The sequence below is a fragment of the Eptatretus burgeri genome, chromosome 6, assembly GCF_056783735.1.
Source record: "Eptatretus burgeri isolate ZD-2024b chromosome 6, Ebu_testis_v1, whole genome shotgun sequence".
Lineage (NCBI taxonomy): Eukaryota > Metazoa > Chordata > Myxini > Myxiniformes > Myxinidae > Eptatretus > Eptatretus burgeri.
In genome coordinates, this window is record NC_140966.1 from 30,781,782 (window position 1) to 30,925,960 (window position 144,179).

At 42.8% G+C, this 144,179-nt stretch overlaps 3 long non-coding RNA genes and 1 pseudogene across 4 annotated transcripts; 2 read left to right on the top strand and 2 right to left on the bottom strand.

Annotated features, from left to right (window-relative positions):
• Positions 1–48,406: 48,406 nt before the first annotated feature.
• On the bottom strand, positions 48,407–48,547 carry LOC147024488 (signal recognition particle RNA; annotated as a pseudogene).
• Positions 48,548–58,118: 9,571 nt separating this feature from the next.
• On the bottom strand, positions 58,119–98,249 carry LOC147024489 (uncharacterized). The gene is made up of 3 exons (XR_015059060.1): positions 98,144–98,249; positions 67,927–68,080; positions 58,119–64,205 (listed from the first exon to the last, which is right to left on the bottom strand). It is a non-coding gene; the product is annotated as an uncharacterized LOC147024489 (long non-coding RNA).
• On the top strand, positions 98,239–106,938 carry LOC147024490 (uncharacterized). Of its 2 annotated transcripts, none has more exons than XR_015059058.1 (3): positions 98,239–98,468; positions 104,243–104,418; positions 105,250–106,938. It is a non-coding gene; the product is annotated as an uncharacterized LOC147024490 (long non-coding RNA). The 2 variants fall into 2 exon arrangements; XR_015059059.1 differs by lacking the exon at positions 98,239–98,468 and adding an exon at positions 98,646–98,692.
• An 11,657-nt stretch (positions 106,939–118,595) lies between these two features.
• Positions 118,596–128,748, top strand: LOC147024491 (uncharacterized). The gene is made up of 3 exons (XR_015058825.1): positions 118,596–119,345; positions 119,698–119,801; positions 128,507–128,748. It is a non-coding gene; the product is annotated as an uncharacterized LOC147024491 (long non-coding RNA).
• The last annotated feature ends 15,431 nt before the right edge of the window (positions 128,749–144,179 follow it).

Consider the following 144,179-nt stretch of genomic DNA (forward strand, 5'->3'; position numbering starts at 1 on the left):
ATACCCAAATGTTGTGTGTCAAAACACACACACACACACACACACACACACACACACACACACACACACACACACACACACACACACACACACACACACACACACACACACACACACACACACACACACACACACCTACCTGGTGTTTTCTCAGTGGTTAGGGTGGCGGCTTGGAATCCTAGGGTCCTGAGTTCAAGCCCCGTCGGCCGCTGAATTAACACACCAGGGGGTTGACTCAGCCTGTCATCCTTCCGAGGTCGGCGAAATGAGTACCAGTTCCAGCGTGTGAACTGGTAGAGGGGCACTGCATCAGCGACACAGTTGCGCCTCAAGAAATGATGACCACCCCGCCCCCCCCCCACACACACACATACACACACACACACACACGTACACACGCACACACAAACGCACGCACACACACACACACACACACGTACACACACACACACACACACACACACGTACACACACGTACACACACATACACGTACACACACATACACGTACACACACATACACGTACACACACGTACACACACGTACACACACGTACACACACGTACACACACACACACACACGTGTACACACACACACACACACACACACACACACACACACACACACACACACACACACCTCTTTTACTCATGTTTGTGGTGTATTGGCATATTTTTTGATGATGCGGGAGATATCTTTATTAAAATCAGTGGAGGAAATATACACCATGTCTGATATTATTTGGGTCTTTCATGTCTCCGACGATGCCTTTATCTCCCGGCATGCATCATTCCCCATGACAAAAAACCGGAAACAAAAAAAAAACCGGAAACAAAAAAAAAACCAGAAGCAAAAAAAAAATCGAAGCAAAATGGTCAAAGCCAACGACACGGATTCACAATTGGCAGGGTATTGTGTTGTTTTTGTTGTTTCCTATTCTCTCATGTGCACACGTCAAGTAATATTCACAAGATAGAAATAAAACACAGTCGTGTTTATACACCGCACAGCGTTTAACAACAACTGGAAGCAAAAGGTCAGATCCAACAACACGGATTCGAAATAGCCAGGGGTATTGTGTTGTTGTTGTTGTTGTTTACCTATTCTCTCACGTGTACGCGTTAAGTATAAAGCTCACTGCGTTCGCTATAATGTTGAGGTAATATTAATTTTTTTACATGAGATCCTGTTCAAGGCGGTGAAGTTGTTGTGAGGGAAATGTTGAGGTATAATGTTGAGGTAATATTTATTTTTTTCAGATGAGATCCTGTTCTAGGCGGTGTAGTTGTCGTTGTGAAGGTAATGTTGAGGATTTTTTTTTTCAGGTGAGAGCCTGTTCTTGGCGGTGTAGTTGTTGTTGTGAAGGGAATGTTGAGGTAATATTTATTTTTTTCAGATGAGATCCTGTTCTAGGCGGTGTAATTGTCGTTGTGAAGGTAATGTTGAGGATTTTTTTTTCCAGGTGAGATCCTGTTCTAGGCAGTGTAGTTGTTGTTGTGAAGGTAATGTTGAGGATTTTTTTTTCAGGTGAGATCCTGTTCTACGCGGTGTAGTTGTTGTTGTGAAGGTAATGTTGAGGTTGTGGTGTTTTAGCATAGAGCGTTGTGGGTGTGATGAAATAAAGGATGAAGTGACGCGCGATCACGTGTCGCGCAGCTCGCACACGGGACAGATAAAACCGAGATGCCGCGCGGTCGGTGGGATTGTCCCTGGGGCAATGTCATTTATGGCGGTGGTTCACTTGGTGCTCGTTGAATGGTGAGAATTGAGAGTATACCGGACTCCGTGCTTATGCTGGCCAATTGCTGATATATTTTGCAGTGATCGACTGCACATGTATTCCTCGCTGTACATGCATTCCTTTTGTGTCTGTAGAGACGGCTTCAATCAAGTGAAATAAAGCCTTATACTCCGAAGGTCTTTCGCATTCACTTCAATTTATTTCACTTGATCCCTTCGGCTGCCTCAACCGACTATGGACAAGATCTACAAGCCGGAGAGGTTCGATGCGGACCCCAACGCTACTGACTCGGAAATGAAGTGGTCCCATTGGTACCGCTCCTTCTCACACTATCCGACCATCATTGAAGAGGCAGCCGACAAACTGGCCGAACTTGTAAACCATGTCTCGCCAAGTGTATTCAGGCTCTTCTCGGAGTGTGACACCTATGACGCAGCGATCGACGTGCTGCGGGCGCTCTACGTGAAGCGCAAGAACGAGGTGTACACAAGACATCTTCTCAACACACGCAGGTAAGAAGCCGGTGACACAATCGATCAGTTCCTGCAAACTCTGAGGCAGTTGGGCAAAGACTGCAATTTCCGGGCTGTAACCGCCGAGGAACATCGAGATGAAGCGACCCGAGAGGCGTTCATCCAGGGGCTCAGGTCAGCCCCCATTCGGCAACGCTTACTGGAAAAAGCACAACCCAATCTTGAAACGGTAGCTGACCAGGCCCGAGCTATGGACGCGGCTCAGCAGCAATCTGAATCATATGGGACACCGGTGTTGCTAATGAACGCTGCTACAGCGGAAACTCAAGGAACCCCCCCAGGGCACCTCCGACACTGAGGATGGAGATAAACCCGAGGAATCGGATACCCAGACCTCGTCAAAAGCCTCAGTAACTACTTCGGTTGGTAAATGTTTCTTTTGTGGGTATAAAAGACACCCCCATAACAAATGCTCCGCCAGGGATGCCACATGCATGAACTGTGACAAGAAAGGGAATTATGCCAGGGTATGCAAATCTACTCTTAGAAGAAATAAACCCACTTCTGCGGCTTTCTACTCACAAAAGAAAGTAACAGCAGCTTCACCGGGGAATCTATCCAAAGTTATCATCAACGTACGAATTAACGGGCATATGGCCAAGGCGCTGATCGATACCGGTAGCTCTAAAAGTTTCGTCAACAGCTCACTAGTGAAAGGCAGGAAATGGAAGATCCACCCGACAGACAATACGGTATGCATGGCCTCCACATCACTACAGTCCCGCGTACGAGGGTACTGCAATGTTGAGTTGGACGTAAAAGGGTACACGCATCGGGATGTAAGGGTACTGGTGCTTTGTGATTTATGCGCAGATGTAATTTTGGGTCATAAAGTCCTCAAGCAGCACACGAGCGTCAAAATACCCTTTGGAGGAAACAAACCTCATCTAATTCTAAATGCTCTGACCACCGCAGAGGTATCGTCCCCCCTGCTGTTTGCTAACTTGTCGCCGGACTGAAAACCGATAGCGATCAAATCGCTTTTTTTGTCAGGTCAGGTTCGATCTGTGACCTGCTAGAGGTACCATGTAAACCTGTACTAACCTGTTCCATGGTCGGGTTGTCGGCGACTAAACAGTCTCCCCCACCAGGTTTTCTGGTGAGGAGGGTGTTTGGATATGGACACCCAGCAGGATTAAAAAACAAAACCTGTCAAAGGGCAGAGGAGCTCCTTGTGAGCCAACGGCCATCCATATTTAGTGCCCAACTGTGTCTGCAGACGTCCTTCTGCAGTTGGGTCACTTCTTATTAGGAGGTTGGTGGCAGCATTTGCACTCCGGCCACCGTAAAACCCTTCATTCCACAAAACGCAAAAACGCAAAAAAATCTGAAAACCCACTCCGTGGGAGTACCTCCTGTGCAGCTTCCCTTCGCAGGGCAGCTCACCGGATGATGGGATTGGGGCAAAGCCTTCGGGACCCCCAATCTTTGATGATAGGAGGGAAACCACGGAATAACATCCCTGGGTCAGATTGCGGGAGAGTGTGTCGGAGTGGTGCTGAGGTATCGTCCACCAGATGGCGGTCTCCTTGGGTTAACCTGAGGCGGTCCCTTCGGGTGGGTACCTGGAATGTCCTATCCCGAAGAGAGGATGATCACCTGTCTCTGTTATCATCTGAGCTCAAGCGTTTGGACATCGGGATTGCAGCTCTCTCTGAGGTTCGGAGACCGAATTGCGGCGAGATAATGGTGGGTGGTTACACCTACTATTGGTCTGATCGCTCTGATGGTTACCATAACCAATGAGTTGCTGTAGCTGTGTCCAATAAGCTGACCCCAATGATAATTGAGGTAACACCGGTCAACGAGCGTATCCTGAGATTAAGGATTCGTCACTCCTTAGGTGTCATTTCCCTGGTCTCTGTTTATGCTCCGACTGAGGCGAGTGATCTCACCGTGAAGGATGCATTCTACGCCACGCTCGAGTCTGTGGTTGATCAGTGCCCCAGACGAGATACACTTCCAGTCTTGGGGGATTTCAATGCATTGACTGGAACTGATAGGGATGGTTATGAGGTGTGTGTTGGTCCCCATGGGTCAGGAACTATGAACCAGAATAGCACTAAGTTCCTTGACTTTGCAAGAAGTCATGGACTTAGGGTGGCTGGTTCATAGTTTCAGCGCCCACAAGCTCATCGCTTGACTTGGTATTCCAACGCTGGCGGTGTGGCAAAGGAGATTGACCATGTCCTCATTGACGGTCGTTGGAGGATGATCCAGAACTGCAGGGTCTACCGGAGTGCTCAGTTCCTCAATACTGACCACAGGCTTGTTGTAGCAACTCTAAAGCTGCACCTTAAATCCTGGAGAATGGTACCATCCCAGCCTAGGTTGGATGTTGGCAAGCTCATGGATGAGAGAGTAGCTGAGGAGTTTGCGAACAGGCTGAGCAGACACTTGGGGGGGTCTGGGTGCTTTGGGGGGTCCTGAAGAGTTGTGGAGCGCCTTCAAGACCACCATCCTTGATGTTGCCGGTGGATGTCTTGGAACTCACTGCAGGGCAAAGAAGAATTTTGTCTCTCAAGGGACACTTGATACCATTGATCAGAGTCGCAGGGCCAGGCTGAATGGCAGAGCTCAGCTGTTCAGGGAGCTGAGGCGTAAAACTGTACGTGCACTGAGGGTGAACAAAGAGGCCTATGTGTGAGGAATCTGTGAGGGGGTAGAGCATCACCTGTGGACAGGTGATTCTCGTCCCGCTTACAGGGGAATTCGCGCATTGCGTTCATCCAAGCCCATCCCTCGGAGCACTGCAGTTAGAGCAGAGAGTGGTAGGCTCTTGACAGAGGAGTTTGAAGTGAAGGCCCGCTGGGCCGGTTACTTTGAGCGGTTGTACCAGGCTGATCCCACAGCTGTCGAGTTGGACGTCAAGGGTGTTACAATCCCTGTTGCTGACCCTCGAATCAACTGTGGTCCGCCTTCGCTTGTGGAAACACGGGCTGTGGTGAACCAGTTGAAACGGGGCAAAGCTCCAGAGATCTGTGGCATCCATGCTGAACTTCTCAAGGCTGGTGGAAATGCTGCACTCGTGTCGTTGCATGCAGTTTTGTGCTCTGCCTGGAACACACGCTTCGTCCCAACTGACTGGAAGAGGGGCCTTGTTGGCCCTCTCTGGAAAGGGAAGGGTGATCGCCAAGACTACAACTACCGAGGGGTGACGCTGCTCTCAGTGCCGGGCAAGGTCTTTGCTCGGATAATTCTTGATAAGATTCGCCACCATCTGCTTGAGCACCAGCGTAAAGAGCAGTCAGGCTTTACACCAAAGAGGTCAACGATTGACTGTATCCTTGCCCTTCGTGTCCTCACCGAACACAGACAAGAGTTTCGGCAGGGGCTGCTTGCAGCCTATGTTGATCTCTCCAAAGCATTCGATTCAGTGAATCGGGATGTCCTCTGGAGGATTCTTGGTCTTCGTGGGGTGCCACCAAAACTGATCGATCTGATGTCTGAACTCTACTCTGGTACTGAGAATGCTGTGAAGTGTGGTGGTACCATCTCTGACTTATTTCCAGTTATTACTGGAGTTCGTCAGGGATGTGTACTGGCCCCCACACTTTTCAGCACTTGTATGGACTGGATTTTAGGGAGGATGTCGGAGAGATCAAGTTGCGGTGCATCGTTTGGGAATGTCAAGATCTCGGACCTTGATTTTGCAGATGATGCAGTCATCTTTGCGGAGACTTTAGACATCCTTTTGGGGGCCCTCGAGGTGCTGAATGAGGAGTCAGAGCCACTGGGATTACGGGTTTCTTGGGTCAAAACTAAGATTCAGGCTTTCGGTGACATCTTGGATGCTGTTGTCCTGTCTGTGTCTGTTTGTGGTGAGGATGTTGAGGTCGTGGAGAGATTCACTTACCTTGGCAGTGATATTAATGTCTTTGCTGGCTGCGAGTCAGAGGTCAATAGACGTCTGGGTCGGGCCTGGGGAGTCATGGATTCACTGGATCATGGGGTGTGGCGCTGCCGGTACCTGTGCGGGAGGACGAAAGTCCGAGTCTTCAGGTCCTTGATACTTCCAGTCTTGCTCTATGGATGCGAGACTTGGACTCTGACCAAGGATCTGAGACGGAGACTTAATTCCTTTGGTACCAGGTCTCTTCGGAGAATCCTTGGCTATCGCTGGTCGGATTTTGTGTCCAACGAGCGGTTGCTGAGAGAGACTCGGATGAGATTTGTTACCTGCATAGTTCGTGAACGTCAGTTGCGACTGTATGGACATGTGGCCCGTTTTCCTGACGCTGATCCTGCTCACCAGATTCTCTCAGCGAGGGAGTCTCATGAGTGGAGGAGGCCAGTGGGCCGACCACATGCCTCGTGGTTGCAGCAGGTTGACCATCATCTCAAGGAGATGGGGATGGGCCTGGTATCTGCCTGGGGGATGGCCAGACGGAGGCCCCTGGAGTACCGGCGGAAAGTGGACGCAGCGACGCGCTGTTCTGGCACATGCTCCCATACCTGACCTGACCTGATCAAATCGCGACGATATACCACCGCCGATATGAACTTCATCACTTCTGAGACCAAGCGATTACTGGAAGAAGGTATTATAGAACCGAGCGATTCGCCATGGCGCGCGCAGGTATTGGTGACCACCAACCAGAACCATAAGAAACTAATGGTTGTCGATTACTCTCAAACGGTCAATCGCTTCACCAACCTCGATTCCTACCCTTTGCCGCGCATAGACGAGATGGTCGAACGCATGGCCAACTACAAAATATTCAGCACCATCGATTTGCGAAGCGCCTATCATCAAATTCCCATTCGAGAGGAAGACAAACCTTACACCGCGTTCGAGGCAGGTAGACGCCTCTATCAATTTCAGAGGATCCAGTTCGGTGTCACTCATGGAGTAGCTTGCTTCCAACGAGTTATGGACGACATCATCTCGGATGAAAACCTCAAAGACACTTTTGTTTACGTGGACAATGTCACGGTGTGTGGTAAGGATCGGGGGGAACATGATACGAATCTGGACAGATTCTTGAGCATTGCTAGAAAATATAATCTGACTCTCAACTTCGACAAATGCGTATTCTCGGCAAAGTCAATTGTTCTTCTCGGCTACACAATAGCCGACGGCACGATTAAGCCCGATCCTGAAAGATTGCGCCCACTCCGTGAGCTACCCCCACCTCATGACCTGCAGACATTGCGTCGAGTGATTGGGATGTTCTCGTACTACGCTAGATGGATTCCCCAATACTCTGAGAAAATACATCCCCTGGTGCATTGCAAAAACTTCCCACCAGATGCCGCTGTTGTAAAAGCTTTCCACAGCCTCAAAGATGATATCAGAAATTCCGTGGTATTATCGATCGACAGCACGGTGCCGTTTGTGGTGGAAACGGACGCTTCCGATCATGCGATCGCCGCGACGCTCAATCAGTTGGGACGACCCGTCGCGTTCTTCTCGAGAACTCTCTCTGGAAGCGAGCAGAGACACTCGGCGAGAGAGAAGGAAGCGTACGCTATTGTCGAAGCCCTACGTAAATGGAGACATTATTTACTGGGCAACCACTTCACACTCGTCACGGACCAGCTATCCGTTGCCTTCATGTTTGATGGGAAAAATAACGGGAAGATTAAGAACGAGAAAATAATGAGACGGCGGATAGATCTATCTTGTTATAGTTACGACATTGTTTTTCGGCCCGGGAGGGAAAACCCTGCTGCAGACACCTTCTCTCGGGTCTACTGTTCGGCGACAACTGGTCAGGCTTTCTGGTCACAACTGGTCACAAGACCTTCATGTGTCTCTGTGCCACCCAGAGGTAACCAGAATGGCACATTTTGTGCGCAGACAAAACCTTCCCTATTCTATCGAAGATATTAAACAAATGAGTGCTTCATGCCCTGTTTGTGCTGAACTAAAACCCAGATTCTATGGCGCCGCTTCTGGCAGGTTGATCAAGGCCACTTCACCCTTCGAGAGACTAAATATCGACTTCAAAGGGCCCCTGCCGACTGAGACAGACAACAGATACATACTCACTGTTGTTGATGAATACTCAAGGTTCCCATTTGCATTCCCGTGCTCGGATATGACCTCGGGCACTGTCGTGAAATGTCTCTCTGACCTCTTTGCCATGTTTGGGAAACCTTCGTACATACATTCAGACAGAGGACCGGGTTTCATGTCGGCCGGGCTAAAACAGTTCCTATTTGAGCACGGCATAGCAACTAGTCAAACGACGGGTTACAACCCACAGGGTAATGGGCAGGTGGAACGGTATAATGGAGTCATTTGGAAAGCCGTAACCCTGGCGCTGAAATTGAGAGGACTGAGGCCCGAGTGGTGGGAGGTTACCCTTCCCGATGCCCTGAATTCCATACGCTCTTTGCTCTGTACGTCCATCAATGCTACTCTGCACGAACGAATGTTTACTCACCAACGACGATATACTGGTGGCCAATTGGTGCCCAACTGGCTAACCTATCTGGGAACAGTGTTCATGAAGCGTCCGATACGACAAAGCAAGTATGAACCAATGGTGGAGAAGGTCGAACTCATCGATGCTAATCCTGAGTATGCTCATGTTAGACTTCCTGATGGTAGGGAGACCACTGTGTTGGTTCGCCATCTGGCTCCCGCAGGTACTCCTCCATCTGGTACTCCTCCCTCTGACATTCCCTCCCCAGGTGTTTCCCCCTCAGGAACTCCTCCACCCGAGAATGGTGGCGACGGAGCTACCGCGTTCCACCCGAGAGCGATCGAGGAGTCATCCCCGGCATGAGTCAAGGCTCCCCAAGAGGATCGGAAGCCTCCCTCAAGTGAAACCACCATTTACTCCTGGAGAGGTCGACGGATAAAACCCCCTCGATGACTCAATCTGTAAAGGGGATTATCGGCATCCCTCGATGGCACCTTACCATGCTTCTATAACTCAAAATAATCCTCACTGCCTGAAATGTATGCTTCTGTAGTTTAAATAGTTCGCACTGCTTGAAATGTATGCTCCTATAGCTTTGAAGTAATCATGGTGCGTTAGTTGAGCCTCTAGTTACGTTTTAAAGATGGGGAGAATGTGATGAAATAAAGGATGAAGTGACGCGGATCACGTGTCGCGCAGCTCGCACACGAGACAGATAAAACCGAGATGCCGCGCGGTCGGTGGGATTGTCCCTGGGGCAATGTCATTTACGGCGGTGGTTCACTTGGTGCTCGTTGAATGGTGAGAATTGAGAGTATACCAGACTCCGTGCTTATGCTGGCTAATTGCTGATATATTTTGCGGTGATCGACTGCACATGTATTCTTTACTGCACATGTATTCCTTTTGTGTCTGTAGAGACGGCTTCAATCAAGTGAAATAAAGCCTTATACTCCGAAGGTCTTTCTCTCGCATTCACTTCAGTGGGGGCATGGAGGGGTTGTGATAGTAGTCACGTATCTGCAATGCATATAGCTGTTCGCGCCCGCTCGAGGCTCGCAGTTGTGTACATCCGGACACGCAATAAACAGAGTTCCGGCAACCCTCACGACTCTCCGTGCCTCACAAATCCCTGGACATTACATTGGCGACGAGCATGTTTCGGATCGACGCATGCAGAGTGCCTGTTTTCCTCGGCATTGACTTTGAGTCGTTGCAGGAGCAATTGGATTGGCGGGCGCACAGAGCGCCAGGAGAATCAGCGCAGCTCGCGTGGTAAGAGTTCGATCACCTGGCAAGGAGCCCAGGGAAGCGCATCGCGAGTTTCGCCGAGCGGGTGAGGCATCTCGCCGTCACCTGCAAATTCGCGTTGAGTGAACGGCAGGCCAGGCTCAAAGATCGTTTTATTTCTGGTTTGCAAGAGTCGCAAATGGTTTCTGCAATTCCACGGCTAAAGGACGAGGACATTACATTAGACTCAGAAATGGCGTCGGCCGTCGAGCAGACTCTGACAGATGTCCGAGCCCTCACTGGCCAGAGCATGACAGGTGATCCGGAGGTCCGCGCGATGTACCAAGCGCCCACAACCGCACGCACAGTCTTCGGTGCGGGCTGTGGCCAGGTGTTGCAACGCGGCCAGTCGGATGGCGATCCGAACACTCAGGGACATCTGCAGCCGGTACGAGGCAACCCCAGCGACACGGGGCGAGACCTGCGACCGGTAAGAGGGGTTGTGCATGGCATACACTTTTTACGTCCCGGGTCGAGACCTACAGCCGGTACGAGGTTTTATGGATGGAACGCTGATCATGTTTCAAGTTGATACTGGGGCCACGGTGTTGATCATAGGCGAACAGACCGCTCGTGAACTCCGCGGTCTTCACCTGGTCAGGGTGACCCTCTCGCTGTGCACGTACACCGGCGAAGCGGTTACGCCACTTGCTATGGCAGACGTCTCGGTGACCTACCAAGGTCAAAGCGCCCTGCTCTTGCTGTTTGTGGTACGAGGGGAGGGGCCGGCGCTTTTGGGCCGAGACTGGCTGACTAGCCTCAGGCTAGACTGGACAGCGCCAGTCATTCACCTTGGGCGTCCCGTGCCGAGCCGATTAGAGAGTCGGTGGGAGGAGGTGCCTCTTTCGGAGTTCGTACGTCCAGGTGCGCCTGTGTCTCCTTCGGGCCCCGTACCTCCGTTTGGGCCCGGGCCTCCCTTGAGACCCGAGGGCGAGGTCCCAGTGGCAGGGGCCGCGGCGATACCACATTGGTGTCCGTTCATTGCTTCCTGCGACTACGATATACGGTTCCGGAGCAACGGGGAGCATGACAGCTGCGACGGGCTCTCGTGCTTGCATGGCGCAGAGGGTCCACCTTCGTCTGGATCAACCAACCGGGTTGATGTGTTGGCACTGTGCCAAGTCCAAAGCGGGCTGGTCACCGCCAAGCGGGTCGCGGTGGAGTCGGCTCATGATACAGTGCACGCCATGCCGTTCAGGCGATTTCAACGGGGGATTGGAGCGAACCGGTCACATTCAAGAAGTTCGCGGAACGCGACCATCGACGGTGTCCTCTTCGACGTTCAGATGAGGACCTGCACGCAAGTCGCCTCGACGTCGTGACAACCAAGAGGCTTGCTCGCAGCGTGGTTCATGATTTGTTAATTGTTATGTGTTTGATTGGGATCAATGCTTTCTTTGATGTGAAGAACTTGCGGACGATCGTTGCGAATAAAGAGGTCTTCCAGATCCCGGTCTTTGATGACAGTCCGCAGTTCGCTGCACCCTCATGTGTTAGACTTATACTGTGGGAACGCGCTGTACGTAAAGAGAAGTTTGCATCTGTGCAGACGATGTTTCTGCTGTTGTCTGACACTGCTGTGCATCCAGTCAACGCTGATCGTCTGTGTGGACGTGCGTTGAAGTCTCGGCTGGATTTGCCGCGACCTAAGGGGTCGGTGTCAGGGGCGGTGTTGCGCCCGGCGCTGGTGCACGATTTTGGTGTGGGACAGCTGGTAATGACGCCGGATAATTGCCTGGTTCGAGTTGATTGCGGGGAGCCGGGGCAGGATCGCTGTTCAGCGTCACCCCCACCCCTGATATCGCCAAGGTCAGACGTGCCGGGCGCCATGGAGCGCAAGCCTCTGATCTCGCCAAGGTCAGCCGCGCTGGCGCCCGCGGGGCTTGCAGACTCGGGGTGTTTACCTGATTCGGTCCTGTCTGAGGGAGACGAGCCAGCTTGTCGGCCGGGGGCATTTGATGGTGCTGGGGGAGGGTCGCTTGGGGTGTCACCTCGACCTCGCCGGAAGGCGTGTAAGCATGGGCCGCCTGGGGGCGCTTCTGCTGCAGAGTTATACTGTGCTCCCAAACTTCCCTCTTTATATCTTTAACATGGCCATTGTTATTATGGTCTGCAAGCACCATTAACTTCTTCGTGCAACTCAGTACTCATGCACCCAGTCCACTGCATTTGGAATTCAACTCACTCGCACCAACACAGTATATGATGTGATGGAAATAGGAGAGTGTATTATGTGCCAGATTAAAACAACGGCATTATTGTTACAGGTTGTGCGGATGAAGCACGTTTTCTTTTGGGCCATCTCATCTGGGTTTGATTCTCAGCCCGACCCTCACCCCCGGGTTAGATCAAGTGACGTGGTACTTGGAGGGTTTTACATGGTTGATGCCATTTTGTTCCTCTTTGCTTTTTGTGTCGTAGTATTCTTTGCCAATTATGCTTATCATTATAATTGTCATTTTATAATCATACTTTTAGGAGGGAAGAGTGTGGTGTATTGGTGGAGCATATATTGTATGGGCGGAACCCCGAGTCACGGATGGTGGTGGTCACGTGGTTGTGGCCTCATATGTCCCGACTCGCCCGCTAGGGACTTGTAGCACCAGTTAGCAGCATGTGGTATCATTAGTGGTGGCTTGTAGGTCGTGTGCCTGTAGTGTGCATCGAGTGCGTACAAAAGCGGAGTTACGGGCATCCTACGCCCACCCTCTCGCTCGAGGCAATCGAGCGGAGTTGTGTTACCCTCCGACTCGTGTCTGCCTGTTCGCACCTCGGCCACGATACCACAGCTGTCACCGACCTCTTCATAATATTCCACCATTAACCACGCCCACATAGGTCTGATTGGGCAAACGTGTCGAGTGGCCCCGCCCCCATCAGGTTGATTGACGGTCGTAGTCCCGCCCACCCATCCCTTCCCGTTCCTTCACAAAGGAAGGCAGTTTTGCATACTTTTCGTGGAACCCTTTCAAGGTTTTAAAATTACGATAGCAAAGGGATGGTACCAGAATCATTGCCATTGAGAGAGGCAGCTCAGAAATCGGCCATCTGAAGATAATTATTATTATTGTGATGATGATGATGATGATGATTATGATGATGAACGAAAAGATTTTTCCAGTTTTAACTGATCTCCATATGTTGGACACCGTTCCTTCCCAATTCCGTTTCCAGGCGATGCATGACGTCATCGCCGGGTGTTGAAGGAAGGGAGTCCTCTGTTTTCACTCTGTTTGTTACTTACGAAATCTAAAGATTTCGTTAGTATATTGATGACTTCCGTCCTCTGTTTGTGTGTTTGTTTGTTTGTTTGTTTGTTTGTTTGTTTGTTTGTTTGTAGGCACGATAACTCGAGAGCGGAAGAAGCTACCAATGTCAAATTACACCACGTGATTCAGGAGGGTGATGGCTAGTGCTGATTAGATTTTGGTCAAAATCGGTCAAAGGTCAAGGTCACAGTGAGGTCAAACGTTCGATTTTTGATGGTTTGGTACAGAATCATCGTAGAAACTTCTGGTTTGCGTCGCAACCTTCTCCAGAGAGCTTTTATTAAACAAGGTCAGAGGTCAAGTTGACGATTTCGTTCGTACCAGTCTATTACTGCTTGTTTGTTTGTTTGTCGGGGCGATATCTCAGCCATCCTTTGAGCTAGGAAGCTGAAATTTGGGGACAAAAGTGAAGATGTGCTTTGGGGAAAATGTTATTTTTAATTTTTTGATAAATCAATTAATTGATTAATTACTTAATTATTATCGATTTATTAATGAGTTATTTGCTTTATTTCTCATCCTGGCAATATCTCAGGCATCTTTTGGGCGAGGAAGCTGATATTTGGGGACAAAAGTGAAGATGTTCTTTGGGAAAAATGTTGTTTTAAAATTTTTTGATTAATCAATTAATTGATTAATTACTTAATTATTATCGATTTATTAGTTATTTGTTTTATTTCTCATCCTGGCAATATCTCAGGCATCTTTTGAGCTAGGAAGCTGATATTTGGACACGACAGTGAACAAGTGATTTGGCGATAAAGGGTACTTTTGATTTATTTATGCATCAATTAATCTATGAATTATTTTCTTTCTTGCTTGTCCGAGCGATATCTCAGCCATCCTTTGAGCTCGGAAGCTGAAATTTGGGGACAAAAGTGAAGATGTGCTATGGTGAAAAATGTTATCGTCAAGATGAGGTGAAGGCTGATGCGAAGGCTGGGCAGTAGAGGCTGGAGGCTCATGGAGATAACATGAAAGCAGGCCAGACAGAGCTGGAGACCAAGCTTGGGGCTGTAAGCGGCGCTGTGGCATGTGTGCGGTGGGAAATGGTGGTTGGTCAGGTGAGATTGAAGGGTGTAATAAGCAGGTTATAGGGGAGAGTGGATGGCTTAGCAAAAGAAGAAAGGGGATAAAAAGAGAATGTGGGAGGGGGGGGGGGGGGGAAAGGGAAGAAATGATAGGAAATACAGAGAAGATAGAGCATGTAGAAGAGGAAAAATAAATTGTTAACAGCTCAAAAGGAGGTGAAGGATAAATAACAGCAATAATAAAAGTGTGTAAAAAATGAGAAATGAGGAAATGGTGAAGAAAATAGAAGGAATGGGTGAGATAATGGAAGCAAAAAGAAAGGAGTTAGATGAACGGATGAGAGAGGGGGAAGGACAAAGTGGAGAAAGAACTCGTGGGAGCAAAGAGGGCAGTCAAGAAAGCCAAAGAGGAGACAGTAAAAAGAGGCAAAATAAACCACTGAGAGGCAAAAAATGGGGCTGAGATCTCTGGGGATTTGAGATGGTTCTTTCTGAGCACCTGTCATGGTGTACAATGAGAACCACTGAGGGGGGTGGGGGGGGGTAGGGTGTTGCGGGCTGCACCTTGGTGGCTGCACCACTAAGGGCCAACAAGAGCCTGATGAGGTGACCGCCTGGGCATGCAGCTTGGCCGCCTCTCCCTGAAGCTCTGAGACAGCCAGCATGTGGTGACCTGCCATGCTGTGCTGGTTTATGGACGTGGGTCAATCCACATGGACAAGGTATGAATACAACCCAGCAGATAACCACTGGGGCATCTGTGGAACACGATGGAGTTATTGGGAAAGGCCTGGAGAGGCCTGCATGGCCTTCCACAGATTGCCCACTGTCATTTATGAGCTCTTGGTTTGGAAAGAGAGTCCTGGGTTGAATTGGCATGGGTTATATGAGGATATAGGCTGCAGCAGGTGCTGCTAGTATTGAACAGGCTTCCCAATGATGATTGGATTGCAGTTAAATTTACTTCCCCATTGTCATGACTCACCATGCATTGCTATTGTCAGTATGCAGGAGAGTTGGGGAGTTGGTATGGGTGACAGGCAAGAGTGGCCATGAGAGCCAAGCATGTGGATTGGGTTAAAATGTGACATGTGTTGTAAATTAAGAATTGTGTTTTGTTTGAGTGTTGTAATGATTAGCGTGTATGCAGGCCATGGCAGGTTAGGTGTACCATAGCGTGTATTGCAGGTGGTGAAAAGCGGGGGTGGGAGTGACATTTGGGTTTTTGTGGGTAGGGAAGGTGTGGGTGTCCACAGGTACGGATCAGGTTCTGGAGGAGCGGGGACTGCAGCCCCTCCTGAGGTAACTCACCGCTGTGGTGTCTGGAGTTTGGTGGTCCCTCAGAGGAAGGTTTGTTTGGGCGACCAGTGGGTATGGAGGCCCCTGGTGACCTGGGTAGAGGTCAGGAGTTCCTGAGGCCAAGAGGGACTGTGTGTGTGTGTGTGTGTGTGTGTGTGTGTGTGTGTGTGTGTGTGTGTGTGTGTGTGTGTGTGTGTGTGTGTGTGTGTGTGTGTGTGTGTGTGTGTGTGTGTGTGTGTGTGTGTGTGTGTGTGTGTGTGGAGACTCTCTGCAGTGGGACGTACAGCAAGGATGCTGTTTGGCTGCTGGGGGCTGAGAAGTTGAAAGGGCGGGGGGGAAGAAGATGCGAGTCAGCAACTTGTTTTGGACTCCAGGAACCACAGCCTGAAGCACCCCCACAATCTTGGTTGAGCATGACCTCCTTGTTGCCGAGTTGAGGGCCACACCTGCAGTGTATTAAAGATGAAGCTATGGCCTTGAGAGAATGTAATGGTCGTGGTGGGTGTTGTGAATGAGGGAATGTTCCACTTGGTCCCATGCGACTTGACATGTGCTACGGCAGGCAGGTAGCCCGTGAAATTGGATAGGTAGGTTCGAAATTGTGTATTTGGGCTCAACTGACAGCTGGAGCAGGTGACATCCACTGGGGGATGTGGCTAAGTAGTGGGGATTGATTTTGATAAGTTAAATTTTCATTAAGGAAGGCATGTTTGTTGTGTTTTGGAGTCACTCTCTCTCCACCCCAGGACATCGGAACGAGGAGACGAGGGAAGACCATTGTACATAAGAATTGTACATTTTTGATCCCGAGTTCTCTGACCTAAGCTGAATGCCATGACATCCGCCTTCAAGATGGGAACTTGCTATGTTACCCTGATGATGCCCAAATGATGGCGAAACTGGTTGGTGACTGCATTTTCATTCACTTGTGACAGCTTCTGACATACTGTAATTACATTTAACATCATTGTAATTTGTTCTGCGAGATGCTCTCTTCCAGGAGCTACAGACATAGCTCTACATCATGATGGTGATGTCACAGCGTTCGGCTTCGTTCACTTTAAAAACGGGATAATTATGTTCACAAGCATTAATCTTTATAAACAACTGCATGTGGTGGGAAGGAAAAAAATTTGGCTGGTAATTTGGAAAATGCGTTAATACGGCAAAACTCTTGGAAATCAGGTGTTATTTCACAACTCCCTCAGAATGACGGAGCACGAACCACTCGCTCAGGGTGACGGAGCATGAACTACTCGCTCAGGGTGACGGAGCATGAACTACTCGCTCAGGGTGACAGAGCACGAACCACTTACTCAGGCTGACGGAGCATGAACTACTCGCTCAGGGTGACAGAGCACGAACCACTTACTCAGGCTGACGGAGCATGAACTACTCGCTCAGGGTGAAGGAGCACGAACCACTCACTCAGGGTGACGGAGCATGAACTACTCGCTCAGGGTGACAGAGCAAGAACCACTCACTCAGGCTGATGGAGCACCAACCACTCACTCAGGGTGACAGAGCACGAACCACTCACTCAGAATGACGGAGCACGAACTACTCACTCAGGGTGACGGAGCATGAACTACTCGCTCAGGGTGACAGAGCACGAACCACTTACTCAGGCTGACGGAGCATGAACTACTCGCTCAGGGTGAAGGAGCATGAACCACTCACTCAGGGTGACGGAGCATGAACTACTCGCTCAGGGTGACAGAGCAAGAACCACTCACTCAGGCTGATGGAGCATGAACCACTCACTCAGGGTGACGGAGCATGAACTACTCGCTCAGGGTGACAGAGCAAGAACCACTCACTCAGGCTGATGGAGCAGGAACCACTCACTCAGGGTGACGGAGCACGAACCACTCACTCAGAATGACGGAGCACGAACTACTCACTCAGGGTGACGGAGCATGAACTACTCGCTCAGGGTGACAGAGCACGAACCACTTACTCAGGCTGACGGAGCATGAACTACTCGCTCAGGGTGAAGGAGCACGAACTACTCACTCAGGGTGACGGAGCATGAACTACTCGCTCAGGGTGACAGAGCACGAACCACTTACTCAGGCTGACGGAGCATGAACTACTCGCTCAGGGTGAAGGAGCACGAACCACTCACTCAGGGTGACGGAGCATGAACTACTCACTCAGAGTGACAGAGCAAGAACCACTCACTCAGGCTGATGGAGCACGAACCACTCACTCAGGGTGACGGAGCACGAACCACTCACTCAGAATGACGGAGCACGAACTACTCACTCAGGGTGACGGAGCACGAACTACTCGCTCAGGGTGACAGAGCAAGAACCACTCACTCAGGCTGACGGAGCACGAACCACTCACTCAGGGTGACGGAGCACGAACCACTCACTCAGAATGACGGAGCACGAACTACTCACTCAGGGTGAAGGAGCACGAACTACTCACTCAGGGTGAAGGAGCACGAACTACTCACTCAGGGTGAAGGAGCACGAACTACTCACTCAGGGTGACGGAGCACGAACTACTCGCTGAGGGTGAAGGAGCACAAACCACTCGCTCAGGGTGAAGGAGTACGAACCACATGCTCAGGTTGATGGAGCACGAACCACTCGCTCAGGGTGAAGGAGCACGAACTACTCACTCAGGCTGACGGAGCACGAACCACTCACTCAGGGTGAAGGAGCACGAACCACACGCTCAGGGTGACGGAGCACGAACCACTTGCTCAGGGTGAAGGAGTACGAACTACTCACTCAGGGTGAAGGAGTACGAACTACTCACTCAGGGTGACGGAGCACGATCTACTCACTCAGGGTGAAGGAGCACGAACCACTCACTCAGGGTGACGGAGAATGCACCACTCGCTCAGGGTGACCGAGCAGGAACACTCGCTCAGGGTGACTGAGCACAAACCACACACTCAGGGTGACCGAGCAGGAACATTCGCTCAAGGTGACTGAGCACAAACCACACACTCAGGGTGACCGAGCAGGAACATTCGCTCAGGGTGACAGAGCAGGAACACTCGCTCAGGGTGACAGAGCAGGAACACTCGCTCAGGGTGACTGAGCACGAACCACTCGCTCTGAATGACATGGCGCAGCAATTAAATGCATAAGCTGGTTAATTTTGGCATGTTACTAATTTTTTGTTCACTCAATACAATTCTCCAAACAGTAGAAAAAGGTAAGTTTAATGCCTTGGAAATTTCACATTTTCTTGTGTATCTATGGAGAAGGAGGGAACATAGCCAAGCTTGCTTAAAGTAAATTGGTATATCGGCTGAGTAAAAGATTCGTTATTTATTTAAATTATGAGATTTCACTCCAGATCTCCACACTTGTTTCATCAAGATAACATCCGATACTCAAAACCAAAATAATATTTCGATGATAAACTTTAATTAGTCCGTGAGAGTAAATCATGGAAAAATCATCTTACTATAACTAGAAGCACCCGCTCCCTACGGGAGCCATCAAGGGTGTCATGTTATTATATTTATGCCCATTTTACTCCAAGCGGTCCCAGGATGACGCACCCAAAAAATGGTTGCGATCGGTTCAGCCATTTTTGCGGTACCTGGGAACAGACAGACGGACAGACGGTGAATTATTGTAAGATTCTGTATCAGAGACAAATAATTATACAACGTTTCTCTATCTGCTTCGTGTTTTTCTTCCAACGTTGTGCTATTTCCAAAATCAATATCGTGTTTCATACACACTTCATCAACTCTGTTTTTAGGTTTCGACAAAGGTTTAGGATTGTTGGCCTCATCTAATCTTTTATCCAAGTTTGTTCGTGGATCACAGAAAGAATACCCTGGTAGATGTAATTCACTTGGTATTCCAGTTGTTGTAAGTTTACTTCCTGTAAAAACTTTTGGATATCTTTCCCATGTTTTTGCTTGGGGATGAATTTACTCTTTCTAGAGCCACACACCGAACATATCCCTTTTTGTATAACCCTATTATTTTTATGTTTAACATACGAGATTTTTTTTCGTCTTCGTTTTCTTTTTACATTTGAGACAATAACTCATTTATTTTTTAGAAAAATTCCGACAGAGTGTAAAAACCGTTTTAGTTTCCAATATGCACATTTGAATCTTAATTTTTAAAATATAAAGAATCCTCCAAAATGCCTTCACTCTCTCCTCCATTTATTGAAGTAAAAAAAATGTAAAACTTTAACCAAAGTCAATTATACCAACATCGTCAATAATATAATCTTTTCCTTCTTTCTTTTATTTTTGTCCACTTTGTCGTTTTAATCTTCTCTCTGAAATCGCTGTTAGCACTGTTGATGCATATATTTTTGCTGGACTTGTCAATTCTTTGTTTTCTTCCTCACTGCGTTGAGATCGATTTATTTTCTGTAATCGTGTTGTGAATCTGGAAGCCATGAGCACACAACATTCAGGTCCTATAGCTCAGTTATATCGATAAGTGAATGTGGATAGATAGCTTCCCGTCCCTGGTCTAATGGGTAATTAAATGTTCATGCGCTGTGGAGTTAATTTGACAGTTAGGGTTTTCTTTTACATTTTTCCACCAACATGAACTACAACAACAGCTGCGGACCATTCCAGCTCCAAATAAAACAACGACGAAAACCCTCTGCTCACGGCATTCTCCGTGCCTCAGTAAGGGAAAGGTCATGCCCCCACCCACCGATTCGCTTGGCGGGGCGCCAAGTAGGGCAAAGGTTGGGCCGCACCCAAGAACGAATCACGCCTGAGCGAGCCCTGCCCGAGAATGATCCACGCCTGAGCGAGCCTCGCCTGAGAATGATCTACACCCGAGTGAGCCGCGCCCGAGAACGAATCACGCCTGAGCGAGCGTGCCGGAGAGGATAAAAAGGAACAGAGAATCCTCGCAGAGAGCGTCTTCTTCCTCTTCCTCCTCCCGATGATCAAGAGCTTGGGCTTCAAAGACACCATCCACCAGTGGAGCCGCAAGGGTGCACGCCTTCTCTCGGAGGGATACAGAGGCGAGGTTTTGACTGCCAGGATGAGCGCCGAGCGGAGCTGAGGAGGCTGATCACGGCTTGCCAGAGTCTGGGTTCGGCTCGCCTCTCGCTGGGACCCAGGTCGACTCAACGCGAAGAACACACGAGGTGGGCAGGTCCGAGGCAGGTTCTGGTCTTTGGGACCGACGAAGGGGACATTTGGGACCGACGGATCTCGGTGACCACCCGCTCGGGTCGCACATGGTTCGAGTACACTAGCATCTCGTTCCGCACGGGTGCCGTCGAGGGTGTGGAGACTCGGTAAATTGCCACGTGGTTATCTAGGTATTTTGAAAATTGGCAAATAACCCTGTACCACGTGGTAGAAATATTGACGCTTCACGGTCTGATAAGGAACCCATACTTTTTGGAGTTTTCCGAAGAAGTACGATCTAAATCCCGGGTGTTCGGCGGAGCCGACTCTACTGCTCCATCTGGTGGTCATGCTCGCAGCCGATACCTGGCTCCGCAACAAAACCTCCACTGTTTTTCATATTTTTATATATTCTCTCTCTCTCTCTCTCTCTCTCTCTCTCTCTCTCTCTCTCTCTCTCTCTCTCTCTCTCTCTCTCTCTCTCTCTCTGCCTCTCTCTCTGCCTCTCTCTCTGCCTCTCTCTCTGCCTCTCTCTCTGCCTCTCTCTCTGCCTCTCTCTCTGCCTCTCTCTCTGCCTCTCTCTCTGCCTCTCTCTCTGCCTCTCTCTCTGCCTCTCTCTCTGCCTCTCTCTCTGCCTCTCTCTCTGCCTCTCTCTCTGCCTCTCTCTCTGCCTCTCTCTCTGCCTCTCTCTCTGCCTCTCTCTCTGCCTCTCTCTCTGCCTCTCTCTCTGCCTCTCTCTCTTCCTCTCTCTCTCTCTCTCTCTCTCTCTCTCTCTCTCTCTCCTCCCTTGCCTCCTTCTCTTTCTTCTCCCTTGCCTCCTTCTCTCTCTTCTCCCTTGACTTGTTCTCTTTCTTCTGCCTTGCCTCCTTCTCTCTCTTCTCCCTTGCCTCCTTCTCTCTCTTCTCCCTTGCCTCCTTCTTTCTCTTCTCCCTTGCCTCCTTCTCTCTCTTCTCCCTTGTCTCCTTCTCTTTCTTCTCCCTTGCCTCCTTTTCTTTTTTCTCCCTTGCCTCCTTCTCTTTCTTCTCCCTTGCCTCCTTCTCTTTCTTCTCCCTTTCCTCCTTCTCTTTCTTCTCCCTTGCCTCCTTCTCTTTCTTCTCCCTTGCCTCCTTCTCTTTCTTCTCCCTTGCCTCCTTCTCTTTCTTCTCCCTTGCCTCCTTCTCTTTCTTCTCCCTTGCCTCCTTCTCTTTCTTCTCCCTTGTCTCCTTCTCTTTCTTCTCCCTTGCCTCCTTCTCTTTCTTCTCCCTTGCCTCGTTCTCTTTCTTCTCCCTTGCCTCCTTCTCTTTCTTCTCCCTTGCCTCCTTCTCTTTCTTCTCCCTTGCCTCATCCTCTCTCTTCTCACTCTCCTCCTCTCTTGCCTCAGTTTCTTGAACTCCTTCCTCATAAACCACTTTCACCCCATAGAATATCATACAGATATTCGTCTGGATTTCTTGATATTCCTGTATCCAAAATAATTTTTTTTACAACAGGAAACAAATATAATTTCTGTTGGAGTCTTGTATTTAAAACCTTTTAAAAATAATTTAAAACCTTTTCATTATTTAACATTTTAGTTAAATCCAAAGTTGTTGGTTTAGCAACATCAGTATAAAGCCAACCTTTTATTGAAATTGCCCCCATTCTTCTGTTGTCGAACATATTTACGAAAATACCAAAGACCCTTTTCTTGTAGGTATGCTTCGACACAGAAATGATAATTTTCTTGAAGCCTTCTTGCTGTCATTTATGTCTCAGAAATATATGACAGATTAATATGATGGCATGTAACACCTCCCCATCTTCCCATTGTTAAATCAGTTTGTATTCCCTTACTTACTATGTATAATCCTGTTGTTTGTGTTTTCATGATATAAACTCCGTCAAAACCATTATTGATTTTAGTCTTATTAAATTCATATATTTGTTGTTTGCTCATCATGCTTCCACAACCCTCATTGTCGGCATCAAGTGGATAATATTCTTCCTTAAGAGACTGAATTCATTCTTTCAGGTCTTCTAGGTTAATTATACCCTAAATCATTCATATCATATCCCCAATATTCTATTCTCATACAAACGATATGCCCCTCTTTATAAAATTTAAAAGACCCGCAGATAAAAGCAGCACTTCTGTAACTTTGGAATACACAACCATTTTATTTAAGGATATATATTGTGATAAATCACTTAATCTCACCAAGTCTTTCGCCTCCAGACGGGCTTGGATAATTTATTAATTCATAAGCATTTTTCATATTCATTTTTTTGCTATGCTATATTTCTGTCGTTCAGCCTGTGCCTTTGTGTAATAATTTGATAAATCAATATCCAGTTCTTGGGATTCACCAAAGGAAGAACAATGTTTTCCAGCATAAGCCATTTATATTAGATTAAAAATAACATCATAAATTTTTTTATTGTTGTTGAGTTGAAATAACGCATACAGACATAATTGACCACAACACTTGTAATTTAATTCTTGGACTTGACATGTTTGATAAACATCATTCTGAAAGAAGTTCATGATTTCAGCAGGTGGTGAAAGACCACAACTATCAAAATAACATTTAACCTGATTATTATAAATTCAAACCCAAAGAGAACTGTTTCCATTATGATATTATATATTCATAATAATATTCTTTCTATATTTGGACAAGTTTGTTTACTCATCTATCACACAAATAACCACATTATCAATTTTTAATTTCTAACAATATTTGGCAAGTTCTATATTTGATGTTGTATTCTTTCCAAATTCTTTAAACCACTCATCAATGCTCATTTATTTTTGAGAAAGATATAATCCATTACCCCCCTTTTATTTAATTTTACACCTGCTTGTGTGAAAGAAGAAAGCATATCTCCAACTAACAATCTCGCTTTATCAGGTAGGCTTTCAAGTTTTTCAGCAAAATCTACAATTACACCACTTCCACTAATTTGTTTCTCCAACTCTTTGTTATGTCTTTCCATCTCTATTTGAGCCTTCCTTTCGTTGGCAGTTTTCACCGCTGCTGAAATACCGCCCGTCAATGCTCCATCCGCAATTAAACCAGCAAATAAAATAATTAGAAATGAAAGAAATCCTCCACTCATCCCTCTTATTGAATATTTATTAAACATTGGTTTTGACATTTTAATTTCAAGTGAGCCAGTATCGTTCAAGATTTTCACTTGTTTTCTTGTGAGCGAAACATCAATTCTTACTGCTCCTTTTCTCTGAATTGTATTAATGTTAATCATACAAGGCTTTAAATTTTGAATACAAGATATTTTATGAAGATTGTTTTGTTTAACATATACCCCAGTTGATACTTTACTACTCATTTATTTATCAAAAAAATTACGTGAGACTAATCATAACACTATTATCTGCATCAATCTGTAATTCTGTTTCTTTCAAAAGCAAAGAATATGCATAAACTTCTTCACTCTCTCCTCTTTCAATGTAAAGGGAAGTATCCACTCTGTTAAACTTTATAGTTTCCTTTTGAGCGCTCAGGTCAGTCACGTAGATTGTATGTAGGGTTTTAAATGCAACGATATCCAAAACGGGTTCTTTATTTCCATTGCTTTCACACACATTTTGGTAAGACTTGTATGCTTCAGCATAATCATTTTTTTCCCAAGCAATTTCCAATCTACCTCATGGATAAAATGTACCATCCAGAGAAACGTGAAGTAATTTCACCTCAGCATTATCGCTCAATGCATTATTCTTATCAGTGGAAGTATCTCCAGATGGTTTCTTTAAAATGAGCCACAGGTATCGTGGCTTTCCTTCCAGAACACCCAAATTCCATGTGTAAGTGGTTTGGTTCAGTTTAACGTGTTGACATCTTCTTTTAAGGTATGATACATTTTGTGGTTTCTTTGAGTTAAGTCTTCTCATCAACATCTCTTCTGTTTTAAGATTAGGAGTATATTCACTAATATACCAACTCATTTCATAAATAACAAATTTATTCTGAGCACCAAAAGCATTAGCAGCACCAAAAAGCAGTTTATTGTGATCATCATTCCTTTGCAGTTGAAATTGAATTTTAAATCCAAAGAGAACTTTATCAAATTCACAAAATCCAAATATACCTAAAAGAGGAACTGCCACAGTAAAACTATTACCTGCTTTTGTATCATCATGATACATTGCCTTGCTTTGACTATATCCAGAGTCTGTGTTTGCTCCCGTTGCCATATCAGGAATAAAACCTTCGACAGCCTCCTTACCAATTCCATCACGAAATGAATATAGTGTAAATTTCATCATTTCAGATGTAGCAGAGACAATCAACTGCTTCAACTTCTTATGTTCCAAAATACAAACAAACACGATCAAACATTTTCCAGAAGAAACCATTTACAATTGTAGCGTTTGTCTTAATCGCAGCCAAAGTGAATGTAAATTTACACAACAAGAAATGTCGGCTAGATTCAAATAAGTTTGTTGATTATTTATTTCAAAACCTTTTGTTCCATTTGTATGCCAGTCTGTTCCCGTTATAGCATTTAACTTGAAGTAGTCTTCTTTTTTGGAAGAGTTTGAGATGACAATGGTGTCATCCAAATCATAGATACTATCAATTGCTTCCATGCTTGTATTTATTTTGTAAAAAAAAAGATGTTAAAACTTTTGAAACTCTGACCCAAGTATTTGAATTGGATGCTGTCATCTTGCAGAGGCAACTGACTTTTGCCTTTCTTAATTTATTTTATTGCTTGCAATTTATGGGATTCCTTTTGGGTGTCTTTTATGCTATTCATCACACCCGCTACATTTCCCACAGAAGAAGCAGTTGAACCATTTCGGTCTTTATGTTTAAGAATAGTTGAACCTATACCCATTAGAGTATCAATTATCCCATCTCCTTTATTTCTAAATTTATGTCCTACACTCTGTTGTCTCTGAGGTTTATAGTATCCTCTACCAAGATACATACCTTCACCATTATAGTATGGGGAAAGGAACATCCCATCCCCTGTAATTATTTTATATTTTTCCCAACTCCTGTTTCCTCATAATAACCATCGTATTTATTTATTGGAAAACTTCATGTCGGTGAATTCTAATGGATATAATTTCTCCATTAAAAAAAAAATCACGTGATTATCTTGGTCAGTTATCCTAAAATTTACTCTGTGGATGGTTTTTCCAGACATGGGTAGATAAACCAGATTTTTTGGTTCCATATTGAATTTATAACCAAATGGGGTTGAGTATGCACTGAATGAAAATATTGTATTTGTTCTTATTTCATCATTATAAGCACCATCAATCAAATCACAGTGAATTAATACCGAATTTATGCCTGAGAACATTTGAATGACATTATCACTGTAAAACGTCCCATTAGTTTCAATCTTTTTTGAGGAGAAACCCAATAATTCTCTAAATGAATTATCAATTGTGAAATCAACTTTGTAATTATTTTTAAGTTTAATAGTTGATTTTGAAGTATGTTTTTGAATATCTATACCAATATTTTTTGGTTCATCACCCTGTTATTTCATAAGGCGAGCAATTTCAGAAGATATTTGAGAAATCTCGTATGCTCCAGGTGAAACTGTCATAGTTTTGTAACTGCTTCCCAGATTATAACTAAACTTGTCATTTTTCTCTTTGATATTAAACAAGGTCTTATAAGTTTCCATAGACAATAAAGATGCCTCATATTCTTTTGTTATGTCAAGTTGTTGTGGGTATGGGGAACGAAGATGTGTGATCACTCGTTGTGAAATTAAAACTAAGGATTGTGCTTCTCATTTATAAGTTTAAAAAAGTCTGTATATCATGATTATAAATCTCTTTTTTATTTTATGAAACATACTTGTTAAATAGTCTTGAAAGGAAGATAACACAAATCATTTTTCTCCCAACATTCAGTGGCAGTAATTCTACCATGATCTTATCTATAAATACATATACTTCTTTATCATCTTTCAACAATAAAAAATCATTCTCATTAGCATCTCCAATTGATGATATTTTTAAATTTTCATCATGAGAGAGAATTAAATTAATTTCCCATGGGATAACATATCTTTCTATTGACATTTATGAATTATTTTCATGTTTATTAACTGGTCTAAAATGGCTGATGCTTGATTAAAACAATTGTTATTTCCAGCCTTCCTACTACCTAACAACATGTTTCAATAATATGTTTCTCCTTCTCATTCCTCTTTTTTTCTATCAGCAACATAAACCCCATAATAAAGTGAGTTTAGAAAATCAATATATACTCCAGAATCTCCATTTTCAATGGTTCACTGACATAATCTGAATCTCGATTCTTGGCAAAAATGTAATGTCCATTTTTGGTTAGAAGAAACATTAATGTCGGAGTTAATTTAACAGGTGGTCGGACAGAACCTAATAATCTCAATTCATCATTATATATCAATACCTTTTCTTGAACAAGATAGAATATTGCTAGTTGTTCTGTTGGAATTAGACCTGCTATAGTTGTTGAATCTGTTGAATATTCATTGTTTTGGAGAACATTCACAACATAATCAGGGGGTTGATTTATCTCTTCCAGTTGTTGAAATAATCCTTTATCATCATATTCTAATTCTCCTATATCTTTGAGTTCTTGCTTCATTATTTGATGAAAATCTTTTATCATTTGAAGTTTTTTTAGGGATGTATTCTATTATAGGAGCTGTAGACATTTGTTGGGGATTTTTTTTTTAAACTGGTTTAAAAAATTATTTTTATTTCAAACGCTTCTTCAACCGTGAGTTTCTGTTTGTGTTTCCTCATTATGTCTTCCTGCTGTTTTACAACTTTTGAAACCAACTCTTGATGCTCCTTAAATCTTCTTGCTCATTCTTTCACATCCACCTATTTATTGAAAAACATCATTTCATGAATTGTAAAGGTCAATAGGGAAATTTTCCTTTTCTTCATCATTAAAGTTGATGTGTTCAAATGAATTCTTTTCTTTAAATATTTCATCAATTTCTTTATGAGAATTAATATGCGTTGTAATTTCTTCTTCACTAATACATGTATCTCTGCTTTTCATAAGTTTGCATTGAGTTTCTTCATCATCATCAAAACCGAATGATAAAATCTTAACTGCATTACCACTGAGATGTTTAATAATTTGTCTCATTCCTTCTGGATTTGTTTCTAATAACCCAAGACCACCAGATTTTAGTTTCTTTGAGTCACTCTTACAATGTGAATATTTTGTTGTACCAAGAGAGACCTCCTCAAATATTTGACCTCAATCGCATATGTTCCTCGATTCAAATGTTGTAATAATCTTCACTTTCTGCTTTCCTTGGTCACATTACTCTGGTTGTTGTAGATATAATTGTAGATAGGGTGTTTTTTTTTATTTAACATGTAATCTTTTCATTTTCACTATTCAAAAACCTAGATTTATGAAAGTATTTGTCAGAAGCAGATTTACTCACAAGATTCATAATAAAAACTATCATTTATGTATATCTGTTTATGAAATTCGTCGCACATAGGCCTCCTTGTCCACCCTTGGTGCATGTACAGTTTTCCGCCTCAGCTTCCTAACAAGCTCAGCTCTGCCAATCAGCCTGGCCCCATGACTCTGGGCAATGGTATCCAGTGTCCCTTGAGAGACAAAATTCTTCTTCACCCTCCGGTGAGTTCCAAGACATCTCTCAGCAACATTAAGGATGGTGGTCTTGAAGGCATTCCACAACTCTTCAGGATCCCCCATAGCACCCAGACCCCCCCCCCCCAAATCTCCACTCAGCCTGTTCGCAAGCTCCTCAGATACCCTCTCATTCTTGAGCTTGCCAACATCCAGCCAAAGCTGGGATGGTACCATTCTCTTGGATTTAAGCCACAACTTAAGAGTTGCTAAAACAAGCCGGTGGTCAGTGTTGAGGAATTTAGCTCTCTGGTAGACCCTGCAGTTCTGGATCATCCTCCACCGACCATCGACGAGCACATGGTCAATCTCCTTTGCCATACCACCAGCGTTGGAATACCAAGTCCAGCGATGAGCTTGTGGGCACTGAAACCATGAAACAACCACCCTAAGTCCATGACTTCTTGCAAAGTCAAGGAACTTAGTGCTATTCTAGTTCACAGTTCCAGAACCATGAGGACTGTTGTGGAACTCTTAATATTCAAGGTAACTCTTAATATTCAACGTCCACTGAAGGCAAAGTACAATTCAATCAGCGAAAATTTATTCGCGTGATATCATGGAGCGATAGAGCATCGATGTAATACATACGATGATCTCCGCTAAATCAGAATTACAAAAATCATCTATATATATTGTCTCGGGTAAGGTGGGGGGAAGTTAAAAGGGCCCGAGGATCAGAACAGAGGAGGAGGAGGGGAGTTGGGTCATACCGACCCCTATCTGACCTTGACTGAGCCAGTTTCACATGAGAAAAGCACAACGGTACAACTGTAGGCAAAACAATTCTGGACAGTACATTCTTTAGAAGCCGTAGCCAGTTGGTTGGTGAGCTCACTCACTCGTTGGTGAGAAAGTGCAAGGCCCAAAGACTAAGCCTCACCGCAGGAGATACCAATGATCCTAAATGCCTTGATTTCCACAGCGTGAAGCCAAGAAAGGTGAAAGGCAGGAGTACCAGCCCCAGAGGGGAGAGCAGTACTCCATCAGGCTGCAGACAAAATCTTTGTATGTGGTCAGGAAAACAGGTCTGCCGATAAAGGACTTTGCATGATGGAGGATGTCCAGTCGGCGAATGGCTTTGGAGGCCAGGTTGGAAATGTGGCTTTCCCAGGAAATATCATGGCAGATAGTGAGACCCAGAAGCTTGAATGAAAGGACTTCTTCCAGAGGATTGCTGAGAAAGTAGATTGGGGGGGGGGGGGGGTTCCAAACGGTCCTTTCAGAGAGACATAGTGAGTGTGTGAGATTTGTCAGGATTGAAAGACATGTTCCATGTGTTGGAACAGTTTGTGATTTTATCCAGATCTACAATGAGCGAAGAAGCTGCTGCTTGCAGGTCTGAGGGATGACAGATGGTACAGCAGAGGGTGGAGTCATCAGCAAAGAGATAAAGAGGATTTTCCAGAGAGTAGGAGAGATCATTGATGAAAACCAGAAAAAGAACAGGGCACAGAACGCTGCCTTGAGGAACTCCAGCCTGGACAGGAAGAGGGGATGAAAGAACTCCATTTAGGGCCACACATTGGCTGTGACAGGAGAGGAAGTCTGCAAGCCATGAGTGGAGATGGCCTTGGAAATCATACAGTAGGAAGAGAGTTTGGTGAGCCGGGCAGGGTGCCAGACTGGGTCAAAATCACACGAAATGTCTAGAGATATGGCTCTGATTTCATGTCTGGCATCGAGTACCTCCATCCATTGTTGGGAGAGCAGAAGCAGCATATCCAGGGTAGAGTGACCTGGTCTGAAACCAAGTTGATGATGAGAAATCAATCAACTGGAAAAGAAGAAGGATTTAATGTCTGAAGCAATGATGGATTCCATAACCTTGCAGATAATTGGGAGATGGCTGATTGGTCTGGAGTTGCAGGGATCTGTTTTTGCACCTTTTTTTATGTAGAGCGGTAATATTTGCTGATTTCCAAGCAGATGGCAGATGACCTTGAGCAAATGAGAGGGTGAATAGAACAGAGAGAGGGTGAGCAAAAACAGAGGAGCAGGTTATTAGGAAACGTGGGCTGATGCCATCTGGACTGGTTGCAGAATCTGAATTTAGGTTTGATAGCAGGCTCTCCACCTTGTCAGGAGAAAAGGACACAGAGTCCACGGACAGCTGGGTGTGACTGGGTAAGGTGGGTACAGAAAGCGATGGGTTTTGGACACAAGATTTAGATGCAAACACGGATTTGAGGCATTCAGCCTTTTCACATGCAGTGTCAGCAGTGCGGCCATTTGAGGTGAGGGAGGGGATGGAGGGGGAACATACACCAGAAACAGATTTGATTAAACGCCACCAGGATTTGGAGGAGGGAGACATGTTTGAGGGTTCAGACTTGAGATTAGAAAGATGTTGTTTTGCTGCTCTCCTGAGGGTAGACACACACTTGTTTTGAGCTTTATGGAAGGAACTGAGATTACCCTCAGTTGGGTTTGCTTTCCATGAGGAAAAGGCAATTTGTTTCAGGACAACTGCCTCAACACCAGCTTCAGTGAACCAAGGGTGGGAGGAAGGGTTGGACGACTGAAGACGAGAGGGGATAAATCTGTGCATGAGAGAGAGCAAGTTTCTTTGAAATAATTCCCAGGACGAGTTGATGTTGAAGAAAGTAGCGATGGGAGACCAGTCGAGAAGTTTGATGGCTCCTTGGAGGCCCTGCCAGTCAGCTTGAGTGAAATGCCAGACTTGACGGTGCTGAGGTGGTTCGCTAATAACAGCCAGGGAGATGTCCACTTTGACAAGGACGTGGTCAGAAGAAGCGATTGGAGCGGAGGAAAAACAGCAGATATTTTCAGGGAAATTGGTCAAAATCAGATCCAGAAGAAATGGAGTACTGTTGGTTGAGATCCGGGTCAGGAAGTTGAGCAATTGAATCAGTCCCAATGAGTCGCAGAAGTCTTTTGCTGAAGTGCCACGACAGGTGAGAGAGGTACCCACACCCAGCCAACTGGCATGATGACAATTGAAGTCACCACATAAGAGGAAGAGAGAGTTTGGATGAGAAGATAGAAGATGGTCCATGTTTTCAGATAGTGAGGTGTAGATGGAGTCATCACTGTTCGGTGGATGGTACAACACACATATAAATATGAGGTGGGAGTGGAGGGGAAGCTGTAGCCAGAGGTATTCCTGGGGGTGTGGGGGAGTGAGGGCAGTGCATGGAGAATGAGGAATAGTCTTTGATGAAGAGAGCAACTCCGCCACCAGGATGAGGTTTAGGTCTGTCATACTGAAGGAGGGAGTAACCAGGAAGAGATACTCAGGAGTCAGAGACGTCTTCAAGGAGGAAAGTTTCTGTGAGGCAGATTACGTCTCGTTTTTCAGTATCAACCTGGATGGAAAGATCTGTTAAGTTTGAGCAAAGGTCCTGGATATTTGAGGTCCACACTGTTTATGAAGAGGGGGGGGGGGAAGAGGCTTTGTGTGCAGGGGATGGGAGGGAATGGGGAGGGTAGGACAAAGGAGGAGGGGTGGGTGGGAGGTAAGGAGAGTTGTTGAAAGAGTGTGGGGGATTGCAGAAGAGTTAAGGGAGTGGGCTGGATGAGGAGGAGAAAAGGCTTTGTGGTGCTGCGTTGAGGTACAGTGGGGAGAAATCGGAGAGGGGGCAGAAGGCAGTTGAGGATTTGAGGTGGTACAGTGATGAGATGGAGGAGAGCGGGCAGGGGAAGGAGGCAGCTTTCTGGATGAGGGGGGGGCAACTTTGAGGAGGGTGAGTGAGGGGGGTGAATGGTGGGAGAAGGTTGAGTGGGGAGAGTTGAGGGAAAAAGGTGAGGGGGGAATTTTTGAGAAAGTTGAGAGGGAAGCTTGGAGGTGAAAGAGTGTGACGGTTGCTTTGAGAGGGAGGGGTGAGGGGTGAATTGGCACTGAAGTTGAAAAAAGGACGACTGATGGAAAACGAACATGTAATGCAAAACTGTGGTTTAAAATTTTTTTTTAGTTCAGAAATGCGACTAAAGACATTTCTTGAGGGATGCAATAAAGACGAATTAAGAGAATGGAGAGAAGAAACGTTGTAACAGTTGGACTTTTTCGACAAGATATGAAGGAGAGGTCGAATTGAGAGCAGTCTGGTGAAATAGAAAAAGAGTCATGAATTATGATACAGTAATGTTAACCACACATGTGAAAAAGGAAGATTAAGCATTACAAGAGACCGTTTTTATGATGATGATTATTATTTTATTTATTTTTATTTTATAAAGAATGCACAAGATTAGGAAAAGGAAGGTTGAAGAAAAAATCGTGAGGTGAACGGTGAATTTGGATCGCCAAACGCAGAGGGTAGAAACAGATCCAGTAGAAACATGTGGTTACGGGAGGTGTATAGTTAAAAGTGAATTTATTTATTAATTTATTTTTATTGTTATTTCGTTTTTTTTTCCAAAAGGATTGCGTAAGATTCGGAAAAGGAAAGGTTGAAGTAAAATCGTGGAGGTGTATGGTGAATTTGGATCGGTAAACGCAGAGTGAAACTGATGGGTCGACGAAAAGTAACAGGAAGAGGGTAGATGAGTAGTATCAAAAGGGAGGGTTTGACGCAGTCATGTGTCCCACTTCTCAAAGCTTCACACACCTCCCCTTTCTTGTGATCATTTATTTAACCAAAATGAGTAGTCAAATAGAGATCCTATAAATATTTGTGTTAAATTTTTGGGAATAACTTAATTTATTCATCAATTAAAAATAATGCAGTGGTAGCCCATTAAAACCCCCAACCCCATTTTTTATTGATACTTATACTGTAAATCCAAAAGGTAATGTATTTATTCCACCACTCATTATGTATCTTTTATCATCAAATGCTGTTAGAGCTTTGTTACTAACAGTCTCTGAGAATATTTCATGTTTATAATTTCTAATAAGATTCATCTCTCTACAAACATCTTTTCTCTTCCATATACATTCAAGGTAATGTTGAAAGTTCATGGTCTCTTTTAATACACTCTTCTTTGGACATTTAAGTGTCTTTTCACATTTTAATTCATTTAACCCTCTCGTGAAGTATTTATAAGCATCTACCTTTGATCTAACGTCTAAAAATTCACTTAATATCTTTTCACCAAATTCATCTTTAAATTTACCAATAACCTTTTTATTCTTATTTGAAAAGAGCGGGTTATTAGAATCAATTACTTGTTTCATAAATATCTTCATCTTCTTTCATATCTTTGTAAACATCATCTGTAGTTATCTCTGGTATGAAGCTTTCCGTATCCATATATAGCAATATAATATTCTCACCATATCTTTTCTTTAGATTATTATAAAAGTAATCGTACATTAAATACTTTGAAAGATCTAAAACTGATGTTCCCACGTAAATCGGTCTATCCATCTTTATACTCTTTATTCAAATGAACAGCACACAAATTATATATCTGTGAATATTTCTACCATTTTAAAGCTTGGTTTATTTATCAACTTCTCCACCTCCTCCCAAGTTGCAGCAAATCTTACATTATGTCTATTCCTCAAATTTTCGATTGTTTTACCAAATGCAGAATTATTCATCAAATTGTAAAAATCCTTCTCAAAATCATTATTAGCCTCTGTTCTCATCCTCATATTATAATCAATATGTTTACCTAACCAATGAATTTGACTAAACTTTAGTGCCCGATGTACCTTTTTAACTTGTGGTCCTGTTTCTATAAATTACTTTGGATTTCTTTGATGTAAAACATACTTCTCTTTCTCAAACAATGTTGTTAGAAATTTAATTGTAGGAATATATTTAAACTCATTTGAAGAACTATAGAAATATTGTTGATAACCAATGAATAGGTCTTGATTGGGGATGTCTTTTTCAGCTCTATAAGGAACGTCTTTATGTTTGTTATGAAGTTTTCTCGGATAGTTTAAATTTACTTCAAAATAATACCCATAATCCCGTTTGTCTAAATCTTCTTGACTTGTGGAGATTATATCATCTAAAATCGATTTGTACTCGTATTCTTTCACCCATTTAAAATTACCATAGGGTTGAGATTCAGACATTACCCAGCCATACAAGTTATTAGCATCAAAGTACATTAAATAAGATGTGGGCTTATCAGGTGAGAAGTCTGGAAGATATTTATTATTTGCCTGAGCATATCTATGAACAAACTTGTGAAATTCCTCCTCTTTTAGCCTTCTCAATCATCAAGAGAATATCTACATCACTTAGAAGATCAAGAGGTTGTTTCGTCATTTTTAACGTAGCGCTCCAGGGTAGTCCTGGATATGTATAACAATGGACAGTATCAAGTACATAGGAATCTTTATTATAACAAACTTCTCTAAATGTCTCAAACACATCAGCGAGTAATAAAACATCAGTTATTAAATAAAGGTCATTATATCCACCCATATTCTTTATCTGAAACGCTTTCCAAACTTGTTTTGCTCTTTCATATTCTTCACCCACAATATGACATTTTCCTAAGTTGTTATAAAATGCTTTTTAGGAGGAAGTCTTGTTTCTTTAAATCTTTCAAAGGAATCCATGGAATCATATGGGTAAATACCCTTTTTAGTAAGAAGAGAAATGTCTTTACCCCAGTTGACTTCAGTCCTTAATTGACGAGAAAGTATAGGAAAAGAGATGTTTGAAACCAAAGAACTTAGAGGGTTTGCCATAAATTTATAAGAGCCAAGGAATCTAATATTTGTATTTACACCCATTTCACGAGTATAAATCTGTTTTGTAAATGAGATGTAATTTTGATCTGTATTAGGAATTGCTGTTATCTTTTCAGGAGTCCTACCGAGTTATTTTATAAATAGATGCATATCATAGTGACAATTATTTTGAAGAAATACAGGTATGAATGTAGCGATTCTATAATTAAAGTTACAATTTTTATGAGCTGCTCCTCTATATTTCCCTGTTATATGACAATGATCTCTAATCCTTTTATCAGTTTTTACCAAAGCCTCTGAACATATATGACAAATCCAAGCTTCTTTAAATTCTTTCTCTTCATTTGGAGATACGTCAAGCGGTTTATTTGTTCTTGACATAATTTCAGTTAGCTTCATACAATCATCCTCAATCTCTTAAACAAATTAATTAGCAGCATCAGGTCCTCTATACAACTCCAACCTATCCTATTTACTTCCTACAGATGATTTAATGTAATAACAAAACCCACAAGGAATACGCTTTTCATATTTTTTAATATCATCAGTCTTTTCCAAGATGCTCTCAAAATCAGCAAACATTACAAGTGGGTGTTTTATACATTTATTTGTTTCATTAAATATAACTTTCTCTCCGAGTTCTGGCATCTCAACAACTATTGCTTTATGATTAGAACAATACTTTAAATGTTTATCAAGTCTTTGTAGAGATCGAGAGATATTTAGACATCTCTTACAAGGATATAATTTATAAACTTGACTACTTTCCAATCCAGAAAAGTTTTTGATATAGCCATAATGAGCGGTTTATTTATTAGTGAAATATAGGAGATCCACATGCAGGTCATTTGACCAATTATCATTGGATATAGTATTACTAACTCTTTGAATTTGGACTTTGTTTTTATCAGTTAAAGCATAAACATTTATTGATCGGTTATTCATATTCTCAAACTTTGTTATATCTTTTAAGCTCATGGGTTCTCCTCTCTCCGAGATCCCCACCTTCTAATTTATTCTCATATTTCTTATGGTTTTAAACTCTTTCACAGTCCTTTTCCTGTGGATAAAGATGTGTAAGATACTCCAGAGAAAGCACTTATGATTGGTATTTTTTATTTTAATTATTGCCTAAGCCTGGTGTTGGCTTAGTGGTTAGGGTGCATAAATGCATAAATGACAGCAAGAAGGCTTCAAGAAAATTATCATTTCTGTGTCCAAGCATACCTTCAAGAAAAGGGTATTCAGTATTTTAATAAATATGTTCTACAACATAAGAATGAGGTATTTTCAATAAAAGATTGGCTTTACACTGATGTTACAAAACCAACAACTTTGGATTTAACTCAAATGTTAAGTAATGAAAAGGTTTTAAAGTTGATAAAATACAAAGCTCTTTTAGAAATTCAGAATAAATTTTATTGGCTTCCTGTTGTAAAAAAAATTATTTTGGATGCAGGAATATCAAGAAATCCTGATGAATATATGTATGACAAGTCTGGAGACAGCGATGGTTCACGAGCAATGTACACAGTTCGCCTTTTTTTATTTTTTGTCCTTCGAGGGGAAGCCACGGGCAAATTGGCGGGAATTGGGAAAAAAGTAAACGATGAAAGTTGTAGTACTCAAAGAGCACTACTTGCATACCAACTTTCATTCGAAAGAGTTGAAAACCCAAGGAGCTCGATGCCTAATTTATTGATTTTTTTGACATTTTCAAAGTTCGTGGCCTTGTAACCTTGACCTTGGGACGAAAATGAAAAATCGAGCTCCGTGGGGCTACGCAGGTGCCATTTGGCTAACCAAATACCGAAACCCCTGCCAGATTTGACAAACCCCCTCAGAGAAGATGTAACTTGAAATCGGCTACCCCCTAAAAACACGTTTTTTTGGGTGTGGCTCCACCCATAATGGGCGCAGAATGCCCATTCTCAGGAACACACAACTAGATCATGATATAAACCTCCCACCCAAATTTTATCAGGATCAGATCATAACCCACGGAGCTATGCTCGGGACAGACAGACACACACCCATAATGAATATAGTGGTCACTTACTGACTCGTGAACCAATATTCTATGGGGTGAAAGTGATTCAAGGGTAGTAAGGGATAAGGAAGGAGTTAAAGAAAATGAGGTAAGAGAGAGGGAGAAGAAAGTGGAGGAGGAGAGGGAGAAGACTGAGAGAAGGAAGAAAGAGAGTGAGAGGAAAGAGAGAATGAATAAATATATAAATATGGAAACCAGTGAGATTAAAAAAAAGATTGGAGGTCTTACAGAAAATAAATCGATCTCAACGCACTGAGGACAATAAAGAATTAACAAGTCCAGCAAAACTATATGCTTCAAGAGTATTTACATCGATTTCAGGGAGAAGATTTAAATGAGAAAGTGGAGATAAGGAAGAGAAAGAAGGAAAACATTATATTATTGACGATGTTGGTGTAATTGGTTAAAGTTTTACATTTTTTCTTCAATAAATGGAGGAGAGAGTGATGGCATTTCTTAGGATTCTATATATTTTAAAAATTAAGATTCAAATGTGCATGTTGGAAACTAAAAAGTTTTTCGCACTCTGGGAATTTTTCTCATAAAGAAATGAGTTATTGTCTGAAATGTAAAAAGAAAACTAATACTAAAAATATCTCCTATGTTAAAGCAAAAATAATAGTTTATCAAAAGGGGATATGTTTAGTGTGGGGCTCTAAAAAGTGTCAATTCATCTCTAAGCATAAAAGCGGGGGAGATATACAAAAGTTTTTATCAGGAAGTAAATTTACAACAACTGGAATACCAGGAGAATTACATCTACCAGGATATTCTTTCTGTGGTCCAGGCACAAACTTGGATAAAAGATTAGATGAAGCTAACAATCCTAAACCCTGGTCTAAACCTAAAAACAGAGTTGATGGAGTGTGTATAAAGCATGATATTGATTATGGAAATAGGACATTGGAAGAAAAACATGAAGCGGATCGAGAAATGTTATATAATTTGTCTTTGATACGAAATCCAACCTTGAGAGAAGAAGTTGATAGGTTCATCGTGAAGAAGATGATCAGTGCTAAATTGAAACTTGGGCTTGGAAATTCAAAAAACTTATCAGCTCTAATGATGTCATTAATATTGAAGAGCAATTAGCTGATGAATTACATAAACCAATAATCACAAAGTTTAATAGAAGGAAGATTTATTCCAAAGAAGTTGATTACAAGCCGGTAGGCGACATGGGTGGTCGCTATATAATTGCATACTAGTCATACAGTTTTTGACAGATCGGGCTGAAATTTTTTGACAAAGAGGTTGATTATAGTGTGCATAAAAGCGCGGAAGCCGATTTTTGATTTTCGAAAAAAAAAAATATATATAAATATTTTCGGATTTTTTCAAAAATTTCAAAGTCCCGTTGCTAGGCAACAGTGGCGTCCATCGCAACGATGCTCAAAAGCATACAACTAGATCCTGGTATGAACCTACCAGTCAACTTTCATCAAAATTGGTTGACTCCTCTGGCCTCCAGAGCTGTCCATTACATACATACAGACAGACGGAAAACCTAAGAATAACGGTGGTCTAGCGACCACCCAATATCTGGTCCGCTGACTTGATTGAACTCAATAATGATAGGGGATACAAGTATGCTTTAACTGTTATTTATTTGATGAGTAGATATGTGTGGGTTGTCTCAGTTCTCAACAATGGTTATCTTTAATTCAGGATATTGTAGATATGTACAATGATATGATTCATACCTCAACGAAATCCAAGCCATCAGAAACATTTACAAAATTAGAATATGAAAAAGAGATTAATCTCAGAAAGCCTAAGTTCAAAGTTGGTGATATCGTAAGAACATACAGGTGGAAATCTCATTTTGAAAAAGGTTATACTTAGCGATGGACAAATGAACTTTTTAAAATTGGTGATGTCATAGATACAGTTACTTGGACTGACAAAGTATATGATTTAAAGGGAGAAGAAATCTTGGGTTAATTTTATTCAGAAGAATTACAGAAAACAAAACTAAGCAAATAACACCCTTGAAAGCAATAGGTTTTCACAAACCTCCACTTATACACCTCTGTGGAGCACAGTCAGGGGCATCTGCTGAGGTATTAAATTTTAAGAATAAGAAACAAACAACACTACAATAAAAATATTGAATGTGTGTGTGTAATGAGGGACGTTCTTAAATCTGTGAACCCCAAACACAGAATCCTCAACTGAATAGTCAGTCAAGGCTTAACTTTTGTGTGTGTGTGTGTGTGTGTGTGTGTGTGTGGGGGAGAGAGAGAGAGAGAGAGAGAGAGAGAGAGAGAGAGAGAGAGAGAGAGAGAGAGAGAGAGAGAGAGAGAGAGAGAGAGAGAGAGAGAGAGAGAGAGAGAGAGAGAGAGAGAGAGAGAGAGAGAGAGAGAGAGAGAGAGAGAGAGAGAGAGAGAGAGAGAGAGAGAGAGAGAGAGAGAGAGAGAGAGAGAGAGAGAGAGAGAGAGAGAGAGAGAGAGAGAGAGAGAGAGAGAGAGTATGAATATGAATATAACAGGGAGCATAATCAACCCTAACTTTCACATTTAAAATCTGTACCCATCCCATCTCTAACACATCCCTCACCCTCACATTTAAAATACAAACCCTAACACATCCCTCACCCTCACATTTAAAATACAAACAATAACACATCCCTCACTCAACATAATATCTATTTTTTCTCTAAAATATGTATTTTAATGATATATTATTTTTTAAATATTTTTTTTCCTTTTATTCCAATTCTGTTTTTCAAGGTTTTCAAGTTTGAAGAAGTTGAAATGGGGAGGAAGAATTTTCCAGCATTTTATCCTCAATTTTCTTGATATTGCTGAAAAAGAAATAAATATATTACCTATCTAACATTGAATGAAATAATATGCAATTTAATTTATTTCTAACGAACTGAACTTACCTCTCATCAAGCACCATCCAACAAAGAACCACATCGATAGGTTTAGAACCCCGAGAGTCGTCTTCGTAGAACCCACATTTCAAGTCTCCAAAATAAACCCAACTTTCCAAATCTCCAAGGTATAACTCTTTGGCTGAGTCATCAACATAGAGCTTGTTCTGTGGGTCTTGGTCACTCACAAGGTCTTCAACCAAACCAATAATTTCACCCCAAGTTGTGGAAAAAGCAGTATTTTCATTTTGTATTTCGGATACAATTTCCTGTGAGAGAAAATATTAATGTATTAATGAAGTGATATAATTTTAAAATTATTATATGCTTAGATCAAACTCTGTAAATAGGAAAAGAAAATCTTACTTCAAGAGATAAGAGGTTTGAATGCAGTTCATCAATTTGAAGATTTAGTTCCAGGCAAGTCGAAGGACTCCAAGGAACTCCAAAGTCATCCCATTCGAGATCAGTCCATTCTCAATGAAAGTAAAATAAGTTTAAGTTTAGCCTGCGTTGTAGCCCTTTATATAAGAATGGTGGGTGTGGTTTCCTTGGGAATTTCCCGAGGCAAGCTGAGGCAAGCCTTGTGGGGCAGGACCTAACTGGGCAGGCAGGACCTGATGAAGGTGGTCCTTACAAAAGTGGGTGGGGCTTCAGGAAAGTAGGAGGGGTTTAGGAAAAGTGGGCGTGGCTTATGAGAAAAAGATATTTGGATCAGGAGGTGCCCAGACAAGAGCATTAAGAGAGGTATGTCATTTCATCTCTGCTCAACAAAGATACTTAAGGTCAAAAGAAGAGTCTATTAAAAGAGACCATGAACTTTCAACATTACCTTGAATGTATATGGAAGAGAAAAGATGTTTCGAGAGATGAATCTTATTAGAAATGATAAACATGAAATATTCTCAGAGACTGTTAGTAACGAAGCTCTAACAGCATTTGATGATAAAATATACGTAATGAGTGATGGAATAAAATAACATGGATTTAAAGTACAAGTACTGTATAAATAAAAATTGGGTTGGTGGTTTTCAGGGGCTGCTGCTGCATTATTTTAAATTGATGAATAAATTAAGTTATTCCCAAAAATTTAACAAAAATATTTATAGGATCTCTATTTGACTACTCAATTTGGTTAAATAAATGATCATATGAAAGGGGGGGGGATGAAGCTTTGAGAAGTGGGACACATGACTGTGTCAAACCCTCTCTTTTGATAGTACTTAGATGAGATGTATCAGTAGTTTATGCTAATGCATACATACGTGGATGCACCGGGGTGTGGTTAAGCAGAGTCATGGGACCTGCCTATGTTCCGATGCTGTGCTGTGCTGTGTTGTGCCCGTGTCCAGATTAAACCTGTTGTTCCCATTTCAGAGCCTTCGTCCCTGTCCATTGAGTGCATTACAGGAGAGAGAGAGAGAGAGAGAGAGAGAGAGAGAGAGAGAGAGAGAGAGAGAGAGAGAGAGAGAGAGAGAGAGAGAGAGAGAGAGAGAGAGAGAGACAGACAGACAGACAGACCGAGAGAGAGAGAGAGACAGACAGACCGAGAGAGAGAGAGAGAGAGACAGACAGACAGACCGAGAGAGAGAGAGAGAGAGAGAGAGACAGACAGACAGAGAGAGAGAGAGAGAGAGAGAGAGAGAGAGAGAGAGAGAGACAGACAGACAGAGAGAGAGAGAGAGAGAGAGAGAGAGAGAGAGAGAGAGAGAGAGAGAGAGAGAGAGAGAGAGAGAGAGAGAGAGAGAGAGAGAGAGAGAGAGAGGTATGGTGTATGGTGTATAGTTATAGGTGTATGGTTTTGGTATGTGTATAGTTAAAAAGGATATAAGGAAATATATTTTATTTTTATGGATTTTTGAAGATTAGGTAAGATTAGGGAATGGAAGGTTGAAGGAAGAAATTGTGAAGGTAATGGTGAGAGTGGGTCAGCTCAAATAGAAGGAAGATGGTGTGCCAGGAGGAGGAGGAAGAAGAAGAAGGAGGAGGAGGAGGAGGAGGAGGAAGATCGGTAATTGTGCGTATGGGGGGAGAAAGGGGTTTTGTTTTTTTTGTTGTTGTATTTTTAAAATTTTAAGACAAGAAACAGAGGGTGTAGTTGGGAGCGATAGACGGGGGTCAGTGGGAAAAGTGGGGAAAATAGGAATTGATATTAATTGGGAGAGAATACAAATAACAACGACAATACATTGAGACGGAAAAATGGGTAGGCCTCAAGGAAACCCGATAAGACAAGGTTGATGATAACTCACAAAATAGCGCAAGTTTTGGAACAAAACCGAATTAGGAACACACAGTAAGCATGTAGGTAACAAAATAAACAGTTAAAACGTGACAAATAACGACCGGAAACTTAACTTTGAGAAAGTCGGCAGAGACCCCTGAGAGAACTAGCCGTCGCAAATGCATGTTATGTCACTGATCAAGTGCTTTATATATTAGATGTATTTTATGTCACCGATAAAGTGACTTGTTTTGTTTGTTTGATCAAGTGATTTCTGTTTTTCAAACATCAGGTTATCCATGAATTTTGCAGTGTTTTCCTACAGTAGGGAATCGTTGTTGTGCCCAAAGATGTGAAAACTGATTGGGGATATCTTTGTACTGCTTTCCCACAAATTTAGAGGAAAAAAGCATTGGATTGTGGTAGTGAATAGGACAGGAAATATTGGCAACCAAATGAACATGAGTGGTTGTGTGCTGCACTCACTTCATTTCTGGTATGTTTTGATTTTCCCAGCCTTTAAAGTCTTAGATCATCATGCGAAAGGCTACGAGTTCAACTTGCTTTCACGAACTGTACTTGTATCTTATATATTATTTCCGAGTTTGTGGTTTCGTGTCGCGCTATCTTCGACTTTGTTCTGCGCTCGAGTAACGTGGTATTCGGCTTACATTATCTCAAAGACCTTATGAGGTGCATGGTACAAAAAAAAGTAAATAAAATGGTTCTGAAACAGTGAAATCGTATTCCACTTACTACATTAAAGTAAAATTACTACTGATACTCTGCATCAGTTCCTTTCTCAAGCACACCCACCCCAACATGTCGCGCAGAGCGCGGGTTATGCTAGTATAACATTATAACTTGCTCGGCTTGGATATATAATAATGTTCATTTCGGCTAATTGTGATTGTGTATTCCAATTACAATGTCGTTGGTTTCAAAATCAAAGCAAAGTTTCAGGCCAAAGTGTTACTTTCTTTAGACTAATTCAATCTTGAAATGGCATCTCCAAATCATCTGACCTTTCACAATATCTTAAATTATACTTGCTGTCTAAGTTATCAAAATTTGAAGAAACTTCACCAAAACCTAATATGTTTGTGTTGTTGCACGCCATTTTCTGCCACTCAAGATGGTGACCGTGTTTGTGACTGAGGTCGATGATAACGTCAGTGCATAACCTCTATTAACCAAAAGTTTCTTCATCAATCTCCATTAATTTTAATCAATCTGCATGCGCCTGCCAGTTTATTTTGTCAACAAACTGTCCTTCATTACAAGATGTATTCAATCCCAGGTATAAATGAAAAATGTGTGCTTATTCTTTGTTTGTGTAAAGGTAGCTGTTTCATGTTTCATAGAATATGATACCGTGCACAGTGTTACTTAGATTTTACTTCAATTTTAATAAAAGATTTATTATAACGATCGTTTCAAAAAATTATAGGAAAGTTTAGCGCTATTGAAGTACAGTAATCCAGAAGCTGTCCCAGATACCACCATTATACACCACCCCTTTGAACCTTTATTAGCTCCCGTTTGACTTAGTCGGAAATGGGGGCTTATGGATTTGGTCTCGATTTTAGTGTCCGTGCGTGTGTGCATGCATCTGCAACCATATCTCAGGCATGTATGGACCGATTTTATTCGTATTTGGCACAAAGACAACACATGAGGTATACATATGCACATCATTTTGTTTCACGATGTGATCCAAGATGACTGACTGGCAGCCATTTTAGTTGCAAAAGAAATCCGATGTCAAACACGTCCTCGACCATTTCTTGGACGTGCATTTACTGATGTTGGTCAAACTTGGCATACAGGTAACGAATGATGGCCTACATATGCACGTCATATTTTTCGAGATCAGATCCAAGATGGTCAATTGGCGTCCATTTTGTTACTTAAATGTGTCCCCAACCATTTCTCAGACATGCTTGGTCCGATTTTGTCCAAACTTGGCACAAGTACAGCACATGATGGCATACACATGCACCTCATTTTATTTTGTGATCTGATCAAAGATGGCAAACTGGTAGACTGGCAGCCATTTCATTTTAGTTGTACATATTTAATTGCAAACAGCAAAATTACTAAAACAACGGGGGCTATGACATTTTATGTCTATTTTACTTGTTTAAATTGAAGTCCTGCAAAACTGGAGGTTCTTGGAAATGTTATGGCAGGTGAATTGTGCTCTCTGGTGTTCAACTATATAATTAAATTTAGATAAAATAAAGATTATTATAAAAGTTGTATAAATAAATCGATTCCGGAATTTGCTGCCATTTTCTGCAGTGTCAATTACATAATCATATCTAACACGTTACATTAGTTCTACGTGCCTGTTGTTTGTGTCCTTTATATTGTCCTTAAAAATAGATAGTTTCCTGTTTGGAATGATTTTCAGTTTTGTTTGACTGCCAGGAAGGCAGACAGAGTAGAAACATCATCACACTCCTCTCTGCACATGTGCAATTGGGACAAATTCAAATCCAAAGTATGGTAAAACAGCAAACTTGTCTTCCTATTAATGTTCCGATTTGTGTCAAAAATATGACATTCAATTCAAATAAGCTGTTCCTCAATCATAAACTGATAAGAGTAAGAGAGGCAGACATGAACCAATTGCTTAACCCCACTTTCACTTCTCGTGCATGGGGTAATAACATCAATAATCAACATTGTCAAAATCATCATAAACATAATCATCATCGTGTTTATGAGTGTCTCTAATATTCACAGGAGCACTTATACAGGGAACATATGAACAATAAACTCAAGCAGAAGATTTGCAGACTGAATGAAATGAATATTCACTAAAAACTGGTCAAAATTACAATTTCTAGCAGTAAACGGCAATCTCTTTTCAGCAGCTTTCCTCAAAGTGTCCCCAATCATCTCCTTTGTCTCTTTATTGCAGCTGTAAATGTCTCTCTGGCAGTTGAGCTCTCCATTTTAAACATGCCAAAGCTGTTAAACAGTACCAGAAAGTTCAACCCAGGAAGTTAAATTGATTGGAGAGAAAAACAACTGCCTGCCACTTTCTCTGATTTATAGCTAGTCAAATCTACTTTAAGATTAACCTCCCACCCCTCACCATGCCATGAACAGTATGATACCTTCCCAGGTAAGCCAGCCCAATGGGTTAACATTATGCTTCAAAATAGACACATTAAGATTATATACAAACAAAGCGTAACAAAAAAGTTCCCGGTCTGATTTTATGAAGTTGTTTTTGCCATAGTCATTGTATGGACAGTATCGTAGTGCATGGTAGGATGTGATAAAATTGATATAACGGTGTTGCATCACTCCTCAACATTATTGCATGGCTGCATGTTTGGAACAACGATGTCAACAGTGTGAAATTGGAGACCCATTTGGTATTTCGGTCTTTTTTGTTTACATGGTCGAGGCTCGTGGAAGAGCTATAGCAGAATGAAATGGAACAAAATTGAAAAGGGGGGGGGAAACACCAACAGCAGAGTATAAGTGAGTGAGAACAAAGGGATGGAGAGGACAGATGGGGTGAACAAACCGCACAAAAGCTGAATGAAACACTGAAAGACGAGGAAGAGGAAGGCGGAGATGAAACAGAAAAAGAACAAACCAAACGAAAAGGGGTGAAGAAGGGGGGAAGGGGAGTGGAATCACAACAACCTGAAAAATTGGAATGCTTGTGAATGGGGTCATTTGGGGTAGAAGAGATCATGAGGTAGTGGTGAACAGCTGTCTTGGAGCCCTGGAGGGAAGAATGGGTCTGAACAGACTGGGGAAGTTGCTTCCATATGTAAGAGAAAAGAGGAACAAATGAGTGGAGGTGAGCAGTGAGCCTGGATTTTGGGACTTCAACAAGAAGAGGGTTACTGGCAGACTGGAGGTGCTCTGCAGAAACTTTGGGGGGGGGGGGACAAAGCCAATAGCGGGCAGAGGGTGCAAGACCCAAAAGGGGGCATTACAATGCAGAGGCCACCAACTTGCCTGTGATATGAAAGTTTGATTGAATCTTTTACAGAATCGATTGGTTGACAAATCAACAAGGTATAAGATTCAGTCTTTAAATATTGAATGAATGATTTAATCTTCTATCTGCTTTGATTTGTCTATCTTATAATTACCTTGTTATTCATTTTAAAATACTTCAATATGTCATATTGTCCTTGCCTCATATGAAATATGTATGGAAGTTCTACAAGCATGAAGTATTCGATGAAGTAACACAACAAAAAGAAAAATTGTCCACTTTAGATTTAGTGGAACCATATAGATGGTATGCATGGTATGGCCAAAAAGATTGAAGTTGCTTCCCAAGTGCTAAACTTAGTGAAATAATCAAATGCACAAACATATTTATCTTTTCACCACCCCAATTTGGAGTTTATCTGTAATTAAACCATTGCAACATCCTCAATTACTGATCACAACCATTAAATCTAAAATGTTGACATTTATATGCTCTCACTTGAAGTTGTAGCACAGAGCAGCTGTACAGTATATTTCTATCCTAATTATCAATTCCCTCGAAGGTATATTTCCTGTTGACGAACACAACGTTCATCCAGTAACGAGTTAAGTACACACATCGGACAAATTTGTTGTCCAACTACCAGTTCATCATTGTTTTTGAAAAAAAAAAAGTTTTCCTCTGATTTTATTCATTCTCCCCATTTCCTTTTTCTGGCTGCCAAGGAACAAAGCTAATTGAAGCTGCATTTCTTTACCTGTGACATAACTTTCACGCAATATGTTTATGATGTGGAAGCTTTACTTAAAGCATAACCCACCAATCGCCTTTGCAGCAGCATCATGCATACTTGCCTCTATTTCCAATCCTGTCTTTAAATCTACAGGGATTTACATATGAAAGTGGAAATGGTTGCTGATTGGTTCTGTTTTTCCTTTCCAAATGCAATTTGTGGCTTTGGTTCCTCATGAGCTCGTTTGTTGATTCGGGCTTTGCACGTGTTGGCAAGGCAATAGTGCCCAAATTTGCACAATTTCCATCTCTTCAACAAACATGTAAGCCCAAATAAAAAATTTGAATATCACAGAGTGAAAATCATAAAGTGAGGAGTCAATAAATTGCTTATCACAAATCAGGAATGTGGTTTTCAGCAAGGCGATTTAACCTTGAACATGCAAATGCTCCTGACTCACCAATGGATGGAAGCCCTGAACCTCAAACAGCAGGATAATGCAGTCTCCATGTATCTATCATGTGTGTTTGGTATAGCCTGACGTCCTGCTCTGCTTGCATAAACCTAGGCATTTGAGGCCATATTCTTACTTGGGTGACAGACTTCCTCCATATGCATAAGCAGAACATTGTTCTTTATGGTGCCTTGTCTTCCCCTTTGAAACTTGCAGGTTAGTCTTCCCCAAGGTAGCATTTTTGGCACAATTATTTTTCTGAACTACATTAATGACCTTTCCATTTCTTTTCAGTTTGCTGTACGAGTTTGCTGATGACTGCAACTTGTGCCTTAGTTCCTCATCCTTGTAGCAGAAAGACTGCAGCTGAATCTTTGTCTGCTGACTTTCAAATGATGGAACACGTCCTTGCCACCACCTGGAACATATCCTGACAGTTTCTCTCAAGAAGAGTCTCAGTGAAATGCCCCAATATTTTCGATGACCATTTACTTATACAGAGGTTCACCCATTGGAGCTTCTTAGCTGAACAATCAGCAATGACCTACCCTAGGTAAACAATATGTCAACGGTGGCGTTGAGGCAGGTGCTGCCTTGATATCCTCCACAGGATCAGGTCATTCATTGGTGTTCTTATTCTCATCGCAATGTAGAAGACATTGATAAGGAGCTCTGCACAGTACAGCTGCATTTTGCCCGAGACCGAGACTACAGCTCCAACATCATGTCTGATACTTCTTGATGCTGAGGAGGCCAAGCATTTATGATAATACATGTACTCTACATTCAAAGAGGATGCTGATACCTTTGGGCCTATCCCACCAACAGCAGATTGAGGTCGTCTCGAATTTGTTTACAGAATATCTCAATTTTATCTTTCCCGTTCAACACTTTCAATCATTGGTTACGCTTGGTTGAACATGCTCATCGTCCAATACATTACTTTATTTTGACAGCACACTTCATTCCTTCTCTCTGTTCTGTCTGTGAAAACATCTTCGAGCTGATGTCCAGTCCTGTTCCTCCCTTCAATCATTGGAGTTGTCAGTTCATCACAACCTTATATCAACACATGTTGTTGTTCGTCTTTCGGCTGCTCCCGTTAGGGGTCACCACAGCGGATCATCCGTTATGATCCGCATACTGATTTGGCACAGGTTTTATGCCGGATGCCCTTCCTGACGCAACCTTGGTCGCCACTTACGACACAGGGATAAGGATTGGGTTTCGCCATGATTCCGGGCTGCCCTACACCCTCTTATAGCGTGGCCCAGTGCAGAGCTCCCGTCCTCAAGCGATCCTCCAACCCAAGCCTCCGAGTAGCCGGATTACAGGCGCACGCCACTACGCCCGGTAACCTTTTATCAACACATACAGTATGTTTATTTCTTCGCTTTTCTGCTCTTCCTATCATTTCTCCTCTTCTTATATATAATTTCTTCCATTTACTTGACCTTCTCTTTGCACTGTCAATGTTTTATACTTCTCTATCTTGTGTCTTTCAGTTTTTATATGGCACTGGATTCTTGATATTTGTCTGTAAGAAAGAAGTCTCTTATCTCCCACTGACCATTCATTTGAGATAAGTTTCCCAATAAAAACGTTCAATAATAATATAAATAAATAATATAAACGTTTTAAATAAATATTTATCATCTTGTGCTGTGAAATGTGAAATACAAACTTTTTTCAAAATTCGTATCCTCCGAAGCATCCCGTTATAGTCAACTCACATGTGGAAACATTAACGTTTGTTCCACAGAGTGGGTTTAATAGCAAGCATGCTATCCCTCAGATGGAACAGTCAATCAGCTGTTTCATTCCATTGAAATTGTAGAAATGCTTGTGAGTAGTGAAGCTTCTGCCGAATCCTTTGACGAGTTCCTGCCTCGTTCAAATTCCCAAATGTTCATCTGCATCGGGTGTAATCAAATCAAATATTGGATGACTTCATACATGAAGTGGCAAATGCATTCAAATAAAATTAGAATATTTTATCCGTGGAAAAATAAACTGCCATTATGAAGGAAAAATCCCAAAACCATGATTGCGAAAATTATAGGTCACTTACAAAGTGGCTGATTCATTAATGCTGTCGTTTTTTTTTTCGTTTTTTTTTTGGAAGGAATTGTATATCTTTAAATGTACAGGGTGTCTCAAAAGTCTGGACTCAGAGGGAAATATTGGCTTTATATTCTTATAAAGTTAAATAAACACATTTCTAATGTCAGTTTTACTTATTTCAGGAATGGCACTTGGTGGAGCACATACCTCCGCCAGGCTGAACAGTCTACGTTTTGTTTTCCACTGATAGGTCGGATCTGAGACAAAATCGAATCGGCTTGTTCTTCTCACCTACGCAACTCATCCACCAAGTTTTATCATAACTCGTCTACAAATTTTTGAAATATCATGCCATATATCGTTTTTGGGCCCATCTCTAAATGGTGAAGAATCACTTTAAAAATAAATTTAATTCTCGGATCCGAATTCGGATATTTACCAAAATCGAATCAATTCTTCCTTGTCACACAGCCAACCTCCAAACTAAATTAAGTACGAATCCGTCTACAACTTTTTGAGATATCATGCTAAATATATCGTTTTTTGATATCATGCTAAACAAAAAAAACATATCGTTTTTGCCAAATCTCTCACTGGTGAATAATATAATCACTCAAAAAAAAAATTCTAGTATCTGGATCCAGATCCAGACCTTCACCAAAATCTAATAATTTCTTCCTTGTCACATACCAATCCTCCCCACAAAATTAAGTACAAATCCGTCCACAACTTTTGAAATACTGTATACTGTTCACAGATAGACAGATAAAAAAGCAAACAGACAGACAGACAGGGATGAAAACATAGCCACCACACACCTTCGGTGGAGGAAGCAAACATACCCCGATGGCTCACTATACCGACCAAGAGAAGGTGTAACTGATTGATGTTCCATGTTTCCGGAAGAGCCAGAGGAAGGCACGCGAGTTATTTCACGAAAAACACCCGAGAAGCCAAAGCCAACTCAACGATTCATTGGGAAAGTGTTGCAACGATTAAAAGACACTGGAAGTGTTGCTGGCATAACTTGTACCGGTCGTCCTTGCTCCTCTACAGATGAAACACATACAGTGAAAATGTCCCTCACTCCTGCGAGCGGTTATACGAGTTCTTCCCAATGAGTCCAGACTTATGATACGCCATGTACATATCTTTGTTGTGCTAACGTGATGTTCATTTTGCTAAATTTAGAAAAATCTGTTTGCTTTCTCTGTTTGCTTGGTATCTGACGTAGCAGAACAAGTCATTGGTACTACTTTCTGGGTTCTCTGGGGTTGGTCGTCCCCAGTTTCAGTTAACTGCAAGCTGCCCTCCTGATGAGTGCCAGCAGGGAGCGCTGCATTGTAGTCCTTTGGACAGAGACGTGAAGCCAATGGTTTCATATTCTCTTATTCTAAAGTCATAGTTTGTAAGTTTTTTTTTTTTTAAAGAAGGTAATTTGTAATGGTTTCCTGACCAAATCTCAGATTGGGGTTAGCTGGATAATTTATACTGCCTGTGGGAGGTGAGACTGTGGGAGCACTGAGATGTGGAAATGGGACAGCACTATGAGCGAAATGACCTTTTCCTGTGCCTGTACTGCCTTGAAATATTATTTGTTAAAAGTGGGTAATTGTGAATGCAATATGCTCTAATATTTTCAGATGTCTTAATCCAATTCTAAAATTACTAACTGATTGATGTACGTAGCTACGGAATGAACCGCGCAATGTTATTAATGATTTGCAGATTTTTATACTATATTAGCAAAATGATAAATACCAAAGGGTCAAAGACTGAAATTGTGTTACGAAAATATACAAAAGAAGAAACAATGGTTATTATCAGAGCATACAGTTGTATGATGTTATCATACATGTGTGGAAAGTATGCGGATAACCCAGCATTGTGTCCATGCATTCCTTGTTTTAGTCACTATTCACATGTATCCGCAACTTCTGGTCATCCGCTCCATTGAAGGTCTCCCAAGTGGTTTTCAAGGCTAACATGTCATCACCTTCATCACCCACTATGCAATTCAAATGCAGAATTATTAGAAATTGCACAAATGACTAGCTTGTGCATCATGCTCTCTGACAAATGTGTTATCACGTGGCCATAATCACACTGGTGAGATGGAAATGCTCACTTGAGCTGTCGTTGGCTCAGTTTATGCACAGACCAGTATGACCTGTCTTAATTTAATGGTGTGTAGTGCAGATGAGGTATCAGTTTCCTTGTGCAATAATAATTGTATGTTTTGTAAGGTTCCTCCAGTCATGTTTATAATTTGTCGAATATTGCTGGCTGACCTTAGTGGTGTAATGGTAACAGCATCTACTCTGAGTCTGGGGGGGGGGGGGGGGGGTTGGTGGTTCTAAACCCTGGTTGAGTCACACCAAAGACTTTTAAATGAAATGTGCTGCTTCCTTGCTTGATGATCAACATTTACAAAGGATAGAGCATGGACAAACAACCATTAGATGGTAATAATTTTGCAGGCTTTGATGGGTCTAATGGCCCATCCCCTGTGTCAAGGAGCTATTATTAGCACTCGTTGGACTTAGTCTGAAATGGGGGCTTGTGGATTTGTTCTCGATTTTGGTGTCCATGAGTGAGTGAGTGCGTGCATGTGTCCACAACCATATATTGGACATGTATGGTCCGATTTAATTTGTACTTGGCACAAAGACAACACATGATGGTATACATACCGAATGCACATCACTTTGTTTTTGCCATCTGATCAAAGATGACCCACTGGTAGACTGGCAGCTATTTTCGTTGTAACCCCCCCCCCAGGATTGGACTCGTTTTCAAACATTTCTCGGACATGCATTTACCGATCATGTTCAAACTTGGTGAACAGATAACGAATGATGCTTTATATATGCTTGTCATTTATTTTTGAGATCAGATCCAAAATGGCCGACTGGCAGCCATTTTGTTACTTAAACGCGTCCCCAACACTTTATTGGACATGCATGGTCCGATTTTGTTCAAACTTGGCAAATGTCACATGTTACAAATGTTCTTGTATGTCACATTGTCCACTCACATCAGATGTGCATACACATAAATCTTGTAAATGTGAGCTAGCCCTTAACTCCGTGCAACAAAATTACTCAAACCATGGGGGCTATGACATTTTATGTCTTTTTTTTCTCCTTATTATTATTAGTTTATCTGGAATTTAAATTCCAGATAAGGTATTGTCACTGAACACCGTCCGTCTCCTACTTCGACTTCTCCGGCCAAACCGCTGGGCCGATCCGGCTGAAATTTGGCAGCAAAATCCCTCTCCTCACTGGTAACAGAAATTGCAAACCTCGCTCTGGTAACGTAACTAACTGTAAGTAGGTCAAAATGGCTGACTTAGTAAATTTCTTCGAAAATCTTCACCAGACCCACCAGTCAGAATGCTCCCAAATTTGGGTTACAACATTTGGACTGGGTCGTGATGTTAAATTGCTGAGATCATGCCAATCACATGACCGGAAATATGTCAAAATGGCCGACTTAGTAGATGTTGGGTAAAATCGTGTAAATTCCTTCAAAAACCTTCTTTCAGGATAAAAATCGCACACCCACCAGTGAGAATGCTACCAAATTTGGGTTACAACATTAGACCAGGGCCCAGATAAGCTACACATCCAGTGGTCCTATTATTATTAGGGCTTCAAGCCAACTGGCTTGAAAGCCCTATTGTTTTCGTTAGTTATTATTATTGTTATATCGTTTCGGAAGCTGATGTTATGCTGAATGATAACGCACAAAAAATGGGAACCAGAGAATTTAATTTCAAAGTCTTTTCATCAAAGAAATTGTGAGTAATAACATGATAATGACATTCTCAGTCACCATACGAGAGTTGAAAACAAACAAACAAATCATGGGTTGCTTTTACAAATGAAATGACAAATCATGGGATGCTATTTTTTATTATTATTATTATTATTATTATTATTATTATTATTATTATTACAAGCTTTAAAACAAAACGATGCATTTACAATTCAAAAGAGAAAAATGGACAAAGACAGTGATAAGGAAGCGATGCTATGAGAAAACATTACAAGCACGTACACAGAGCACTTGTTAAAGAGCCACAAGGGAGTGAGCATTTAATCAAATTGTCACGGTGCATCACAACTAGGATTAGCCCAGCTGTTCTATCAAGAGCAGGCAGCCGTCAGAGGCCAATATCGAGTATGCCATTCATACACTTGGAGTCATGTATGAACAAGGTCATGCTCACTAGGCCAATCTAAACGTGTACTGTACCTGGATGCTAAACAAAACGTTTTAAGGATTCTGAAGTGTACCACTAGCATGTTAGGAAAACGACGTGTATTTTTGAATATTTCTGATCCCTGCGTCACAGTGGTTCACAAAGCAACACTTGTCAAGATCTGGCGTGTTCCGTTCCCACATCCTTTCAAAGGCAGTAATAATATATTGTTCGAAGCATTGAGCCCGTTTCCATGCAACCAGGCTAGGGTCACAAGAAGGATCATCAGTTTTTCCGGTGCCTTCGAGTTTGATCACACAGGGATTGGAAGCGAGAGCTGAGCTTCAAAATATGCAGGAATGGCACTTGTAAAGTTCTACAGTATGGACTAGAAGAGCACTCGGTAGAGCGCATACCTTCGCCATGCAATGCCTGAAACACTAGAATATATCGGGCACAATACTTAAAAAAAAAACATCATGCTATATATCGTTTTTATTATCAATATCTCTCAATGGTGAAGAATCACTTTATAAAATAAAATAATTATCAGATCCAGATTCGGATCTTCACCAAAATTGAATCAATTCGTCCTTCTCACACATCCAATCAAGTTTCGTTCAAATCCATACACAACTTTTTGAGATATCGTGCTATTTATTGGTTTCACCCTATCTCTCAAAAAAGTTTTTAGTATCTGGATCCGGATTTTCACCGAAATCTAATCAGTTGGGTTCTTGTCACACACCCAACCTGCCCACAAAATTTCATCCGAATCCGTCCGCAACTTTTTGAGATATCATGCACACAAACAGACAGACAGGGGTGAAAACATAACCTCCTTCCACCTTGGGTGATGGAGGTCATGAGTAGGCCAAAGTCAGCCATTGGCTGCAAGACACATAATCAAACTGGCCCTCTCCGAAAGTCTTTTTTTGGAGTATTGTACATATTTTGTACGCAAATTGGTGGCATTTTCAATGGTCCTTCCCGCATCCCCAAAATGTGTCCATACATTCTCCTTTATTTTCCCTCTCCTTGTACTCACATCTCTTCTCTTTATTTAAATCACCTTCCAACTCCACAACTCTTCCTTTTCCCCCATTTACTCTCCCTGACGTTTTTTTTCCACATCTGCAAACAAAGCATAACTTATCATTCATGTTCTCTGTAATTTACATAACACGTGTATCAGTAACTTGAAAGTGGCAGGATAGATGAGCTTGTGCTGTGCTCGCCATTTAACTGTCTTTTCTGGACTTGATCCCTGAGGTTGAGAGTGCCAACAGGATGAACTGCATTTCAGGGCACACCATCCTGTGGATAATGGCATAAACCTGGTTGTACGGATCCGATTACTAGAATTTTTTTTAAGTGCTTCCTTCACCATTGAGAGATTGGGCCAAAAATGATGCATAGCACGATATCTCAAAAACTTGTGGAGGGATACGGACGACCATTAGTAGACAGGTTGGGTGTGTGCCACGGACGAACTGATTCCATTTTTTGAAGATCCGGACACGAGAGTTTATAATTAATTTTTTTTAAGTGATTCTTCACTATTGAAAGATGGGGCCAAAAATTATATACAGTATATGACATGAAAAAAGAAGTTGTATAAAAAATAATAAATTTTGGGGGGGGGGGGGTTGATATTTAAAAAAGTTGTGGACAGATTATGACAAAACTTGGTGGATGATTTGGTTAGGTGACCAGAACAGGCCGATTCGATTTTAGTTCAGGTCCGGTTACAGATCCGGCCAATCAGTGGGATACAAAACGTAAACTGTTCAGCCTGGTGGAGGTATTTGCTCTACCGAGTGCTGTTCTCGTTCCATTTTATCTTCATTTGTCTCCGTTCCCGTTTCTACTTCCTGCTAGTGCTATCTTTTTATTTTCAGCCATGAATAACACTATTTCCAATCTTCCCTCTACTTCTGTCTCCCCCTCTATTTTGCCCCTGGCCTGCCCAACCGTCTATCCCCACTGCATGTCCCACATACTCGCCCCATTTTCTGCCATTATCTGCTGCTCTGCTTTTGAGCCTGGCAAGTCGGACACATTCTCTCCTGCTGAGGCTGATGAGCCACCACTCTGGCATTTCGCTCAGCGAGACTCCTTGCTACCCACTCCTCATGTGTGCACCCTTGTTACCCGCCTCATTACCCTTCAGCTCGCTCATCCATGTGTCCTTGATGGAAAATACTTCTTGGCCACATAGTCAGCATAGCAAGTTGCAGTTTAAGGTCTGATGGTGGCAGTGCTGACCTGTTGTCACTTCTGGGAGGTTTCCGCCTGCTGATTCCCGCTACTTGTGTTTTGGGGGCGCATCGGGCTAGCTGGTGGAGGGTCCACAACTTCCGGATAGGAGGGGTGACTCTGCTGTGCCCCCTCATTCTGTTCACCTTGGATCGACCTCATGGTGGTTTTTAAAATTTGGTGCTTACCGGCTACCGCGTGCTCTGCAATTTGGCTTCAAGGGACGATCACCTCGGGTCAAATCCCACTCAGGCTGACACCAGTGTTACAGCCACCAATCCCATTCTGGTTGCCCAGTTCATATCAGATGAGTCATGTTAAAATGATTGCAGAGGTCAGATGAGTCAACGATTCTGGGTCAGATCACGGCCTTTTTATCCCCACGACCGTACTCACTAGACCCACTGAGTCATGCAAGCTCCACGCCGATAGGCAATCATGTGACTGATCTTAATCTTTGGCTGAGCAACAGAAGTCACATGATAGAAGTGAATATTGTGGCATTAACTGAAACCCATTAACCTTAACAGATTTCAAGAAAGCACCAGATGAAGCCACCAGAACAACCAGAATTCACTAAGAGACCAAGTCAGATTTATCATGTGTATTGATAATAAATGGCACACAGAGGGCAGGAATACAAAATGAAGCAATGACAACAAAGCGCTATTTATAAAGGGAACCCCTTACCCTTAGTCTACCCCTACCCTTGAGTCAACGATGAATGGGAACCTAAATTATCTAACCTTAAAGGGCTTCACTCAAACGACAGGAGAGAGAAATGGGGAAATCACAAGATGGAGAATGTCTTGCCAAACCCGACAGAGCTGGTTATAAGTCAGCCAGTCCAGGTGCGGGCTCGAGGGGAAGGGTGGAGGCGTGCCCAGCTGGGTAGAGGCATGCCTGGCCGGGCGGAGGTGTGTCCAGCTGGGCGAAGGTGTGCCCGGCTGGGCAGAGGCATGCCCGGTCGGACGGAGGTGTGCCTGGCTGGGTGGAGGCGTGCCTCGCTGGGCGGAGGCATGCCTGGCAGGGCAGAGGTGTGCCCGGCTGGGCGGAGGCGTGCCCGGGCGGAGGCGTGCCCGGCCAGGCGGAGGCGTGCCCGGTCGGGCGGAGACGTGCCCGGCCTGTCGGAGACGTGCCCGGACGGACGGAGGCGTGCCCGGTCGGGCGGAGGCGTGCCCGGTCGGGCGGAGGCGTGCCTGGCCGGGTGGAGGTGTGCTTGGCTAAGTGGAGGTGAGGCGTTGCTTTAGCAGCTCAGCAGCTTTGCACACCTTCTCGTGGAAATCATTGAAAGCATCTCCACATATCATGTTGATGCCGCACCCTTTTATCAACTTCCTCCCGCACGTCATCGCACCTCCCATCTCACCTGCCATTGGCCGATGGGTCCAGTGAGACCTCCCATGATCCCTCACACCAATGTTCTGGTGCTGTGCACCGGTCAGGTTGGGGGAGGTGGCTTTTCCCACCTAAACTAATAGCTGAAGGCCTACCAAACACTAAAAAGCACATTTAAGACAGAAACGCATGATAGATAACATTAAACATAGGCTCACAGGGATGATAATTTTTCGACAAACACATTGGGATGGGTTTCATTCTCTAACGGCACAAAATAGTGACGCATATCTGAAATCACATCTGAAATCTAATTACTTCACACATTTTCCAAAACACTCATTAAGAAAATATATGCTCTATTTTATGCATTACTGGCACATTACCGAGGGTTACTGTGTCCCCCGTCCCTCTGATTCACACACACACACACACACACACACACACACACACACACACACACACACACACACACACACACACACACACACACACACACACACACACACACACACACACACACACACACACACACACACAACACCTGTGCCCAGTTACATTTTTACTGTTAGCAAACTTATACAAGCAATTCTGACGACCCCTCAACAAAAAAGCCTCAGTGTCCCCCTCCTAACTATTCCCTATCTTTGCTCTCCCCTCCCAAACCCCAAGTCCTCACCCTTCCCCTCCTAACTCTGTCCCATCTTTGCTCTCCCCTTCCCAATCCCAAGTCCTCACCCTTCCCCTCCTAACTCTGTCCTATCTTTGCTCTCCCCTCCCAAACCCCAAGTCCTCACCCTTCCCCTCCTAACTCTGTCCCATCTTTGCTCTCCCCTTCCCAATCCCAAGTCCTCACCCTTCCCCCTCCTAACTCTGTCCCATATTTGCTCTCCCCTTCCCAATCCCAAGTCCTCACCCTTCCCCTCCTAACTATGTCCCATCTTTGCTCTCCCCTCCCCAACCCCAAGTCCTCACCCTTCCCCTCCTAACTCTGTCCCATCTTTGCTCTTCCCTCCCCAACCACAAGTCCTCACCTTTCCCCTCCCAACCCTAAAGCATCAATCCTGTCATCACACTCGAGCCTTCAACTCCCCACCCCTCCTCAAAGCTTCAACCTCCCCCTTCCAAAGCTATCCCATCTTTAATCTCACCCTCCTCCCACTCATAAATTCAAGCAGGCGTTGTGGCAGGGGGTGGGGGTAGTACACACACCTTTGGGGTGTCATTCCCTTTGGTGTACGTATGTTGCTCGTGGTGCCGAACCCAGCACGTTCTCCAACGACTGCAATCCAGGGTCATGAACGAACGTCCAGGTGAAGCTACCACTCGAATGGATCTTTGTCACGAGGTGTCTGTGACTTCCGAGTGATGTTGCAATGACCACATCAACAGCATAACGTTTTTGAAACTTGTATTTCAAATAAGCAGTTACAAAGTCAAATGAGGAAGTTCACCATTACGTACAATGTCCAACTCCAATTCCTGTGTTGGGTTGTTTCCGCCCAGTATCCCAGTCCTTCCGGCACAACTCACGTGTGTTCACCTCGTCCACCAAGGTTGTTGAACGATTGTCCTGTCGTGGTGTTCTCTCTCGCACGCTGGCCCGTTCACAAGGATGATTTCAAGAGCTCAAAGGAATTATTTCCCGATACACAATCTTAATGAGTTTTAATCAACCTGATTACGATCGACTCCACGCATTAACATCCGCTCTGGACATTAACACCTCGTTCACTCATCATAGTTAAATCGAGCACAGGATGATCAAAATGCACTTCTCGTCACCCGTCTCTCTACACCTCCCTCTCGCGGGTTTATATAGTATGACAGAACAATCCTATGCCTTCCAGCAAATGCGATTCTCGTCCATACTGAAAGTTTCATCTGACAACGTTCCAGCACCTTCATGAGTCTCACCAGGCAGTTTACAGTACAACATTGCCATCCACAGTCAAAATTAGCTCGTTCCATCAAACAGTTGATATTTCAATTTACCGAGCCGTGCTAAACGAAATTTATAACATGTAACCGTCTATTTTATTCATTCGTTTACAGGCATTTACTGATGCTTACAACATCAAGCTTTTAGCTGACACATTCCCCCATCGAAACAGCACAATATTTAACGCTTTCCACTCCGCTATCGTACTCTCACCAATTTCACAGAAACCCATCATGGTCGCTTGTTCAACTCACAATTTTAAGAGAAAATAGTCAGAAATAATAGCAAGGACCAGCGTAACCTCCGCAGTAAAGGTGCTGTTTGAGAGAAAGCCACATAATTATTTGGGTGGTGTAAAACAAGAGAATGTTGCCTTGATCACTGAGGCTTATCTTCACAAGGCCTGAGATGCCAAATGGCTCAAAATACTTTTAAGTGTCGCTTTGGTTATTTTACACTGAAGGGAAAACTTATCAGGAGGGTATGGTGATTGTGAATTTGACAGCTTTGAAGATGTCTTTGACTTCACATCACAAGTAAGCACCAATGGTGGCCGTAGAATATAAATTGTGGGTGGAGTTCAGTGAAATGTCCAACAAATGGGTGGAACTTGCACCAACACCCACACGCACAAACACACGGCTCCTTTTATCGTGTAGATGTACCCCTGGGAGCCATTTCCACAGTGTTGTTATAGTTTTGTAATGAGATGCTGAGATCCTTGAAAATAGATTTCATCCTGTTGTTATGTCCAGTGGATCTCTCACGAGAAGATTCGGGATTGTACAAGATGTTTCTGGATTGATCACTACATAAGCCTTGCAACTTGTCTGACAAATGGAGTGTGTCTTTCCATCCAAGAACATCTCAGTCTTACCAAGTCGCTCCAGAAGGATCATCAAATGAACCCACCAATATGTATTTCCATGATCAGTCAATGGAAGAGGTTCTGTTCCTTGAACCTCTTGGCCTCATCGTCATCCATTATCTCACTGGGCTGACTATTGCCAAGCTAGCCTCCAAAGCCAGCCACAGACTGGGCATCCTCCATCGTTGCAAGTCATTCCTTGGAAAATCAGAACTATTCACAGCCTACAAGTCCTTTGCATGTAGCTCAACAGTGTACTGCTGCCCACTATGGGATGGACCCAGCACATCTGTCTTTCCAGGATTCTATGGAATCTCAAGCTCTCAAAATTATTGGAATCTCCTGCAATGAAGTGAAAACACAAGGTTCGTTGCTCTCACAATGCAGACAGGTCGGTGGCTTCTATGTTGGACCGCCACTTCGCTGGTCTAGCAACCTCTACTTTCTCAGCTCTCTTAACCTTTCCAGCTTCCTCCAAACAGTACCCCCTAATGGATAAACTTTTAAACTCCAGGCTTGCCATTCACATCTACCCCTTTTGTTCCCCCTTTTCCTCATTTGTGGAACTGCCTTCTGTCGGTGGTCCAAACGCACTCTTCACTCTTTTTGTGCTTTCAAGAAAACTGTACCACCATAAGATCATCCTCCATCTCTACTTGTGATTTTTTTTTCCTATCCTCCATTAACCCTGCCTAACTCAGACGTCTTACTTGCAGGTTACGTATTACTCCAGCATTGAAGGTCTTTAGTAAGCTGGCTATCGTTTTTTGTGACAAACCAATAGCTCCATGGTAATTATGTTGAGACTACAGCTCAGACTCCACCTCACCACAAGACCACCATATCAACTTTCCTTGTTTGTGCCTGTGTGTGCATGCATTCCAGACACATTAACTCGGTTCATTTAGAATTCCTTCGCGGTATTCTTTGATTTGTGTGCTGGGCTCAGACGTAATTTTATGAGCTGATGTGACACATGAACAACCTCAATTTACGTTTTCATCCCGAAACTGTCATCGAGGGTAAGTCCTGTTCATACAATGCATCACAAAATATGAGGATTATCTTTATGAATACGGTTTATGTTTTTTAATCCTTTGTGTAAATCTTCTTGGGTTTTTCTTCATGACCTTGGTAGCAATCTCTTTACAATGCAAAATATTTTTGAGCTATAATATTTGACATATTTCGTCTTGCCTGATGTCAATTTATTTCCTTTATTCTTTCTGGAGCATCCTAATTATCAACCTGGTAATATATTTCTTCCAAGTCTGTGCATGATCTTACTAGTGGAGTAGCAGGGGCCAGAAAAGAGGCTTATTTAGTGAGATACCCACACCAGCAGTACCACATTTTCTAATGTGGTTATTATTGACCACCTCCTATCCCTGTACATGAAAACCAATGATGCTAGTCTGGGAAATGGTGGCATTCTGAGAAGTAGGTCAATTAAGGTCGTTGACCCCTGAATTGGGCAATATTTATTAAAACGGCTATAGTTTATATAATTTTCATGTTACAATACCTTGATATACATCAAACTGATCCTAAGACAATAGGCTATAAAATGCAATAACAAAAAAAACATGTGGCTGATAATTGTAAGTGCAGAACCAATTTTATTACAAATTTTGTCCCCAAAATCCAAATTTTCGCATTTTTCAAATACTTTTAGCATCACTCAGCACATGCATAATATAAAAGTATCAAATATTAAGCATTAAAAAGTTTCTCTAGGGTCTGCTGCAATTATACATATATAATATATTCTATTATCTTAAAGGTAAATCATATTTTCATCACATTTTGTCCAAGATGTCTGAAAATACCTGAAAATGGTATTATTCAATACTCATGGCAAATGACCATTAATTTCATATGAAATATCTTTGAAATGATATATTGTTGTAAGGAATTATAATTGTTGATGAGTATATCAATAACACACAGGGATAGATCCAGAATTTTTTGTAAGGGTTGGGGGAGGGGGTTACAAATACCTATGTACTAACACCCCCTCCCCCTTCCTCAATATCACTAAATACATATGCACCAAAAAAAAGTGCCACCCCTAAACCCTGAACCAACCCTAAAATAATGCCCCTGACAAAGAATATTGGATTATATAAGATGATCCCATATGCCACAAAAATCCTGAGATGGTCCCCACATGTGGCACTGCTATAAATAGCACTCTCATCAGCCATGAGTTTACAATGTATATGAAATTAAGTCAGTCACACTTGAACAGATGCGATAGACTACACATACTGCAGCATGTTTTATGTGACACCCTCTTCTCTGTTAAAATGTAAGTATGAAAATATTTGTTTCTATTTTTTTTTTAATTATGAATAGTCTTGTGATGAAGATATATTACCATGTAGCAAATTTTCTGATGGAAAAACATGTGGTATACTGAATGTTTTGCCTACAGACTGTTGAGCTGGGGTTAAATGGTATTGTCATGAGAATGTGTCTAAAATGGAAGTCATTACTGCATAAATTTTATGTAAGGTACATGGTGTTGTGAAAAATAACCCCCCTAAGAGAATAAAGTCCTACGAATAGGGTTTATCCCCAGGTCTAAAATACTTATGAATTTAGATTGAATTATTTTCAATTTAGTGGATGAAATAGACTTATTCTGCCAAACTATTGTGACCAATATTTTTTATGCTTGCAGGCAGATCCGCATTTTGTCTTAGTGTACTCAAGATTACTTCAACAGCACTGAACAGTCTATTATGACAATATGGATGCAGAATTTGACAGTGCTCCCATTGCCAAGAAAGCTAAGGGAGAAGATACCATTGACATTGATAAGTGTCTTTTCTGCACACAATCCTTTTCATCAAAGGAACAGCCAATCACTCCAGTTCTTAACAAACTACGGTCCTTATTCTCAGCATGCAGACAACGGAATGACTCAGTTAGTCAGAAACTTTTGGCCCATGAATCTGATATAATTTCTGGAACAGTGGTGGTCAGGTATCACAGACAATGCAGATCAACATATGTAAGCCAACATCACATCAGAAGAGCTATTAAAACAGTTGATAACTCTGATGTAGTTTTGGATGATGGTGGTAATTCTAGTAGTGGTAATGGTGATGGTGCAAGTGGTGGGTGTGCCAACCGCTTTACAAGATCCAAGGCATCAGTTGTGAAGTTTGACTGGAAATCTCGCTGTTTCATCTGTCGTGATCCTTGCAGCTCAAAGCACCGATTATCTTGGTCAATGGTAGAGTCATCTGTGAAAGATGATCCTGAGCAACCCAACATGTACACCCGAGTTCTTCAAGCTGCAAAGGCTAAGCAAGATGATGTCATGATAACCAGACTTCAGGGTGTACCCAATGGTGATCTGGTTGCCATTGAGGCTCGTTACCACAGACAAAAGTCTTGCTACATCAACTATGTCAGTGGTTGCTCTATCACTGCAAGTAAGAACAGAAAGCAACAATTTGCTGCACACAGTACATCAGTGAGGAGACTGATCAGTGAGTTTACATCAACCATCATTGAACACAGACAAATATTCTTCCTGAGCACCTTGAGAAAGCAGTTCTTGGAGATCCTTGCTGAAGAGGGAGTGGACCATCCAGGTTCATACACATCCTATAATGTCAAAAGACAACTTATAAAAGAGTGGCCAGGTGTTGAATTCACGCCACAACCAGGCACGTCAGATCTTGTTTGTTCTTCAAAGACAACAGTAGGAGATGCTTTGCAAAAGGCATATGAGATGTCAAAAGTTTTGAGTAGCTGAGGATGAACTGATGAACTGAGTTTTGAGTAGCTGAGGAAGTAGCTGAGGATGAAGAGATAAGTTTGAAGACAGATTTGACATCATCAATGGTCGATGAAAGCATTGTTCCAGCCTCTTTGTCTACTAGGATCTGATGAGCAAAACATTTCAAAGGAGATAGAAATGGCAGCCACAAAGTTTGTTGGCTACATGTATGGCAAGACAAACTGCATGTCATTGAATGCCCTGAGGTGTCAGAAGACTGGACAGAGGAATATCCAGGGAAAGAAACTACCACCAACAGAAGACACTTTCAGTCTGCATCTACTTCGCTCTGCTTATCAGCTGTTAATATGGATACAAGCTGCTTACCCTTCTCCAACCTTACCTGATGCAACAGCATATGGCTTCGAACACAGCCCAGGTGGCACTGGTCTCCAGCCTCAAATGATGAGTCAATCGCCAGCTGCTCCAGAGTTGTTAAATGACCTTGTGTGTGACTGTCAACCCAATACCTGTGCAGTGGAGTGTTCTTGCTTGGAGAGTGACCAACCATGCACAGCAGCTTGCACCTGTGAAGCCTTGGTGGATGGAGGGGACAAATCATGTTCAAATCCCTTTACTCTCTCTGCATTTTACAGTGATAATTCAGACTCAGATGCAGACTAGATATCAACATAATATGTAACAATAATGTTGACATTTTCCTGGCATTTATCTTAGTAACTGATAATTTTGTTAGAAAGATTGCATTTGATGACAAAAGTGGAGAGTTTGTACAAACAGCCATTATAGTCCTCAATATTTCTTTGAAATTTATTTTCAATAAAGTACATTAAAAAATTACCATTTAAAAAATATTTATAGTATATAAGAATTTGTACCCCCCCCCCCCCATTTACACAAATCCTGGATCCATCCTTGTGTGTTGTTGATATACTCATCAACAAATATAATTTCTTGTGACAATATAATATTTGAAACAAATTTTTCTCTTAATCAATATGAAATTAATCAAGTTAATGGTCATATGCCATGAGTACTGAATAATACCATTTTCAGGCATCTTGGACAAAATGCGATGAAAATGTGATTTACACTTAAGATAATACAATGTATTATAAATGAATAATTGCAGCAGACTCGAGAGAAACTTTGTGATGCTTAATATTTGATACTTTTATATTATGCATATGATGAGTAATGATAAAAGTATATGAAAAATATGAAAATTTGGATTTTTGGGGCAAAATTTGTAATAAAATTGGTTCTATACTTACTATTTTCAGCCACATGTTTTTTTTGTTATTGCATTTTATAGCCCATTGTCTTAGGATCAGTTTGATGTATATCAAGGTATTGTAACATGAAAATTATAAAAACTATAGCCGTTTTAGTAAATATTGCCAAATTCAGGGGTCAACGACCTTAATTGACCTATTTCTCTGAATGCCACCATTTCCCAGACTGGCATCATTGGTTTTCATGTACAGGGATAGTAGGTGGTCAATAATAACCACATTAGAAAATGTGGTACTGCTGGTGTGGGTATCTCCCGCTTTTGGTGGCCCCTGCTGCTCCACTATACCTTACCTTGAGTAGAGCATGAAATGTGTTTTCAGATCCTCACTGCCATTATTTTTCATCACTTGTTTTCCATTCTCAATGCATCTTCCATTGATGCCAGCTTTTTGTGGCTGGACACATAATAGACTACCTATTACAGGTTTGTTGACCATCCATTCACAGCATTCCTTTCTCACCTTCCTCTTTTTTCACCTTTTCTTTGTGGGATTCTCTTTGACATAGTCTTATGGGTTCATTTCGTCATGGCTCAAAATTTTCCTCTATTGCAAGGGTCATCAACGTATTTTAGATGCAAAAAGGATAATTTTGGATAGCTTTGTCATCACGAGTCATCTTTTCCTCATATGTGGCAATTTAAATTGTCACCATGCAACTTGGCTGGGAGTTGGTACCCCTCTCACCAGCTATGGCACTTCAGCAAAGGACTTCAATCACTCCATGAAACCTACTCGATCTGTAAACTGGCCAACCTAGATTTTTACAAATGGCAAATCCTCCCTTCTGGACTTGGTGATGACTAACTTTCCCACAAATGTCTCCTCCTCTTCCTCTGCTCCAATTAGTTCATCTGATCATATGCTTGTTAAAGTCAACATCTCCCTCATCCTTCAGACAGGTGGCTGCAGCCACTTCCCTCTCCTCAGACGTTGAAAAAAAAAATCACAAACTGGTCAAACACTTGGAATGTGTCTTTCAATCCTGAAAAATCTCAAACACGCTTTCTTTCTCTCACTCTCACTCTCTCCCTCTGAAAGGACCATCTGGTAAACCCTCCTATCTACTTTCTCAACAATCCTCTTGAAGAAGTTCAGTCATTCAAATTCCTCGGTCTCACTATCAGCCACGATCTTTCTTGGGCAAACTACATTTCAAAATTGGCCTCCAACGCCAGCCGCTGACTGGGCATCCTCCATCGTACAAAGTCCTTCCTTGGCACACCTGAACTCTTATCCACCTACAAGGCTTTCATCTACAGTGTGGAGTACTGCTCTCCCCGATGGATGGGCTCCCCTGCCTCACATCTTGCTTCGATGAATGCCTTGGAAACCAAGCCCTTTAAGATTATTGGAATCTCCTGCTCTGAAGCTGAGTCTGTGGGTCTATCACTTCAACATTGCAGACAGGTTGGTGGTCACTCTGTCTTCTACCACCTCCCTTCTGGTCATGCACCCTCTGCTCTTTCTGTGCTTTGTCCCCATCAGGTGTCTGTCGGGCTCACATAGTCCACCATCAACTCCCTCCTGGTGAAATTGCCTAAATCCAGGATCACTGGTAACTTCCACTCATGTGTTCCTCTTTTTTCCACCTGTGGAACCACCTTCCACACCCTCTTCGATCTCATTCTTCTCTCTCGGTCTTCAAGACAGCTCTTCACCCCCATCTCAAGTCATCCCTCATCTAAAAGCTTAACGTTTTCTTTACCTGTTGAATCACCCCCACCCCTCCCAAAATTTTGCTTGTGTATCCATCTTGTCCACCCCTTGCATTCTTCTCTGACCCCTATCGTTACCTGCATCCCTCATTTGTCCATCTCCGTCTACCTTCTCCCTCCATCCTGCTATTGGCATTTTCCCCTTTCTCCTGCTGTTTCTTTGTTATGTTGTGTCCTGGTCTGTTATGTGGCTTAGCTCTTCCATGAGCTGAGACAATGTATAAAATAAATAAATAAATAAGTAAATAATTGCAGGGCTTGTCCAGCATATGAACTTTACTGATACCTCTCTTGAATTTTGATTTTGTTTATCATTTGTGAAATAATTTGAAGCTTATGTGTGCTGTACTGTTACTAATATATTTACTGGGGTTTCACACCATGGTTGATGATATGGGATTTGATGTCAAGGAATTTGTGGACAGGAATGAGTTATCAGTGCAAGATGTAGAACTGTTACGTATGGTAGATTTACTGTAGCTGATCATATTGGGGCTCGAATGACATCCAGTATGAGAAAGTCTGAGATTGTCTTTGTTCTTGTCAATCATATGGGATTAGAACAGTTGGTAGAGAAGACCAGTAGTGGTGCAGTAGAACTAGCCAGGAAAGAATCGGAAGACAGCTCAGGTTATAGTTAGAAGACAAAGAAAAAGACAGTGGATTTTAAAGAGAAAGAGAAGAAAAGGCCAAAGGGTTTGGGTTAAAGAAATTATAACTGCAAATGTACCTGCAACAAAAGGCTAGACCTGTTTCTGATAGTTCTGGCAGGGGTCCGGATTTTGACATAGCCAAGAACATGAGGTTTGTTCCCAAATTTAGCGGGGAGGAAGTCGAGATATTTTTCCTGTCTTTTGAGAATGTAGCAGGACATTGTCAGTGGCCAGTAAGAGTAAGATGCTGGACCCTACTGCTATATAGTGTGTTTGCAGAGAGAGCACAGGAAGTGTATTCATCTGTCACTCAGAGGTTGAGACCGTATAAAGGGCTGTTACCGGCAAATGAACTAGTACCTAAAGCATCCAGACAAAAGTTCCAAACTTTTAAAAAGACAGACTTGGCAGTCATTTGTTGAATTTGCGAGGGAGAAGGAAATTATTTTTGATCAGTGGTATCATTCTCTGCAAGTGGATAAGGACTATGGTAATCTAAGGAAGGTTATCTTGATGGAAAAAAATTGAGAATAGTATCCCCTAAGACATTAGTACACACCTTAATGATCATCAAGTTGGTGAGTTGAAAAGAGAGTTACAGGTCGTGCAGATTATGACGAACTCACTCACCAGAAAAGTGTTGATGTTCTTTATAGTTGTGGTACTATGTGATATAACAAGAAGGTTGTGAGTGAAGATCAGTTGGAGTTGGAGTTAGAAGACGGTAAGGGTCCATCGGTGCAGATGTCTCCAGTTAGAAAAGTTGATTGGTCCGAAAAGACATCTGGCAGGAGTAACGCTTCGAGTGTTATTACTGTCACCAGTTGGGACATATGAAATAAAATTGTTGGAAATTGAAGAGAGACAAGAAGCAGGGATACTGTTAGACCTATCACGCTACTTAAAACCAAAGTTGCATCCTTTGATAATCGTGCCGTGTCAGTTTAAGCTGGAGATGATGTTGACATTGCTATATGCCTGTATCCGACAGTTAAACATTTGTGTCAAAGGGCCAAGTGTCATGTGACAGTAAAATCAAGTCCATAGTTATTGTTACTCGAGCAGCCCAGTCTTTGATGTTGTCTGATGTTTAACCATTGACTTCGAGTGGCTTGGTGAATGTGAGTGCGTTAATCTATGGCATTGAATGGAGTTACTGTATTTATGTCCCTATTCCCATACTCAGGGTGAACTTGAAGTTTGATCTGGTCACATGGCAAGTGATGGTCGGGATAGTCCCAACTCTCCCAATAGAGGGTGTTGGTTTCCTGTTGGAAAATTATTCAGCTGAGGATAAGGTTCATGTTTCCCCTGTGGTTTCAACACATCCTGGAGTTCGGCCGGAAGTTGAGGATTTGCAAGATGATTTCCCAGGTATTTCCCCTGCTTGTGTCATAATTTTTTTTGAGCTACCAGACACAGAACGTGGAGCAAAATGATGCAGTCAGAAAATTTATCAAATTCTGGTATTTGATTGTCAGACATTTTTCAATTATTTAAATAGTGATAGTGCACTCTTATACACATGTTGGTTCATCCCTATACCCATGATAACTTTAGACCAATGTTGATGTTCCCTTAAACCCATTAAATACCCTTCTTCCCATGCAAGTGATGTAGTGTAGGAGCTTTATACTGTTTCAAGATGATGACTCAAGTGTTGAAAGGCCAGTAAGTTACTTCTCTGAATAGCTGAACAAACATCAAAAAGCTTCTTTTACTTTCGAGAAAGAGGACTTGAGCCTGGTTTTGATTCCACAATATTTTGAAGTATATGTAACAAATGGCACAAGCGATGGATGATGGTACTGTATATACCGACCACAATCCTTTTGTTTTTCTGGAGAAGTTCAAGATGAAGAATCAACGCCTATTCCGATAGAATCCTCTAAGTATAGCGGCACCCCATTGAAAATTGTAAATATTTATGGCGAAGATAATGTCATTGGCAGATGCTCCATCTCGTCGAGCTTAAGATAATGTGATGCATATGCGTATGACCCCTGCTGCCTGCAACTGTCACGACTTGGCTGTTTTTTTGTGCAATGTTGTTATGCTGTGCAGTAACAGTAAACAATAGAGTGTGTACCTACCTTTGTAAAAGAAAACTTTACTCTAGGTAAGGTTTCTTTATTTTAGGGTGGTGTTGCCTTCTGTTACTTCTCCTATCCCCCTCCCCTCCCCCGAGTTTTCACTTACATGTTCTACCCACGGTTTGGGATCCCGTGATTGGCCATTTGGGTGGAGAGAGTCAGATGTGTCATGGCGACGATTGTGACTGAATTTGTTCCCGTTTTTTTTTTAACGTTGAACCTTGATAGACCATGGGCCAAAGACCAAAGAGGACCTATCATTTTCAATGTGCTTCGGCCTACAGGGTGAAGGAAAAAAATATATATGGTACTACAATAATCTCATGACACCCTTGTTAAAAATCAACAATGTTCTCCTGAAAATATGTTTTTGCTTTGGAACAGGCTGCATTGAAATGTCTCGTTGATGTGCCCAGATGAAACTTGATGCACATCCCAACCTCACCCAAATTCCGTTCACAATAACTATGAACTACAACTACAACGATCAATTTAAAAGTACTGCCTTAAAACCCAAACATTAGCATTTACCTCGATGACTCTTCAAGGTATACAAGTAAATAATTCATCAATCAGTCCAAATAATAGTCAAATGTCTAAACATAATTTGATAGTGTCACACCTGGACATATAGACGTCTTCTTCACTTGTCTTGAAATGAATCAAATATTGTCAGTCGTCATCATCACTCTCATCAGAGAGTCAATGTCAGTGCCAGATGGGTGACATCGACACGTAGTAGCGCATTCATTTCCAACCTTCTTGCAGGAGCATTTGCTTGCACTCCATAAGGTTTTACTGCAAGAACAGTAAACACTTTTCAGCACTATATCTGGAGCGATGGGTAAGGTGGTCCACTCAATTGCAAGCTCCGAATCTGTTATTTTCCAACCTTATCCTTGTGGGGTTGGTGCTCATATATACTGCTGCAAACAACATCTCTTGATTCTCACTTGGAAGTTTGCTCGCATCATGTGAAGGCCAAGGCTGTCTCTGTTTGGTGGCAAAGCAATGTCACGTACACACCTGAATCTGAAACGGTTGTAACGGGAAATGTTGGCATCAGCACATTCCTTCCACCCCTACTACAGCTCACACACAAACCTCTCCAGGTCTTGCTGTACGGTATCTTATAAGATCCAATTCTTTCCTAGCTCACAAAAGGAATTTTTGTCGACTGGGTATTTCAGCACCAGCTTGAGTATCCAACAAGGGCTTCAGCAGTGTTATCTCCAAGACATTTGTTGATCTCTTGTACATCAAATGCTCTGTTTCCTGCCATCAGCACCACAATTATCTGACACGTCAAAACTGTTGCTACCCACAAAGTGAGAAAAAAATACGTCGGTCCACTGTCCACTGTGCAGATGATAATGTTATTTGGAGATGTTGACTGTGATGCATGAAATGCGTAAAGGAGCATTCTGGTGTTCACTTCTTCTTGGTCAGAATGTAGATCTGGTACATCTTCAACAAGGATACTTCCCTCAGCTGATGAATGCAATCTCTAACAAACTTCACCTTGAGTAGCATCGACCTGGGCATTAGATGGAATATGGGGTGAGATTTCTCTGCATTCATCCACCAAAAAAAAATTGAGCAACCCATCCTTGTTACTGCCACTAGCCAAGAACTTCTTCATTTGTTTTGGCATCTTCTGGTCTGGTCTCTGAATGCCAACTTTTGTTTCTCCTAGTACCGTCATTTTCTGTCGCTCATACTCTTTTTACCTATCTGCCACAAAGTCGACCCTCTTTGCTTTGTACTTCTTTGCCAGGGACACCAACTCTTGCAAAATGGAAACTGCAAGTTGAAGAAATGTCTCAAAGTTATACTGTTGCTGAATCATGGCCATGGCGTCAACAATTGCAATGGCTTCTGAGCTTTCAGGAAGAATGTCTTTTTACCTGCCATCATCCGGGTTATTCCCAACATCTTTGTTATTTGTTCCTTTCACGTTTTTTTTTCCTACTTTTTCACATTTATCTTTATTCATTCTATTCGGTCTTGACTCTAACTTATGATTTTGATAACCAGTGACATCTGTGCCTTCGTTATCTTTTAGGATGCGAATAAACAGTTGGGTAAGGGAGTTAATTTTCAGAACCTCTCCACTGGAAATTATTTTTGTCTCAACAACACTCTGACAAAATATGTCAAATGATTTTGAAAGTGGGTGACCTACAAGGGTTTGTTCTGCTCCGCAGACACACTTTGTATACCGCTTGTAGCAGGAAGTGCGGTAGCACATTTCAATGCACACAGGGTCGAGCTGACCAACTTGTAATACTATCCTAGCATCACCTTTAAGTTCTGCTGCTTGTAACAGTTTCCTGGCATCAGTTTCACAAGTCACAAGTCTTTCTACTTTCCTTTTATATGTTGATTTATCAACAACAGTTTTCGTTTGTTGGCATATAATGCATTCTTCCGGAAGTAGATGTTGCGATCGTCGTGAAGATGCGGCACAAGATGGTATCTGAGATCTCAGGATAATTCTACGCTTCTTGGGTGAAGGTTCAGCAGTAGAAATTTGTTTCTGTGTTTGCAGGTCATAAACACTCAGGCCCTGTTCTATCCTTTTCCTGTCCAGTGAACCATTGGTAACTCTGCCGATGATAACCAGCAGTATCTCACACTGTACAGTCAAACTGTAAAGTAAATTTTTCTAACCCATCCAACTGTATCCAGATATTCATGCACTCACAGATTTTACTCCAAAAAAAAACATCACAAAACGTTGTAATTTGTCCACATTCACTGTGCATGATGTGACAAACACACTGTAACATGAGCACCGCCATCTTGGAACGACCGTCGTGAATGAAGAACGCCAATCTGATGGGTTAATGTCGTGCTGTATCCGTGTTAACTATTAGAGGTTTTGAAGTCGATAAAAATGCTGTTTATTTATGAACAAACAAATATTTTTGATCGAACATCGATTCGTTAGCTGCAATATTTATCAGAAAAGACTGTTATTCAAAATGATTTCCTTCACCTCGTCCACTGAAACACTTTTCTTCAATTCCCGCGTTTTCCCCGTGGGATACGATTCAGGATACGTCAACGAAGTTGTTTTCAAAAGCAAGGAACCTGACCTGAATGGCTGACGTTTTGAGATTTTCGATGCACATCGAATGGTGTTTATTTACGAAGGAGTTACACGGCTCTTAACCGCAGAGGCTGTGATGGAAGGGCATCGAAAGAAAGGTCTAATTTTCCTTCGACTGCTTGTTTTGTGCAGTGAAGACCAGATCAACTCTGTATTGTGTTGAGACTGGTGAGCAGCTAGTCGAATACAAAACCTTTTTGAGCACCCAGAGCCTGGAAGTTTGCGGAAACATGAAGCCATAGGGGGACCATATGGTGGTGATCGTTCTGTCCTTCAGCCCCATTGTTCCTGAGATCTGAACGCTATCTTGACGCGTCACACTTGGAGCGACATCGGCGAATTTTGGTATCGACCAATGCCGACATAAGTTTTCTCGTCCACGGGGGAGGCCCGTTGGCCAATTGTTATCCGCTTTGTATATTTTCCCCTTGTTTTAACCAATAATTAAACCTGTGTTTGACCTTTGTAAGCTCATCTACCACGCAGCGGGAGACCGGGTTTTGCAATCACTTCTGTGTGTGTGCGTGTGTCTGTCTGAGCGTAACTTTTTTACCATTTGAGATTCTGTCATCAAATTTTCAACAAAGTTTTATTATGAGTATATGGAGAAGACAAATTAATAATTTGGTCAAAAGGTCAAAGGTCAGTGTCACATAAAATTGTCACTTTTCATCCAATTGACCTGAAATTTTAAGAATTTGCATATTTGGTCACTGAATTTGTTCACCAATCAAAAGCTTAAGCCAATTTCTTTTTTAATCAAAAGGTCAAAGGTCAAGGTCGCATAAAATTGTCACTTTTCATCCAATTGACCTGAAATTTTAAGAATTTGGATATTGGGCACTGAATTGGTTCACCAATCAAAGCTAGAAGCCAATTGTTTTTTTTTTAATCATAAGGTCATATAAAATCATCAATTTTCATCCGATTCACTTGAAGTTTGAACAGGGTTTGCATATTGGGTCACTGAATTGGTTCACCAATAAAACTCTAGCAGCTATTTTGAGGTCAAAAGATCGCAAAATCGTCCATTCCCATCTGATTGAATTGAGACTTGAGCAGGGTTTGCATATTGAATCACTGAAGCCTATTGCTTTTGAGGTCAAAAGGTCATGGTCGCCTAAAATCGTCAATTGTTTTGTATTTTTCTTTTAGCCGAGTTTGTCATGTTTAGCATACATAAGAAGAATAAGTCCGAATACAAAGCGGATGTGGATGGGCTTTGCATTTTGAGATGCTTTCTAGAATTTGCTTTGTATTTCTGCTTGTCATAACAATAGTAGGACTGTTGTTGCTGCATACATTCTTGCTACCCTGGAAGTCATAGCACTCCAAAGTCAATGGACTCATTTGTGTCTCTTATTCAACAATCTCATGTTGTTTCCTGTACCTAAGGACTTCCTCCACTCTGATCCCCAGATATTTCATTCCAACTCGGTATGAATATTTTATACAGTTTGACATGCAACAGAAAATGACCAACGAAACAAGAAAGGTGACACACCTACTGCACATGGATGCTCTAAAACGCTTCGCTCCAAATGATATGAAATTGGCATATCAACTAAAACTAGTAAAGCAGTACTTGGAGGACATTCAAATGGAGTTTGGTCTTTATAAATGTGCCAAAGGCACATTTGCACAAGGAAAAACAAAAATAATATACATCTCCATCGATCAAAGTACAACAAAACAAGAACTAGAAAATGAAGCATCCTATATCTCAGAATAGAAAAAGGCCCCCAGGTACAACAACAAAAAAAATGCATAAAATAATCAGCAAAGAGCACCTATGCAGAATAAGACTAATTCTGAAGTCAACCCTCTCCCCAAGAAACAAAACCAAAGGTATAAACCAACTTGCAATGCCGGTATTCCAATACATTGTAGCTGTGAAGTTATAAATTGGCCACAATTGGAGATCAACAATCTTGACACCAAAACAAGGAAACTTCTAACTATTCACAAGATGTTCCACAAAAACCAATACCAAGGCTGTACTTACTGAGACGAGAAGGAGGCGGCGGTTTGATGGAGCTTAACCAAGTGTACAGACCATTGTTTGTAGGATTAGCAGAGTATGTCAAAAGCTCAACAGACTATCGGACGTGATTTGTACATGAGAAAGAAAACAGAAAACCAGAAAAGGGATCCTTAATCCATTGAGCAACAAACTTACAAAAACAGGTGCAAATGATGGATACTACACACAAAAAAAAAACCAGAAACAAACACGGCCCCAATGATTGCAAATATAAAAAACGAAAATTACAAAAATAACTAGAAGGGCACTCGGTAAAGCGCATACCTCCGCCACATCATGCCTGATTCACGAGAACATATCGGGCCCAATACATTTTTGAAATATCATGCTATACAGTACAATATTGTTTTTGGCCCAATCTCTCAATGGTGAAGAATCACTTAAAAAATTAAATAACTCTCGTATCCAGATCCGGATTCGGATCTTCACCAAAATAGAAGCAATTCGTCCTTGCTACATACCCAACCTGTGCACCAAGTTTCATCCGAATCCATCCACAACTTTTTGAGATATCGTGCTATAAATCATTTTAGCACAATTTCTCGATGGTGAAGAATCACTTAAAAAAAATTATAGTAGTCGGATTCGGATCCACATGTAAAAAAACTCATGTTGGAACAGCAGTACACAGAAAAACATGACAGCGTTTGCAGAGTAATCCACTGGCACATCTGTCAAGCCGCTGTCACACCTTGACGATTTAGCCAGCGTATACCGACGTATGAAAAATTTGTCTAAAACGCTGGCACACGTCGAATACGTTATGGGTACGCTTTGTATACGTTAAGAGCACGCTGGCATACGTCGTAGTACACTGAGCTCATCGACAAATTTTAACATGCTCAAACTTTTTCGACGTATGCCAGCGTTTGACTCACACGTTCCGCATACGCTGGCCATAAGTTGTAGGCACGTTACGCGATCGTTGACACACGTCGACACACGCTACTTGTAAGTTACTCATAAGTCGAAACATGTCGAGGTAATGGTCAGCGTCAGTGTTCCAGACTCCATGGTTTTTTTTTTTTTTTGGTTTTTTTTTTCTTCGGCATGACGGTGATGTTGACACTTCGATTTATAGTGCGGTTATAATACAATATAATTTAATTAATAGGCTGCTGCTCAATGATTTAAATCATAACTGCACTCAAAATCGAAGTGTCAGCATCACCGTCATGCCGAAGAAAAAAAAAATAACGAAAAAAAAAACATGGAGTCTGGAACACTGACGGGTTCCTCCTGTGTGAACCCCATTTTGATATAGCAATTCCCCTAAACGCTGCCAATACGCCATTATACGGTAGCTGTAAGTTAGAAACACGTTCAGTAAGTTCTGTGGTCGTCCAGAAGACGTCAAATACATCTACATACGTCAATATGCGTTGGAGATACATTACTCATTGGTTCAAAGCATGTTACTCATAGGTTAGAAATAAGTTTCGGGTACCCTAAACATTACCTCGACGTGTTTCGATTTATGAGTCACTTACAAGTAACGTGTGTCGACGTGTGTCAACGATCGCGTAACGTGCCTACAACTTATGGCCAGCGTATGCGGAACGTGTGCGTCATACGCTGGCATACGTCGAAAAATTTTCAGCATGCTTAAAATTTGTCGACGTATGCCAGCGTGCTTCAGCGTGCTCTTAATGTATACAAAACTTACTTATAACGTATTTTACGTGTGCCAGCATATTCGGCAAATTTTTCATACATCAGGCATACGCTGGCTAAAACGTCAAGGTGTGACAGAGCCTTAACACTTCGATGTCTAGTGTGATTATGATTTGAATCGTCGAACTGCAGCCTTTTAATAGGCTACGCCACGTGATCGTCGGCGATATGCTGCCGCGCGCTATGCATAAGTTAGACTATCGTTGGGCATAGGTTGTGAACGCCGACAACACGCTAAGCATTCGTTGGTATAAGTTATCTATATGTTATCGAAACGTTCTGTGTACGTTACTAATACGTTATGCATACGTCCAACTCGTTATGAATACGCCCAAAACTGGAAAAAAAACATCAATAGTTCAGCATACGCCAGCATTTTACATACATTTTGATACCTTGCCATACGCTGGCTAAAACGTCAAGGTGTGACAGCAGCTTCAACATTTCAACATCCCAGTTCCAGAACAATCATGGACACAACAACTAGATCCGATCGTTGAAAATGAACATACTCATGTATGACAAGATCCCATCAAGTGTGGACTTTGCAAACGAAGCATTGCATCCAGACGTAGTGCTCAAACACAAAAAGGAAAAGTCAGCATTTTTGATCGAGGTTTCAGTTCCCAATGACTTTGGACTAAATGCAACAGAAATCAGGAAAATGTCCAAAATCCAGGATCTGAAAAATAAGGTCAAGAGGACTGGGAAATTGAAGAAAGCTGAAATTGTACCAGGGATAGTTAGAGCTATAAGAATGGTGAAGAAAACCCTTACCTAGTACTTAAAAATCATTCCAGGGAACATCTACAGGTCACAAAATGAGACAAACCTATTGTTCACACAAGACAAGCATATTGGTACGGGTTTGGTGGGTGCATGTCGCAACGGGATTTCTCAGACCCACTTTCCGGCCAACGTCCCTGAAGCCGACGAACTGCAGATAACTCTGCAGCACGACGGGTTGCTAAGCAATCACAGATGCTGTCTGAGACGCTTCATTTAGGTTGAGTCCAGCATCCAAATCCCGCTTTAAATTAATGGCAAATTAATCACCCCAGATAAGGACTGTGCTTCCCAGCGCTCCACTGCTATTGATCAGAAAGGCCGAGCGATACCGTAAGTGGAACGTTGGCTCATGCCTAACCATACCGAAATGGCAGGGTTGAACTCTCTGTCACTAATTACACTCGATGTCTAACCAATGAAAAGAGATGATCGGGCTGTTGTGGAAAGCATTTTATAAAGATTAGCAAAAAGCACCTACATCCAAGGCAAACAGTGTCACAAAAGAAAGCTCTTACCCCGAGCACATAAGCGCACTTAGTCAGTCAACTTCGCCTCAGGATCGACACACACAGGCGCCTCAGTCATTCTGGGAAAATGAGATAAGAAAGCATGATAGACAGAAGCGTGAAGCAGGTGGGGTGTGGCGTCTACCCCATCCCCACCCATACGTGAGCCGGGTGACTGACGTGGTAGCGAACAGGGCGTGTGGTGTAGGTGAGTGAGAGGTACGGGTGAGACATTTTTGTGTATGTAGCTGAGTGTAGGGCGAGTCCTGAAAAGAGTTGTTGTGGACTCTGTTCATACTCTGCAAAACCAGGGTGAGTCAATGAGATGCGTACAGTGATCGGTGCAGTATGTGAGTTGCGTGAGTAAGGAATGTAAGGAGAAATGTTCACTCTGAGGAGAGCCACTGTTAATTCGCTTGATGCTCAAGAGTTTGTGCTTGGAGTTAAGGAAGTCAGTGAGGAGGTGATGACCATGCTTGGGAGCCCATATCTTCATTCTACCTGGTGCTCTCAGTGCTCGTTCCATAGCATTCTCAGTGCTCGTTCCGAAGTGCTCATAGTGCTCAGTCGGCTTGGTGCTCACTGCCTGTTCTGTGGCATTGTCAGCTCTCGTTCCGTGGAGTTCCCCAGATACGGCACTTGCATGGTTCACCTTGAACTCAATCAGCACTGCTCTTTTAACTTTCAAATTCTCTCACCATCTGTTTCTGCCAACCAACCACACTCTTTTAACTGTCAAATTCTTTTACCAACCACAACTCCGACAAACTCTTCCAAATCCTTCAACCACACTGAACTCCACCAACTCCCCATCTCGACTGCCAGGCATTTCATGGCCCCTTCTGCAATCCAGCCACTTTGATTGGTTGGTGCTCTGTGATACAGTCATTGCAATTGGCTGCAGGAACATGGGGGAATGCCACTGATGCCTCGGTGGCATGGCAAGGGCAAGGCATTGTGTCTGATGTTTATGTGACCACCGAGCCGAGCCCAGATTTATTGCGCCATGATTGATGCATAACGTTGAAGCATTGCTGGATGGATCCATGTTGTTCATGTGGAGTGAGTGTTGTATGTGGTTTGATTCTGTAAAGTGTTTCGAAGTGTTGGAGAATGGGGAAAAGAACAATGGGATAATTCTAACGACACTCACAACGGATTTTTCCCTTACACTGATACGAGGGGGAGAGGTAATTTAGCTGGATAAAATACTGCAGCTATAACTATGCTCGGGATCACTTATGTGTTGGTACGTGTCTCCCCGGGGCCTCCGAAAACCATCACAATATGGTACGAGACAAACCTATGGGTCAAAAAAACTCCAATGTTCTTAATAGCCAAAGAAAGCTGCATAAATCAACCAAGAATAGCTACACTAGATAAGCCCTTTGCTATTTCAAACCCCACCTGGGTTCCTCTACAGCTGCAGACATTCGCAAGTCGTACATGCATGAAAATCAGCGCTGACGATTCGGCAAAAGGTGATGAAACTGGGGTGGCCGCTGCGGTGTGCATGCAGCATTGGGTGAAGAATGAATGGTGAAGAATCACTTGATGTGTAATGGATTGAGAGTGCGTGTGTTGTAAGATGTAGAGGACAGAAAATATCGAGAGGGTGGAAAGAAACAGAACTTCATACTAACTCACACATTCAACGCATCTTTATCGCATGTGTACAATCTAACTTAATTGCTAAACAGAACACCAAGACATAACTAACTCTACTTTATGTGTGTGTGCTTTGACCTGCCTGAGAGGTACACGACGTCCTTATTCAGGTCCACCACTGTCATGTGTTGTGACATGTGAAGTGTGCAAGCATTTCCCACTACCATATGTAAGTATATTAGTGAGGAATGCTTACACACTTCTTGGGTGCATCCGACGTAAGACGTGAAGTGGATTGCGGTTGCATTCTGTCGGCAGCTATACAACTCAAGGAAATCAAGAATTAGTGATTGGAATGAACTACTTATTTTAAAGTTTACAACTAGAGTAATTTTTCATGAAAATATGGCAAACGTTATACAATAAGAGGCGGAAGAGGCACGTGTTAGCATTGCCTAGCTACCCGTTAACAGTGTAATAAGCTCCATTGTCTTGGGTCAAGTGACCTGCCACGAGCAAAGTGACTTGTATTCACAGATATTTTCGTTCATGGACATTTTCCGACTGTTTTGCAATTTTTTTTCCCGGTACATTGCCACTCGAGTTGCGTCAGTATGCCAAATCGAGCTTTCCACGGTTCCACCCCACCTAGGAACTCCTAAACATTGATATCAGTGAGTCAGTGAGTGAGTTCGTCAGTGGTAAGAAAGAGCTTTATATTATTCGATATATCGGTGGGGTTCTTCAAAATAGAGATGACAAAAGTTGCAGGCACAACAGTAGAAAGATCTGCGATTTTAACTCTTGCCCATTGACAAGCATACCATCAAATTAACCATCGTGCTTTTGCAGCACAGCATGGACATAGCTAAAAACGTAAAACAACAATTTCGTTGTGGTGTTCTGCTTGCTTGCATTCATGCTGCTTGGTGGCAAGGAGGAGTTACGTTTACGCACGTCGCAGCGCCAGATGCCAGAGCAGGGAAATGAATTTCTAACCATAAAGCAATGCCTCCACGCTGCTGCAATTACCATATAAATGGACTGGCCTCACAGAGTGGATGGTGCTGGAATCAGGTGCAGTGCAAAACAGAGAAGGGAGCTTGCATGCTCGTAGTGCCATCATACGAACATAAATCAACTACCTTCTCTTTGCTGCATCTGAGGGATCATAATCCCAGCATTTCCTTTCCACCTTTGTTTAAAACCACTGCGATTTTGAGCATTTCTCTTTAAACCATGAGATGTAGGACTCTCTCTGCACTCTTAACACCTTCAACCATTGAGTTTATGGTTTAATCGACTATCCCCCGTTCCCTGCCATTATATATCACCAAATACATTTTCCTTACTCGATTTCCCTATTCAATGACTACTCAAAATTTAGTATACTTTACCTGCTAAAGTATGGTATTTGAGTTTTATCATTTTTGGGGGTAGAATCTTGGCAACATGTTTAAAATAATCGTAAATGCATCACTGATGAAGAAAAATGATGTCATTTTTCACATGAATATCTATGGTGGCCAGCTTGGATTTCAAAATGGCCAGAGATTTGGGTCCCTTGTCGATCGTATTTCAAAACCTAAATGTATTATTGATCTTTTAACAAACTTTCCAATGATATAATGTTTGTTATTGTCAATTAATTAGGGGGGAAGTAATCATTTGAAGAATAATTCCCAATATACATGTCATGCTTAAAGTTTGTTGTTAAAAATTTGTACCAGATTTGTGGCTTCTTGTTTTTTTTTTTTTTCAATAGTTGTTAAAGAATTAATGAAAGTAAACAAAATGTTTTTTTTTTAAGTTGCTGGATTGGTGCCTATTTTACGTCATTGAATATTTATCTGTTAGCTTGCACAGAGTACAGCAAATGTGTTTTCATAAACATAATCATAAATATGATGCGATTTGAATCAACTTTGATAAAATCCACTGCAAGCCGGTGAGTAATACTTGTGCATATGTGTTTGCATTTTCACCAAAATGATTTTTTTCAATAGTTGTCAAAGAATTAACGAAAGTAAACAAAATGTTTTTTTAAAGTTGCTGGATTGGTGCCTATTTTACGTCATCGAATATTTTTATCTGTTGGCTTGCACGGAGTGCAGCAAATGTGTTTTCATAAGCATAATCATCAATATGATGCGATTTGAATCAAGTTTGATATAATCCACTGCAAGCCGGCGAGTAATACTTATGCATATGTGTTTACATTTTCACCAAAATGTTTTTTTCAATAGTTGTCAAAGAATTAACGAAAGTAAACAAAATGATTTTTTTCAATTGTTGTTAAATAATTAATGAAAGTAAACAAAATGTTTGTTTTTTTAAGTTGCTGGATTGGTGCCTATTTTACGTCATCGAATATTTTTATCTGTTGGCTTGCACGGAGTACAGCAAATGTGTTTTTATAAACATAATCATAAATATGATGCGATTTGAATCAAGTTTGATAGAATCCACTGCAAGCCGGTGAGTAATACTTGTGCATATGTGTTTGCATTTTCACCAAAATGTTTTTTTTCGTATTCTATATTGGTAAAGGGAAATAGAATGTTTAATATGGGGGAATTTTCACTCTTACAGCCCGAGAATATTGTTTAGCCTTCAAGGTCCACAGATTCAAGAAAATCATGTTGGTTTTAATGAATAGATACGGCTTCACGTAACACTTAATCATTGTTCTTTTCTTGAATAAATACGCTCGAATGGTCCCACCCCTCCTATGAAGTCATTTCGACCTCGGTTATGATCTGACAGCATTTCAACATTATGATTTTGACTATCGTCATAATCTGGGGATTGTTGACCAGAAAATTACTCGTCAAATTCACTTTCTGATGAGTTTGAAGAGAGTTGTGCAGCCATTATGCATTGTGTGCTGACAATCTTTCGCTTGATTATGTCATGGCAGTTTATCTGGAATATTTAGGGGGCAGTACCGGGCGGGTTTGCTTTTTCAATTAACACCTCGAAAAAAATTATTAGAATTAAAAACCACATTCAGTTCTTTGTTTAAAACTTAAAAATCAATACAATCACATTTTAAAACTAGAAGGGCACTCGGTAGAACACATACCTCCCCCACACAATGCCTGATCCATGAGAACATATCGGGCCCAATACATTTTTGAAATATCATGCTGTATATCGTTTTTGGCCCAATCTCTCAATGGTGAAGAATCACTTAAAAAACTTAAATAATTATGGTATCCAGATCTGGATTCGATTTTTCACCAAAATCGAAGCATTTCGTCCTTGTCACACACCCAGCATGTCCACCAAGTTTCATTCAAATCCGTCCACAACTTTTTGAGATATCCTGCACAAAAAAACAGACAAACAAAGAGAGTAACAAGAAGACGTCGTGCAGAGCTCGATACTTGCAAAATCCATAAAACAAATTTGACCTCGAAAATAATTGTTGCTTGAATTCAATGACCAAATATGCAACTCCTCTTCAAATATCAAGTCAATGGGATGAAAACTGACAATTTTAGAAATTCGGCCTATGTTGTCGTTTTGGCCGATGTTGACCTCGAAAATAATCGGTGGTTGAATTCAATGACCTTAAATATAAATCATCTTCAAACGTCAAGTCAATTGGATGAAAATTTAGGATTTTAGTCTCATCTGAGTTAGTGACCTTTGACCGATGTTAAAGGCCTTTGGCTGACGTGACCTTTGGCCGATGTATCTCTCTCAGGTCAGGTCAGATTAGATAAGTGACTTGCTACAGGTACCATGTAAAGCTGTACTAACCTGTTCCATGGTCGGGTTGTCGGCGACTAAACCGTCTCCCCCACCAAGTTTCTTGGTGAGGAGGGTGTATGATATGGACACCCAGCAGGATGAAGAACAAAACATCTCAAAGGGCAGAGGAGCTCCTTGTGGGCAAACTGGCATCTATATCTAGTGCTCGACTGTCTGCAGATGTCCTCCTGCAGTTGGGTTACTTCTTATGAGGAGGTTGGTGGCAGGATTTGCACTCTGGCCACCGTAAAACCCTTCATTCCGCAAAACACAAAAATGCAAAGAAATCTGAAAACCCACTCCGTGGGAGTACCTCCTGTGCAGCTTCCCTTCGCAGGGCAGCTCACCGGATGACAGGATTGGGGCAAAGCCTTCGGGACCCCCAATCTTTGATGATAGGAGGGAAACCACGGGGTAACTTTCCCGGGTCATATTGCGGTAGTGTGTGTCGGGATGGTGCTGAGGTGTCGTCCACCAGACGGCGGTCTCCTTGGGTTAACCTGAAGCGGTCCCTTCGGGTGGGTGCCTGGAATGCCCTATCCCTAAGAGAGGATGACCACCTGTCTCTGTTATCATCTGGGCTCAAGCGTTTGGACATCGGTATTGCAGCTCTCTGAGGTTTGGAGACCAGATTGCAGGGAGATCATGGCGGGTGGCTACACCTACTATTGGTCTGTTCACTCTGATGATTACCATGTCCAAGGAGTTGCTGTATCTGTGTCCAATAAGCTGACTCCAATGATAATTAAGGTAACACCGGTCAAAGAGCGTATTATGAGACTCAGGATTCGTCACTCCTTGGGTGACATTTCCCTGGTCTCTGCATATGCTCCGACTGAGGCGAGTAATCTCAACCTGAAGGACACATTCTATGCCATGCTCAAGTCTGTGGTTGATCAGTGCCCCAGGCGAGATACTCTTCCACTCTTGGGGGATTTCAATACATCGACTGGAACTGATACGGATGGTTATGAGACATGTGTTGGTCCCCATGGGTCTGGAACTGTGAACCTGAATAGCACTGAGTTCCTTGAATTTGCAAGAAGACATGGACTTAGGGTGGCTGGTTCATGGTTTCATCGCCCACAAGCTCATCGCTGGACTTGGTATTCCAACACTGGTGGTGTGGCAAAGGAGATTGACCATGTCCTCGACAGTCGCTGGAGGATGATCCAGAACTTCAGGGTCTTCCGGAGTGCTCAGTTCCTCAATACTGACCACAGGCTTCTTGTTGCCACTCTGAAGTTGCAGCTTAAATCCAGAAGAATCGTATCATCCCAGCCTCGGCTGGATGTTTGCAAGCTCAAGGATGAGAGGGTAGCTGAGGAGTTTGTGAACAGGCTGAGTGAAGATTTGGGGGGGTCTGGGTGCTTTGGAGGATCCTGAAGAGTCCTGGAGTGCCTTCAAGACCACCATCCTTGATTTTGCCAGTCGAACTCTTGGAACTCACCGAAGGGTGAAGACGAATCTTGTCTCTCAAGGGACACTGGATAACATTGACCAGAGTCGCAAGGCCAGGTTGAATGGCAGGGCTGAGCTGTTCAGGGAGTTGAGGCGTAAAACTACGTGCACTGAGGGGGGACAAGGAGGCCAATGTGCAAGGAATCTGTGAGGGAGTAGAGCATCACCTTTGGTCAAGTGATCCTCACCCTGCTTACAGGTGAATTCGCGCATTGTATTCCTCCAAGTCCATCCCTCGGTGTACTGCAATTAGAGCAGAGGGTGGTGGGCTCTTGACAGAGGAGTCCGAAGTGAAGGCCCGCTGGGCTGGTTACTTTGAGCAGCTGCACCAGGCTGATCCACCAGCTGTCAAGTTGTGGTCTACCTTCGTTTGTGGAAACACATGCAGCGGTGAACCAGATGAAATGGGGGAAAAGCTCTTGGGATCTGTGGCATCCATGCTGAACCTCTCAAGGCTGGCGGAAATGCTGTACTCGTGTCGTTACATGCAGTTTTGTGCTCTGCCTGGAACACAGGCATCATCCCAACTGACTGGAAGAGGGGCCTTGTTGTCCCTCTCTGAAAATGGAAGGGTGATTGCTAGGACTGCAACAAGTACCGAGAGGTGATGCTGCTCTCAGTGCTGGGCAAGGTCTTTGCTCAGATAATTCTTGATCGGGTTCGCCTATCTTTTGTGCGAAAGGATGGTCCCCAAGCTGTTGTCCGAGGACCAGAAACAGCAAAGAGTCACTGTCTGTCAAGACATGATCGAGCGCCTCGAGGACAATCCAGACCTGCTCGGGAGAGTCATTACTGGCGATGAAATTTGTAGAATTACTTTTTCACTTTGAAAGTTGTCGGTTACGATGTGTAAATAATAGTGGAAAAAAATCTGATGTAATGCAAGTTCAAGGCTATAAGGCAACAAAAGGTGAAAATTTTGAAAGAGGGTGCAGACTTTCGACTGGCACTATAAATCTCAGAGAATTTTGGCTGAGAGGGAGCTAACTGAGAAAATAACAAGGAGCTGATACTCTGGGTCTCCCACCCTGTGGATGCTATGAGGAACTGTGTAATAGGAAAGCAAAATGTTGAACGGCTTTTGAAATATCATGTACGCATGATCGGTGCGTCAGTCGGTCGGACGGAGCTCATTTTAATAACCCCCATCTCCGACCTTGTTGGAGGGGTGGGGGACAAAAATTAGAAAAAGGAAGAGAAGAGAGGGTAGAGAAAATTAGATTTAGGGGAGTGCGAGAGGAATCGCTGCTCCGGCACGTGCTCCCCTACCTGACCTGACCTGAGAGGAATGGGGGAGAAAAAGAAATGGACTATTGGGAAGAAGTTGGAGTAAAGTGAGGGAAGATTATAAAGTGTGTGTGTGTGTGTGTGTGTGTGTGTGTGTGTGTGTGTGTGTGTGTGTGTGTGTGTGTGTGTGTGTGTGTGTGTGTGTGTGTGTGTGTGTGTGTGTGTGTGTGTGTGTGTGTGTGTTTCAGGAATGAGGTCTGGCTTGAAGCCTGAAGTAGCAATTGCAGCTTTGCATGACAATGTATTTTGGCTTTAGAGTCAAGGAGCATCTTTTTAGCTTTAAGAAGAATGATTATGGCTTTGTATCATCTTTGGTATTCAGGCCGAAGAGCATGTGTTTAAAAAAAAAACTAAAACAATCCTGCCTTGTTTGTGTACCTAATAAAAATATGGCCGACAATGAATTAACCCTGCTGAATAACTCTTCGAATGCAGCTGCACTGCTCCGGAGTAGGTGTAGTCACGGAAGGAATTTGGTGTTTAGATAGGGTTCCGGCACAAAATGGCCATCCTTTGTGACACACATGGACGGATGGACGACACGCACTGTCGGAACGTTAATCTCCTGCATGAAAAGACAGGACCCCCAGATGAACTTTCCACCTGATGGAAGGCGCACTCATTGATGGCACACCGACTACAAGGAATCAATGTGACAGTTTATAGTCCAGTCTGTAATCAAACCCAGGTAAAGGTAAGTGCATGACATCTAAAGCTATAAGCACTTCTGTCGGCACTAAAATTGCTGATTCCGATTTTGTAAACTGTCGTCATTATAGATTACAATGAAGCGAACGAACTGCACAACCTGCGAGGCAAAGAGTCCACACTTTCAGAGATTGACTTTGCCAAAGCAATTCGCCGAATATCATTTAATATAGGCAGCTGGAGGCTTGTTAGCTCACCTGGAGCATAGTTTCCAGGGAGCTAAATGAAATGGTGTGTGTCGTCCATCTGCAAACATTTGCAACTTCTTCTCAGAAACTACACACACGATTTCGATGAAACTTGACCACAACCTTCATCACCCAAGACGTACCAAAGTTTGTTCACGACGTTAAAAAAAATATCCAAAGGTATTTGCTTTCTTATTTGTGGATTTTGACCTCAGATAAGGTGCAACAGAGTGGCCAGAGTGTCCGTTACCCCCAACCCCGTGCCACCCTCCCCCCCCACCCTACCCCGATATGTTTCATATATATATATATATATATATATATATATATATATATATATATATATATATATCTTCTTCTTCTTTCAGCTGCTCCCATTTGGGGTCACCACAGCGGATCATCCGTATTATCCGCATAGTGATTTGGCACATGTTTTACGCCGGATGCCCTTCCTGACGCAACCCGGGTCGCCTCCTTCGACACAGGGATATGGTACACCTATTTTAACCGGGGTATACACCGGCCCAGTACACTGGTACTCATTTCGCCGACCTCGGAAGGATGACAGGCTGAGTCAACCCCCTGGTGTATTAATTCAGTGGCCCAACGGGGCTTGAACTCAGGACCTTTTGGATCCCAAGCCGCTGTCCTAACCACTGCGCCAACACACCAGGCTCGTGTATATATATATATATATATATATATATATATATATATATATATATATATATATATATATATATATATATATATATATATATTCTTGTTAATGTTGATGTTAATGTGAAGCTTAATTTTTTAATCACCAGCAAAAACCCATTGTTTAGCTGATGGTAATACTAAAGGGGGGAGGAAGAAAAAGAGGGGGGATGGGGAGGGAGAGAGAGTGGGGAGAGTGAAGAGATGAGAGGAAGGGAAGGCAGATGTGCGGTGGAGCGTTAATTACGATTCATATCGTCTCATCAAAATGATTCTGCATCGAATATCAGTGAAGATGAAAACAAAATAATGTCTGAAATCCATTTTATACTGGTCATACCAAAACATGGTCCAGAGACAAGCTCCCATCCAGGCATGAACACAGCCTGAAAGCATCTGGATAAAAATACCATCTTGACATGTCTGGAGACAAATTCCGCCTGGAAACAAACACTGCCCAGACATGAATGGAGACAACGACCATTCAGACATTCTCTGGACATATGCGAATGGTGAGAGAGAGAGAGGGTGAGAGAGGGTGAGAGAGGGTGAGAGAGGGTGAGAGAGGGTGAGAGAGGGTGAGAGAGGGTGAGAGAGGGTGAGAGAGGGTGAGAGAGGGTGAGAGAGGGTGAGAGAGGGTGAGAGAGGGTGAGAGAGGGTGAGAGAGGGTGAGAGAGGGTGAGAGAGGGTGAGAGAGGGTGAGAGAGTGAGAGAGTGAGAGAGAGAGAGAGAGAGAGAGGGAGAGAGAGAGAGAGAGAGAGAGAGAGAGAGAGAGAGAGAGAGAGAGAGAGAGAGATATATATATATATATATATATATATATATATATATATATATATATATATATATATATATATATATATATATATAAGTAGTGGAGTTACCAGAGAGAATATGTTATGCTTTATGAACACACACACACACACACACACACACACACACACACACACACACACACACACACACACACACACACACACACACACGCAATATTGCTTGGCCAATATCAGCAATTTTGGGAATCGGCAGGTTGGAGTCAGTGTGCTTATCAACTACATTAGGTACTGTATACAACCCAAAAATCTTGAGTTGCTTCACCAAAAAAAACAACGTTGCATTTATACAGACGTTTCAAGGAGATGTACACAAACATTAATCTTTATAAACAGCTGCGTGTGACGGGTGGAAAAAAAATCAATTTGGCTCGGTAATTTAGAAAACACGTTGTAAATACGGCAAATGGCTCGGAAATCAGGTGTTATCAAATATAGTTTGCTTTGTAACTAACAAAGAGAAACATTTAACCTTTGTAAAGCAAAGCCGATAACCAAATGCTTTCGAAACAGTCAGTCGTGAGGACAAAGGAAAACCTGATAAAACCTCCATATAATAAGATACGGGATGAAATTTTGCCACCACGGTGCCCGTTACAGGCATGGCATGTACACACACCTGCGGAGTGTCCCTCCAGATTGAAATCTACCCATATGTACCATGTCCATGTGTGCTGTATACATACTTCTACCTTATCATAACTGTCGACTGTACATCCCGATCGGGACACAGACCGTACCACTATTGAGTGTAGGGTACTCAGTAAGTGGCTTAAGCACTCAAGCAAGCACTCCAATGGAACGTCTGGCTTGGCAAGCAATTACCAATTGCCGTTGATAAAACTATGCACCCAGAAACGCCCAAGCAATGTCCAAATTGTACAAATGAACACTTGTTTTTTAGGAGATGGAAATGCTGCTGAGTTCGAATCTGGAGCTTAAATTTTGTAATTCTGTTAAGTTTAAGAGATTCTCGAGGTTATCGCATGTGTGGAAATGAAATAAAGCCATGAACGCTGGCATCTCTGGGCGTTTATAAACATTGCAATGTACCCAGCGATTTGTAGCTATGATGAACGCACATTCGATAATATGAGTGGGAAAAGTAAAAAAAAACAAAAAAAAAATTATCGTTAAGAAATCATTGCGGCCTGTTCCAAGTCAACGCATGGTTGAGCAGGCCAAAAAACATGGTGGCTTCAGACCTGTTAGGTAACCCAGGATACACCTTAAGACCCCGTAGATAGCGGTGGCAAAGGATTGCCTGAAAAAGGATATAATTAAATAAGGCCATAAATTATCTTCAAAAGGTGAGTTTTAATTAACCCAAACAACCAATTTTCACTCTTGCACTTCCTTGGAGTTTTCTTGATATGCATGTAAAGTTTCAGGCTGATAGGTTTTATGGTTTTGGAGTTATGGAGGTGACACAAACACATTGACATTTATTTGTATAGATAACTTCAAAGAACACAGCAATGATGAATGAGCAAATCTAAAAGAACTCAAAAATATTTCTCGGGAATTTCTCCGGCCTCGCAACTAATTAATTGCGTTCGTAGGCATTTCACTGCTAACCTGCTTTTCATCACCTCTAATGTTTTGTTTACTTCACATAATATGTGACTTATGTGTCCAGGCAATGTTAAATAAAGTTTGTTTAAAGTTCCTGTACTTGCACACTATTCAGCCTTGAAAACTCAGGCAAAAACACCTTCTTTTTTTTTATTAAAGACTTTACTATTTCCTTTCCTCTGCATGTAGAGAATGTAGCTTACACTTATTTTGGAGTGCATAATAGATGATGAGAACATACCGACCAAAACATGCGATTCGTCGTTTCCGCTGCATGAGTTGTAAATCAAAATGTACCTTTGTTTCCTTAAAACAGTACCTTCATTTAATGACAAGATGCATTGTTCAGTCTTCAATTGTACACCTGAGGCCTATGCGGCCTGAGAACCGACACGGAGCAAACAAAATGGCAGCGATTTGATTTAGAAGCCCCACCTAAATGGACAGACAGAGAGACAGAAGGACAAACTGGCAGAGAATATATGAGGCGCCGCGAGGAGGAGTGATGTAAGGGACACATCGGCCATTTTGGAGTTAATGCCATATAGTACTATTTTAACCGTTACCCTATCATCCGAGCCTATCATCATCATATCATTAAAAAATGTCGCTTACATCACTCCTCCTCGCGGGGCCTTATATACAGTATGTGTGATTCGTATCAGTGAAGAACCCGTCCTTACGGATGGGTTACCTCCCCCAGAATTACAATGCATTAATTCTCATGGAATGATCTCAATAAGGTCGAAGAGGTAATGATCCAAATATGGTGGAGGATGCGGAGGTGGGAGAACACTACATAATAAGTGCAACTGTATTGTTGAGATATGAAGTTTGGAATAGTGGTTGTTGGATTTTTAGGAAGGTAAACTTTGTGGGAATGAGAAGTGATATGGGTGCTTTAGATCGGGTAAAGTTAATAAGTTGGCGGGCTGCATCGGAGAGGTGGGCAACCTTCAAGGAGAAAATGTGTAGGGTACAGAGTATAGGTATATCCCAGTGAGGTGTAAAGGTAGAGGCAGAAAGAGACTATGGTGGTTGAGCAGGCAGCTATGCAGTGTAATTAAGGATGAGCATAAGGCATTTGTGAAATACAAAATAACAGGACAAAAGTTCTGACACATCACTGAAGGAGTGACCAGGGGCGAGTTAAGAAAAATGACTCGGCAGGCCAAAAGGGAATATGAAATGGACGTAGCCAAGAATATTACACAAAACAGCAAGGCATTATTTAAGTATAGAAGAGGAAAGGAAAGAGTTAAGAGAAGTCTGGACCCATTGAGGAATTGTGTATTATCCAATTTGGCCACCAGGCAGATGGAGCTTCTTATGAACTTTTGCCGCTTTCATTGGTCTTGGACCCACATTCAGATTTTATTCCGTGTGACCTTCATTTTTTTAAATTTCCCTCGATGGTGCATCGCCAGGTCTCTCATGGCCATGCCACCCTTCTCTTCCCGTCAAATGCCTGACTTCATGATGCTTTCAAGGATCCTCAGCTTATTTTTAGTGTTATACTTCTTTGACTTCCAAATTTCCTCAACTTCCATCAATGCACCCCTTGTCTTTTGTATCTGTCATAGTACATATGTGTATATATATATATATATATATATATATATATATATATATATATATATATATATATATATATATATATATATATATATATATATATCCCCCTCCTGTTATGGCAACCATGGACCCCAGAAATGTAAACTGGTCAACCCCTCTGATTGATGAATTGTTGCGCATGTTGTTGGTGTGTGTGTGACATGTATGTTCATGCTTTCTGTTTTGGCTATGTTAATTTTCAGTCCCACTTGCACTCCTGTAGCCTATTTACTTTCTCCTGCATGCTATGTAAGGACTGTGACATCAGGAAGATATCATCTGCAAAACACAGTTCATCTAGCTGTTTGAAGTGGTTCCTCCAAGGTAATCCATCCCCTCTCTGCTCATTTGTTTTCCACAACAGCCAGTACAACAGCACTAAAAACACTACAGTAATTGAGACAGCATGCAACCTCATCTGACCTCTGTAGTAACTTCAAATTCGGATGACAAACTTATTGTTGCAAATTACAATGCATTTGTATCCATTGTATGTACTGCACTATTTATCATCCATACAAATTTATCCGGTACTCCATACAGTATCTTCCACATTCCCTCTCTATTCACACTGTCGAACACCATTTTAAAGTCAATGAATGACAGGTAAAAAAAACTTGCATTCCATTGTTCTATTATTATTGTTCTTCAAGTGAAGATCTTATCCCTGCATCCCCCTGTTTCTCCTGAACCCAGTTTGTTCCTTTCTTACAGTTCTGTCAACCTTTTATATTCTGCACAACATTATCTTGCAAAGCACTTTGTTGGTAATGCACAGTCGGGTCACTCCTCTCCAGTTCCAACATTCCGATATGCCCACTTTCTTTGGTTGTTGATATGATTACGGTAGACCATCTTTGCATTTCTCAGGCATTTTTTTTTCTTGCTTCCATATCTCGTTTAGCTATGGAGGATATACAGAAAGCTGATACTTCTATCCTGCATTTGTACAGCTCTGCATTTATATTATCTGCCCCGTTGCCTTCCAGTTCTCCAGACCGTTGGTAGCATCTCATGCTTCAGACTGTTTGATTAGTCCCGTGTCAACCCGATCCCTTCCTGTCCGTTCTTCAACCTCATCCTGGCTATCACTGTTCACTCCACAAAAAAACCTTCTTGAGGCATTCTGCCCATCTTTCCATCTTCTCCCTGTCGGAGGTGAGTATATGTCCTTGTTTGTCTTTTGCTGGATTGCCTCCTCCCATTCTGCCTGTGGTTACCTCTCAGGAGATCTTATAAACTGGTGCTATGTCTCCCTTCTCAGCTTCTGCCTCTGTTTCTGTTTCTTCCACCGTGTTCTCGATGTAATTTATGGTATCCTTTCGTGCAGATTTAATCACAGCTTTGTACTTTTCTTCTTATTCTTATTTGTTCAGATGCAGAACAAGGCTGCAGCGTAGCTTCAGTGGCTGAGGGCATGGCTGTCCTCTGCTGGTTAGGGCAGGAATTTGGAATTTGGTCATGGTGCCAGCAATAGCTCACGTACTCTTCACGAAGGACACCATGGGATCTGTATTGCCCACCAACGAATGGCCCACCAGACAGCTTAGAGGCAAGCGTGCGTACCTCTTGGCCATCCCGTGAGCCCGAGCTTTGTCTTGATTAACACATTTCTGTGTTTTGCAGCGTTATAGTTTGTGTTTCAGCTTCTTCCAAAGCTCAATTCGATTCCATGTTTGGGTGTAAATCTATGGTTTATTTTTGGTCTTCCTTACTCAAATCACTTTCTCTGCAGCTCCTCAGTACACATCATTAATCAATTTACAAGCTTCATCTATCACTTCAAAGTCAATGCCATTCCATTCTTTTAATGCTGTAAATCTGTTCAGTACTTCTACGTTGTATTTCTCCAACTACCTCTATCCTCCATCTCTGAGCTTATCCACATCAAACCTCTTCCACATTTGGGTAGGTGCCCCTGCTTTCTTCAATTTCAGTTTCAGATGTGTGATCAGTAGTTGAGTCACAAAAGATGTCTGCTCCTCTTTTAACTCATATCTGCCAAAGATCTTCTCCACATCCCTCTTATCATTAAATTATCAATCTGATTGTTGATCCTCTCTTCTATAGATATCTAAGTTATTACCCCATGTGCATGAAGACAAAAAAGGGGGGGGGGGGTGAAACAATTGCTTCACTTTGTCTGTCTGTCTGTCTGTCCACAAGTGTCAGTTTATGATCGAGGAACAACTAAAGTTCAATTGAATGTTATATTTTGAACACCAATCGGAAAACAAACCTGCAGTTTAACAGTACTCTGGCTTTGAATTCGGCCCGACCTCACATGCGCAGAGAGAAGTGAGATAATACGTTTTACCCTGTCTGCTAAATTTGTCTGGCAGTCAACCAAAATTTTCAATCATTCCAAACAGGAAATTTACTGTTTTTAAGGACGTCATAAAGGACACAAACAACAGGTATGAAGAACTAATGAAACGTGTTAAATTAGTTGGTATACAAGATGTTCACTGCATCAACGACCGGAAATTCTGAAATTTACTTGGATAAAATATTACGGCATTTTACATCATCTCGACCAATCAAATTTGCTGCTCGCAGACCCCACCCGTGTCCCTTTTTTATTCATGACTTTTTGGGGTAAGGTGTTCTATGCACTTTCTAGTTTTGTGTCTGTTCTTCTGTGGAAATAGACTTCCTCCAATGCACAACCCGATTGTTTCACAGAACTCTGCTGACCTTTCACCATTTTCTCTCCTCACTCCAACTCCATGTTTCTCCATGGTGCGTTCGTGTGCTAAGTTATCCTCTCCCACTTTTGCATTGACATCTCACATTATACAAAGCACATCGTGACGAGGTATTTCATCCACCACTTTCTCCAATCTCTGATAGAAACTGCCCTTAACCTCATCGATGGCCTTATTTGTTGGTGCATAACACCGGATGATGGTCAGTTTTGCAGATGTTAAGTAGAAGTGTGCCGAAATAATTATTTAATTAATTGTCTGCCATTCTATCATTTACTTCTGGATTAAGCCTGGTGTTAGCTTCGCGGTTATGCTGGCTGGCTTTGGATCTTAGGGTCCTGAGTTTGAACCCCCGTCTGCTATTGAATTAACATCAGGTGAAGTTGACTCAGCCTGTCATCCTTCCGATGTCAGCTAAATGAGTACCAGTGTAATGGTAATAGGGGCATTGCATCAGTGGCATAGCCACGCCCTCAATCATCACCGCAACCAGCAGCCACAGGCTGAAGAAGAAGACGAAAAAGACTTCTGGGCTCCTCTTTTGAATATCAATGCCAGTCCATCTCAAAGAACACCATCTCCTCTTCATGGATGTAAGACTGTTTATCTGTCTCTCACTTGCATCTGGCCATAGCCCTCCCGTTGAACTCAATTTTATTTTTTTGTATACCTTGTCGAGGCTCGTATGAGAACTAACACACAACACACAGCAAGGGGGGCATGAGACAAGAGGGGTGGGAGTGGGAAGGACAAAACAGTGGGGAACAGATCTGTTCTTAGGAGATTCTTAGGAGATTCTTAGGAGTCCCAGAAAAAGGACACGCGAAGCACTTCTGGAGCTGTTGAAGCAACGCTGCTGGAGGATGCAGCACGAAGAACCTGTGCCATAAGGTAGAGGCCACCAGTGTGTTGATGGCCAAGACCCTTCCACGATATGACAGTTGTGTGATCAGACCTTTCCATTTTTGCAGTTTACCCTCAACAAACTCAAGCAGACCAGCCCAATTTTTTGCTACTGTGGTATTATTACTTAAGAACACTCCAAGGTATTTCACACCATCATTGGCCCATGACAGTGGAGCAGAAAGTCTCGGCGCCAAGTATCACAACAGACCGAGCCAAAGGGCGCTCGTTTTGTTCTAATTTACTTTGGCTGAAGAAGCCTTTTCAAATAAGGACAAACAATAACGAACGATGTTAACGTCATTGATATCTTGTACGAATATACATACGTCATCGGCGTAAGCCAGTACCTTGATGGGCCGTTCAAGCTGGGACAAACTAACCCGTTAATCTACAGTGCAAAAAAACCAGTAGGGGTTCGATGGAGAGAGCATAAAGCAACCCGGAAAGAGGGAAACCTTGTCTAATTCCCTTGTTCATAGACAAAGGTGCAACAAGTTCATTGTTTATCTTAAGCACACTATAAATATTATTGTATAGTATTTTAATATAAGAGATGAAGGTTGAACCAAGTCCAAACCGCTCAAGTAGTTCGAAAAGGTACCGATGGTCAACACAGTCAAAGGCTTTCTCCTGATCAAGGAGAAGAAGTCCTAAATCTTTAGGGTTTTCCTTACACAGTTAAATGATGTCTCTCACAAGGGAGATGTTGTCATAAATGGAACGTTTTGAGATACAGTAACATTGGTCTTCTTCCAACAACAAGGATAAATGAGTAAGTCGCGATGCCAGGGTTTTTGAAAATATCTTATAGTCCGTACATAACAGGGAGATAAGACGCCAATTTTCAATACTCAGCATGTCTCTCTTTTTTGGGATGAGGGTAAGAAGAGCTCGTCGGCAACTCTGAGGTTGCTCTCCAAGCTGGCAGCTTGCGTTCAAGGTGTTGAGTTCTGGACCCAATAAGTGCTAAAACTTGTTGTAAAATTCTGTTGCAAGTTCATCCAATCCAGGTGCTTTCCCAATGGCAAGGCTGTGCAGGGCAGTGCCAAGTTCATCCAAAGTGATGGGTCTCTCCAGTTGGGAACCCCCATCTGCACACAACACTGGCAGGCCTACGGAGATCGAGGCGACACTGACAGGATTTATTTGCTCCATTGAATATATTTTTGAAAAGTATTCCTTCACGAAAAGTTTGATTTCTGATTGTGTGAAGGTAATGGATGAATCTGCGAATCGCAGCTGAGAAAGCTGCTTACTGGGAAGACGTTTCTCTAAGGAAAAGAAGTACTTGGTTGGTACATCTGCCTCATTCAGGTGTCGCACCCTCATCCGAACTAAGGCACCACGTGCATTCCTCTCGGTTATTTCCTTTAATAAGGACTGTTTCTCAGTTAAGGTTTTTTGTATGTTACTATTATTTTGTCCGATGACCCGTTGGAGTTGTAAAATCTCGAACTGTAATATTTTCTTTACTTCATGGTCAGCCCTTGTTGAGAAAAAAAAACGATACCGTTGACAGAACCCTTTAATTTGGGTTTTTACTAAATCCCACCATATCAACGGGTTAACGGAACAGCTTAACTTCTGTTCGAGGAGAGCCGTCCAGAAGGATTCAAAGGCCTGAATGAAGTTGAGGTTTTCTAGTAAACTGTTATTGGATTTCCAATGAGAGCTCCCTGGGCATGGTTTAGAGAGTTGAATAAAGACTCGAGCTCGGGAATGGTCAGAGAAACCAGAAGGCACAATATCGGATTTATAAACTCCATGTAATAAATGAGAATTTACATAGATGTGATCAAGCCTCACAAGTGAGATGTGGTTGTTTAAACAACGACACCATGTGCAAGACCGATCAGAAGGGTGCTGCACGCACCAAATATCATGAAGATTATATTTCGCAATGATGTTTGCAAAAAGTTTTGCGGTGCATGGTTGGGTTTCCGGCCCGTTCCGGTCAAATGAAGCATTAACAGTACAGTTAAAATCACCACCAATAATTAGACAAGTCTGCAAATCCAGTGTTTGCAGGAATTTTCTCAGTTCGGCAAAAAAGGAGATCCGCTCGTCATTTTTGCTTGGAGCGTACACATTGAGAATTGTGAACTTGACCTGATCGATAGAGAAGGTCACGGAGGCAAGGTGTCCATCAATAATACTCATAAATTTAAGGCAGGACGGATGGAAATGTTTCCCTAAGACAAACATGATGCCTGCCTTCGACGAGGAGTTGTTACTGAAGAAACATTCCTTGTCCATAAATAGTCGCCACTGAGCCTGAATAGATCGGACAGCATGGGTCTCTTGAAACAAAGCTGTGTCGAGACCGTTGACCTCTACCAAATGTTTAATTTGGATCTTGCAGAGCAGACTCCCACCACCATTAACATTTATTGTTCCAATCTTGAAACTGGCCATGAGGAAAATAAGTTTCTAAGAATAAGATCAGAAGCAGGATAATTCATTAGAATCCCTTTTCGCCTTGACAATCAGTTTTTTTTCGCGGTGACAGTGTGTCTGGTGGAAACCGAATAAGTCAGGGTTGCGTACGATAGCCTGAGCACACTCAAGGAAGGACGGTAGATCTGGAAAGTATTCCGTCAGGTTTATATTGCGTTTCCTATATGTATTTTGTAAGAAGAGTCTTATTTGTTCGGGGGGGGGGGGGTGGGACCTTGACTGGTCAGCTTCTCCACCGTTTCCAGCTGACTGTTCCTGTTTGCTTCCTCCAGGTCAGATTCGTCAGAGTCGGTTTGAGTTTCCGAGTCACACAAGCTTGTACTGTCCTGCATATCGATACTGTCGTCAGTATTGATACACGGATCTGTTTTGGTTACCACGTCTATGTGCTCTTCCAATGTGGGAACATCTCCTGGTGAAGTAACGGAAATATTCGGGGGAGTTGATGAAACAGAAACACTATCAGCGGATGTAGCGATATCGCTTCCCTCGACAGTCACGGTGTTATCGACCTCCAACGGCGTGGAGGTATACAGTACTTTGGGGGTCTCTCGTAAAACATCCATTTTAACATTTCCTGCGTTTCCAGCTTCACCACGTGATGGACTGGGAGCAGTGACAGGGTTAACATTTGTTTCACTATTTCCCGCTGACAAGGATTTAGGGTTAACATTTACCAAAGTGACAGCAGGTTCATCACTAGTGGTCTGTATATCACAGTCAATGGACTTTTCAATAGGAGAGTTTTTAACGAATGAAACAGTTTCCTTCACTGCAATAACAGGTAAAGTGGTCTCTGTAAGGGAAACGTCTCTGTCCTTACCGGCAAGTAGGCTGAACTTGTTGGTCGTAGGTACCGGGGTCCGGGTCCATTCCGGGTCCATTCCGGGTAAGCCTTGTAGAGTGACGTCAGTCACAACTGCAGGAACATTACCGACAGATTCCTCGTTTGTAAATGCTCCTTTCTTCTGGGTTAAACGACCATAAGGTAAAGTCTTTCTCTTCCTCGATGAAACGACAGTGAAACCATCACAAACATTCGTTTCGCTGTTTGGACTATCGGACTGAGAAGACTGGGCCTTATTACCGGACACGGGATTCGCTTCCTTCACGGTCGAGGAAGAAGAAGACGTATTATTGTTAACAAGGTTTGTTTCATCGTTTGACGAGGTCGCCTTTGGGTGTCCGAAATTACCACATTCGAAACATTTCAGGGTGTTAGTGGTTACGTATACTTGGCAATCATGATTATCAATTTTGAGTTTTAAAACCATGTTCAAGGTTCTTTCAGCGTTAGAGGGAGGAAGCACCACATAAGCTTGTCTCCGAAAATACATCACATGCTTCGTCCGATCGTCCTGGCTACGTAAAGGTAACATAGTGATCTGAGAAACCACATCACCATAACGAGATAATTCGGAGATCAGCGTCTGATTCTTCAGGAAAGAAGGAGCGTTCGAGATCATGACCTTCACGGCTGGTGTGTCCAGAGGGGAGAAGAGCACGAAATGTCCGTCATATTGATAGTCCAGTCGATACGATTTCGTGAACCAGTTCTGTCTCAGACACGAAGATTACCACACGTTTGTTCATTCGTGAGGCTGCACGAACTTTGTCAGTACCGACTATGTTTCCCGTAGCGATAACGAGATCCTCGACGCTGACGTCGTCGGGCGGGACACAGACGACGCCATGTTTTCTTGTTAATGCTTCAAATACCACATAACGGGAATACGAAGTCATGTTTAGAAGGGGGAGGATGGGTGATTGCTTTCGTGCAGTAATTAAATACGAGCTGAGACAGGTTTCCAAAGGAAATAAACACAACTACAGTGAGAAAAAAAACGATCAGTTGAAGGCCCGGGATAGGCCGCCAACTAAAAACTATCCACAAGAAGCTGTGGGCTCTTTCTCTCTCTATCTCGGGGAAAAGGTATGCGAGGAGAGAACAGGGGGATGGGGAGGGGAAGAGATGAACCGAAGGCCAAACCGTGAAATAACAAGGACAGATGGGCGTGGTGAGGTGACGACGGCGCGAGGGAAGGCCGGAGCACGAGGTCTAACGAAGAGGGGGGGAGGGGGGGTGGCAGCACAAATAACAATGCGTAGAAGAAAACAAAGGAAGGGAGGTGAAAAACGATGCGAAAGGGGATATAAAGGCGAAAAAACAGGGCAGATCACAGCTCACCAAGGCCACACAGCCGCCATGACACTCCACTCGACTCACTAACAGCCAGAAGGGGGTGTGTGTGTGTGAGAGGGAGAGGGAGAGGGAGAGGGAGAGGGAGAGGGAGAGGGAGAGGGAGAGGGACAGGGACAGGGACAGGGACAGAGACAGGGACAGGGACAGAGACAGAGACAGAGACAGAGACAGAGACAGAGACAGAGACAGAGACAGAGACAGAGACAGACAGAGAGACATGGACATGGACATGGACATGGACATGGACATGGACATGGACATGGACATGGACATGTGGTAGCAGGAGGTGTTTCGATCAAAAGGGTATAAGAAAGATTATTAGTTTTTTGATGTATTTTAGAAGAACAGGTAAGATTCTGGAATGGAAGGTTGTAGGAAGAAATTGTGAAGATAATGGCGAGAGAGGGTCAGCTCAGTGGAATAAAGGTGTGCCGGTAGGAGGATGAAGAAGAAGAAGAAGAGGAGGATGAATAATAATAATAAGAAGAAGAAGAATCGAGACTTGTGAGTGTGCAAGGAGAAAGCTAGTTTTTTTTTGTTTTGTTTTTTGATTTAAGACAAGAAATAAAGTGTTCAGTTGGGAGGGATGGGGGGTGTTGAGAAAGTGGGGAAGATAGAAATTGAAGATAGAAATTGGGGAGAAAATACAAATAAACATGATCGTACACTGAGGGGAACGATGGGTAGGCCTCAAGCACTCGGTAAGACAAGGTCGACGAAAACTCACAAAATAGCACGATTTTTGAAACAAAACCGAACTAGGAACACAAAGTAACATGCAGGTGAGAAAATAAACAGTTAAAATGGGACAGATAACGACCGGAAACTTAACTTTGAGATCGTCAGCAGAGAGCCCTGAAGGAGACCTGCCAACGCTCCAAACACAGTCTGCGTCATCTTCCTGATATAATTTGCTCCCATTATATCCAAATCATAATCTTGTATCTCATGTACAGCTTGAGCAATTAACCTTGTTTCTCTTTAGGGTTCTTATGCACATGTGCGGTTGAGACAAATTCTGAGCCAAGGTACTGTAAAACGACAGACTTATCTTCCTATTCATTTTCTGGTTCGTGTTCAAAATATAACATTCAATTTAAATAAGCTGCTCGTCGATCATAAACTGACAATCATAAACTGATAAGACAGACATGAACTAATTTGTTAACCCCGCTTTTCGCTTTGTGTGTGTGGAGTAAAAATTTTAATTTCATTGAAGGAAGAAGAAGAAGAATAGGTACCACCAACTTTGACCACTTCTGGAGCCTGGTGTTGGCTTAGTGGTTCGGGTAGTGGCTTGGGATCCTAGGCTCCTGAGTTCAAGCCCTATTGGTCACTGAATTAATACACCAGGGGGTTAATTCAGCCTGTCATCCTTCTGAGGTTGGCAAAATGAGTACCAGGGTGCCCTGGTAGAGGGGCACTGCATCAGCAACACAGTTGTGCTTCCAATAACTGATTGCTCCCCCAGCAGCTAAGCTGCCATATTCAAGAAGAAAAAGAAGAAGCCCACTTCCAGAAGAGGTTCATTTTTATTTAAATATGTCTGTGTCAGTTAAAAGCTGGATGTTGTGGTATTTGTGAATAAGAATTGTGAATGCCTATACATGAACGAGTAGAATTGACGGTTGTACGTTATAAGTTGCAGCATGTGTCATATTTATAACCTGCTTGATGTAATGAGCTAATTTAGACTATAGGTGGAAGTATTGTACTGTAAACACCCTGGTGAGATTCGTGAAGGTGCTGGAACATTCTCAGATAAAACTTCCACTGTGGATGAGAAAATTGCATTTGCTGGAAGGCACAGGATTGTTCTGTGATACTATATAAACCCACGAGAGGGAGGTGTAGATATACGGGTGACATGTGACAATATATGTGTATTGATCATCCCTGTGCTCGATTTAACTCTGATAAGTGAATGAGATGTTAATGTCCAGAGCTGTTGTTAATGCGTGGAGCTGATTATAATCAGGTTGATCATAACTCATGAAGATTGTGTATCAGGAATTAATTCCTTTGAGCTCTTCAATTATCCTGGATGGGCCAGCATACGAGAGAGAACAACGCAACGACACTCAATCGTTCAACAACCGTGGTGGATGAGGTCAACATGCTTGAGTTGAGCCGGCAGGACAGAGACACTGGGCAGAAGCAACTCAATGCAGGAATTCTTGGACATTGCATTGTATGTAATGGTGAACTTCCTCATTTGACCTTGTATGTGTTTATTTGAAATACAAGATTCAAAAATGTTACTCTGTTGACGTGGTCGTTGTAACGTCACTCAGAAGTCACAGACCCCAACTGACAAAGATCCACTTGATTGGTAGCCGACCGGTATGATCGTTCATACGTGTGAAGAGCAAGCCTTGGATTGCAGTCATTAGAGAATGGGCTGGGTTCAGCACCACAAACAACATACATACACTAAGGGAAAGGAAACCGCGAGGTGCGTATACCACCGACAGTCTGGTAATTGTTTTATTTATTTACTAGCAAATGCAACCCGTCGCTTCACTGACGTGAGGGGGGGGTATTAAGGAGGGGGGCTGAGAGAGGAGGGAGGGGAGGGAGAGAGAGGAGAGAGGGAGGGGAGAGAGAAGAGGCAGGAGGGAGAGGAAGCTAGGAAGGGTGGAAGAGCGAAGAAACGGGGGTGGGGGGGGGAGATCTATGCCTCACCAAATGTTGCCACACTGTGGGAGGTAGGAATGTGAGGATGGGGTGTGTGTGTGAGGGAGAGAGAGTAAGAGAGAGGGGAGTATGAGAAAAAAATAGAAGAGAGAAAGGGGAGGGTGGAGGTGGGGTTGGTAAAGAGAATGATATGTTATGCTTAATGACCGAACACACACACAAAAATAAACTCATGTCAGAACACAACGACATAACAGAGTTTATAAAGTAATCCGCTGGCACATCCTCAAAAACTTTGATGTCACAGTACCAGAAAATTTGTGGGAACATTAACCAAAAGTAAACACTCAAAACATGGAAGTACCTACCGCTCACGTACGAACTAATGATCCCATCGAGCGTGAACATCGAAAACAAAGTGTTGCGACCACATATCATACTTAGGTACAAAAAAGAGAAGAAGGCATTGCTGATTGAGGTGTTAATACCAGTGATTTTGGACTAAACGATGCAGAAATAAAGAAAATGACCAAACACCAAGACCTCACAAATGAAGTGAGAAGATCCTGGAAGCTGAATAAAGCCAAAGTTGTACCAGTGATAGATGGACGTACAGGAATGATGACAAAGAACCTCAGAGATATTAAACATAGGGACAGTACCCCTGGGTGCTCATCTGGTAGTGGCTGAATAAGATAACCAGGCAACCACTGGTAGGCATTGATGACCCACAAAATATATCATGCAGAAGAAAGTAATTACCTTTGGATTGTTTTTTTAATGCCATGAACAAACCTTGGTACATCACGGGTGATAAAAATTGTGGTCAAGTTTCATCGAAATTGTGTGTGTGGTTTCAGAAAAGAACGCAAATACATATTTTGGGGGGCACCCCCTCCCCCTCCCCCCCGAAGAACCCCTTCGACCCCAATTTTTTTAAATGTCGTGAACAAACCTTAGTACATCATGGGTGGTGAAGATGATGGTCAAGTTTCATCGGAATTGTATGTATAGTTTTGGAGAAGAAAGCAAATACATATTTTGGGGGGAAAACCCCTCTTAAAGGCAGATTTTTCTCATGTCATGAACAAACTTTGGTACGTCATGGGTGATAAAGGTTGTCGTGAAGTCTCATCGGAATTGTGTGCATCGTTTAAGAAGGAAGCAAATACCTCTTTGGAGAAGTAACCCATTTCCCCCTCCCAACCCCCACCCCAGAAACTCCCTCTGCAGACCCCTTGTTTTTTTTAATGCCCTCTGCATAAACTCCCTCTGCAGACCCCTTGTTTTTTTAAATTAACGGGTGATGAAGGTTGTAGTCAAATTTCATTGAAATCGTATGTGTAGTTTCTGAGAAGAAGTTGCAAGTATTTGTGGACGGACGGACGGACGACACACCATCCCATAAGCTCCCCAGAACTACTTTACAGGTGAGCTAAAAACCATCCCTGGGAATATTATTACAAAAGAACTACAGTTGTAAACTGTCCGGGGTTCAGTGACGATCCTGAAGACACACACACACACAAATTTACTTTTGATCAGAAACTCAACTGAAACAGCCACATATATTCTGTGGCTATTAGAGTGGGTCTGTGAGTGGGTTCTTCTGTGGTGAGTGGTCTTGGGGACATCCACCTCAAACTCTTCCCAGTGGTGGAAGGAGATCTCTTTCATATACTTTTAGAATATTGATTGGTACCATCCCCAAAGACGACAACATCCACCCCCTTCACCACCAGTGTGCATGCAGCCAAAAGCATACTATTTACAGGATACATTGCAATAACTTGCCAAGTTTTCTTTGGGAGCACCTCCTAAACCTGCAACCTTCACCAATGAGAATGACAAAGGCACAGGTTAATGGGAACGCCATCACCTCCAGTTTCCCGTCCAAAACTGGAGGAAAACATCATAATCCCATGATGAAAAGATAAAAGAAAATATTAATATTTTTTGTTGTTTGGGGGAAGTTATCCTTACCTACTCTTCCTCCTTCTCTTATCCAATCCTCCTCCCCCCCCCTCTTTCTCCTTCCCCACTCACTGCTAACACTCAAATATTTCACCCCTGCACATCCAGTTCACACGTCGGGAGTTGGATGATGTGAAGGGCACGGAACGAGATATCCTGAACGAAAGGCCCAGCAAGGAAGAGGTGATGGCAGTGGCCCAATCTGAGGGTGTACGAAAGGTGTCTGACGCTGCCGTCATCCACACCACTCTTGGAGACATCCACCTCAAACTATTCCAAGTGGAGTAAGGAGATCTCTTTAATTTACTTGCAGAATGTTAGCCAGTGAAAAATTGATGTCCACACTTGTATATATTTTTTTATAAACTGTTTGAATTCTTTTTGATCAGTTTTAGTCACTTGTTTAGCATAATTCGTCACGCTCTTTTGTTTAAAGATCTCCGTATTTACACGTGGATGAATTGACAGCTTGTGTGGAATTTGCAAATTCTTAAAAACAAGTTCTGTTTTGTGTTAAGAACAAATGTTATCGCTGATTCCTGTATTATGATGATGAGGCATCTGATGTGGAAAGACTTTATTGGGTGATGGTATTTTGCTGGCGAAGTAAGCAGTTTACATCTTTTTCACTATCTTGCTGATGACACCCAGAAGCAGAAGCGTCCAAGGTGCACATGTCAAATGCTGAACTTGAACACTGCTTCTTCGTGGTCATTGTTTTTTTTTAAATTTTACCTCTATTATTATTTTGCTTTCAGCTGGGTGTGGTTGGGATCTTTCACAATTCAAAAATGAAAAAGAATATATATTTTATATATACCTACACACACACACACACACACACATTTATTTCTGTAGATGTACACGTACGTGTACTTGAATATAACTGTCATTAATAAAAAAAAAGTAATATCATAGGAAAAAAGCAATAAATATTCGGTGAAGTGGCAATGCATCCCCCCTCCCCCTCCCCACCACTTATTCCTTTAATTCTTATGAGAAAAATTGTTTTGTTTTACGTCTTTTCGATATTCGTTGCACTTTTCGTAAACGCATGCCTGACATAAACCGGAGACTAACAGTATACTGGTGATGTGAGCATTTTTTTCCTCCAGGGTATGAAGGTTCAATTACATTTTTTTGAGATACTGCTGCATGGCAATATTCCAGTTCACAAGGACAAGGTTTCACAGGCTGTTCTTCACCAGTGTGGATTTGGACAGTTGAATCAACCACCCTACAGCCCAGACTCTTCACCAAATGATTTATTATTTGTTCTGACGTCTGAAGTCTGAGCTGCTCCTCTGTTTCACGGTTTCAATACGATGATTCCTTGAAGGCCACTTTTGATGACTGGTTAAATGAGTAGTAAGAGGAAATCTATTAATATCAGGCCATTTCTCGCTTAAAGACAAATGGGATAAATGTGATGAGATGAATGATGATTACATTGATAAATCAAGTTTAAAAATTCTAATTCTCGTGTGTGTGTGTGTGTGTGTGTGTGTGTGTGTGTGTGTGTGTGTGTGTGTGTGTGTGTGTGTGTGTGTGTGTGTGTGTGTGTGTGTGTGTGTGTGTGTGTGTGTGTGTGTGTATACATACCAGAGTTACAAAACGAATAACCTGAATGTTGGGATTGTGAACAGATTATAATTATCCTTGCTGGTCCTTTTTATTTTTTGCTTTTCTTTTTCTTCTTTTATTTTTACTTATGTTCTATCTTAGTCTTTCCATTTCAACTTTTATGTCTACCATTGCATGGACACCCTTGCATTCATAATGCTCTCTGGCTTTAAGGGCTTCTTTTTGAAAGCATCATGCAATACTGGAGCACTGCTGTTCCTTCTCGGGAATAGTTGTTATGTTAATACCTGTGGAGATTGAAGAACTCTTGTCAAACTTTGTAATACGTCACAATGCTATGGGTTCTGCAAATGGGACATTGCTCAAAATGGTTTCACACACGATGCAAACCTGGGGCAAATCCTTGTATTTCAAGTTGATTTTGTTGTCGACTGAGGCCTGAAACAGCAAGTGAAGCTTGTGTGACGATGCATTTTGGCCTTAGCATCAAGGAGCATCTTTTTTGATTTTACACGAATTACTTATGAGTTTGCAGGAGCTTTAGTATTCAGGCTAAAGAGCAGGTCTACCTGTCACAATATTTTGATTAAAAAAAAATTTGTTCTCTAGAAATTGGGAGTTTCTCATGATTGACAAACAGCGGTTGTAATTTGTCCTATCGTCTAACTAAACCTGATTTTAGAGCCGAGTGCATGCGTTTAACTATGCAAACAATGTTGGAATTTTTTTTCTCAACTTAAAAAATAATTATTTGGTGTTTGCATTGAGAAACACAAGAACAACATTCAGCAAACACAACACCATCAAAAGAGGGGGCATGCAGGCTTGCTTGTTAATTGTGAATTTGCAGTCATTTTTAATATTGTGCTTTTTAATTTAAGAATTATGAGTCTTGCATTCAAAATCGAATTAATGATTAGGCTTTGTACAAGTACTCTATTATACTTTTTTGCCAAAACTTCCCCAAATATACATGTCATGTTTTGTCATATAAAATACACAGGGACTGTAAGAAACAAGCAAGCGAGAGAAAGTGAAACCCAACAGATAATGGTTGTTTGTAGTTAACTTTCTGAACATTGACATGACTGTGCAGGAAGGGAAATGAAGATAAATCTGGAGCAACAAAATACACACACACACACACACACACACACACACACACACACACACACACACACACACACACACACACACACACACACACACACACACACACACACACACACACCATCCGAATTGATGAAATGCCAAACTAAAATTATTTCAATAAATATCAGAGTATATAAGAATTGATTTTATTTGGAAAAACCTTGTTTTTTATTAAAATATATCAGCTACTGTGTTCTTTCCATTGTGTGGCTTTCAATTGCACTGTATGTACAAGTATATCATTGAATGACACTTTATTTGATTGCTCCAACATGTACAACTCAGTCAGGCCTCAAAAAGTACAGTTATGTTTCGATGAGCAGTGAGCACACTATGTTCGAGTCAAACTGACAAAGCCACCATGTTCTTTGCACATAAAACCATGGACAGTGTGCTCCTGTTGAGTCCAAATGCCTGTTCCTCTGAATCACAATTGAAAGCAATCAAACCTTGCTTGCTGCGTGGACGTGCCATGAGAAAATGTCACGGGAAAGAACTACGTTGGATTGACTGACTCATGGATTGACAACAATCCCAACTGATGTGGTACCATATAAATTATACAGCATCTCATGAGCGTGTTACAAATGAACAAAACATTTCAGATTCCAATGAAATATAATTGATTGGGAATATTCTCATCACTGTGAGCTTTCAACCCTGACAAATCTCACACCCTCATGATGTCTCTCCAAAAGGACTGTCTGTGCTTTTGAATTAAGAAGTCCCCAATCTGCTTTCTTAACAATCCTCTTGAAGAAGTCCTTTCATTCAAGCTTCTGGGTCTCACCATCTGCCATGATCTTTCCTGGGAAAGCCACATTTCCAAACTGGCCTCCAAAGCCAGTCGCCGACTGGGAATCCTCCATCGTGCAAATACCTTCCTTGGCACATCTGATCTTCTATCCACATACAAAGCTTTCATCCACAGCCTGATGGAATACTGCTCTCCCCTCTGGGCTGGTCCTCCTGCCTCTCACCTTTCTCGGCTTCACGCTGTGGAAACCAAGGCATTTTAGATCATTGACATCTCCCGCGATGTGGCTGAGTCTTTGGGTCTCTCACTCTCTCACCGGAGGCAGGTCGGTGGTCTTTCTGTCTTCTACCGTCTTCTCTCTGGCCTCGCTCACCCCCCCCCCCCCGACCCCCTACCCTTGCTCTGTCAGTGCTCTGTCCCCCCTATATTTCTACAGAGCGCTCAAGGTCCATGAAAAAAACCCTTCTGGTGAAACTGTCAAAATCAAGAATCACTGCTCACCTTCACTCTTTTATTCCTCTTTTTCCCCCACCTCTGTAATATACTCCCACACTCTCTTCAATCGCACTTCTCCCTCCAGGTCTTCAAAACAGCAGTTCACCACAATCTCCCCCATCCAAAACCATAAACTTTTCTACCCCCACTAATCCACCCCAAACTCACCTCCTTCAAATTCCCTGTTTTCCTTCCTGAAAATCCCTGTAGTGTCCATCTTGTTTACCCCGTGTACCCCCCCCCCATCCCTCTTCCTTCCACAGGTCTCCTATTGTCTCTGTTCCCTACTATTTTGTGCTTCCCTCTCCCATCCTCTTGTCTCCTGCCTTATTATATGTTGTGTGTTAGCTCTTACATGAGCCACAATTTGGTATTCAAAAAATATTAAAAAGCTGTGCCTTACATTTGCCATAAAGAACCCTGCAAATTGAGAAAAACACTGAATTCAGCTATTAAGAAAAACAGGGAGAATAGTAGAGAAAAGGGATTGAGAGGGTGCAGAAGTAAAGGGCCCAACAAATAATGGAAGGTAAAGATCAATGGTACTTGTGCTTTAGGGGGTCAACATTCTGCCATTTGTGTTTATCATATCCCTCCAACCATCCTTTGGGACCATACTCTGTGCAGAGCATTGTTGCTACCTAAGCAGTTTCTTTGGCTATTATGTGAAATCCTGAATGGGTCGCCACTCCGACACAGGATACCAGCAAGCTGGCACTCATTTTTGCCGACCTTGGAACGATGACAGGCAGAGTCAACCCCACCTGGTATTAATTCAACAGCCGAGTGGGATTTGAACTCAGAATCCAAGGATCCTAAGCCCACCATCCATCTCCAACACCAGGCATATTTTTTTTTTTATCATATCCAAGCTTTTAATTAGGTGTTTTGATAAGTAGCATAACTGTAACACCAACCCTAACCCCCTCATGTATGGCCTTTCCTTCTCTGCTCCCCTATCTCCTATCTCCTACAAGTCTTGTTTTCCCTTCGACTCTCTCCTCACTTTCCTGCTCTCCTTTTTTCCCCAAATGTCATCCTTACTTTGGGCTAACAGGATGGCCTCGAGGTATGCACACTCACCTCTAAGCTATCTAGCCTGGTTTGAATCCCCACCCAACTATAAAAACTGTCATCCAGGTGTTTCAGAAGCAAGTTCATTCATAAATGTGTATCCCGTCCTTTGGACATTAAACGGTTTTTCGTCTGCCAATATTATTTGGTGGACGTTAAAGATTCCATGGTTTCCTTCGTGAAGAGTAGTTGAGCTATCGCCCCCACCATGGCAAAATTCCAAATTCCTGCCTGAACTGCAGAGGGCGTTGCATCAGCAGTACAGCTGCACCCTTCTTCATCTGAAAGAATAAGATCCTTGCTTTACTTTTCTGTCGAGTCTCACGCTTGTGGAGGAGCGACAACACCACTCACTCACCCACATGCAGACAAATAGGTGGACAACACTGGACTTGCTCTCAGACAAACAGTCACTGAGCTTGGGAGAAGTGAGGAAACTTCCTGGAGTGCTCTGGTTGCCCACAATATAATTTCATGATGCCACATTTCTTTCTCTGCCTGGTGTTGGCTTCATGGTTAGGGTTGTGAGCTTTGGCATCTGAGGATCCTGAGTTCTAAATCTCATTCTGCTGTTGAATTCATACCAGGTGGGGTTGACTCTGCCTGTCATCCTTCTGAGGTCAGCAAAATGAGTGCCAGCTCGCTGGTATCCTGTGTTGGAGTGGTGACCTGTCCAGGATTGTACCCATTCGCCAGTGAGACTGCTTTGGCAGCACCGATGCTTGCACAGATTATGGTCCCAATGGATGGATGGATTTATCTGTGCATACAGCAGGACTGGAAGGAATAAGATGGTGATACAATTTCTGTTAGTTTCAACCATCATCCTTTTGGCCAGTCCATTTTCGTGGGTGGGGGCATTTTTAGCTCCACCACTGAAGATGGATGGAGGTTATGGTTTCACCCCTGTCTGCCTGTCTATTTGTTTGTTTTGTGTGTTCGTGAACAAGATATATCAAAAAGTTGGGGACTGATTTTGGACGAAATTTGGTGCAGAGCTTGGGTATGCGTCACGGCCAAAATTATTAAATTTTGGAGAAGATGCGAGAATTTTTTTTTTGTAATTTTTTCACCATTGAGTGATAGTATAGGGCTAAAACAATATATTGCACGAATTTTCAAACAGATATGGACGGATTCAAACAAAACCTGGTGGATGAATTGATTAGGTGACAAGAACAAGCTGTTTAAATTTTAGTTCAGGTTCGAATCCAGATACATCCTATCGGTGGGATACAAAACGTAAACGAATCAGCCTGGCGGAGGTATGTACTCCACCGAGTGGCTGTTCTAGTCTTTATTTTGTTGCTACAATGGTGCATCTCCATTTATTGTTAGTCTGGCTGTTTTTATAAATCATATTCCAGTGCGTTTTCCTTCCTCACCATCCATGATTTGTATCTAATGTTAAATTCGCAATGGAATTTGTCAAGTATTATGCCAGCATTTTTTTTTCTGTTGAAGAGAAGAGCCTAAAAAACCCATGCAAAAAGTTTTTATTTATTTTATTATAGATGTGCTTTAAAAACAACACTCAAAAAACCTGAACAGCACAGGTGATGAAACATCATTGCAGAGTGGATGCATTTATCTACTTATGCTTAATTCAGACACATCGACACTGTTTTTGTCTGAACCACCTCCATGTGTCTGTTGCTTCCCTCATCTTTCAAGAGTGCCGCCTATATCGCTATCTTCTCTTCTATACCCACTAACGAGATCTTGTACTCTTGCTGACCCCGAACCTATTTCCTCCCTGCCTCTCTCATTCTCATATTGTGTACATTTTTCATCTGCCTGCTCCTCTCAGCCAATATCAAACCACCACCATCTGTTGTTTAGCTCATCAGATATATCCTCTGACTCCTGTATTAAAATACAAAGAACATCATCTGCAATATATCATATGATTTCATCAACTATCAAGAGACTGCAAATGTTTGAGAGTTTATCATTTTTTAACAGGAAAATATGCAATGCGTGCGGATGTGGGTGTAGGGGTGTGCGTGCAGATGTGGGGGTGGGTGTATGTAGGCGTGTGTGTGTTTTTTGTTGGTTATTATCTCCATGTGCTGGTTTCAGTAGATGGAAGGGAGTCCTTCCAGATCTCGAACAATCCACCTTTGTTCCAGTAAGGGATTATGATTCATGGACCAATTTGTGAAGTTTTTTTTGTTCTTAAAGTTTTGGTCTGACGGCTCTTTTCACGATCGTCACGGAGCTCCGGACAGCTTTCAACTGCAGTTCATTTGTAGTTATTTTCCCAGGGATGTTTTTTTAAAAAGATTTCTGCAAGGTTCTTCTTTAACATTCCCATTGCTCCAGTTATCATTGGTGCAATTTTGGTGATCCTCAGATTCCACGCTCTTTTCACTTCATTTTTGAGGTCTTGGTATTTGGTCTTGTTCTTGATTTCTGCATTGTATAGGCCAAACTCACTGGATACTGACACCTCGATTTGCAATGCATGCTTTTATTTTTTGTACCGAAGTACGATATCCAGTCACAATGCTTTGTTTTCCATGTTCACACTCGAGAGAATCATCAGGTCGGGCGTGAGCATTACTTCCATGTTTTCAGTGATTGGTTTTGGTTCATGTTTCCATGAGTTTTCCAAAACTGGGATATTGAATATTTTGTAGATGTGCCGGTGGAGTACTCTGAATACCTTTGTTGTGCCATTGTGTATACAGCTGTTCTGACGTGTTTTTTTTTACATCCCAATAGGAGGTGACTTGTGCTTTGTGTTTCTACCTTTCAGAACCCACACTTGTCTGATTGATGCAGTCCTGCCATCTTCTTAAAGCCGTTCATATAGTTTTCTTGGTCTTGGACATTCATGATGACTGGTGGGCCTGTTGGTCCATTGGACCAAATTTTCGTTGGTCTTCATGGTCTTGTAGCATACCCCCCCCCCTGCTATACTGCTTTCAGCATCAGCTTGCCTTTCACCAAACCCAGTTGTGCTTGGGCCAGGGCGGAGATTATACTGTATGTTCAGTATTATTATTATTATTGTTGTTAATGTTATTAGTATTAATTCATACACTATTTGTTAGAATGTTATCATTGTTTTTGTTGTTTCTTTTGTGATTAGAATACATGCCATGCTGTGGAAGGACCAATAAAGCTGCTCTGTACACCTTAACATGGTGTGCGTTTAAAACATGGAAATTCTTCTGGATTCTTTGTAATGAATTCGGCTAATAAACTAATGAGATCACGACAATCATTTTGGTGCATCACACTCCACATCAGAAAGCTCCAGGGAACTCCACAAAAAATATAGCACACACACACACACACACACACACACACACACACACACACACATACACACACACACATCATCCATTTATACAAGATTCGTTCTCCATCGCAGTTGAGTTCCCTCCACCACCGAAGGTGAAGGAGGTCATGTTTTCACCCCTCCTTTGTCTGTTTGTTTGTTTGTCGGTGTGCAGGATATCTCAAAAAGTTGTAGACGAAAATCCAGATTAAATTTGGTGGACAGGATGGGTGTGTGACAAGTACGAACTGATTAGATTTTGGTGAAGATCCGGATCCAGATCCGACTAGAATTTTTCAAGTAATTCTTCACCATTGAGAGATCGGGCCAAAAACGACATATAGCATGATATTTCAAAAACGTATTGGGCCCGATATGTTCTTGTGGATCAGGCATTACGTGGCGGAGGTGTGTGCTCTACTGAGTGCCCTTCTCGTTGCCATTTCGTTTTATATTTTTCTTTGTCTTTTTTGCAATTCTTTTGGCTGTATCCGTTGCTGTTTTGTATGACATCTTCTATTTGCACCTGTGTTTGGGAATGTTTTGCTTGGTGGGTTACAAATACCTTTTTTGGCCTGCTGTCTTTATGCTTACTTTATGTTTGCAGACAAATTAGATTCGGTAGTCTGTTAAAGTTTTCATATACTCAGCCAATTCTGCAGTTGCCATTCTGTGAACTTTGTTGAACTCCATCAGGCTGCTCCCTCTTTCTCGTCTCTGCAGGTACATTATCAGGATGCATTGATCCTTGTGAAACATTTTGTGGATAGTGAGGAACTTCCTCGTTTTGATATAGTGTTTATTGGTTTCCACATGTAGCCAGTTTATTATTCCACAGCTGTATTAGAATACTGGTACGAAAAGTTGATTCATGGCGAATGTGAACTCGGCACACTTATTTAGGCCAAATTCAATTTGAATATCGTCGGAGTACTGTTTCACTAATTTCAGTTGTTCTGACAATTCCTTTATTTGCTGCAAATAGTTTTAAGTCATCCATATAGAGTGGATGTGTCACCTTTCCTGTTTCTTTTGATGTTCTTCTGTTGAATGTCAATGTGTATCTGTGTCCTTGCTCATTAATGAGGTTAATAAGTGGGTCCAGCGCTGTACAAAACAGGAGTGGGGAAAGGCCATTATCTCAGAAGTTCCCATGACATATCTTCACTCCTGGTATTTTGATGTTTCCTTCCAAATGCTGTGATATCCCATTGCTCAATTGCTTTCTCAATGAATTTGATTATTTGGGAGTTGACCTTGTTTTTTGTTGTTGTTGTTGGACCTGCATGCATTTTATCATCCATGAATATGAGACACTATCAAAAGCTTTTTATAGTCCATCCAGGCTGTGGACAATTTGGGTCGTTGGTTTTTATAATTTTCGAGAAGGGCCTTGTTGAGTAGTAGGGGTTAATTGTTCCATAGCATCCCCTCTTCCAGACCTTCAGGTCTCCTTGTTGTGTTAGGTGGTGCTCCATCATTTATGTGATGATTCCTGTTGGAAGTTTGTTGTTGTTGGTAAACATGTCACTCATCAACTATACTTGTGAGGTAGTTGGGTTTCTTCAGATTTTGTCATGAGAAATGTGTTACCTTCTGTGAGCCACTCACCCAATACCTCATCCGTGTGTGTGTGTGTGTGTGTGTGTGTGTGTGTGTGTGTGTGTGTGTGTGTGTGTGTGTGTGTGTGTGTGTGTGCGTGCATGTGTACACCCTTCCACGTGTGCTTCACAGATAGGCACCTGTCAGAGTAAAGTCAAGTCAGGTGTGGGAACATGCACCGGAGCAGCGTGTCACTTTGTCTACTTTACACCGGTACTCGAGGGGCCTCCGTCTGGCCATCCCCCAGGCTGATGCCTGGCCCATCCCCATCTCCTTGAGATTCTGATCAACCTGCTGCAACCACAAGGTACATGGTCGGCCCATTTTCCGCCTCCACTCACGAGATTCCCTCGCTGAAGGAATCTGGTGAACAGGATCAGCGTCAGGAAAATGAGCCACATGTCCATACAGCTGCAGGTGACGCTCACAGGCTACGCAGGTAACAAATCTCACTTGAGTCGCTCTCAGCAACCACTCGTTGGGCACAAAGTCCAACCAGCGATAGCCAAGGATTCTCCGAAGAGACCAGGTGCCAAAGGAATTAAGTCTCCATCTCAGATCCCTGGTCAGAGTCCAAGTATCACATCTGTAAAGCAAGACTGAAAGGACCAAGGACCTGAAGACTCGGACTTTCATCCTCCTGCATAGGTACCGACAGTGCCACACCCCATTATTCAGTGAATCCATGACTTCCCAGGCCCGACCCAGACATCTATTGACCTCTGGCTCACAGCTATCAGAGACATGAATATCACTGTCAAGGTAAGTGAATGTCTCTGTGATCTCAACATCCTCATCCCAAACAGGTACAGACAAGATAGCAACATCCAAGATGTCATTGAAAGCCTGGATGTTAGTTTTGACACAGGAAACTCGTAATCCCAGTGGCTCCGACTCCTCATTCAGCACCTTGAGAGCCCCCAAAAGGATATCCAGAATTTCAAAAAAGGTGACTGCATCATCTGCGAAATCAAGTTCAGAGATCTTGACATTTCCAAATGATGCACCGTAGCTTGATCTCTCCAACATCCTCCCCAGAATCCAGTCCGCATAAGCGCTGAAAAGTGTGCGGGCCAGTACACACCCCTGACACACTCCAGCAACAACTGGGAATAAGTCAGAGATGGTATCACCACATCTCACAGGACTCTCAGTGAGTACAGTTCAGGCATCAGATTGATCAGTTTTGGTGGCACCCCACGAAGACCAAAAATCCTTCAGAGGGCATCCATATTCACTGCATCAAACGCTTTGCAGAGATCAACATAGACTGCAAACAACCCCTGCCGAAACTCTCGTCTGCGTTCTGTGAGGACCCGAAGGGCAAGGAAGTGGTCAATCATTGATCTCTTTGGTGTAAAGCCTGACTGCTCTAGGCACTGGTGCTCAACCAGATGGTGTCAAGAACCTTATCAAGAACTGTCAAGAACCTCAACCTTATCAAGAATTATCCGAGCAAAGACCTTGCTGGCACTGAGATCAGTTTCACCCCTCGGTAGTTGTTGCAGTCCTGGCGATCACCCTTCCCTTTCGAAAGAGGGACAAGGCCCCTCTTCCAGTCAGTTGGGATGATGGCTGTGTTCTAGGCAGAGCACAGAACTGCGTGCAGTGACATGAGTACAACATTTCCACCAGCCTCGAAAAGTTCAGAAAGGATGCCACAAATCCCAGGAGGTTTACCCCATTTCAACTGGTTCACTGCAGCCTGTGTTTCCACAAACGAAGGTGGATCACAGTTGATTGGATGGTCAGCAATAGGGATTGTAACACCCCTGACATCCCACTCAACAGATGATGGATCAGCCTGGTTCAGCTGCTCAAAGTCACAGGCCCAGCGGGCCTTTACTTTGGACTCCTCCATCAAGAGACCACCACCCTCCGCTCTAACTGCAGTACACCAAGGGATGGGCTTGGAGGGACACAATGCGTTAATTCCCCTGTAAGCAGGATGAGAATCACGACTATAGGTGATGCTCTACCCCCTCACAGATTCATCGCATATAGGCCCCCTTGTCCACCCTCAGTGCACGTACAGTTTTACACATCAACTTCCTGAACAGCTCAGCTATACTATTAAGCATGGCCCTGCGACTCTGGTCAACGGTATCCAGTGTCCCTTGATTGACAAAATTCTTCTTCGCCCTATGGTGAGTTCCAAGACATCCACTGTCAACATCAAGGATGGTGGTCTTGAAGGCACTCCACAACTCATCAGGATTCCCCAAAGCACCCAGACCCCCCCCTTCCCAAATCCCCACTCAACCTGCTCGCAATCTCCTCAACTACTCTCTCATCCTTGAGCTTGCCTACATCCAGCTGAGGCTGGGATGCTACCATTCTCCCAGCATGACTTCTTCTGAAACCATGAACCAGCCACCCTAAGTCCATGACTTCTTGCAAAATCAAGGAACTTAGTGCTATTCTGGTTCACCGTTCCTGACCCATGGGGACCAACACGTGTCTCATCACCATCCCTATCAGTTCCAGTCGATGCATTGAAATCCCCCAAGACTAGAACAGTATCTCACCTGGGGCACTGGTCAACCACAGACTCGAGCGTGGCATCGAAGGCGTCCTTCATGGTGAAATCACGCGCCTTAGTCGGAACATATTCAGAGACAAGGGAAACGACACTCAAGGAGTGACGAATCCTTTGTCTCATACTACGCTCGTTGACAGGTGTTTCCTCAATTATCATTGGAGTCAGCTTATTGGACACAGCTACAGCAACTCCTTGGCATGGTAACCATCAGAGTGACCAGAGTAATAGTAGCTGTAACGACCCGCCATGCTCCTGCCACTATCCAGTCTCCGAACCTCAGAAAGTGCTGCAAACGCTTGAGTCCTCAGAGATGTCCAAACACTTGAGTTCAGATGATGAGACAGGTGATCATCCTCTCTTAGGATAGGACATTCCAGGCACTCACCCGAAGGGACCGCCTCAGGTTAACCCAAGAAGAGCGCCATCTGGTGGATGACACCTCAGCAACACCCCGACACACACTACCACAATCTGACCCGAGAAGGTTACCCCATGGTTTTCCTCTTATCATCAAAGAGTGGGGGTCCCGAAGGCTTTGCCCCAATCCTGTCATCCGGTGAGCTGCCCTGCAAAAGGCAGCTGCACAGGAGGTTCTCCCATGAACTGGGTTTTCAGATTTATTTGGGTGTTTCTTGTGTTTTGTGGCGTGAAGGGTTTTACATTGGCCGGAATGCAAATCCTGCCACCAACCTCCTTAAGAAAGTAACCCAACCACAGGAGGACGTCCGCAGACACAGTTGGGCATTAGATATTGATGGCCGTTGGCTCACAAGGAGCTCCTCCACCCTTTGACAAGTTTTGTTTTTAATCCTGCTGGGTGTCCATATCCATACACCCTCCTCACCAGGAAACCTGGTGGGGGGAGAGGGTTTAGTCGCCGACAACCCGACCACAAAACAGGTTAGTACAGGTTTACACGGTACCTGTAGCAAGTCACAGATCAAATCTGGCCTGACCTGACATTTAGGGATAGTAAAGGAATAGTAAAGTGATTAACATATTTTAAGTGGTTGTCATTTTGAAGTGTCCAAAATGAGAGGGAGGGTCAATGTTGGGACTGGCCTGGTGTTGGCTTCATGGTTAGGGTGGCTGGCTTGGGATCTTTGGGTCCTGAGTTGAAGTTCCGTTTGCCACTGAATAAACACCACATGGGGTTGACTCAGCGTGTCATCCTTCTGAGATTAGTAAAATGAGTACCAGTGCACTGGTAAGGGGGCACAACATCAGCGGCATAGTCACGCCCCAACAAAATGACCTGGCAACCAAGCTGCCATACACAAGAAAAATAAGCTTGTTGGGGCAAAGAGCACATGTTCCTTCATTTCATGTTTATGGTGATGGGTGAATGAAACAAATAAAAAAACAGGTGCTTTTAAGGCAACCTGCATGTTTTTTTCTTTCTTTCTGTTTATTTCCCTTTCTGCTGAAACATTAAGTGCATCAGTCGAAAGATAATATAACATTTAAACAAAATCTGTGCATCATACTAGAACAGTATTCCTTCAATTCCTGCGCAGGGTATGTTCAATGGCCTTTTATCAAGACAGCATCTGAAATTGAACATAGACTTTTGAGTAGATGTTATGCTTAATTCACCTGCTAAGGAAAAGTGGTTGCAAAAGGCAGTTGGTAAATTGTTTTTAACCTTCTTACAAACTGCATGTTGTATGTACAATGATACAGATGTCATCTATTTCTTATGTATGCGAATTTCAACTTTGATGTCTTCCCCCCACTTGTGCAGCAGCGCGCGTAGCAAGTCTGAACATTCTTCCTGCTTTCCTACTGCGTACAAAATATGCATTGGAACTTTGTCTCCACGATTTAAAAATCACACTAATGTGTTAGTTTTCAATAACAGAGCAGAGTAGGTCTACAAGGTAGGTTGGAAATTTTTGTGAATTTTTTTTAATTCATAAAGCAACACTGTTCCTTTTGATCAATTTATGCATATGACATAAATGTTAGGATCTTACACCATACTAACGTAGCAATAAACATGATCGAGAGAGCTGGCGTTACGACAGAATTCATCAGTCGCTGATGTTTCACCGTTGGTGCTTGAAAAGAGGACGCAGGTATTACACATGAAGCCTGGGCCAAGTGCCAGCACATTTGCCTTTATACATTTATGTTTGTGTTTGTCCTTTGTTACCTGGACATGATGTCCTTCGAAATATGCGACAGCGTTATGATGACCGAATCAGGAGCTATTCTGCAAAACTTCAAAATGACCTTTACAATATCTTGGTAACGCTTATACATTTGTCCTTCCTGTGTCCGATATGCTGTTGTGAGCTCACCGGAAAAGATAAATACCCTGGGAGGATTATGTTGTCATTCATGTAATAATATAATAAACATGAGGAGTGTCAAACTCCTGGAAACTGGCAAAAAAAAATACCAAATATAGGCCGACTCAAACATAATTGATGTAACTTTAATTAACTTCTTGCTTTTCTAAAATGAAACTTTAAATATAATTTGAATTTACGACCTTGAACTCCCCCACACTACCCCACAAGCAGAGGTGACTATGCCCACAGAAACACTGAAACTAGAGAGGAGCTGTGAAGTTGTGATGGGGGCCAGGAGAGGTGAGGTGAAAGATCCCACGACACTTTGCTGATACATTCATTCGTATGCAGAATTTGGCTACAGGTTGCATCATTTTGGAGAGCACGACTGAGCCACTGATCTCCAGTGCCCCCTGAAGGTTAGTACAGGAATTTGGAATGTGACGATGGCACCAGCAATCATCTCCTACATCTGCACCACCTCGACTCCTCTCCCTCCCGTCTGCTCGTATTAGGTCCATCAAAGCCCGTGTTATTATTATCAACTTCTGATTGTTTGTCCGTGTTCTGTCCTTTTTCAAATGATGAGTGTCAAGCAAGGCAGCAGCACAAGCTACTTTAAAAGTCTTTGGTGTGACTCGGCTGGGGTTTGAACCACCGACCTCCAAGACTCAGCATGGACACTCACCATTATGCCACCTCGCATGCTTTTTCATTTTACCTGCTCATTGAATTGTTATTCCTGTAATTTATGTTGAGTATATCTTACAGGTACTGCCATCAGAATTGAAAAGGTGTCCCAGAATCCATCGTATTACAAACCTTGTTTCTACATTTTGAAAGCCCAGGACACCTGCTCATTGTACCACCCCAAGGTAGTGCCATGTATTTATCATACTGATGAAAGACTCGTGTGCTGCAGCTCTTCTGTGCTTTCGAGTGAATGCAAGGTTGGATGCACAGTCACTGTACTTATTAGTATACCTGACATCCCGATTGACTACCTGAACGTTTTTGGTCGTATCAATGTGTCGAAAGAGCCACTTTTATTCTTTAAAAAAAAAAACAACCTTTGTCGAGTTGTCTTCCCTCTTGAAGTGAGTTCATATCGTTTGTCAGATTAATGGTGAGGGTTGCTATTGTGTGTGGTTCATGTTGTCATTCCTCAAGGTTGATTGGAGAATGAGAACCGTCCTTATGGAAATGGCCACAAACTGCCAATGAATCTTCCTTTTTGGAACTACATGAACTCCTTCCTCTTGGAGATGATGCTTTTAAAATGAGAGCATTAAAAACATTTACATTGTTGTAAAGCCCAATGGTGGAGCTTGTATATATATATATATATATATATATATATATATATATATATATATATATATATATATATATATATATATATATATATATATATATATATATATATATATATATATATATATATATATATATATATAGGACAAAGACATTAGCATACATCAGTGTACTTTATTGTGAATTCTCGTGATAGCAGTTGATGATGGACAAACATCTAGATTATATGGGATTTGAATGTGGGTACTGAGCATCCTCAGCCATCGGTGAAGATGAGAACACTAAACAGAAGAACCCATTCACTGACTATTCACATTCTCTTGATGTTATTCATTGCTATATAAGGCAAGCACATGATGATGTCAGGGAAATCCTGACAATTAATGGGATGTCATGACTTTTGTTGGGAAAGTCAATTCAGGATTCCGTGCCTGTATATTATAGAGTTCCGAATATTATGATTTCCATGTTTGTAGTTAGTGATGATGTTGTATATTAATCACTTTTGGTATAATATTTCCATTCAGGATGTAATTTGGTCACACAGGATAAGCGTTCGATGGCCAGCAGGTGGTATTACCTTTTGTTTTCAGTTAATATACAGTGTTCTTGGCTTTTCCCCACCAGTGCAGTAATTGCCTATACTGCAGGTGGGCTGCACATTTGAATATTTATTTGTACTAGAAATACTCGCTCCCTGTGTGAGCGCCAAGGGGAGGGGTGGGGGGATCTGGGTGGCGGAACTTCCAATTTGTGTTACACTGTATTGTGATCTTTTTTTCTTTTGGCTTCTCAAATTGGTTCACGAGTCAGTAAGTGACCACTATATACGTTATTGGTTCACGAGTCAGTAAGTGACCACTATATTCGTTATTGGTTCACGAGTCAGTAAGTGACCACTATATTCGTTATGGGTGTGTCTGTCTGTCTGTCTGTCTGTCTGTCTGTCCCACACATAGCTCCATGGGTTTTGATCCGATCCTGATAAAATTTGAGTGGGAGGTTTATATCATGATCTAGTTGTGTTTTCCTGAGAATGGGCATGCTGCTCCCATTATGGGCGGAGCCACGCCCAAAAAACATGTGTTTTTAGGGGTAGCCGATTTCAAGTTGCATCTTCTCCGAGGGGTTTGTCGAATCTGGCAGGGTTTCGGTATTTGGTTAGCCCAATGGCAGCTGCATAGCTCCACAGAGCTCGATTTTTCATTTTCGTCCCAAGGTTAAGGTCACAAAGTCACGAACTTAGAAAATGTCAAAAAAATCAATAAATTGGACATCGAGCTCCTAGGGTTTTCAACTGTTTCGAATGAAAGTTGGTATGCAAGTGGTGCTCTTCGAGTACTACAACTTTCATCATTTACGTTTTTCCCGATTCCCGCCAGTTTGTCCGTGGCGTCCCCTCAAAGGTCAAAAAATAAAAAAGGCGAACCGTGTGCATTGCTCGTGAACCATCGCCATCTCCAGACTTGTTTTTACTTGGGGTCACCACAATGCTGGTTGATCACCATTCTCCATCTACTTCTATCAACTGCCAATTCTTCTTCCAATCCCGCAACTTCTAAATCTCTTGCCTCCGCATCCTTCCATCTGGTCTTTGGCTTTCTTTTTCTTCTTCCTGGCAGTTTCATCTCCATCATTCATCTCACCACATACTCTCCTCATCAAATGACCAAACCAATTTAATCTCTTCCCAGCTACTTTCTTCGATGCTTCCACAATCCTCATTGACTCTCTGATATACTGGTTCCCGTTCTCGTCATTATACACATCCGTCTCAGCATCTGCATCTCATTTACATCCAGTTTATGTTCCTCTTTCCTTGATGTTGCCCAATTTTCCACACTAGATAACCAGGCCAGTCCCACAACTGTCTTGTAAGTTCTTCCTTTCAGTTTCAGCGGTACTTTTCTATCACACAACACTCCACTGCACTTCCTCCAATCATTCAAACCAGAATTTATCTGTTGCTTAATTTCCATTCCCATATTTTCATCTTCTGCCACCACTGACCCCATGGATTTGAAACTACTCACTTTCTCCAGATTTCCACCCATAAGTTTTACAACTTCACCCCGATCTTCTTCCCTAAGCTCAAACTGACAATTCACATATTGAGTCTTTGGTAAACTGATCTTCCCACCCTTATGTTCCAGCGTTTGTCTCCATTTCTCCAGATACTCAGTCATACTCTCATCATCCCCACCATTTCGCTCAATGTCATCTGCAAACATCATTGACCATGGCACTCCCTGTCTCACTTGCTCAGTTTGAACATCCATGACAAATTGAACCTTGTGAGATGACCTCTGTGAACATGTTAGGCTTTTATTGAATGGATGTCTGCAGTTGGAAAGATGATGCCATCATTTCCAACATTCAGACAGACTTCACAGAAGGAGACACCATATCTGGTTTGGGTGCTTCTTAACACTGATGGGAAGGTCATGTCAGGATATTGTCAATGCACAGGGTAAGATTAATTAAACACAGGGTCATTAATCATGTTTGGGAGAAAGGGGGGAGGGGTTTGAGTGGGAGATTATGGGCTGTGAGGGATGTTATAAATAAATATTGTATATGTTTTTGTTTTGGTCTGGGGCCACAAGAGAAATTATATGAGATTTTTTGCATCTATTGGTGAAAGGAAAAGTGTCCGTTTGTATGTGTCTGTTTGTGTGTTATAACCATGGCTGCCGCTGGCTAATTATATTAACAGGAAATGGGACGAACCAAACTCATCTTATCCACAGATATTTCTCCAACACTACACCCTGCAGCTGCTTTTGCAATGTGCCAAAGGCACATTCAGCAAGAGTCCAGAAGAAGCGTCAGCCAAAACAGTCATCCCTCTCCCTCGATCTGCTAATCCTGACTCTTGTTCTCTTCTTCTCTTGCTCTCAGCATCTTCCCCTCAAGCCTGACATATCTTATTGTTTTTTTTTTCCTTTTAACTCCTCTTTCTCTCTCTCTCATCTGATTTTATCCCCCCCCCCTCCCAATCCCACCTTGTTCTCTTACTGTCCCTGCTAGCCGAAAGCATAAAAAATATTGATTATTGTTGGTTATTTAATTATTATTCTGTGTCATTTACCTTCTGTTCTTCTATGCCTCTAATTTATTTGCTTATACTGAAGGCAGTTTCTAATTGTTAGCTTCCTTGGTACAGTTAGGCTCTAAATTGAACCATTTGGGAGATTAAGAGTAGTGGTTTCCACTCAACCGAGCTGTGTTATTAAGAGCTCCACCCTCAGGGACATTGCAAGCTGTGCTTGGAGGTGTGTGACAGCATTGGTACGTGCATGGGAAAAGAATGGAGTGGGAGAGGTAGAGGAACTCCCGATGGTATATCTGTGTGGTGAAGAAAAACCATCGAAGTTGTACCTGTACTGTAGGCCCTTCTTTGCAGGAAGGGCTTCGTCTTGCATGCTCATGACACCATTCCTGATTAATATGTCACAGGACCATCGAGAAAGTCTGCGTCTACCCACTTCCCAGCATCCTTTTTAATGATTGTAACATCCCCCTTACTCAACCCACCCTCTCCATCCCTGCTGAGCTGCTTCCCTCACCCCAGTTGCAGAGCCTGTGGAACTCATTGTGGGGTGAGGTAGCACCAGGCTGTTTGTGCAGGGCCTCCATCTGCTAGCATGTGGTGCCTTGCATTACAACGGCAAGCTCTGCATACCAACAAATATGCCATACCATAGACACCTGACCCTGCGTGAAGTTGCTTTGTTCTTTTGAGCCTTCTGTCCTCCCATCCCCTTTCCTTTGTTGCACACCAAGCTAATGGCAATATATAGAATACGCCGATGTCTTGTCTTTTTTGACTCATGTCTTTCACGAACCGTCTTGCCAGGCCTGACATTCAACAGGACCCAGGAATTTGTAATTTATACAGGGTGGCGGTGATAACTCACCTACTCTTTGCGAAGTATACGATCGTATATCTAACATACACCAACTAATGCGAGCAGATGGGACACTTGGCGGTGCACTTTGTGATCCAACACCCTGCTTGTGAATAACCCATCCTACAGTTTATAGTGGGCTGGTTATCACAGCTCAAAGATAAGTGCATTACCCCTGTGCCATCTTGTCAGACGAGGTCGCAATCTTGAAAGATAGTCTAATTTCACTGCAATTGTCGAAATGGAACAACTCAACTGATTCATTATTATTCAATGAAAGATGAACCATTATGCAAATTATACCCACAGAGATTTACTGTATTTTGATTTGGCATCTTTATATATTTTACAGATGTATTTACAAACAGCTTGGTTGAAACGTGTGAAATAGTACTTTTTGGGGGTTTTACCGGGTGTCTCAAAAGTCTGGACTCATGGGGAAGAACTCGTATCACCACCTTGCGGGAGTGAAGAACATTTTCACTGCATGCGTTCCATCTGTAGAGGACCAAGGACGACCGGTACAAGTTCTATCAGCAACACTTCCAGTATCTTTTCATCGATGCAATCAAACGGAAGACCAAATAGGGCGTTGGAGTCATCAGAAAGAACCTGAAGAAGTATCGACCAAAGATGGAGGAACCTGGATAGGATTTGGGTTTCAGCCGCTATTCCACAATCGTCAAACCCATCCAGGCGCAGCCGAGTGAGCCTCACAGTAAAATTTCTGCAAGAATTCACTTCTCCTTAGACAGATAAAAAACAAAAGAGAAAGAAATTGAGACTAAGAGATGAAAAAGCAAGAATTAGAATGAGTAAAGAGAATTGTAAAAGAAAAATAGAAAGAAGTTTGAAAGAAACAAGGATGTCGGGAAGAACCCGGACAGATACGAGGTCCGTATAAAAAGTAACGGGACTGAGCCTGCTGTGTGCTCCACTTACACGACTTGAATTAACAGGTTGCGTCACAGTCTTTTGCAACATTCCAGCAATATAGATGATTGGTGATGGTTGACTGTGCTCATTGTGTGATTTTTTTACATGTCGTGCTTTACACGTTGTCCAGTCTGAGTCGTCACGCGATGAGTCGTGAGCAGAGAGCCAATCTGAAGTTTCTTGCCAAGCTTGGCAAAACACCTTCTGAATCCTTCACAATGCTGCAGCAAGTCTCCGGGGAAGAAACGATGTCACGTACACATGCATTTGAATGGCACAATAGGTTCAAAGAGGGATGGGAGTAGGTTGAAGACGATCTACGGTCTGGAAGATCTTCAACGAGCAGAACGGTGGACAACATCGAGCGTGTGAAGCAGATGGTGCGCGCAGATCGTCGACTCACAGTGCGGATGATTGCTGAGGAACTTTCCATCAACAAGGACAATGTCTGGAGCATCATCACTGAAAATCTCGAAATGTGCAAGGTGTGCTCAAAGATGATCCCCAAGCTGTTGCCCGAGGACCAGAAACAGCAAAGAGTCGCTGTCTGTCAAGATATTATCGAGCGCTTCAAGGATGATCCAGACTTGCTCAGGAGAGTCATTACTGGCGATGAATCGTGGATATTCGAATATGATCCCGAGATCAAATGACAGCGTCATCAGTGGAAAAGTCCGGCATCACCAAGACCAAAGAAAGCAAGGATGTCGAAGTCGAAGGTCAAGGTGATGCTCATGACGTTTCTTGACATCAAGGGCATCGTCCACTTCAAGTTTCTACCACAGGGTCAAACAGTGAATCAATACGTGCACAAGAAGATCCTCTGGCACCTCATGAGATCAGTCCGGGACAAGAGGAGGGATCTGTGGGAGAACAACGCCTAGGTGCTCCACCATGACAATGCCCCTACTCACAGTGCCCTGAGCATCCGACAGTTTCTGGCGGAGAGGAACGTGCCAACTCTGGAGCAACCCCCGTATTTGCCAGACTTGGCCCCTTGTGATTTTTTCCTATTCCCCAAGCTCAAGGGGGTGATCAAAGGGACCCGATTTCCTAATGGGGAGGCCATCAAAAGGGCCGTGACGGCGGAGCTCAGGAGGAATCCAGAAGGAATCCAGAATGACTTTTAACCCATTTCCGGATGTCATATTTTGGTAGACTTTTTTCTGTTCATCAGTATATCCAGTAGGAATGAAAACCACTGAGAAATCTTTTGTTGCAATTTGTTGTGGGTTTGGTGGTTGTTTGTCATAAATTGACCCGACTAATAATGTAAAAGGAAATAATGATATGAATAAACGAATAACTCCTACGGTCGAGGACTTGCACACGGACACAAAATAGAGACAATGGGGTGACCAAAATAAAAAGAACCCCCCCTCCCCCCTTTTAAGTACATTGCTACTCAACTTAGGCAAGAGCTGATCCCCATCGAACCCAGAATGGAGGTGCATACACCAACACGTGCACACGCAGGCAAAATGGCGCTTCTCTTGCAACTCTCCACATGATGACTCCAAATGTCCTCGCCTTCCTCTTTTCAAAGGCCTCGTGCAGTCCTCACACCGTCCTCGTGTGTGTGTGTGTGTGTGTGTGTGTGTGTGTGTGTGTGTGTGTGTGTGTGTGTGTGTGTGTGTGTGTGTGTGTGTGTGTGTGTGTGTGTGTGTGTGTGTGTGTGTGTGTGTGTGTGTGTGTGACATAGAAATAGACATAGACAGACACACACCCCACCCCCAAGAATTGTGGAGCAGAAAGACGAACACAATATAATTCAATTTTAAACTAATTAAATAATGCAACGATCACAGAACATTGTTATATGAGCTGTTTGAGAAGGACATTACTTAAGTGTCTGTCAAAGATGAATCCTTCAGTTTGTATGTACAAAAGATTCTTAAAATAACATCTTATTGTTATGGGTAATTCACTCATTATCTATCATTTGAAGTAATTCAATCAGGTAATTCACCATTTCCATAGAACTGAAATAATAACTCAACAGGAACAAGGACCATTGGTTCTTGTTGACTTTTGGTGACCATTTTTTTTATTATTTCCACTTCATCTGTGCTAAGGTTTTCAGAATCTTTGCCAACACAATGAAGTGGATCCATGACGTCATTGGAAATTTTGCTGCACGTTAAAATATCGTTTTTCAACAATAGGAAGATGTTTTTTTATGATGGAAAATGGTAACAATTGTGGGCTGGCATGATAGCCTCGACTATCCAAGAGCCCCCGTCATATGCACACTCACCTCTGAGCCATCCATCCGAGGGCCGGTGTTTGTCAGATAGCCTGGGTTTGAATCTCGATCCAGCTATAAACTGTCATCCTGGAGGCAGCTATATAAACTGTCTCACAGGCAGGCTGATTCATCATTAGTAGAAGCACCCACGTTGACGGATGGACACATGCACGCAGAGACCGAGCTCCCTTTTATATATTAGATGTTTGCCATCCCTTGGATTCGTCTTAAACTGGACATCCTATCTGCCGGCATTAGTCGGTGGATGATAAAGATCCCACGGTGTCCTTCGTGAAGAGTTGGAGAAATATCATGGTGAAATTTCACATTCCTGCTGTAACCTCCAGGGGAATTGCATCAGAGGCATAGCTGCACCCTCAGCAAATGATGCTCTCTGGAGACATGTGCTGCATTCAAAAGAAGAAAAAAAAAGTATTGCAGAATTGCAGAACTTGTGAAATTAAAATATTGTTATGCTTATGTGGGTCGGGAGTTGGTGTTTGTTATGAGATTTCAGGTATAAAACCCATGTAACATACTGGGACGTCACGTCCAGTGCTGGGCTCCTCCACCCGGTGAGTGTCTCGAGTGCTTTTGCCATGTGATTATTTCCAGGTAATAAACTGCCATTTGGACGCTCGCCTTGTGTTTCTTAATCCCTGTATTTGCGATACCATCAGTCTCGTAAATCCTTTCCAACCCCAATTTGTGTTCATGCAGGTTAGAGGACTTTAGAACCCTGTAATAAGGACACATGGATGGAGATGTCATCCTGTTAGATTGTGCACCTCTGGGAGATGGTGTTGTAACCTCTAGTCATTCATGGATAGGAAGAGTTAAGTATGTCTCATCATGTGTCTCCTATGTGTGGGGGGTTGTCTGGTGGTTGTGCTAGAGCACGGGTTCCCAACCGGGGGGGGGGGGAAATTTCCCCCAGGGGGGAAATTTGGGTGTTTCAGGGGGAAATTCTAGTCTGGAATTAAAATTCTGGAAATTATCAGAAAATAATTAGAAAATAATTTCCAGTAATAGCCTTCTGTTCTTCTCTTCTCAGGAGTACCCGTTTCCTGAACTTTACCCGCTTTCATTCTTATGTTTTATTTTCTTTCTTCTTTTTTAGTTTGTTCTTTTATATTACATGTCTTAATATGATCTCTCTTGTTCTTTTCAGGTCCGCAAGTGATCATGTCGAAAAAACGGATATATTCAGAAGCATATCGAGACTTCGGTTTTACGTTCGTTGTGAATAACGGGGAACATCTGCCACAATGTGTCATCTGCACAAAGACCTTGGGGAATGGTAGCATGAAGCCATTCCAGATGAAGCAACACCTTCAAGGATGCCATCCCGAACTACAGAACAAGGATCGTGAATACTTCAAGCTGAAACAAAATTATCTGAAGACGATGAGACTGGACTCAACTGGAACGTTTCGTCAGCAAACGGACGCTATTGTGAAAGCGTCGTACGAAGTCTCGTACAAGATTGCGAGGGAGAAGAAACCACACACAATTGGTGAAACATTGGTGAAGCCCTGTATGCTGCAGTGCGTGAAGTTGGTCCTTGGTGAGGCTGCCTACAACAAGATGACCCAGATTTCCCTTTCAAACAACACCATTCGGTCACGGATCAATGATATGGCCGAGAGCATCAAGAACCAAGTTGTTCAGAAGGTTCGAGGGTCACAGTTTTTTTTCGATTCAACTCGACGAATCGACAGATGTTGCGAATCTGTCCCAGCTGTTGGTCTTTGTTCGTTATACCACCGAAAAAGGAATTGCAGAAGAATTCCTCTTCTGCAAACCTCTCCAGACCACGACCAAAGCTCAGGATGTGATGGACCTTATCAATGACTTTTTCGAAGACAGCAACATCAGCTGGGAGTCTCTGGTTGGGGTGTGCACGGATGGTGCCCCAGCCATGCTCGGCTCTCGATCGGGGTTCGTCACGCTCGTCAAGCAAAAGAATCCGGCAGTGGAATCGACACACTGTCTGATCCACAAAGAGGCGCTTGCTTCGAGAACTCTCCCCAAGAACTTCAAGCAGCATCTCGAGACCGTCATCAAAGTCGTCAACTTTATCAAGGGTTCCGCTCTGAACACTCGGCTGTTCCGTCGGCTCTGTGAAGGCATGGAAGCCGACCACGAATCGTTGCTGTTTCATACTCAGGTGAGGTGGCTCTCAAAGGGAAACATGTTGCAGTGAGTCCTGGAATTGTTTGATGAGGTGGTAGCCTTCCTTCGGGCCTAAGAGAATGTTGTGCTTCTGGAGGCGTTGAAGGGTGAGTTTTTCCGTGTGCGGCTGTCCTACTTGTCCGATATTTTCAGTGCATTGAACGAGCTCAACAGGAAACTGCAGGGCAAAGGGACCAACATTCTTTTTCAGTCGGACAAGATCAGAGCTTTCGTGGCTAAACTGGAACTGTGGAAGAAAAGAGCGGGGAGTGGAAGTTTTTCCTCATTCCTCGCTCTGAACGAATGTGTGGAGGATATGGAGGATGGTCTGCCTGATCCAATAGCTGAGGATATCAAACAACACCTCGAAGGCTTGGAGGAAGAATTCAAGTATTACTTCCCGGGGATCACAAACGAGAGCAACGAGAACAAGCTTATCAGAGACCCATTTCAGAGGAACGTTGATGATGTGCCAGAAGCGTGGCAGGAAGAGTTCCTGGACTTGAAAAACGACTCTACAGCGAAGGATGCCTTCCAGAATATGGAACTGGAAGAGTTTTGGACCCAAGTCCGAGGAACCTACCTGCTTCTTGCGACCAATGCTCTGCAGATATTGGTCCAGTTTTCTTCCACCTACCTGTGTGAGACAGGATTTTCGGCACTGGTACACCTCAAAACAAAGGCACGCAACAAGTTGGAGGTGGAGGCGGATCTTCGCTGTGCGCTCTCCATAACTCCCCCAGACATTGAAGGACTCATGAACGGCAAACAATGCCAGAAGTCACACTAAAATACTGTGTTCTTATTCAATGCAATTTAATGTTCGCTGTGTTAGTGCATTTGAAAAATAAATTAGTAAATAGTCTCAGTGTGTTTTAACTGTTCTTTCTCTCATACACATGAAGGGGGAAATCTGGATGGTTGAATTGGGTGCAGGGGGAAATGACAGAAAAAAGGTTTGGAACCACTGTGCTAGAGGGACGTTTTGGCATTTCATATTTAATGCCAATGAGCGTCTGCCCAAATTCCTTCCTCGCCTTGTGCCTTGGGGAAGAGGAAGAGGCTCTGGCCCTTCAACATTGCCGGTGCTGATTGGCAATGGATAACACCATGGCCGCACTGCTCAGCATCCACGATGCTGATTGGGTTGGGTTCATCACCGCCAATTGGGCCATGATGCCTCAGGTGTGGGGGAAGTGGATAAAGAGGCATGTTCTCGGGGCCGGTGTGAGTGTGTGGCAGAGACGGTGCGAGATGCTCTCCAGGAGGGTGGCACGCTGGTCGACCTTGTGGCACGTCCTACTCCACAAGCTTCTGATGCCCCCACAACCCTGGGACTTTTCTTGCCTGCGTTCTCTTTCTCGCCCGGTTTCTGTATGTTTGGTTCTTGTGAGTCAGGCTCCCTCGGGGGGTTCTAATTTATTGCTGTGCATTTAAGTTGGCATGATTATATATTAATTGTGTCTTCCTGCCGGGATTCTGAATTTGTTTGTGTTGTGATTGATTAAATATTTATATACCTCCTTAGGCTAGTGTGCATGTCTGCATCTGTTTCTGCCATTCTTCTGATGCAATTTGTTTTGGTACAATTGCTAATCTCTGGAGGGATAATCCCAAACATTAAAATAACATTTGCAATAATTGCAGAATTTTTGATTGTTGAAAATGGGAGCAATTTCGGGCTGACCGGATAGTCTGTACATAGATAGATAGATAGTCTGTACATAGATACACCGGATAGAATATGCATATTCGCCTCTGAGCCATCCGACTAATCTGAGGGACGGTGTACATTTCAGTCTTGGAACCATACTCCAACATTGTGATAATAATTAATTATAACCTTATTAATGACATAGTTTAGACACGCTTGTTAAATTTTGTTGCAGTTACACTGCTCGAGTGCTTCGTACTAAATTCGGCCTTAAGCCAGCCATCTTCCAGGCTTATGAATGACCTCCGCATGTGCGATATCCATCAAGCATCACTTGTGGTTTTGAGTGGGAATTATGCACGTGACAATATTACCCTGCCCTCTCCCTCATGCTCCAAACTATGCAGAGTGCAGGCACAAGACCACCATCCACCACCTCTCTCCAACTTCCCCCTTCCTGCAGTACTTGTACACTTCTTTGACTGCAGCGTAGCCACTGCAGTCCAAGTACTACCTCATCATAAGCTGGTTGTCTTTTATGCAGAGTATGAATGTTTTTGGGCTGCGTAAACACTAAAGTTTAAACCAACTGGCCTTTTTGGTATTATGCCCAAAGCAAAGAAAAGTTTAAAAATCAACAAAAAATCAATTTATTCAATGAAGAAAAAGAAAGGTGCAGCCAAATGAAGAACTTGTGCAAAGTACTACTGCACAAATTTTGCAACAGGCAGGATAGAGTAGAACCATATTTGGGTGATATTTGATCTATAACCCACTGACTCATAAACACACGAGACATTAAACTTTTGTTTCATAATATAAAATTGTTTTTGATTTATGTGTACTTTTCCCCGGGAAGTCTGCGCCATGTCATTCAAATACATCATTAGCATTGTGCTGTTAATTTAATGGAGACTTTAATTTCGCAAATTCACCTCAAAACTACAGTACTAATGGATGTTCAGCAAAAAAATGTTTGAAAAACATGTTTTCCTTGTTTCGCAATGAAGCAGCGAATTCAAACTGCTTTATTCTCATCTGCGCACTCGCAATCCCAGCCCTCACCTCGTCCAATGTCTTGCTGTTATAGCATACACGGTTCAGTAAGTACATTAGGTTGGGGAATGGGGCATGCCTAAGTTAGGACTAAAAATACCAGATAGCTTCTAGATTCATCTCTCAAGAATAATGGAAAAGGAAGGCTTCAATGTGTTAGTGTCATGTATCGTTAACATGCTTAGACATTGAATATGACTGAGAATGACACAGGTGTAATCAAGATCTGCAAAATGATAGAAGGTTCCTCTTATTTTGCCTGTTGAATCACCTTCTTGAGTCTGTTCAATGACATCTTTCCTTCCAATCCCTTCACGTAATGGTTCAGCACCATTTTGTCTTCACTCCCATTCATACTCCAGGCCTTTTTGATTTTTTTACTGACCAAACACTTTTTTCCATTTTTACTGAGCCTTTTGTTTTCTAGCAGGTTTCTCTGTCAACACCAGTGTTCTTGTTACCATCGCCAGAGAAAAAGGTATTGTGTTTGCGTCCGTTTGTTTGTTACTTGCAAAATCAAAGATTTTTCAAGTATATTGGTCAGTCAATTTTGTTATTATGTCTGTTTGTTTGTTTGTTTGTCAATCACCTGCAGGTCACAATTCTAAACTGTTCACCATTAAATTTTACCAACTTTACCAACCAAGGCAAACATCTAAAATCAATTCTTAATTGAAAAAAATCATCAATGATATCCTATCAACTTTAAAAATTAAACAGCAATTGCAGAGTGCATCACTGAATTTGGAAACCAACTGTTTTTAAGGTCAAAGGTCAACTCAAGGTCAAACTTCTAAAATAATCTATTTTAATCTGATTGACCTGTGCTTTGATTAAGATTGTCAATTTTAATCTTAATGAAATGGACAGTTTGATGTATCCATGGCAACCTTTGGAGAGGGGGTGGATTTTGAAAGTATTGTGCTCTGCATGACATCTTTTTCTTGTTGGGTAGTCGATCTATCTACCCTTATTATCAGTATTTCCATCGATATGTTTGTCTGTCTGTCTGTTGGGTCGATCTCGTCGAAAACAAAAAAAATTCAATTTTTTTTTTTTTTGAGATTTGTTCTACCCTTATCAGTATTTCCGTCGATATGTTTGTCTGTCTGTCTGTCCCACTGTTCGGTCCAGTGCTCCGTTAATACAATGGCGATTTCGATGAAACTTGGTTGGTAGGTTCATACCATGATCTAGTTGTGTGCAAATGAGAACCGTTGCTATGGACACCACCGTTGCCTAGCAACGGGACTTTGAATTTTTTGAAAAATCATTAAAAAAAATATTTTTTCGAAAATCAAAAATCGGGCCACGAGCGACTGTGGGCAGTACATTCAGCCATATTGTCAAAAATTTCCAGCCGGATCCTATGAAAACTGTCAGAGAAGATAGACTTTGAAGTTTAAATGAACCCTGGTCAAAAATAATAAAAAAAACAAAGTTCGTTATATCTCAGAGACGATGAGTCAGATATACATGAAACTGGTATGGTAGGTTCATTGTATGTCCTAGTTATGTGTGAGAAAGAAGCGTTGCTATGAACCCCTCTGTTGCCTAGCAACGGCCGAAAAACCTCTAAATGTGGGGGTATTTTAACGAAAAAACAATCTGCAGCATGAACCCTTGAAGCGAGAATCATGAATTTTCTTGTGCTTAATCCTCAGGTCATTCCCCATCGAACGGGCCCATCGCGTCAGGTTCTATTGGGTAGTCAACTACCCATGTCCGCCTCCCGGCTTGTTTGTCTGTTGGGTAGTCTATCTAGTCGAAAAGATTTTCAAAAAAAAAACATTTTGAAATTTGTTCTCCCCTTATTATCACTTTTTCCGTAGATATGTTGGGTAGTCGATCTCGTCGAAAAATTTTTTTTTTGAGATTTGTACTACCTTTATTATCAGTATTTAAAATGGCGATTTCAGTTAATACAATGGCGATTTCGATGAAACTTGGTTGGTAGGTTCATACCATGACCTAGTTGTGTGCAAATGAGAACCGTTGCTAAGGACACCACCGTTGCCTAGCAACGGGACTTTGAAATTTTTGAAAAATCATTAAAAAAAATTTTTCGAAAATCAAAAATCGGGCCACGAGTGACTGTGGGCAGTACATTCAGCCATATTGTCCAAAATTTCCAGCCGGATCCTATGAAAACTCAGAGAAGATAGACTTTGAATGAACCCTGGTCAAAAACAATAAAAAAACAAAGTTCGTTATATCTCAGAGACTATGAGACAGATATACATGAAACTGGTATGGTAGGTTCATGGTATGTCCTAGTTATGTGTGAGAAAGAACCGTTGATATGGACCCCTCCGTTGCCTAGCAACGGCCGAAAAACCTCTAAATGTGGGGGTATTTTAACGAAAAAAACAATCTGCAGCATTAACCCTTGAAGCGAGAATCATGAATTTTCTTGTGCTTAATCCTCAGGTCATTCCCCATCGAACGGGCCCATCGTGTCAGGTTCTATTGGGTAGTCGACTACCCATGTCCGGCTACCGGCTTGTTTGTTTGTCTGTGAGTGTGATAACTCATGAAAGCTTTCAGCTATTTTCTTCAAACTTTACCAGAAGATTCCGAAGGACAAAAGTGAGGCTGTCAATGTTTTTTGACTATGTAGGTCAAAGGTCAAGGTGACAGTGACGTCATTTGTATAAAACAGCCAAAAGTGTTTGCATTATTTGATGTGAAACTTGAGACAAATGAGTTGGAAAACATCACCTACAAATTCCGAGCAGATTTGATAATCCGATCGTTATTAAAATGCATGATTTCTGTGGGGGCTGGGGGAGAGAAGATGCATTTCCAAAATGGCAGCAATATGACGTATAATGTCGTTTCCATGGCAACGAAGTCGCCAATGCTAAAGTATAGGGGGGCTTTTTTACGGACAAAAAAAGACGATAACGCGGAAATGCTTCAACATACAGGTATCAAATTGCAACCATGTTCAAGGGTCGAGGTGACAATGACGTAATTTGCAAGATTTTCGTCATACCTGTCAGGCTTCTTTTTCTTGCCTGACGCCTTCTTGTTAAGTTGTCGAAGACAACTTCTGTCACTTTGTACAGTTAAGAGAGAGTGTGTGTGTGTGTGTGTGTGTGTGTGTGTGTGTGTGTGTGTGTGTGTGTGTGTGTGTGTGTGTGTGTGTGTGTGTGTGTGTGTGTGTGTGTGTGTGTGTGTGTGTGTGTGTGTCTGTCTGTGCATCGATTTTTCTCAGCGGTCCTTGTGTATATGTCCACGAAACATTTTGACATGAAAGATAATCACCCAAGGACTGAACCTATAAATTTGGGTGAACCTGGATCAAATGATGACGTCACGAAAAATTCACAAAGTTTCAAAAAATCCCAATCATTTACATGGGACGAAATTTCAAAAAATCATTTCTCTGCCATTTCTTGTTCAATTGCTTAGATATTTAATGTGCTTATGTAGGGTCATAATATCTTTCACCCTGCCATGTTTCAACCGGATCGGATCCAGATTGTGACGTCACAAAATGTTTGAAATTTGCATTGAAAAGCCCATTTACATGACAAAAAAATTCTTAAAATTCGAAAGTTTTATATTTTTCGCTCAAACTTTTAGGGAATGTAAAACATACGATTGGCCATTAGCTGACGTAATTTGATCAACTTCCGGTTTGTATTCTGGATCCCATCAGCAAAAATGTGTCAGAATTTGGCCATTTTTGAAAGCGCGTATCTCCATCAATTTTTGTGATATGTGGCTCAAAATAGGTGAGAATGTAGTTCAGATATTACTCTTTCATGAGATATCCAGGCCTTCGTTGTGACTGTTCCGGTTCAATAGTTCGCCTGACACCGAAAATTCGTCTATCGCGCTCAGGCGCCAATGGCACTATTCTGCAAACGTGATGTATTATTTTGCAGTGCAGGCCAGTTTTATTAACAATGAAAGGCCCTCCACATCGTACCAATCCATTATGACGTTACCATCACGCAGGTGTGTCAATTTTCCGTTTTCAGTAAGAATTCTGCTTGTTTTTTATGCGGAGGAGGTGGAGGTGATGATGGAGTTTTTGACTTAAACCATTGACATCACATTCCACATTCGAATGTTGTTCATGATGGCAACTGACTGAACTGTAAATGCTGTTTCTTGTGCTGTATCCATGTGACTGCAATGAAGTTATAATAAATTTTCAAACAACTTCGACAACTTCCTCACTCCATGAGTGATTCATTTGTTTGTTTGTTTGTTTATTTGTCCGCACAAAACGTGAATATGGGAATGAATTAGATGAGACCTTCAAGAACCCTAAGACCCTTTCAGACCTCTTAAACCCTTTAGACCCTTTACAACACCAAGACCCATTAAGACCGCAAAGACCCAAAAGACCCCAAGGACCCTTTAGACCCTTGAAACCCCGAAGACTCTTTAGACCCCTAAGGCCCATTAGACTGCTAAGACCCTTAAGACCTTTTAAAACCTCTAAGACCCTATATACCCCATGAGACCCTTTAGAACCCTGAAGACCCTGAGACTCCTTTCAACCCTTTAGACCTTCATGACTTTCAGACATTTTAATTCCATGTAGACCCTTTCGACCATTTCAACCCTTCAGACCTTTTAAGACATTTTGTCCTTTCCGCCATTCAACCTTTAGACATTAAGACAATTTGATCTTCACCTTCACAACTTTTCAGACCTCTGACCTTTACAAATTTACACCTCGACCATTTAGACCTTTCATTTAGTACATCCTTCCATTTATTTGCCACACAAAATACAACACACAAAAACGCGTCCTTGCGAGGGCAAGCAATCTGATTGCTCTTTCCTGATTGATTTCTGATTGCTCGTTTTGCCAACCTCAGAAGGATGACAGGCATAGTTAACCTCACCTGGTATTAATTCAACAGCCAAGCAGGATTTGAACTCAGGATCTTTGGATCCCAAGCCCACGACCCTAACCATTTAAACCAACACCAGACATGATTTAATGAACATAAATCAAGTATTCATAATAGGAATTAATCAAAGTGTAATAATGAAAATAAATCAAAGCATGACAGCCGAAAGTCGAGGTGCCTCTGCACACAGTTACAAGAACAGACAAGGGGAAGGATGAAATAAAAGGAAATCCCTTCCTTTATTCTGGCATTTCACTTCGTCCAGAGATAATCTTTTTTGGACCTGGCGTCGTCGAAACCGGATAGTTATTGCACGGGAAACCACACCCGCAAATGGTGCCAAGCCGTTCTCTTGGTGGGAAATGTACGGGAGGGTTTTGTGTGGCGGTATTCAATGCCAGAGCTCAAACCGCCGTGCAGCTTCTTTTCATGAGCGAATATGCTGCCGTTCCTCTGTTGCACCAGGTCCGTTCACCACGACCGCCCACCTTCCTCCTCGACCACACAACGAGACGATTTCTGAGGCCCTGTGACAAGGCCTCGAGGCACGCTCTTCTTCCCTCCTCAGAAACGTACACACTTCACGACTCAGCCGAACAGTCAATGGCGAGAGTTTTGCTCCAGTGCGTGAACAAATTTGCCTCAGTACGAACACGACAACCATGCAGCCTTCTTCACTGTGTCAAGGGGAATCCAGCGAGCTCGATCCTTTTGCCTCCAACCGTGTACCTCACACAATTCTCCTCTCCCCCCCAAACCTTCTGACCTCATGCCCATCCACCATCCACCCCAGGGGCGTGGTTTGCAAGTTGTCATTCCTGGAGGCGGGGTTTTTGCCTGCTTGGAATGTTTGGCTTGGTTGCTGTTGTTTTAAGGATGCAATCCCTTTTTATTTCTGATCTTGTAAATGCAAAAACCGAGGAAAAGGTCATGGGAGCAATCACGAACTGGAGAAATTATCCTTAAACCCTACCTAATTAACACAACACTGCCCCCCATGCGGTGACATGTAACAACTTAAGCTGACAGTGTCCCCACTTCAATTACATCAAGATGTCTCATCCATGGCCAATGCTACTCCATTCAGTCCTATCTTTAATATGAAATTCCTCCATATACCCCACAAACAAAACAGTTTATACAGTGTGTGTGTATATATATATATATATATATATATATATATATATATATATATATATATATATATATATATATATATATATATATATATATATATATATATACATTATAGCAGGGTATCCGTCACTGACGGGCTCGTTGACGTCTCACCTCAGATGAGTGTGTGTTGGGAGAAAAAGGAATTCAGTGTAAATATTCAGTGAGCAGATATCACAGTAGGTGGAGCTGGTAAATTTGGTAAAGTCGTTCCATTCCACCAGCGAAGATTTCTATCCATGCTTGTTGTACCTCCAAAGTAATACTTGGGAGTGAGGGTGAGAGTATGAAAGCTTGGCTGGAAAAAAATCATTTACACATATTTTGGGCCGAGCGCCTCATGGAAGACCAACCGACCACGGACAGGCACCTATCCCTCTCCACATCGCTTCTTCAGTCCCCAACCTGCCCCTCTCTCAATACTCCCCATGGCTTTGCTTTCAGCATTTTCCATTCACTATTTTTCACAGCATTTAATTCTGGTTTCCCATTCGATGATCCATCGATCAGTTGTTTCAGTTTCACTTTTCAAAATCAGTTTCATTTTGGGATATCAGTTTCGATTCGTCATCGAAACTTGTCATGCAACGTGAATGGTGCACAAAAAACGTCGTCAAAAATTATTTTTGGGGGAATCCTTTTCGATTTTCTCAAGGGTGTAGAGGGGTTGAAAGTGGCTTAAGGGTCTTAAAAGGTCAAAAAGGGGTCTAAAGTGTTTAAGGGGTCTAAGGGTCCTAAATTGGTCTAAATGTCTAAAGGGGTCGAAGGACGAAAGAGCAAAAGTGGTCTGAGGTGTTCAAACGGTCTGAAATTGTCCAAACGGTTGTAAAAGGTCTATAGGTCTGAAAAGTGTCGAAAGAGTCGAAGATGGTCTTTACATCTCAAAAGGGTCCAATGGGGGCTACAGGCTCGGCTCTACAGGGTATAAAGGAGTGAAGCTATAGCAAAGAAATTACTTCATGTTCGTAAATAAATTAACTCTGGAGTGCAACACGGAAATAATGAGCCAAATGACCTGACGACTGTTTAAACCACCTATTTAGGTGCATCGTGGTTAAAAATCTGATCAGAGAAAGTTTCGAATGAACTTTGGTAGCTCAAAGCAGTAAGGTCACAAACAAAAACAACATTTCGGTTTTTTCATACAGAGATGGACAACCGATTTTCCTGTTAAAGCATCTTTCTCCTCTTCTCAGGGAGGTGACATCACAATTTTTTCTTCCATCGACCAGCTTACATTGAGATCTAAAAGCAAAACCATGGCTAATAGAGAAATGCTCAATCGTAACCTCATTCAAGGTTATGGGAAAACTCACCCAGAAACATGCAAAAAGTCCTTTTGCAGTTTCTTTTAATATATAACGAAAAAGGTCGTTTCATAACGGCTCTGGAAACACCCCCCTCCCCCAACCCCCTTTAAGTCTAAAACTCAATAACATTTTGACATATATCGGTATCTGGGTTGAAATCCAAAAGAAAATGGGCTTTTTATGAAGCATTGTATGTATGGATCTACACTTGCTGAGATGGCGGCAGCTCGTGTGTTTATAATTTATGGATTGTGAAAAATAATGACTGTTTAAAACGCCTATTTCGGTGCATCGTGGTAAATAATGTTATCCTATAAAGTTTCATGGCGATTCACCCGAGTAGCTCAGAGGAATAGGATCACAAACAAACAAACAAACATTTCGCTTTTATACAGGGTGGCCATAAATTCTGGAAACATAGATAATATGTCATTTTGTTAAAGTTTGAAGATGTCCTTGACGAAAGACGAAAGCGTTGAGGTGATGCTGCTGAGTGGACACGAGGACTGGTCATATCGACGGGTAGGAAAGCACTTCAATGCTTGTCATCCCGGAAAAGCTGCTGTCTCCCACAGCACAGTGGGGAAGCTGGTTCAAAAATTCAAGGACACAAGCAGTGTGTTGGACCAATTCTGTTCTGGACGATCATCCATATCTGATGAGGTGAAGGAAACTGTCATAGCGAAGGTAATAGCCAGCCCGAAGAAGTCAACTCGCCGGACATCCATGGAACGTAATGTTAATAAACCATTTATAATGTATATTTGCTGATGTTTCCAGACGTTATGGTCACCCTGTATCTATATATTACTAAAACTCATCTTGTATGTATGTGCATGTATGTTCCCGAAATACACCCAAAACAGTACACAATAGCGCAAAAAAATTCGGCCCACCTTACTTACCATTCGCCTGCGGTGTGCAGTATCAAGTTTCGTTCACATCCGGCAATGAAAAAAATTATTTAAAAAATCAATTCCCATTTCAGTCAAAGTACTCTTCGGGAGAATTTGATCAATACTAACAACCTCAGCGGTATAGTTCACTGGAGCTATCTTTTTTTTCTTATTTTTTTGAAATTACTTTTTATCAACAGCTGTCACAACGGGAACCCAACAGCTGTTCACGGGTCATCTAGTATATTATTAAAACTCTCATCTTGTATGTATATATATATATAAATATATATATATATATATATATATATATATATATATATATATGTATGTTCTTCTTTCGGCTGCTCCCGTTAGGGGTCGCCACAGTGGATCATCCGTTATAATCCGCATACTGATTTGGCACAGGTTTTACGCCGGATGCCCTTCCTGACGCAACCCGAGTCGCCTCTGACGACACAGGGATAAGGATTGGGTTTCGCCATGATTCCGGGCTGCCCCACACCCTCTCAGAGCGCGGCCCAGCGCAGAGCTCCCATCCTCAAGCGATCCTCCAACCCAAGCCTCCGAGTTGCCGGATTACAGGCGCACGCCACTACGCCCGGTCATATATATTATATATATGTTCCTGAAATACAGCCAAAACGGTACACGAGAGCACAAAAATTTTCAGGCCACCTTACTAACCATTCTCCTGCAGTGTGCAGTATCAAGTTTCGTTCAGCCCCTCCGGCGTGATGATGTGCCCGAGGTATTCCAAGCGCTGCTTGAAGAACGCGCACTTGTCCCTGTTCAAGCGCAGGCCGCACGCTTCTTGCTTTGTCAGCACTTGGGCAATGTTCGCAAGGTGCTCGTCCACCGTTTTCCCCGCAATGAGCACATCGTCCAGGTAGGTCTGAGCGGGCAGGCCAATGCAAACCTGATCCATGGCTTTCTGCCACAAGGCTGGGGCCGAAGCAATCCCAAAACAGAGTCGGCTATATTGATAGAGCCCTTGACACGTGTTGATTGTCAAAAGCTCGCTATTTCTGGGATCCATCGCCAGGTGAAAATATGCATCACGCAGGTCTAGCTTCGTGAAGTATCGACTCCACGCCAATCGCGCATATATTTCATCGATTGTATGTATGTGCATGTATGTTCCCGTGTACAACGGCAGTTCCCACCGTCACGGCAGTGGATATTGCTCCACGCTGAGCCCCGGGTTAACCGTGGACTTGAAGTCCCCGCACAATCGGACGTCTCCATTCCGTTTCAGCACCGTGACGACCGGGGTGGCCCAATCTGAGCACGACACCCGTTCGATCACTCCACAGGCCTCCAGCCTATCCAGTTCACCCTTGACCTTGTCCCGCAGGGCATACGGCACCGGTCGTGGTTTACAAAAACGAGGAACCACCTCCTCCTTCAGGAAGAGCTTTGCCTCCATGCCCTTGAGTTTCCCAAGGTCGTCGCAAAACAAACCTTGATGTCTTTGAAGAATCTTCTCCAACTGATCCTCCCACCGGCTCGGCACGGGTTGCACAAGGTGAACTGCGGCCCAGTCTAGCCTGATGCGGGCCAGCCAGTCTCGGCCGAGGAGAGACGGTCCCCTCCCCCGCACGACGTACAACAGAAGCGCAGCGACCTGACCTTGGTACCGCACAGACACGTCTGCCATCCCGACTGGCGTTATCTTCTCGCGGGTGTACGTGAACAGCGTGAGGGTTGACCTGAAAAGCTTCAGGCCGTTGAGTCTACGCACGGTCCGTTCGCCTATGATCGACACAGCCGCTCCCGTATCAACCTGAAACGTGATCGGCGTTTTGCTCACTTCGATTTCCACCGTCATCAGGCACGCCGCCGCCGGGCCAATTGAAAACAAGCTCAACAACGGCCGCCGGTTCCGCCCCGGGTCGCCTGGCACATCGCCTTCCATGACCCTAACAGTGGCCGGCGCCCCACGGCACACACGCTTCGGATGACCCACCTTGTGACAATTTAAACACACGGTGCCTTTATACGGGCACGCACGGCACAGGTGTCGACCTCCGCATACCAAACACGTCCGCGGGGTCACCTCGCCACACGTGCGGACGCGCGGCGACGTCCGACCTGCACCGAAGGTCGTGCGTGCGTCCCGGGGTGCTCGCGACCCCGCGTGGCCGGTGATGGCCCGAACATCCTCGCGAGTCTGTTCGACAGCCGTAGCAGTGTCGACCGCCGAGTCGAATGTAATGGCTTCACCCTTCAGCCGTAGAACCACCAAAACCATCTTCGCATCTTGTAAACCAGCAATAAAACGATCTCTGAGCCGAGCTGGACGCTCCCCCGCCGTGAACTTTCAGGCCACGGACGAATGCTTCACTCGCGCCACGAAATCAGCGACGCGCTCCTCTGCACCTTTCGAGAGGCGATCAAACTGGTATCGAGCGAGCTGTAATGACTTCTCCGGCGCCATGTGTGCTTTCATCTTCTGCACAATGTCCCGAAATGACAGCCCGTCATCACGGGGCTTGTTCGGCGCCACCAAATCACTCAGTAGTCGATAATGCTCCGTCGAAAGCGAGGCGAGCAAGATCGACTTCTGTTTGCTCTCGTCGACCACATCATTTGTGTGGAAATAGCATCCCAATTGCTCTGAAAACAATTCGAAGTCGTCTCCGACGAAAACGGGCACATGTCCGTATTCAACCATCCTCGTCACCAACTATGGTGTACGAGGTGCAGTGGAACACGAGAAGCAAGAGTGTTAGCATCAGCTCCGCTTTATTGCGCGACCAGAAGCACATTCCTGCCACCCCTAGCGGGCGAGGCATGATATACAAAAACCTAATCACATGATACAGCACACTCCTCCCCTCGTAAAATGACAAGTCAAATGATGAAAGGACAATCATAACATGACCACCTGAAACCCATCAACACTCATAATCCTCCAAGTACCACGGCCGCACCCTGACCCGCCTCGGACGGGCAGCGCAGCCAGACAGCCCAGGCTCAGACACCTCCCGGCTCGGTCGAGGTGACACCCTCGCCGGACTCGCGCCATCCGCAATACCAACCGCCCCCGACCGCCCAGCCTGCCCGACGTCCCTGGGTCGGACAGCATCAGGCGAAGACCCCTGGGCGTTGGCACATCCGGCCCTGGTGATACAACGTCAGGTGCCGGCAACATTACAGGTGGGGGTCCCACATCGTTCGGCCTGGGGAGGTGTGGGGGGGGGGTGACGCTGAACAGCGATCATGCATTTGGTCCACGTGCCGCTTCCACACATCCCCACCATCAGTCCGCACCATGCAATTCGCCGGCCCCAGTACCACAGAGACCACCGCCGGCACCCATTTGGAACCGTGGAAATAATCGCGCACCATGACCCGCTATCCCACATCGAAACCGCGCAGCAGCGTCGGACGCGACACGGTCCCACTCCCCGACCCACCAGGTCGCAGCAAATCCAGTCTGGACCGCAATGCCCGTCCAGAGAGACGAATGGCAGGCGAATCACCCGTGACAGGATGAACTGCGTTCCTGTAATGGAGCAAAAAGACATCGACCACCGTCTGCACAGGTGCAACCCCCCCCCCCCCCTGCGCAAAGCCCGTTTCAACATCTTAACAAACGACTCAGCTTGGCCATTCGTCTCAGGATGATACGGTGCGGACCTTAGATGTCGAAAACCATTTTGACGCATAAACTCATCAAATACACCCGAGA